This window comes from Periplaneta americana, chromosome 11 (assembly GCF_040183065.1).
Source record: "Periplaneta americana isolate PAMFEO1 chromosome 11, P.americana_PAMFEO1_priV1, whole genome shotgun sequence".
In the NCBI taxonomy this organism is placed as follows: Eukaryota; Metazoa; Arthropoda; class Insecta; order Blattodea; family Blattidae; genus Periplaneta; species Periplaneta americana.
Window position 1 is genome coordinate 120,500,713 of NC_091127.1, and position 127,299 is coordinate 120,628,011.

General features: G+C 35.1%; 1 protein-coding gene and 1 long non-coding RNA gene across 5 annotated transcripts in view; both read left to right on the top strand.

Annotated features, from left to right (window-relative positions):
* Positions 1 to 9,123, top strand: part of LOC138708630 (uncharacterized) — a 17,490-nt gene extending 8,367 nt beyond the window's left edge. The window contains exons 2-3 of the long non-coding RNA XR_011334737.1: positions 3,434 to 3,502; positions 7,443 to 9,123. This is a non-coding gene — a long non-coding RNA (uncharacterized lncRNA). The remainder of the gene's footprint in view (positions 1 to 3,433; positions 3,503 to 7,442) is intronic.
* Positions 9,124 to 31,385: 22,262 nt separating this feature from the next.
* LOC138709294 (facilitated trehalose transporter Tret1-like) lies at positions 31,386 to 75,399 on the top strand. 4 transcript variants are annotated; one of them, XM_069839961.1, is made up of 6 exons: positions 31,386 to 31,542; positions 51,757 to 51,842; positions 60,667 to 60,802; positions 63,385 to 63,593; positions 66,354 to 66,626; positions 72,087 to 75,399. In XM_069839961.1, the coding sequence occupies exons 2-6, from the start codon at positions 51,780 to 51,782 to the stop codon at positions 72,936 to 72,938; spliced, it is 1,533 nt and encodes a 510-aa protein (XP_069696062.1). In that variant the 5' UTR covers positions 31,386 to 31,542; positions 51,757 to 51,779; the 3' UTR covers positions 72,939 to 75,399. The 4 variants fall into 4 exon arrangements, with proteins under 4 accessions (XP_069696062.1, XP_069696061.1, XP_069696064.1 ...); XM_069839960.1 differs by lacking the exon at positions 31,386 to 31,542 and adding an exon at positions 31,919 to 32,062; XM_069839963.1 differs by lacking the exon at positions 31,386 to 31,542 and adding an exon at positions 35,315 to 35,381.
* The last annotated feature ends 51,900 nt before the right edge of the window (positions 75,400 to 127,299 follow it).

Genomic DNA, 127,299 nt, shown 5'->3' on the forward strand with positions numbered 1-127,299 from the left:
TATAGGCTATATTAGCCGAGTTAGTAATATTGTAAATTTGGAGTGTTTGCTTAGGGACACATTATATATAAGGCCTATAATGCCTTGTTTATGAAGATCATAATGGTCACTCAGTCCTGTAAGCATAATCAGACATCAAATGTGTTAATATTCTGAGAAGATGGAGTCATGTGCTATCCTAGTGATATGGATATGACCCATTGACCCCAATTCTCCCATCTCACCAATTGGCGTTAAATCCGTCAATTCATAACCTTGGAGAGTTACAAATTATTTATTTAGTACTTTAAAGAAACAAGAACTAATTCAACATTAAGAATAATGAGATGAAGACAACAGACCTCAAGTTTATGAAGAATAAATTACACGGACCGTAGTTCAATAACCTGATTGAAATTCGTGCATACTCTTATCTTATGTTCTTTTTGTGATTTTTATTACGTAGTTTAGCAGTTACCTCTCACTTTGAGAGAGGAACAAAGGTTAAGGGTGTTCGAGAATAAGGTGCTTAGGAAAATATTTGGTGCTAAGAGGGATGAAATTACACGAGAATGGAGAAAGTTACACAACGCAGAACTGCACGAATTATATTCTTCATCTAACACATTCAGGAATAAATAGAAAAAAGAATGGATCAGAAATATTCATATTTTTTGTGAACATTATCATAAAAACGGCACATCAGTATACAAAATCGGCCACCTTATTCATAATGGTGAAACTTTCAGTAAATCTGAAAATAGTCTATAATTGCAGTAGCAGTGAATACTGAACATCTCAAATCGCAAGGCGAAGGAGTCATTATTTTGCTGAGAAAAATAATATTGAATTTGTCTAATTTTTTTAGTGCTCAAACTTGTATATCGCCCTTAATAAATATACATGTTTAGATTTTAGTATTTTCTAATCCATAATCATTTTCCCCTTTTCTAAGTTTTCACTGTCAGAGTAACGAAATCTACATCGACATAAGACATAGTCCTCCTATCCCTCCTTCAATATTATACTCCCTATGTTTGATGCTGCGGCACGTTCGAATATTATAACAATGTTATTTTTATTTTAGAGAGAGACCTACCGCCTAGTACCGACCTTGTAATAAAATGAAGCTGACACAATATGAAATTTAACTTGTTTGTTAAAAATTAGATGATTGTGAAAAAAAGGCAGTTCAAAGATTTTATGGAGATATTAATGAATATACAGTACCCTAAAATAATAATAATAATAATAATAATAATAATAATAATAATAATAATAATAATAATAATAATAATAATACTTACTGGCTATTAAGGAACCCGGAGGTTCATTGCCGTCCTCACTTAAGCCCGCCATTGGTCCCTATCCCGAGCAAGATTAATCCAGTCTCTACCATCATATCCCACCTCCCGCAAATCCATTTTAATATTATCTTCCCATCTACGTCTCGGCCTCCCCAAAGGTCTTTTTCCCTCTGGCCTCCCAACTAACACTCTATATGCATTTCTCGATTCGCCCATACGTGCTACATGTCCTGCCCATCTCAAACGTCTGGATTTTATGTTCCTAATTATATCAGGTGAAGTATACAATGCGTGCAGCTCTGCGTTGTGTAACTTTCTCCATTCTCCTGTAACTTCATCCCTCTTAGCCCCAAATATACAGGGTGCGTCAGAAAGAACGGATGGATTTCAAACTATCGATACGCAGCGAGGGGAGGGATATAGTGAGGGGGACCACGACTGTTGGGTCAGCGAGAGAATGCAGTTTCAGTTGAGAACATGGTGTTGGTCTGGTGTACAACGTGCTTTCATCGCAGAGACATTTTTGAAAAATGAAGAGTCTGTGATCGCCACTTAGGACTCTTTTCGACATCGGACGTCACGCTAGGATAGGATTCCAACTCGGAATACAATTTTGCGGTGGGTGGCTTCATTTCGTACCACAGGTTCAACATTAAAGAAGAAATCACCTGGACGACCACGGAGCGCGTGTACACCTGCAAATGTGGAAACAGACAGTAGGTTGTCCGGCCACCTCAACGATCAGCCCGTAAACATGCTATTGCACTGAGATTGTCCGAGGTTACGGTAAGATCTCGGGCCCTGCGAGTTCTTTCTTTGGGACCATTTGAAGGCGTAAGTAACCACATACACTGGATGAACTGAAGACGGCGATTCATGAAGAAATCGAGGCAATCCCACGAACTATGACTGTGAAAGTGATGGCGAACTTCAGAAAACGCCTCGTTGCCTGTATCGAAAGCCAAGGACATTATATGGATGATGTTGTATACCATAAGTAAACTGCATATATTGGTGAATCTGTTGATAACAATAAATTTTTGATTTGATGAATCCTTACAATTTTCTTGCCCTGTGAAATCCATCCGTTCTTTCTGACGCACCCTATATTTCTAAGAACCTTATTCTCAAACACCCTTAATCTCTGTTCCTCTCTCAAAGTGAGAGTCCACGTTTCACAACCATACAGAACAACCGGTAATATTACTGTTTTATAAATTCTAACTTTCAGATTTTTTGACAGAAGACTAGATGACAAAAGCTTCTCAACAGAATAATAAGAGGCATTTCCCATATTTATTCTGCGTTTAATTTCCTCCCGAGTGTCATTTATATTTGTTACTATTGCTCCAAGATATTTGAATTTTTCCACCTCATCGAAGGATAAATCTCCAATTTTTATAGTTCCATTTCGTACAATATTCTGGTCACGAGACATAATCATATACTTAGTCTTTTCGGGATTTACTTCCAACCCTATCGCTTTACTTGCTTCAACTAGAATTTCCCTAATCGTTTGTGGATTTTCTCCTAACATATTGACGTCATCCGCATAGACAAGAAGCTGATGTAACCCGTTCAATTCCAATCCTTCTGTGTTACCCTGAACTTTCCTAATAGCATATTCTAGAGCGAAGTTAAAAAGTAAAGGTGATAGTGCATCTCCCTGCAATAATAATAATAATAATAATAATAATAATAATAATAATAATAATAATAATAATAATAATAATAATAATAATAAAATACCGATAATGTAAATTGTAAACAATTTTAATATAAACCCCCCTTTGAAAAAATTGTGTACGCCACTGCTTAGCATGAACATTATCACGTGTCTCAAGCACGAAATGGAAAAACGATCCGAGACTTACGAAAAGCCGCTTTGAAAGTTGACCGTCACAGGGAAAATATTTATGTCCATGTAATATTGGGATTATATCAACACCACAGTAGCGTTCATACCGCTTTGACTTCAAATGCTTTCGCTGTTTAGTTTTCACTCTGTATGTAATGACCTGTAATTAAAAAAATACTCAGAATTGAGTAATCGTATTTTGAAGCCTGTTGGTAAAATTTTTATATTAATTTTGTAATTCAACTGTCACACATAACTGCAAATTTCGTGTAATTCGTTTCATTTTCAGAACATGAAACCGATAGAAGGGAATCAACAAAAGAGTGAGAAGACGCCATCATGAGCACGTCGGGCGCAGGTATGTATGGTTCGTGCCAGGAATCTGTGGCGCAGAAAGACGAAAGAAGACCTCTGTGCAAGTGGTATGTGGGAGGGGTAGGACCAATGACTGCTCTGGGGGGAGACATTGTTTAAACGAAGTGAGCAATGGCTTGCAGGAGGGGATAATTTCTATTTGAACTCTACTCTATCTTCCACCACAAGCATCTTACCTCTTAGCGGACTCGAGCTGATGCTGCCCGCAATAAACTCCGGCCCAGGTAGATCCCGATTCCATATGCGCGGCGAAGTTACTCCACAGATTCCTGGGACGGACCATAGAATATCAAACACTTACAATGGTAAATGTAAAGTTATAGGCCTGACTGTTATAGGCCATGGAAGCCAACAGGGTAACGTGAAGTTGATTCCCACCTTTTCTAGAAGAGCACAAGAAGTCCCTTGTGCAGACGCTTGTATTTCCCTATTTTGATTATGCTAACATTTTACTGACTGACCTTTCCAGCGACAACAAAACGAAACTTCAACGTGATCATAATTTGTGTGTACGTTTTGTAAGCAATGTTCGTAAATATGATCATATTACCCCATCCCTGGAAATAATAGGTTGGCTTAAACTAGATAAGAAAAGAAATTTACATTCACTTCTCCTTCTCTTCGAAATCTTGAACTCGTCTATTCCTTCGTACCTGTCGTCTCGCTTCACTTACCTTTCTTCACACCACAATCTGAACACACGCTCTCGCCATGAAACAATACTAACAATACCATCCCATCGCACCTCCTCATACTCATCCTCTTTCACAATAGCCCTGCCAAGACTCTGGAATTCGTTACCTGCTAGCATCAGGGACTGTCGAAATAAAATTGAATTCAAACGCAAACTTACTAGGCACTTGGTCAATAATTGAGACTCGTTCAGACATGTTTTCTTGTAAATAGTTCTCTTAATCTATCACAAAATATTTCAATATCCGGTAATTTCATCACTATAGACTTATGTTATTGTAGGTTTAATTTGTAATTCAGTATATACAAAAATATTCTTTGTTCTTAACTTCTATGATAAAATGTCTAGCTTTCATTAATCAGGTAATCTTGTCGTACTTTAATTTTTATTGTAATTGTAATTGTAAATTTAATGTTAATTGTAATTTTATTGTTCATATTATAGTTGTAATCCCCTGGTAGAGGGGCAGAGAAGGCCTGACGGCCTTATCTCTACCAGGTTAAATAAATAAATACTAAATACTAACGTGCTGTCTCCTTTTATCACCAAGGAAATACTCTTGATACTTATTTCCTTTAGATGCTGAGTAAGTCCCAATGTAATAGTGCGACCGGAGGGATTAAATTAACGGAGAAAATCCAATGTACGTATCGCAAGCGAAAATACAGAGTGTCCCATTTATTTTCACCACCAAAAATATCTTTGTACGCAAGCCTCAAATGGAAAATTGTTTCATACAAAAGTTGTACAAATGAAAGGGAGGAAACTGGATGAAAACTTACGTGATGATCCTGACACTACCCTGTAAATTATAGCTGAAAGTTCAGATTATGGTGCTGAATGCAATGTAGAGATTGAATAGGAAGCTTGTGACAGTGACAAGGATTCAAAATACATACCGGGATGGAGTTGCAGCTCAAGGAGAAAAAAATTAATGGAAGATACAGTCGGAAAGATTGAGCATAATTGTAGGAAACAACAAAAGAAGGAATAAAATTTTATTCCGAAATATTTTCTTGTAGTTAGATTTATATGGTTTTTTGTTTCCTGTAAATTTATCTTGAAGCAGAAATTAGAAACAAAAAAAAATAAATAAATAAACAACTAAAAATAAAGAAACGAAACAAAAATTATATTCATAAATATTTTTTGTAGTTAGGTCTATACGATTTTATATTTAATGTAAGTTTATTCTCATGAAAATACAAATTTGTAACAAAAGAGAGACTTAAGGAAATAAAACTACAAAAAATATATATTGCGAAACGAATATACAGACGACGACAAATTATTACACTAAAACGTTTTCTTGGAAACATAATATAATTCGTCTATCAACTATCAGTATAATTCACAGAATCTCTATTGTTGTAAATATGAATGTTTACATCTTCTGGTATATTTTTCCAGTGGTTAAGTATTTTTTCTGGCTATGCTGGTACTACTGGTGTTTTAATTATATATTGCAGAATATATTCTCCCATGGCCTGCAAGAAGACCGGACGTGAACGAAATTGAAAATCTGTGATCTATACTGAAGAAGAAAGTGAACAAAAGAGGCTTACAACAAAACATGGACTCATTTAAGCACTGTCTGATATCTGGCTAAATGATGCTGATATTAAAAAGAGTGTCAAATTTTGGTTTCCAGCATACCTGACAAAATCAATGTGTTAATAAGGAATAAGGAAATGTTCACAAAATATCAGTAACCTCAAGACTCAATTTTCTGTTCATTATATCTGTGCAGAATACATTTTTGTTCATTATTTCTATCGATAAATACAGCTTCGTTGCACATATTATAATTAATTTAGTCTAAATTTGTCCACGTCTGTAGAGCCCAAAACACTTTTTCTCGCTATTACGTCATTTTTACGCATCAGTAGCAATACAGTACTACTCAATGACGATAGTATTTTAGGATTAAATTACTTTTTTTTTATAATGGATGGTGAAAGCTTATATCTCCATGAGAATATGGTAATCGATTTTGAACAGTTTCAAAATATATTTTCATACTTTATATAAAAGGAAAGTACAGGGACATCATTTTATTTTTACTTCAATTTTTATTGTATCTGAGGTTTTTAATGTACTTCACTCCCACCCCTTCTACTAATGAAGTTCAACCGTACTGCACACAGATACAAGACTGCATATACAGTCATAGTAGCCTTACGGTCATAGTAAACAGTACTTTCCAAAATAATATGTTCGAGTTTTCCAGTGACGAAAGAGCTTTCAATATTGAATCATTTTCGCACGGGTACTGTCGTCCATTTGCCTACGTCGTATCCCGGTTTCCCCCATCTGCTTTTATTCGCCAGATAGTGACTGGGCTGTCGTCTTAGCTCATTTGTGAGAACATTAATTTCTGTTAGGAATTGGACGTCTACGTAACATTATACAACTGTTTAAAACAACTTACATAAAAGGGCTTCGTTAAGTAATTAACTGTCTCGTGATTTCCTCCCTTTCTATGACCGTACGACATAACCACTTGGACGGACAGTAGATAGTATGTCTGAGTAATTTTATCTCTTCGGATCGGGCAGAAATGAAGATTGAATTTACGGTACGTAAGGTACTCTTTTATAGAGTAGGTACAGAATTATTTCAACATGAATTACTAGTTACGAAGGACGAAACTGGTAATTGGGATTAGGTACATGGTCTATAGTGCGATAATATGCACATTAGAACCGAAGCCTGTATCGAAATGAACGGCCACCATTTTCAAAAATGTGTTTAAATATCCATATTATGATTATTTTTCAATTTAACTTCATTCTCTATATTGTACGCTAATGTGCTGTAGACAGTATAATATACACTGCATAATGAATACGTCCACATGGATAGCTCAATTCGTGAGTAAAACCACTCATTGTTAATACTACACTGTATTTTTATTAAACAAGAACCTAATGAAAATGATCAAACTCAAAAGCGCGATATTTCCTAGTTTACGTAAATGGATGAAGTACTTTTCTTCCCTCCTATACCTAGTAAAGTGATTTGTTTGTATATTACACCAGTATCATCGAACTCCAATCGTGGAAGGGGGTAGCAAACGGCGTTGATCCAAAGGTATAGCCAGGTTAATATTAAAAATGTTAGTAAAATAAAATGATGTCCCTGTATAAATAGAAAGAAATGGGCTAGGATTACTTTCCTTGCAAAATTTATCTTGATACATTCTCCATTTTGATTTCTCTGTGAGCAGGTTTTGACGCTGTGCGCATGTCTGCTGCTGGGCACTTCTACGGGAGTATCCCTGGGTCAATTCTCCGTGCTGCAGTCCAACTCTAGGGACCTCCACATAGCCGAGGGCGCAGGTCCCTGCATAGGTGTGTTGCTGTGAACATAGCAACTTGCGGGTTACTGAATCATAAAGTGAACACTTACCGGTGGTATAGGCTGGTTCACAATAAACCGGGAACGAGAACCAGAATGAAAACGAGAAGCAGAGGACGTCAGCATGAAAATTTTTGATTCACAATAAACCGAGAACGTAGACGACTAGGAATATCGATATGTATGTCAATAACGATATGTAAAGTCGATATTACGCATTCTGATGTTATTTGTGTATAATTGACCAATGGCGTTCTCTCATGAGTACAAGGCAGCCCAACATAAACACCGGTTAACCAACTTCGAAATTTCAACTGAGACATTTCATTAGGTACGGAACTATAAATATGCCCATGCATCTTTATTATCACAACCTATTTTAAGTCTACCATAACGTAAAATAATTAGAGAAGAAACATTTATAATAGAACAAAAATGAACACAACAGTAGTTATTGAATTGAAGCGTGAATATGTAGTGTGTAATACAACCAATACAGTAATAAAATATGATTCGCTTCCGATCGGTGTTCAAAGACTCAGCTATTGAAAGCCACGTATTCTCCTTCATTTTCTCATCTTTATACGAGGCGCGCAAATGTGAGGATTTCCATATTAGAATCTCATCAAATAAAACTTGCTCCATGATGCAGCACAGAACAAAATAATGCATAGGTTATGTCACGGTCTTCTTGCTACAAAATATTCGACGACAAAATAGCTTTTAGATGGCAATAGTGGGCTGTGATCGGAAACGTGTACGCCAAAGTTGAAACTTGGCCAACTCTCCGTTCCCGATCTCGGGCTCCGGCAAGCTTTCCGTTAATTATGAATGCTCACATTTAAATGTATACATTTTAACAATTTTACCGTTTTCGTTTTCGTTCCGATTCTCGTTTCCGGTTTATTGTGAATCAGCCTTATTTGTACCACAAATCAAATTCATTTCCAATTCATAGTTTTCCCTCATTTACAAATGAGTGATCAAATAAGTAGGCACTCATTCCAATAAGTATGCTAAGATGCCCATTTAATTGTTATTCATGCATATTGATATCCAGTGACGGCTCGTGATAAAATATTACGTGTGTTCACAATGTTTTGTGTTCCAAAACCAAAGAGAATTTGAAATCGTACGTTTAGCCTAATATCGGTATGAAATGTCATGATTCTAATGTTTCACTATAGAAAAAACCGTGTATAAATAATTCAAAACATAACAATAATAATAATAATAATAATAATAATAGTAATAATAATAATAATAATAATAATAATAATAATAATAATAATAATAATAATAATAATGAAACCCAGTCTTTTTATTTCCAATTTATCCTGGTAAGTCAGTTTACCCAGTTCTTTACTGTATAACAAGATCTGCTTGGCGAATTTACACACGCGCGGCAGGATTTCTCAATTACAAGAAAAAGGAACTTGATACTCACTTAAAAGCACTTATCCAAGGCAAAACCAAATGTAAACTGGAACTAAAATATCAATCCTTTCCCTACTCTCGTAGTAATTTCCTGATGGCTTGCCGCTTAGAGTAATAAAAAAGACAAACATCTTTTAGCAAGCTCACAAATACGGAACAAAACTATACCCGTTTTTTTAAGATGAGACATGATAGTTAAGGGGATAGTGTTATGTGGTGTTATGTTGCCAATACTGACTACCACGCTGCCAGCTGGTGGAAACTACCAATTGATGTTAAGATGGCTGACGTTAAAACATTCATTGACAATTGACGCGAAGGTAAAAAAAAAAAAACAATACAGAAATCGACAGAGAATCAAATACGAAACGTACCGATGCTAACATTGTGTGCACAATATATCGCCAAGAGAGCTATTAAGCACTCGCCACGTGGGAACGGTAAGTTCGGCAACTCAACTGTTGTTGAGACCTACCACGCTATGTGACATTCAGTTTTGTTTCTCCGATCGCAACGCTGCTGTCATGTCCTATCTTTCAAGAAAACAGGTAGAGTGACTCACAGCTTCTTCCATGTCTTCAAGAATGAAAAGTAAGTAAAACGGTGTGCAAAAAAAATAAAATAAATAAATAAATAAATAAATAAATAAATAAATAAATAAAAATAAAAATAAAATTCAACGGACTCTTTAAGATCTCCTATATGCAGTATGATGTAATTATTCCTATGTTTAACGTATTTTCACGACTTCAGGATCATGGGACATTTTCACACTCATATTCGTTAACAGCACATGGGAATTGACTTAAAATGCGTACTCTCATCCATGTTACAAAAACTTGTAAACAAATGTAATTTATAGAGTTAAATTAAGGTTTAATAGAGGAGCACGGTTTAAAATCATATTAAGTTCAAAAAACAAAATTTTACTGAAACAACGAAAAACTCATTACACCTAATCTGGGTAATTTCTCACAAAGTGAAAAATGTGAAGTTACTATGCTTGAGAAGTACTTTAAGAAACTTGAAAAAATGCAATCACTTTTCACTTCTGTACTTTAAATTGAAGGAAAATGTGTTGGACATAATACATTTTGATCCAAAAATTGTACAGATGTTCGTAATTAAAAACCTTTAATGAGGCAAATATATAAAAACCATTATTGCTATTATTAAAGAAAAAATTATCTGTTAATATAAAATTGCAATTTACAAAATAAACATTTTGATATACAGAGTGTTCGTAACTTCTTTCTGCTGTCAATGACTTTAATGAGATAAATGAATGCATAAAAACCATTATTATAGTTATTATTAAATAAAGCATAATTTCTAATACAAAAAAGAAATATACACATTAAACAAATTCTGATGTAGGCCTACAGGGTGTTCATAACATCTATCCGGCTGGATTCATAGTGTTTGAATCTTTTTCACATTTTTTCGAATCTTCTTTCCTCTTCTAAAAAGCCACAAGTTGCCACACTACCATCATCCTCATTGCCAGTTACCACAGTATAGCATAGAAGTCTAAAGGTTCACACAATAATTGAAATAAACAGCTTTTTTTTAACTATTCCTTTCTGCCATATGTTACTATAAGTCATAGAAAGAAATGAAAGAGTAACTAATATTCAAAAAATTCGAGGATAGTTTTCAGCCCATTTCCCATCTCCGACATCAACCCCCCCCCCCCCAGGTAAATACCCTGATGCGTAAGAAAGAGGTAAAGACCTGAAGATTTGAATGTTGACTTAGTATTGTATTAAATTAAATTATAATTATAGAATTTCTACATTCGTTAAAATATTGTCGGATTATAATATATGTTTGTAGAGGGTCTCACAATCCCTGCAGTCTTTATTAAAATCGATTTTTTACATCCCTTGCATCAGATTTCATTTTATGTGCATGTTTTTCTTGCTTTTGCGTTTCTCGGTGTCCTCCTGAACTGTCACCTACAATAGTTCCTTGTTAAATACTGCAAACAACTTATCTCACACAGCTCACAAGGAAAAAAACTGTGTTGTCCATATTGAATATCTAGCATTGTCGGGAAAAGTGCACCAGATTGTCAGTATACCTAACATAAGAAAGTAATTAATTAATTTCATTTATACCCATTCTATAACATGAATATTGGACGTAACACGATATGAAACAGACACTATAAAGGACTGAATACGATTTCAAAAACCGCTACTTTTAAGCAGTTATTTACACTGTTAGTGAATACGATTTGATACAATCAGATTCCACAGCGTGAAAGACCGCATCCGAAAATATATGAAAATGTATCAAACTCAATTTTGTCCACCAGTGGTAACAATACGATTTGAAACGATGCTCCTCAAAGCCATTAAAAACTAGCGATTTTTACTATTTGAAATGGGAATTCATGGTCACTTTTTTCGATATAAGCAATAAATTTATAGCTTTATGTTATTTTTCTGTAAAATTACTGCTTTCTCTTACTCATATTGCTGAGTAAAACAATTACATTAACGCTGATGTCAGTATTTCATTAAAATAAAACAGAACTCTGTTTTTTTTTTGGGCGACATCTACTGCACCTCTGTAACACAAAAATGTTATGATTTGCGACATTTTTACTATAATTTTCGTGTTCAGAAGAGTCGATTTAGTCAAAGTGACCTGATGTTGTTGATGTTACAGATTAAAAATTGAAATTTGTCGACTATTGCAATCAAGCCATCAATTCTTGCTCCTCTTCTTAAATAATAGTAATGTTTTCAATAAAGTTACTTAACCTTTTCGCTTAATGCAGTAACTGACCAGTCATCACAGCTAATTGCAGATAGGGAGAAATGTAAACATTTGTACTCCATTAAATTTTATTACTAAGCAAGTCCACTTCTCTTTATTGTTTAGTGACGAGCGCCCTCTGCGCCCATCTCGTAATTCTAGAGTCCGAGGATCTTGGATAATGGAAGCTATGGTTTGTCTCGTCAAAAATAACATGATGAACATTAATAATTATTCACCAATAACAAAATATTAATACAGTAATAATAATACAGTTAGACCATTAAAGATGAACCAATATTAACAATTACTTGACTTCCCAACACTTTAGGAGAAAATCGATATTAGTAACCTCATAAATTCTGAATGAAAACCTACATAAATGATACATATGAAATAAGACTCTCTAGTCTTAAATTCTTGGTAATAGCTCCCTAGCTGGTAATACAGGGTATTACTATGAAAAATCTGACATGTCTTAACAGAGAAATTAACAATCATCACTAATTCCTTTTGAATCATGAAAGTCCACAAAATCTCTCGTTATCGTTCATTAGTAATGAATATAGATGAATTTCCCAAGGCACTACACACATAAAAGTCCAATTTGATATCGTCCCCGTTCACACTGACGTCCAGGAAACGTCGTAAAGTTGCCATGCAACAACCACTCGTACGTGGCTGGTTCCCTCGAGGCTCGAATATGGATACGTTAGCAGCCGTCACTCGCTGCAGTAATCCCGTCGCCGAGACAAAATCCCTATTTGTCTCGATGATTATCCACATATTATAAAAACTCCTCGCGTTGTCTCCGAGCGAAGTTCAGCGCTCGAGTCTGTTGCTAGGGCTCGAGTCTGTTGCTGCACTCTGTTAATTGCTCTCAGTAAAACACCATGACTGCCGTTACGTCGGCCAGACTCGAACCGCTGCTCTCTCGATCGTCTCAAGTATAACCACAGTCCAGTATATACAGTCACGAAGCTCAATATGTAGTAAATATGCATCCATAGATAGTTGCTAACCACTAGGGTCGCTAATATCGCCTCATTACAGACAATGCGAAATACTACCGGCACAGTCTATTGTTTCTAGCACCCTCACAACTCAAGCTTCGTGACTGTATATACTGGACTGTGGTAGATGGAGGAAATAATTTAAATACCGATATATCGATATTGCAATATATTGCAAATCTAATTTCGATAAACGATATAGGTATATTGTAAAAAATATATCGGTATATCGAAACGATTAACGATATATCGCTATTCCGTTAGCAAATTAATAGATTCTAATGCAATTACATTTCCAGGTGTGCATTTATTACAATAAACTTACTTAAGTTTTAATAGCCTATTCCTTATTAGCATTGACATTAACATAAGAGTCAAAAGATAAAATGTAAAATTGCAACGATAAACAATACTACCTAATTCAATACCATATTATTATTATTATTATTATTATTATTATTATTATTATTATTATTATTGTTATTATTATGTAGTTCCTAACCTAAATCAAAATTATGGTGGAGGTGAGCTTAAATGATACAATGGGAAAGTGTTACGTGAATTCTATATGGGTCAGTATTTGATACTGAAACATTCATTCACTCATAGTGTTCTGCCCAAGGGCAGGTCTTTCACTGTAAAACCCAGCATTCTCCAGTCTTTCCTACTTTCTGCCTTCCTCTTTGTCTCCGCATATGATCCATATAGGCTATCTTAATGTCTTCTATCATCTGATATCTTCTTCTGCCCCAAACTCTTCTCCCGTTCACCATTGCTTCTAGTGCATCCTCCTACTTCACACTTAGCTTGTTCTGTTAACAATTCTTCACTAAATCCTCCAAGTAGATGTTGAACAGTGTAGGTGATAAAGGGCATCCTTGTCTTACTCTTCTCCCTATTTCACTTGCTTCTAACATTAAATTTCTTCTCCTTTGACTCGTTGTTTCATTTATAGGTTACTGAAAACTCTTCTCTTTCCAATCCACGCCAATTTTCTTTAGGATTCCCATTAGTTTATTCCAATCCACGATTTAATTATTCTATTTTTATATAGGATTCAATCCAGGACACAAATATAATGCTCTTTTCTAGATAACAACGTAATCATTTTTAAATGTAAGTAAACAGTTCTTGTATTCATCTTTAAATGTAAGTAAACAGTACTTAGAATATTACAAGTTTTAACAAACTTCATAATTGATTTAATACAATCCTTCTATAGTAAGTTCTCATTGCAAATTATTGTTACACTCCAACATTCCAAACATCGATGATGATGATGATGATGATGATGATGTTAGGGTAGGGTTGCCAGGTTGAACTATTGCAAAACCCGGAGATTTACGAAGTGTATAAAATTAATTGTTAGGCCTATTATTACTATTATTGGGCGTATTATTATTATTATTATTATTATTATTATTATTATTATTATTATTATTATTATTCCTATCATAATTAATTTATTAGGCCTATATTTTATTTTGTATTACAAGTTAAAAGATCGGTTAAAAATTCAAGAATGTCGGATTTGATTTGACGAATAAATTAATATTTGAAATCCTGAAAAAAAAATGACGTTTTCAACAAGTGCCTTAATTTTAATGCCAGATTTGCAGACTTTAGGAATTTATTTCTCCGTCAAATAAAATTCAATCATGATGAAATTTTTAGGCATGGCACAGAAAAATATGCTCTCTTAAATGCATATTAAGTTAATTAATTTTTTCAGAGCCTCACATAAAAAAGTTGTAAAATTGTTAAAAATTCAGCAATAATCAAATTTTTACTGTATTAAGATAGACGTAGGCCTACCTTAAAATTTGTATTTCTTGGAACTCCTTGCAGATTCCAGACGTCTCTTGTTTTCCAAGGCTATTTTGTACAATTCCTGACAGCTTACACTCAAGTTCATTTTAATACAAATTTCCGTCTCACTAGTTCTGTTGACATTCTGTTCCTGTCATCTGTCCACAAACCATTCATAACGCTGAACACCCTTTCCATATGCGCGTTACTTAATGGAATTTCTAGAAAATGTCGCATATTACGGTCCGTAACTTTTTCGAACAGATAATTGGAAGTATAGAAGTAACAAAATACAGAAAACGTTCTGCTACTGACAATAAATGCTCATTTTCTTCATCTTCTTGGGAACATAAAAATTTCCAATCACTTTTTGCCAAATAAAGGCTTACATTTTCAAAGCGCGCCACATTTTAACAAGGCGTTCAACAGCTAATTGAAGGGACAATCATCGAACTGGAACATGACCAGTGTTGCCAACACTTGTTCAAATAATCCCGCTAGATGGCTTTCGAAAACCCGCGATTTTCTAACAAAAATCTCTAGATTTTAATCCGTATTTATTATCTATTTTATAATAATACCATAATAATAATAATAATAATAATAATAATAATAATAATAATAATAATAATAATAATAATAATAATACGATTAATAATAGTAACAATAATAATCTGGTCAAATAAGGTCAAGGTAGAACATTCACCCGCCAATGTAACCAATATTGCACACTTTTATCATTGCCAATGTGACGCTATAAAGCAATTTTGAACACTTCAGTCACAGTCACAACACATTTCAGTTCTTATTGCACATAAGTTTACCACTATATCAACACATTCGTTATTTTACAAAACACACACTGAACGAACTAAATGTAATGATGAAAGTTTCTCCCCGACATCACGGTCCACTTCCACTAGGTGACACCCGACACGGACTCTAGCAGGGATGGCAATATATGCAAAAGAAATTATACTAAACTTGAGGAATGTTACTACAGGTATGTGGTAGGCCTATTATGTGACAGGTTAGGTTAAGTTGATTAGGTGTGTATTATGTAACTGGTTAGGTTAGGTTTGGTTAGATGTGTAGTATTATGTGAGAGGTTAGGTTAGGTTAGATTAGGTGTGTAGTATTTTTACTATTTGGAGACACTGAAACCCCCTCCATTTTCTCCCTCAAATACGTCACATTCACGAAATATGACCGTGTTCTTCATTCAAGCACATCCATTTTATTATATAAGTAAGGTATGTATTTGGGACGAGTTGGGTGGACATATAGCCCTAGCTCTACCAGTAATCACATCTAATTTCCAGTACTCCATACTATAAATCTAAGGTATTTTAGCAATATCATATAGTGTCACGTATATAAGTAACGTTCACAATAATAATAATAATAATAATAATAATAATAATAATAATAATAATAATAATTAATAATAATAATAATAATAATAATAATAATAATAATAATAATAATAATAAAAATGAAATTAGTGGTATACCGCACAAGTTTAAATTTCGCAGAAACTTCAGAGATTAAAAACCGCTAGTATTCCCGCTAAGCAGGATAATATAATTTTACCCGCGAGACGGTTATCCAAAAAAGCTAGATTTAGAGGGAAAACCGCTGAATTGGCAACACTGAATATGACGAAAAATCTGAAAATAGTCCTGTTGAGCAAATTCACTCTCACAAAATCCAGCACTTCGCATAACAGACTGCATTGCACTAAGCTGTAAGATCCGACTTGTGAAGGAACAAGGAAATGAATATTGAGCTTTAAATTTGAAATTGTTCCATTGTCACGCATTCAGATTTCGTTAAAATACTGCTACAAAACTTCATTAACAACAAAAGTTAATTTAGAAAGGTCTTAATTCTGAAATATATTATCACCATATCAAAATTATCTGTTTTAATTTTATATTTACGTCATCTTTCATTGTTGGTGATTGTTGGCATAGCGTGAGAGACTAGTGTCTGATTGGCGAAGCGCGCTAAAACTTCAACACTACCACAGACGCTCACTTTTAAAGTTATATGCTTGCGTCATTGTAAGCCTGACACTTTATTAATGACAAAAGTTCATTTTAAAGTTATTTTATAGACAGTGAATTTTTACTACAACATTGCTAATTATTAACATCTCAAACGCAATTTCCCTGGGCAAAGGTTCCTTGTCGGCCGGAGATGGATTCATAAAACGGCGCCCGGAGATCTGGCAACTCTATGATAGGGGTAGAATTTTTATGTACTAAAATATATAAGTAAACAATGTCAGTACTGGGTTGTGCATAGAAATCCTAGCCGTAAACAAATCTCAAACAATATTGTATCCTTGTTTCTCTTTCCATTTCAAAACACAGAAATAAAAGTTTTGGTCAATGTTACTTATGTCCCGCCTACTATAGAGACATAGGCCAATTTTACACATATTTAGTATAACTTGTTGCTTCTTTGACAGGTTAGGTTTGGTTAGTTTAGGTTTTTGTTATAACCTACCTTGCATATACGATTACAGCGCAACATTGGCAGTGATAAAAGTGAAATATTCGTTCAGTGGGCGTTGGATACTCTACATTCACCAAAGTTTTTAAGTCATACGGTTCCTTTTCAAAGTGGCAGTTGCTCCTGCCTTGGATAACATTAATACTAAAACCAGATCTCTACCCGCTCTGCTAAAACAGTAGTAGATAAACCCGATAAACCTCCCGTCTGTCTCATGTTCGCATACGTTGCATTTTGAATTTGGTACTGCATATTAAACAGTTTGAATTCGAATTCCAGCCCAGCCAATCAGAGAAAGGCATTGATTGGATTGGATATTTCAAGGTTGCACAATTATGTAACTGCTCACTTTCATTAACGCCATCTCTCAGGGAATTATCGGAGTTAACTAATGTGGATTTATTGTTCATAATAATTCCACGAAAACAAATACAGAAAAAAACCGATATATTATACGATATATTGAATCAAAATTTCGATATCAATATATCGAAACGAAAATATCGGTATTTCGTAAAAACCGATATATCGCTCCCATCTCTAGGTATAACTCTCTCGCTTCCTTCGGCGTGACTGTCCCCATCCCGACTCTCATCGTCAGACTGCTTCTCACGACATCCTCAGACTCCCCTGGTCCGACTGCCACTCCACAACCAGTGTTGCCAACTCAGAATTCCATTTACCGCAGCACAAGCTTAAAAAACCCGCTAAACTGTAGTAGAAAAACTCCAGATTTTTTTTTAACACATCACTTCCAAATTTGGTATACAAACTATACAGTTTTAAGAACTGGATAATTTTATAAAAATGTAGACTAAATTATGGAAAGTGTATATCACTTCTTGGCTCTACGTTCTATGCAAAATCGTACGGACAATTAAATCTGAATATTTTGCATTCAATATCACCTTTCACCGTGTACATCGAGCTTTCCATCTATCACCGGCAACTTCTCCCACCCAATCTTTCAACACATTGTTTTTTTTTTTCCTACAGCTCTCTAAACGTTTGTAAGCATGGAGTTTTACGTGGCATATTTCTTCAAAACTGAATGAAGTAGATCAAGAATAATATACTGGACACTTCGGAAATAATCACATTCACAATCACACCAGTCCGTTCGAAATCTGATTTCACACTGATCTGGAGAAGTGCCTGCCAACAATGAGTCCGGTTTTAAGTCTGTGTTACATGAACTACAATGTGGAATGATAAATTAAATAATATATAATATAAGACGACATTAAGATATTATACCGATCATATGAGGAAACAAAGAGGAAGGCAGAAAATAGGAAAGACTGGAGAATGCTGAATTTGCAGTGAAACACCTGCCCATGGGCAGAACACTATGAATGAATGAATGAATCATAAGATAAGTTGTCATAAATGAAAATAAAATTCCGTTCAATATCTACTCTTTATGATCAAACATATCAATTCATTTACCAAAATAATGCATACATGATTAGCAGACATCGGATTCTAGGCAAATGCCTATTTTGTTTCTTTAGGAGAAAAGTAAAAATAATTATTAATATTTGTGTTTCATGGAAATTGAAAGGTATTCAAAGACTTTTATAGTGCCCTAAAATGCCCTAAAACGGTTATTAGAGCCTAATTTGTTAATATTCGCCTAAAAATGCCTAACTCACTGTAAAGTTTCGCATTTTACTCTTACTTTTTATAATTTATACATGCATTCACTGCGAAATTTAAGCCATTTAAAAAGTGGAAAGTTTGCTTCACACCGGCCATGAAACCATTGATAAAGGAAACAAAATGTTTTGAATCTCACGACACTCGCAATAGATTTCACCGGATTTAACATGTTTGGAGGCATAAATGCCGACAAAGAACCAACCTTAGTTTTGAAGCAGGCAACAATCACAACATGTGCTGCTACCGATTCAGAGATATACTATACTATAAAAATGACTGTTTTCGGTCTGAAACCGATTAGCTGTACTGCCCTTCAGAGTGTCATAAAATCACAATTTTTGAAGAAAGAGTGTTTTTGAAATATTTATGAAAAGTCGTAAAACTGCGAATTAGTAGGGTAAACCGTTACAAAATATTTAAAAGAATGGCCCTCCTAGTGTTAACACTACCAGGAAATGCAACAATAAGTGGAACTTTGTATTTTTGTCCAATTGAATCTCAATAACAACGGTTCATTTGAATGCTCGTTAACAGTTGCTCTTTCCCTCACCTTATTTGTGTTGAGAAGTTTTGAGCGGTAGGACGTTTTCCTATGAAGTTTAACGCGATAATGCCGAAAAATATAAGTGTAAAATCTACATTGATCCGGCAATGGCTAACAGAATATTCAGAATTCACTTATGATGGAAAAATAATATTCTGCAAGATTTGTAGCAAACAGGTATGTAACAATAGTTGAAATATATAAATTCTATTAATTTTAATGAGTAGGCCTATAATATTTATAAATTGACTGAGCTACCCTGAGGTATAATTCTTTTTAAGACCACTACACTTTAACCTTTTAAATTCCGATAGTTAAAGTATTTGCAGGTCATTAAAATTTTGATTGTTCGAACCCGCTAACTTTGTGATAGAAATACGACAATACAACAATTAGGATTTTATTTTAATTCAGTTTACTTTACATTTTTAGATTTCGCAAGAAAAGAAGTGCCACCTAAAGCAGCATGTGCAAGGAGCGGCTCATAAGGCTAAAGCTCAGCAGAAAAATCAACTGCAACAAACTTTACTAACACAGCCTACTTCATCCAATCTCAGCAGCAATTTCTATGCTGATTTAACCGGAGCGTTTGTTGCTGCTAACATTCCCTGGAAAGCAATTGAAAATCCGGTTTTAAGACAGTTTTTACAAAAATACTGCAAACAAAATATCCCATCTGAGTCGACCCTAAGAAAAAATTACTTAGACAGAATGTACAATGAAACTTTAGCTTCCATTCGGGAGGATATAGGTTATTCTTACATATGGGTCTCTGTGGATGAAACCTCAGATCCTATGAATAGGTATATAGCAAATATGGTAGTAGGAAAACTTAGTGCCGATGGACCTTCGATTCCACACCTCGTATGTGTTAAGGAACTTTCGAAAGTGAATAGCCAAGCCATTGCTTATTTTGTAAATAAAGGCCTACAGTCTTTATACTCAGGTAATATAGACGATTCTAAAGTTCTGTTGTTTTGTACTGATGCTGCCTCATACATGGTTGCTGCAGCTCCACTTCTTAAAACATTTTATCTTAACCTCACGCATGTAACCTGTCTAGCACATGGCCTTCACAGGGTTTCTGAAACAATCCGGAATGAATTTCCTCTTGTCAATTCGTTTATTTCTAACACAAAAAAATGTTTTTGTAAAGCCCCATCCAGGATTTCAATATTCAGAGAGAACTTTCCAGATATCCCACTCCCACCTCAGCCGGTTGTTACACGATGGGGAACCTGGATTCAGTCAGTGGTGTATTATTCTAAGTATTTTAAAGAAGTGGTCACAGTTATTGACAAATTACCTGAAACTGATAGTGCAGCGTGTGTGAAAGCAGTGAAAGATTGTCTGAATGACTCACGAGTGAAAAACGATATTGCCTACATACCATCAAACTTTTCTTTCATACCTGCAAGCATTGAACAATTAGAACGTGAAAAACAATCTCTTTGTAGCCAAATAGCAATAGTAAAGGACGCTCAAGTGAACATACATTCTGCTTTGGGCGAAACTGGGAAAAAAGTTAAAAATAAGTGGGACAACGTATTAAATAAGAATGTAGGATTTTCATTGTTGGAAAAAGTATCAAGAGTGATATCGGGGGAAAGTGTAAATGTTCCAGTAAGTATTGATGTTTCTATTGTACCTAATTTAAAATTTGCGCCTCTCACATCAGTTTCGGTTGAAAGAAGTTTTTCTGCTTTCAAAATGATTCTCAGTGACAAAAGGCAAAGGTTAACTGTGGAGAATTTAGAAAAAATTCTGGTGGTGTACTGTGCAGATAATTATAATAAAGTCTGAGCATGGAACTGAATTTCAATAACTTAAAATGAGTAATCTTGATATCAATAATCATTATTTCATTAGTTTCAATATATTAAATTTGTGCAGCTCTGTTTATAAATATAATATAGTATTCTTTTTTTAATGTTTAAACATACTTTTTTGTGCGTATTTTAGTGTATAACTAAACATTTCAGTGAAAGAAATAAGTATGATACCTTGATGTGCCTAAAATGCCTATTTTCATTAAAATAGAGCCTAATTTTACAAATTTTGAGCTTATTTTAGGCGCCTAAAACTGCAATTTTTAGTGCCTAAAAATCCGATGTCTAATGATTAGACTAAGAGTTTAACGAATGTGACATACCTTATTTGTACAACAACAATGGATGAGGCGGGAAATGGACGTGGTTGTACCAAATCGAGTTAACATAAAACGTTGATATTTTATACTCGCACAATGAAAAATTGAGATAATACCGTATTAATCTATGGTTTATGATTAACTAATATTGTTGTCCGCAAGTACATATAAAAACAATTATAACATCTTTACAGAAAAAAAATTTAAAAAATATCGTCTCCCTCTCCCGGAATCATAAAAGAACGCCAAATAAATAGCTAGCCGCTGACGGTAAAATTCTGTAGCTGACCATAGTTCTGAAAACACCAGATTTAGCTACGAAACTGCTGACTTGGCAACGCTGCTTTGGATCTCTGCATTTGATAATGGTAGTGTAAGAAAGAAAATGTCTTTGAAAGGATGATCACCACATGCATCACTGAAAATCGCAACCTGAAATATAGAATGAACCATAATGAGATTTAAAATAAAAAAATTCTAATATTTATGTTTACGCAGCATATTTCTTTCAAATTTAATTAAATAGATCAAGAATATACTGTACACTTCGAAATAATCACATTCACAATCAGAGCAATCTGTTCGAAATCTGATTTCACACTGATCTGGAGACGTGCCTGCCAACAATGAGTCTGGTTTAAGTTTTAAGTATGTCTGTGTTACATAAACTATAGTGCGGAACAGTGGCGGTGCGTCAATAAGAGCACAAGAGCACGTGAACACCTTGTTCCCATTAATGCACAACTAGTTTTATTATTTAATACCGTATTGGTGTAGTGGGGATGTATAATATCAGGATCGAGTATTTTAAACTTCCCGCATCTTGCATAAACTTCTTATGTAAACTTGGCAACATCCATTCACGTACAAGTCGTGCTCTTTTCAAGAAGGTTACAGAAATTTCACGCATGCGCGGGAGAAAATTGTCTTTCGCTGGCTGCTTATGACTCGTCAAGAGCACAAAGCATTAAGTGAACAGTGAATCTATCCTACAGATGTCAGGTGCATCGATGCCTATCGTTTACGTGCTATAATTATCTCGAGGAGAAAATTTAATTAGTCTGTATTTTAGCCTGCAGGTGTCAGCATATCACTGTCGGAATGTTTACTTTATGTGGATCTGTGTACAGTGCTGCTACGAGTGTAATTTGTGAATTACTATACTTCAGTGTCGGCATATAGCATAGTTTGGCTTTCAAAGACGTGCTGGCTGAATGTGATGGTGGTATGAACTTAAATATCTGTATGGTGGTGTATATTATTTAAGAATAATATTTACTGGCATGTATTTATAGTAATCAATCTATGCGAATGGGATTACAGTACTGGTATAAGCTATAGTGTATCAGTGTGTTGTGAATCAAAATATATTACTGAACACACGATTTTGTAAATTGTAAAATGTATTAATTTTTAACAAACGTAAACAATGAACTTTGTTCGTGTAATTTTGAAGAGTAAAGAACTGGGTAAACTGGCTTTCCAGGAAAAATTGGAAATAAAAAGACTACGTTTCATTATTATTATTATTATTATTATTATTATTATTATTATTATTATTATTATTATATGTTGTTTTGAATTTATATACGGGTTGTTCGACAGTGAAACATTGGAATCATGACATTTCATATTAGGCTAAAAGCGTAAGATTTCAAATTCTCTTCTATTTTGGAACACAAAATTGTGAACACATAATATTTTATCACGAGCCGCCACTGGTGCGGAATGATAAATTAAATAATATATCATATATATCATAAATGAATATAATAATTCAGTTCATTACCTATTCTTTATGATTAAATACATGAATTCGTTTACAAAAAAAATAGTGCATATATTAGATAAAGAGTTTAACGAATGCTTCATACCTTATTTCCAGGGGGTGCTCATACGGCTATGCGCAGATACGTAAATTTTAGACAGTTGACGCATGACGTCACCGAGGAAGCTAAACAATTGGCAGTATGAATTAAAAGCAAGCTATAAGTTGTTTTCTAGCAGTGATTCTGGTTACGTGTGCCCTAAATGTGACAAATCTGCACTCATAGTGGAATATTTCCAAATAAAAATGCGTTATAATGAACTGAATTATATTTATAGCAGTTACTGTTGTTAATTCGGGCTTTCACGTGTTTTATAATCGTAGTATATAGGTTATGTATTTAAGTTAGCCCACGTGGTATTAAGTTAATTAGTTTATTGTAAATATTTTGTGCCTAAAAACATATTGCATTATTTACCATGCCCGGTTGCGCAGTGTTTTCGTGTAAAAATTATAATCGTAAGACTAAAGGTTCAGATTTGATTTACCACACCTTTCCCAAGGATGACAGTGTTTGTAAGCAATGGATTCATGCTTGCAGAAGGAAAGACAAAATCAACATTAAAAATGCCACCGTGTGTAGTGTTCATTTTCTACCAGAAGATTATGAGAGGGACCTGAAAGCCGAGCTCTTGAACATTAAACCTAAAAAGATGCTTAACATTTCTGCAGTTCCTTCATTGCATCTGGACATCGATTCAAGACCAAACAAGATGAATATAGAGGCTTCATCTTCACACCAGCCAGAGTCACCACAAATTACGGTAAGTGACAGACAGACAAGGCAGATTAATCGAGATTCAAGAAAGCGAGGACTTGAGAGATTGAAGACACTATCACCCAAGAAGAAGAAGTTTGATGACAATTACAGATAGCACTAGTGACTCAGAAAGACATTTGAAAGCACGGTTACACAAATTAGAGAAAGGTAATAAACAAATGCAGACTGAAATGAATAAGTTAAAACTTAAAAATAAGACACTGACCTTGGCTCTGAGCAGGAAAAGTAAACATATACAGCAACTTGAGAACAGAATTAATGCAAAGGTAAAAGAGAGAGTTTCCATTGTTTTGAGAAAAATTTTTACAGAAAACCAGATCAAGAACTTGTTGGTGACAAAAAAGAAGCCAAAATGGACAAGAGAAGATATAAGCAGAGCCTTGACACTCCGCTCAATATCGAGGAAATGCTACATATATTTAAGGCAAAGTGTAGGAATCCCCTTACCATCACTGTCAACTCTAAGGCGCTGGGTTTCCAATTCCTTTAAGTGCAGGCCTGGCATATTAAGTGATGTTTTATTTATGATGCAAACTCAATGCAAGAATTTAACAAAAAATGAACTTTTATGTATCCTGAGTTTTGATGAAATGAATGTGGATGCAAGAGTGTGCTATGACCAAGATGAGGATAAAGTTTATGGGCCCCACAGCCAGGCACAAGTCGTAATGGTTCGAGCGCTATGCAGTAATTGGAAGCAGCCAATATTTTTTGATTTTGACGTTACAATGACAGGATCACTGCTAAAAGAAATCATTTTAGAAGTGCAAAAGGTGGGTGTTGTTATTGTGGGAGTTGTAAGTGACATGGGTGGGAAAAACAAGAGAGTCTGGAAGGATTTGGAAGTAGATCACAAGAAAAGTTGTTTTGATAACCCCAGTGATGACACCAAGCGCATCTGGGTTTTCCAAGATGTGCCACACATGATAAAATTATTGAGAAACCACTTCATTGACGATGGTTTTACTTTACCCAGTGGGAAGATAATTAACAAAACCATTATCGAGAATATTTTATCTATGGATGGAGGTGAAATAAAAATCTGCCCGAAACTGAAATATAACCATCTAATGGTATCAGGTAGAGACCGACAGCGTGTCCGTCCTGCATGTGAATTATTTTCAAATCACGTTGCAAAAGCCATTAGTTACCTCTTGCCAAATGAACATGAAGCATCAGAATATTTCAAACTTGTTAATGATGTTTTTGATATTTTCAATTCTAGGATTCCGGACAGTGAACAAATTCCCATTGCAAGTGGTTTTGGCATACATTTTAAAGACCAAGAGAATATTCTAAGGACATTTCATACCATGTGTGAAAAAATGAGAGTTGGCAAGAACACTTCACTGCTTCCTTTTCAGAAAGGTTTTATAATGTCCATTAGATCTTTATTAGGTTGTTTTTCTGACCTCAGAAAATTGTATGGGCTAAGCTACATCTTAACTGCTAGACTGAACCAAGACTGCCTTGAAAATCTTTTCTCTCAAATAAGAGCATTGGGACGCACTTACGACCATCCCCTTCCAGTAGAATTTAAAAACCGTTTGAGGCTGCTTATAATGAGTCGCAACATTTCAGACATTTCGTTCAATTCCTCAGCTGTTGAACTAGAAGCAGATACAAATGATTATCTTACTTCTAACCTTTTTGCAGGACTTCTACCAGACATGACAGAGGCATTGGCAATGATAGAAAATGATTCTGAAATTTCAGAAATTACTGTTGAAAACCTTCCTGAAGCAAGAGTCATACAAAATGTTTCTGAATTTTCCAGCGAAGGTCTACGATATTTGGCTGGCTATATTGCTTTTCGCTGTCGTGAAGTAGATAGATCATTAGGGGATCCTACAGGCCAATTAATTAGTGTTACACCAGATGCATTGCCGGTACATCAGGGCTGGATTGAAAAACTGTCTCGAGGAGGTCTGCTCAAACCATCAGATGAATGGCTATGCACAGTGAAACAGTTTGAAGTAGTGTTTGTAGGTGTGCATGGTGATAAATTAAACTGCTGCAACGTCATTAAGGGCATGTGTAACATTCTCGCACAGAAGTTTCCACATGTACATCCATTAATAATTAAAATATATACAAGAACAAGGACATTTATCCGCATTCGTTCACTGAATACGGCAGCGAAGACTGCAAGAGCAGCGGAACTACAAAGAAAGAAGGCACGTAAATGGCAAGCTTCTGATAGGCGCTGACAAGAGAGAAGAATTCATTCCAATCTTCAGGGAGGAGGAAAAAGGTATGTGATATAAATATCTACTTAATGATTATTGTGTTTGAAAATATGCAGCCTATTTTCAAACATAATAAAGTGTTCACAACTTCACATATTCATAGTCAATGAATGGCATGAGGTGGCTAGCTTTATTTTCCAACCGACTTCACCCCGTGGAGTCATGGTAATTTTAAATGAGGCTGAAAGGGATCTAGGGCCAATCTGGGTCCAAAGATGTCAAGCATAATATGTTTGTAACATTTAATATAGTTTATAGCTTTAAGTGAGTTATGTTAATAATCAGCTTAATGTGTATTATAACGAGTATTTGAAAATATAGGACTAATGATATAGTAATATATATGGAAAAATTATGTGCCTATATTAATTAAAATACATAGGCCTACTATCAGAAATAATTAGGCCTACCCATGTCTTTATTATTTCTGCATGTTCTAATAATATTTATTAATGTGTTATGTTTTCTGTCATTGTTATTATGTTAGGAAATTATTAGCATTCACTATGTAATTGTTCTATTTAATAACGAACATTTCTTATGAAGGGTAACTATATTTTCTGATACAAAAATATTATTTCGTACAAACTCTTCTCCAGTTTAGAAGATGAAATTACTTGTAACACATAGGGATAAGACACGCTTAATATAGTTTCCTTTTGTGAGTGGTACATTTTTCCTCACAAATAAAAGTTAAACAAAAAACAAATTGTCGTTTAAAAGAATTTTGTGTGATAACTTGTTACAAATACTTCGGTGCTAGGAGGCCATAATGCATCCCGTGGCTAACGAGCTTCCGAAGTGACGTCACGAGTTCGTCTGCTAGCGGAAATTGCCGAGTGGCTCTACCTTATAGTAAATCCATATACCTTGCCTTATTTCTACAACAACAATAAATGAGGCAGAAAATGGACGTGATTGCACCAAATCAAATTAACATAAAACGTAGATATTTTATACTCGCACAATGAAAAAGTGTGATAATACCATACTAAACTCTGGTTTATAATTGACTAACATTGTTGTCCGCAAGTATATATAAAAACAATTTATATAGTTACAGAAAAAACTTAAAATATCACCTCCCTCTGCCGTAATCATAAAAATAAACCAAATAAATAGCTAGCCGCTGAGGGAAAAATTCTTTAGCCGACCACAGTCCTGAAAACACCAGATTTAGCTACAAAACCGCTGACTTGGCAACACTGTCCACAACTCCCCGGAAGGGGTTACAAAAGAAAACGGAAAACCCAGCCAATCACCATCCAACCCTCAAGGTAAGGTACAACCACAGTCTAGTATATAGTACAGTCGCGAAGCGCAATACGTAGTAAATATGCAAACATTAGATAGTTGCTCACCACTAGGATCGCTAATATCGCCTCATTACAGGCAATGCAAAATAGTACCGTCACAGTCTATTGTTTCTATAGCACCCTCAAAACTCGAGCTTCGTGACTGTATATAGTAGACTGTGGTACAACTTTAAATAAACAGAAAGCAAAGAGAACAGTTAGGCGCAAGCTATGGGAAATATTACAAACTAACCTGGGGTAACACATACCCCACCTATTGTATGCTAGAGGGAACAACGGGGAAAAATGCTGAAACTGGACGAACTAAACATTAACTAGACTATTAATGGCAATATATATATATATATATATATATATATATATATATATATATAATGGAAAGAAAAATAACAAATAAATCAATAAAAATAGGAATATACCGTAACAACAAATTAAAGAAAGGGGAAAAGGAATGAAAAGGGAAACGTGACGTATATGCGTCACAGTTTGCAGATGAATATAATTCTAACAACCGTCTAACAATGTAATACAGTTAGTATCCTACAAATATTTACGCAATTTTCATATCTTTTATAATTAACTGTGGCTGTGAAACACTTCTAGTTGGTTACATAAATAGATTAATTTTTTATCTTCCGCTAGCACAGAATGTTGCACAAAGCAGAGTCGTCTAATAGGACAAGGTTATAAATCTAAACGTATTGCCGTATGTGAAGATTAAAAGTTCTGCGTCATACCCAGTTTATCTATAACAGCAAGGAAGATCATGCTCAAAAATAGTTTAATATGTAATTGCATTGTATCATTTACAAACTACAACTCATCACGCATTGCTTATGTAGGCTGGTATCTCACAAGGCACTTAAATGATTTATGACTTATTCAAACATTCAAGTTTCTGCCATAATTGCAAAACGGCATAATATTCAAAAACATTAAAAATATGCAGAATTGTTCACTTAAATCTGTGATCTTATGCAATTTTTATATATGTCAATATAATTTTGAGAGACGCCCGTGGCCGAGTGGTTAGCCTCTCTGCCTTTCATCGTGGCGACCTGGGTTCGGTCCCAGTCTGGCATTTGTTGTGGACAAAGCGACGAGAGGGACTTTTGTTAAGATTCTCTTCTTTCCCCTTACCATTATCCTCATTTCACTGATAATTCACAATCACCCTCACTCTACGAGGTCTCAATCCAGGCCTCTAGAACAATTGAAAAATGACTGAGAGTTGTAGGCATTCGAGTTTAATAAAGACTGTTAAATTAAGATCGGTTTATTAAAACAAGGCATTTAAAAATTCATCCAAATCGAATCCATTTCAAGCAATGAAGAATTGAGAAAACATTATTTCAGACAAGAACATAATTTTCACCAGGCCGGGTGGCTATGTGGTGTAAGGCGTGCCCCCCTTAGGCGGCGCAGTCCAAAGATGTGTGCATTCAAATCCCACCTCGGACATGAATGAATTCCCTTGTTAAAGTTTTGTCCTGTTCGTTGTCTCAGTGGAAGCCCCTACGCTCTACAAACAATTGGCCCATGTGCCGATGTTTAATGTATGAGATCATAGAATCGTCTCCTCTTCTACAGGTAGACAGTGTGGTTTATGTGCGTATATGAAGTATGTGATGCTTAAGAAATTATTGTTTATATATATGATAACAAGAATAACATAAGTGTTGAACTAGTGTTGTAATGTAATTGCGCTGTTACGGTGTTAATTCTGGCGGCAGTAACCGTAGTCTTTGCCGAGAACTCGCGTGCCGGTGCATCGGTAAACCAAACCTATAACAAACCTATAAATGAAATCGTCTGAGTTATAGCTCAAACGAACATAGCATCGCCCCATATACCAAAATACATTATCTCTATTGCACATGAAAACTAAGTAGAATTGAATAGAATTTCCTTCTGGAAAGTAATAATGCTGCAACAAGACTAACTTTAAATTCGTTATTTTGTTTTTAACCGATATTTAAAGGAGTTGCATCAACTGCAAGGTTATGTAGCAAAGATAGATATGGTGATAGCAATATGAGCCTGACGTATTGCCCTAGAATTACCTCTCATTTAAGAGTGAACAATGGCTGCCCACTGTCCCCTACTCTTTTTAATATATACATTGACGCAGCTATACGCAAATGGAAGAAAAATTTAAATAAGCATTGGATACTGTATTATTCGCTGATGGCCAAGTTGTATTTGCTCTAAAGGAGAATCAACTTCAAATTGCTTCTCAACAGTTGTATAAAATTTCATCTACTTATAATTTGTTCATATCAAGCAATAAAACTAAAGTAATGGCCTTTGAAGGTAACAGCCCGTCAGATCAAACATAATTTTATAAATAATGAACCAATAGAACAAGTTTCTTATTTTAATTATCTTGGGTTTATGTATTATATGACAGGAAGAATGATCTTACAAATAAACACTATAAATGTCAACATATCAGTACTCTGAGAAACAAAACCCGAAAAGACACACAGCTCAAGTTCTGTAAAGTGATGTCTGTCCCAATGCTAATGTATGGTTTAGACAATTAGGCACTAAATAGAACTGACAGAAGAAAAATTGAGACAAATGAAATGAAGTTTTTAAGAAGAGTTGCTGGTCTTACTTTGCTTGGTCAAGTAATCAAAAGGCTAAATATATTTAACCTAAATGAAACAAAATTTTAAATAAAAATAGCTGGTATGGTCACATAATGCGAATGGATCCTAATAGAATAAGTAAAAAGATTCTACATTATAAACCAGAAGGTCATATAGATGTTGGTCGTCCTGAAACCAGATGGACAGATTCTCTCTGTGCCGGAACAGGCCTTCCTACCTACTATGAAGAAGAAGAAGAAGAAGAAGCTGATGAAGATGATTGATGATGATTACCTCTCATTTGGAAGAAAACCCAGCCCAACCTGAATTCGAGCTCACTCCGGAACGCAGCCTTGGATCAGTTAGCAAATTTATTACCAGTAAAGCTACCCCAGTTTTGCGTTATTCTCTTATCTGAATTATCAACTAAATAAGTTTAGGAATATTTCAGTCTCAAAATTGCGATCTATTTATGTTTTTGTAGACCTAATTGTAGGCTACATAATATCTGTAGGTACGGTCTTCAAGATCAAAAGCCCACCCAACCTTCAGCAGGCACTTTCTTCTCAGTCACCCAACCAGTTCCTTTTTCCCTCCTGGTCAGTTTGAGCTTTATTAATTCTTCATCCACTCTTTCTAGCATAACTTCATTTCTTCTTCTGTCCATTCATTCCACACGCTTCATTATTCTCCATATCCACATTTCAAATCCTTCTAATCGTTTTCTTCACCTCGTCTTAATGTCCATGTTTCTGCACACAAAGCAATTCACTAGTCTCTTCCTTAGTCCTTGTTTCCAGAGATCCCTAGAAAAGTTTTGTCATTGCTATCCTTCTTTTGATTTAATGGTAGCAGCTCATTTTACAACCTAAGTCTTTCTTAAATTGAGATTTCCATGTTGTGTACTGTTCCAAGATCTACTATATTTTAAAAGTTACTGAAGGACAAAAGAATGGACAAGGCCGTTGTAAACTGATTATTTCTTATAAAGTTCTGACTTATGTCATAGATTAGGATCATTCAAAGCTACAACTGCAAATTACACCAATTACTGCATACAGAACTTTCTTAACACTTGCTGTGTAATAACGAAGATAGAGTCGGGCTAAAGGCCGCTGTCAGAGAAGATAATAATTATTGAGCTGTCAATGGTTGTAGCAATCTATCTTGTCGCCATCTTCTAATTAATGTGATTATATTTATTTTTATTTTCATTTACGTAGCTGCATGAAAACGAAATATCATTATATAGTATTAGTACGGTTACAGAAGTTGAACATCGCATCAAACTGAGCGTTAAGGTGAGGTTTATAATTAATTATTGGATTAATTCTATCGTATAATTGAAAATATGTACTTCCGAGACGCTCTAAAAGTATAGTATAAGCAATTTATTGGCATTGGTAATATCACAGTCTAGTATATACAGTCACGAAGTTCAATACGTACTAATATGCAACCCTAGATAGTTGCTAACCACTAGGATCGCTACTATCGCCTCATTACAGACAATGCGAAATAGTACCGTCACAGTCTATTGTTCCTAGCACCCTCACAACTCAATCTTCGTGACTGTATATACTAGACTGTGCTAATACTATATTACTATATCTGAGGGACAATAGTAAGTAAAACTGAAACGCTTAGCAGAATACAGATATCACAACCGATGTTAACGAGGAATATGACAAAAATCAAACTTTAATCCAGCCATAGCTCAAAAGGAAATAATAGTGAAGAGAAAGGTGAAACTGGGTTCGAACAGGACTTGATCGTGTGGCGCTGGAATGAAATTTGAGTATGGTACTTTCCAACACACAGGTAAGAATGTTAGAACAATTTGAAGTTTTACAAAATAGTGAAACATAAAAGTACTTCTTCGGACAAGAACGAAGGATTTCATCTCAATCATTATTAATATTAACATTATCTTGTTATGCTAACTTAGTACACTAGGGAACAAAACTAATCTTTTCATATATCCTGAACTAAACAAACGTTCTATAGAAATTAACTAGTTAATTTCTAAAATTACTGTTCAAATGGTGTATCATGTAGACTTCTTGAGATATAGTTAAAACATAAAATTGATAAAATTACATTATTTCCTCCAAAACAATATTCTATAATTCAGAACAGACGCCATTTCACTCAATACTAAAAGCGCATATTAATCATACCGGGAAACTTTATCTAACAAATATTTCGCTGTGAGCGAGTTTCTCCTATATTCCTTTTAATCTCCCAACATGGCTATTCCGGCGTCTTTGCTAACGTATTCCACCATACCCAACTTTTATAGCCCCAGGATTTTTCGGAAAATAATCGAGGTTGTAGTTCGAAAAGGAAATTTTAAGGGACATTCGGCAACTCAATTCTTTGAACCTCCTTAGAACTTCAGATATTAAAAATCTACAATTTTCTTACTTTTTACTCCTTAGAAATGATTTCACCAGAGATTTAAAAGATTGCCATGAAGCTAATTCAACACTATCAGATTTAGATCATAAGCATTGCTAAGATGTAATATCATTTGACCTAGGAAAATAGCGTCAATTTCGTGTCAGCAGTGGCGTGTGGTGATAAATAATCCTGGTGGTGCACAAATATTTATTATGATTATCATATTATTATTATTACACCCTATTATTATTATTATTATCATTATTTGTACTAACTACTCCATAACTATTAACATATGTTATATAGGTATAGATTTACATAATTTTGTTAGTCAAGAAATTGCACTTAATTAGTTTCCTATGTAGATCCATTAATAGCAACGCAAAACGTTCAATTTCTATTGCAACACACCGTAAATAATATTGTTTTAGCTATATTGCTTTTTATAACAAAGTTCACACGTTCACAAACATTCGATACGTCTGTCGTCTCATCAGCCTTAACTGCTAAAAAGTCAACAGCATTCTTTATTTCTTTGAAATCTCATCACGGCATACATGCAAAATGGCTTGAAGGATTTCGTTCTGTAGGGCCTATAGTGTTTAATGTGTCCTTAAACACTGTTGGTCTTTTCAAATGTTCCTTAAGAGTGCGTCTAATTCAGAACTGAAATTGATGAGGCCAAGAAAAATACTAGCGTTTAAAGATGAGTCTCCGTCATCGTGACCTCTTAAAGCCAACTCAAAAGCTCCACAAAACTGCACGCACATATCTGTTCTTGGTAACTTTATCATTGTGAAGTTCAACAATCCAATATTAAATCCAATTGTGTCTGTATGTTTGTTTGACCCAATACTGCTACTTTAACATTATTGTTGATGTGTGCAGCTGAAGAATCGTGTTTTTTAATTCTTTCATTCATGTGATTCAAATCAATCATACCTGCAGAACGATAATCAAAATTATTTAGTTACTACGCACAGTCCTAAATTCAAACAGAAAAATAAATAAAATTCATAAAACGTACTTGTTTTTGTCAATAAATTATCGCCGTCGAACAATTGGCAAGCAAAACAAAATACAGCATCTTTTATATTGTAGCCGCATATTGCTTTTTCGTAAGTCCGAATGTTCAATTCTCTTTTCTCTTCTCTATTATTATGCTTCGCCTCTTGTAATATTAATTCACGTGTAGGTGTACCCATCTTCTTTATTTTGATCTTTTCGTGTAAATGTCTTACAGAAAATTACATGTTTAAAAGATTTTGCACACTATTCATTGTAACATTTGTGATGTTACGATCTAACTACTACTGCAAACAGCTTGAGAACACATCTGAAAGTGCTCCTAACTCCTCTTATGCACATTGTATTGCCTTCCTACCATGCTCCAAAGCATGCCAGTGAAACAGTACTACTGCTCATGCTCCAATGGAACAGTGTGTCGCAAGTGTCGAGCGGTAAACATAAGTCCCAGGCGTCAACAAGACCAGTACACGTGCAGTGTTATTTTTACATAGTATTATAATAAAGAATTATGTCGCTCACATAGTCTACTGTAGCTGATTGACATACATTTAAAAACATGTATTATTTGAAGAGGTGGTGCACTGCTCCTGTGCTCCTTAAGAGAAATCGCCACTGCGTGTCAGTCACTTTAGGAAATATTGATGTAAAATACTTGAACGCACTTTCACTTTTGTTCACCGTCTTACAAAATTCTTAACTGATAGGAGTTTATGTCTTGAGGAGATGAACCTTCATTAGCTTTACTAGAGATACATACTTCATATTGTTATATGCAGGATGTCCATAATATAAGTAACTATTTTCATGAAAACGATATAGTTCATGATATTTGTATTCATAAGACGATTGTACACTACAAATTCACTCATACACACTTATTGGTTCCTTTCGACATGTCATACATTGATGTCCCCGCACAATTCCCATCTGGACACGATTTCACGGAATCATTTCTCAGAAACTGTGGTGTGATTAGTGACACTGCATCACGAATTCTTTGTTTCAGTTCATCAACGTTAGACACTTTTCTTGTGTAGACCTTGGATTTAACAAATCCCCATACAGAAAAGTCTAATAGGGTAAGGTCTGGGGTTTCTCAACCACACATTGGTCTTTGGACTGTCTCTGATATACTCACTGGAATCCGTTGCAGGTTTGTCGGCCCAAATCCGACAGTTATGCCGGTTCACTTGTCCACTTACATGGAATGTTGCCTCCTCACTGAACAACACGTGTGACATTAAATCATCAGTCTCCATCGAATCCAGCAAATCTATGCACATCGTCATCCGTTCCACAAGGTCCTCTTCATGCAACTGGTGTAACACTTGCAAATGATATGCACGCTTCTTCAAGGTGAACTTCAGCACTTTGAACAGTGTTGATTTCGGAATTTCCAATTGACGCGAAAGACAACGTACAGATTTAAGACTCCGCTCAATTGACTCCCGTATAGCGTCAATATCAGCTGGGCTTGTGGAAGGTCGACCTGGTCGAGACTCGTCAGCAACATTGCCTGTTAGTTGAAACTTCTTCAACAGCTTCCATATGGATTTATTCGTTGGTCCATACTTTCGAAATTTCCGTTGAAACCGTCGTCGCAGCCCATCGTACGGAACACCCCTGTAGACGCCATGTCACAACGGCAACACGTTCAGCAATAGTCAACATTGTACTTAGTGGTCAACCTATAACAACAAAAACATTCGTAAGTTATCGTAAACACGAAATATGTACTTATACATATATATATATATATATATATATATATATATCGGGTGGTCCACACCTGTGGAGTAACGGTCAGCGCGTCTGGCTGCGAAACCAGGTGGCCCGGGTTCGAATCCCGGTCGGGGCAAGTTACCTGGTTGAGGTTTTTTCCGGGGTTTTCCCTCAACCCAATACGAGCAAATGCTGGGTAACTTTCGGTGCTGGACCCCGGACTCATTTCACCGGCATTATCACCTTCATATCATTCAGACACTAAATAACCTAGATGTTGATACAGCGTCGTAAAATAACCCAATAAAATAAAAAATATGTCGGGTGGGCGGCTTATCTATGAAACGAGAGATCAGCATGGAGTACATCGGTCGCCTAGCGTATGTTCCCGGCCGACTGTTAACTAGGGACATTGCATTTACTATTTAACGGAATAATATATAAAAAGTTATGTATTCACCTATGTCATGTAGAGAGATGCTGGATATATATATATATATATATATATATATATATATATATATATATACATCTTCATTTTTTACACTTCTCTGACTTCTGTATAGAAAATTACCTATTACCTTTGTTTGCTCTCTTTGAGAAATTCAATTAATCTCTTGACGAAAGTTTTTTTAAATTGTTTACTTTAAGACGCTTTATCAAAAGCCAAGATATAGTTATCTAGCATCCGAATGAGCTGAAGGTAATAATGCCAGCGAAATGAGTCCAGGATCCAGCGCCGAACGTCACTCAGCATTTGCACTTAATGGGTTGAGGGAAAACTCCGGAAAAAAATCTCAACCAGGTAACTTATCTCAAACAGGACTTAAATCCGGGACCGCTGGTTTCGCGGTCAGACATGTTAACAGTTTTTCCACAGCTGTGAACTTTACATTTTAGTTCGTCTAAGGCTTATGGACTTATCCTGTACACTTTATATTATTAGGTTTCCCTAAAATATATATTTTTTCTAATATATGATTTTTATTTTTGATATATAAATTTTCTTTCTTATTTTAACAAATACTTCTGTTCACATTACTGTAACTATTTGATTGTTAGAATTACATCTAACTAAACTTGTTTTCATTTTATTATTATTATTATTATTATTATTATTATTTCTATATTTCTGCCATTTTTATATTTGCTATTCAATAATTTCGAGGGAAAAATTGTTCCGGGGCCGGGCATCGAACCCGAGACCTTTGGTTAAACGTAACCACCGCTCTACCAACTGAGCCACCCGGGAACTCTACCAGACACCGATCCAATTTTTCATTCTCAACCCACAGACCTCAAAGTGGGCTGACAACCGTCAAGCAACCAACATTGAGTGCACACTAACTCTGTGTGACCTAAATTGTGGTTTTCTGTTAACGAACAGTGACGTGTATTATGCAAATCAAGCTTTCAGGTATGACTCCCTGAGAAGTTGATTTGAACAATTTTTCCCTCGAAATTATTCAAATCAACTTTACAGGGAGTTATACCTGAAATCTTGATTTGTATATTTGCTATTGTTCTGATACTGGTTGAGTGGAAGAGAAAGTTTACGGCCTTAACTCTGCTAGTATAAATAAATAAATAAATAGACAAACAAACAAACAAACAAGCAAGTAAACAAACAAACAAATAAATAAATAAATAAATAAATTTAATAAACAAATAAATAAATAAAATAAATAAATTAAATAAATAAATAAGATAAATAAATAAATGTAATAAATAAATAAAATAAATAAATTTAATAAATAAATAAATAAATGAAATAAATAAAATAAATAAATTAATTAAATAAATAAATTAAATAAATTAAATAAATAAATTAAATTAATTAAACAAATAAATTAAATAAATAAATACATAAATAAATAAAATAAATAAATAAATAAGTAAATAAGTAAATAAATAAATAAGTAAATAAGTAACTAAATAAGTGAGTAAGTAACTAAGTAAGTAAATAAATAAATAAATAAATAAATAAATAAATAAATAAGTGAGTAAATAAATTAATAATCGTAGGCGATTAAATTACTCTATCGTCAAATATTTTACGACTTGCCTGGAAGGTAATAGGCCTATTACTTGTAAAATGGCCTTTGTTCTGAATTACAGAATACTATTTAGGAGGAAATAATGCAATTTTATAAATTTTATGTTATAACTAAAGGACGGAAAAATGTGCGTTATGCCTTAAGTTCAGTGTCAACGGACTATAGTGTTATCATTCACTCACGTAAACAGCGGCAAGAGAGTACAGTCTGGTAATGAGAACCTCATCATTCCATTCTATCGATCTATAAATACTGGAATGAAGTTGTAATATAGTTATGATTATTTAAAAACTTACCTCAAATGTTAACTGCCACTTCCTGGATGATTAAAGGATGCATTACACTGATCCACAATATAGATCCGTAAATTATCGAAAGAGAAAGTTCGACGTCTCACACTCAAACAGTTTTTCAGCATCGAAAAGCTTCTTTCTGTGTCACAAGATATTGGAGGTGCAAATGAAAAAAGCGCCGTAGTATCGTCGTTTTTCCCTCCACTCGAAATGTTACACATAACTGTATAACCGGCATTTTTTTTTTTGCAGATTTTATGGAATTTTTCTTTCACCTTTTCAACTCCAAAATGTTGTTTATCAAATTTCTTGAATGGAATATTTGCATAAATCATCATATTACATAAATCCATATTAAATTCAGATCGTGAATGTTGTTTTTCATTATTTGATGTCTAAGACCTTTGTTTGTTTTCGGCATATTTCTTGCTGTTACAATGCCGCTGTATGTAATATTTGCTACGTATTTTAATTTAAAATTTGCGCACGGCACAGAAAATAATTTCTCCTTGCGGAATCAAAATCTCTCTTCCGTATATATTTCTTAGACTGTTTAATTCCAAATCCTTCGACTTAGGTGTTTTAAATCACTTTCACACAACACTACTACCTGCACAGAAGCAATAAACAATATTGTAAGCACCTGACTTCCTTTCCCATACGACTAGGAGTTGACACTAAAGGTTATTTGTTAGTTCCTAATTGTACTGCCGCCTTCTCGAAGGGCATTCATGTTATTGCGCTTGTACCTGTGACGTCATCCATACTTCAGATCAAACAAACTGTATCGCGTGGTAACGCAAATTTTTCCGCCCTCTAGTTATAACTATATCTCAAGAAGTCTACGTGATACACCATTTAAACAGTAATTTTAGAAATTAGCGAGTCAATTTCTATAGAACATCTATTTAGTTCTCTTACAATGCAGATTACAATGTTACGTCATTCATTGCGGTCGGTGACCTTGTCTCACATCAGCAGCATATGGTAACGTCTGATTCACATTGGGGCGAGACGTTTTACCAAAAAAATGCATCTAGCTCCGCCATCGTTCGAAAACGGACCTATGTTCATATGAATAGCCTAAGATATAGTATCCTAAATTTTTTTAACTTTCGTCGTGAATCACCCTGTATATTGTGCATGTCGTGTATCTTGCATATAATCGCATGGTCAAATGTGAAAAAAAAAACACAATATAAATTATATGAAAGAGACCATTGATTGTGTCTTAAAGAAAGGAAAACTGCCGCAAATAGAACTCGTCTTTTCCTTGGCAAGTTCTACGAGGATCAGGAAGAAAGCAAAGAGACCGACATTTTCCAGCCCTCCAAGTGAGTTAAAAGTATCATCTTTAAGAGCCTAATAAAGATCTGTACTTAAAGAAAAGCCGAATGCTAAACATAACGATTTGTTGCCATCTTGCTCAGGAAATTTCGAGGACGACAAGCATGGTGATAGATAGATTAAATGTGTCAGTTATGATCAGTGGTTTCATGAAACATACTGTAATATTGTGATGTACCGAAGTACATATGACATTTCCGTGCAGAAATTCTGAGTTACCATATGATCAAGGATGAATAGAACAGAGAAAAATTCTCTCCAGCACCGACACTCGAACCCGTGTTTTCAGCTCTACGTGCTGACGCTTTATCCGAAACCGGATCGAATCCCCTCAGTTTAAGTTCCACCTCTCAATTTTTCTCTTTGGTGGCCTACCCTCATGTACTGTGTCACAGAATATTATGAGACAGCGGCACAATGTCCAACGCACTATGTACAGAGGTGCACTCATTACGAGTGATTAATTAGCCGGGATCAGACGGGATGATTGCCGTCTTTGAATCACTAAGTGATTACTTACGCATATCATATTATTATGATGTACCGAAGTACATATGATATTTCGTGCAGGAATTCTGCTTAACCATATGGATCCTTCGTTACCATATGGCTGGATAGAACATAAATAAGTACATACAGTGATTAAGACCTTTAAAGAAATGAAACAAGTGGAAGTACTAATTCTTTAGGTTTAAATTATGTCTCTCGGTTATGAAGTGAGGACAGTACTTACAAGCAAACATTCTGATGGAGGCAGATTAAAAAAAAGTAATTTTTTTCTTTTTACCATATTAATAATGTCAAAAGATGTGCTTATACAAATTTTGGCCACTCGACCGCAATTACAAGGCCGTCCAGAAAGTGATATTCCCTGGGATCGTTTACAGAAAAAAAGCACAATTGCATGGAAAGATTTATTGAAACAAATACAGAAATTGTTGCGCTATTTGCCAACATATCCTCCACTGGAACTGAGACATTTCTCATACCATGGGATCAATTTTTGTATTCTTGTTTCGTAGAAGTCAGCCGCCTGGGATCAGAACCAGCGTTTGACAGCCGTCTGCACCTCTCTGTCGATCCCATGATATGACAAATGTCTCAATTCCGATGGGGAATATGTTGAAAAATAGTCAACAATATACGTTTCATTTCTTGTAAAGTGAAATAACAAAAATACGTGAGGCTGAAAAGCTATCGTTTATTTTATTCAAGGATGTTGCTTAGTGTCGTGAAGTAGTAATGGAATACCTAACTTTATCTCTAGCGGAAGTTAAATCATATATGGAATTCACTCCGTTACAAGAAAGCAACAGTTGAGAAGTATCAGTCTGTAACTCTTCAGAGTGCAACGGAGTATCATGACGGAGGTGAACTCTTTGTAACTGATATACTAGTGCTTTTGTAAGTAAACCTCAAGTTATTCGTCTATTCTTATTATCGAAATATGTAACTATTGTTCACACTTTTGGGAAAAAAAAATAACATGGTGAGTCTTTTGTGGTTGCATACTGAGTTTTGTAAAATTTACTTCTATAATTTACTTCTAATTTTCTTCTTTCCAAAGTGTTCCGTAAGTTTTGCAGAGTGTTTGGAGATTGATAAATGTTTTTGTGACACACATGTTGTAATTTTATATAATTATACTCGTAAGTCCTGTCCTTCATACAGACCTCAGCATAATTTTTCAACCATTTTCTACTACATTCAAAATCCACATTGATAGTATTTGCAACGAAAAGAGTCATTAAATAAAAAATATTACTACAAACACCACATAATATACAGAGTGTTTCAGAAATAGTTCGACAAACCTTGGAGGCATGTTCCTCACACCAAAACAAGAAAAAAAGTTCATATAAACTTATGTCCGAAAATCCTTAGTTTTTTTAGTTATTAATGAAAAAACATAATGAAACATCTGTTAGATATTGTCAGCTTGGTAGCAAGTGTTGCAACGTTAATCAATACAGAAACTCATAACAATGAGTTTACGTTCAACGCGTTTAGAGATACAAGCCAACAACTTAAGTTTGTATCATTTTGTTAGATACTCGAATGATGTTATCGATACAAGTCTGCTGATGCACCCATTGTATCCTAGATGGCTGTGTGTTGCCAAGGAGTCCATGATCCGACGAGTGCATGCGTGTGTGAAAGCAAGAAGAGAACATTTTGAACATTTGTTATGAGTTTATGAATTTATTAACGTTGCAACACTTGCTACCAAGCTGACAACATTTAACAGATGTTTCATTATACTCTTTATAAAATACTAAGGCTTTTCTGGCATATGTTTATATGAACTTTTTTTCTTGTTTTGGTGTCAGGAGCATGCCTCTAATGTTTGTCAAAGTATTTCTGAAACACTTTGTATAGTGCACACATTTTATCTTACGACGCTAGGGATTTAGAGTGGAAGCGGTGGTTTACAGCGTAGCTTCACACATGCGAGCGTGGAAAGATAAAAAGTAGGCATTGCACATTTCTGTAAGTCACCGTCAACGGGGGTAACATTGGTCGATTAAGGGTATCTTTGGCGAAACAGACAAGATCTATTTTTGAATTTTTATATCTCCCACAAAATGTGCTTTATCCTAGTGGTTTCAACTGTAGTGTGTAAATGGCAGCTTCAGCCAGTGAAACAGTTTAACCAAGTAGGCTACTTTCAGAACTTAGCTGTAGGCAGCAGCATTATATAAAGTGAATAAACTGTTAAGTAGGGTAAAAAAAATATTCTCGAAGCTTTTATATGGCGAAACGGTATTTCAGCAGTAAAAATTTGGCATGTACCAAGAAACCTCGTATATTTAATACATTATTTGCCTTATTGGTTATATTTTGAAAAAGAAGAAAGGCTGAACACATATAACTTACATGGGCCACGAACTAGGCCATATTGAACTTATTCAGAGATGAAAGTAAACCACTGCTTAGATGACACATGAATGGTGTGAAAACACAGAAGGTAGCAGCTGCATAGTACCATAAAAAATAAACTCAAAGGCAACCTTAAGGGGAGAGGATGGTATTTTTTGGTGAAAAATGAGTAAATTAGAAAAAAAAAGATTCTTTAAAATTCTCTGTGATATGTGTGGAATGCATATCATAATCCTTTGTGTGTATTTGTGTCATTATCAGATGTTGAGACGCCAGTTTGAACTTCCTGCGTTATGGATTTTTAAATCACTCGACCCCTTTTATTGTTGCTTCCGGTAAATTGAATTTTCAAAAAAAAAATTTTCTTCAAAATACTCTTTGATATATATAATGTCTGAACTTTTAAAGATACATGCATGAAATTTAGAACACACATTCTCTGTAACAGAATTTTGTTAATTGATTTCATTTTAACACTACATCCGTTTGTTTGCAAGAAAGGAATTCAGAAAAGTGTTATTAAATTTTAATTGTTTATTTTACAAACGTAGGGACTAATATCAAAATTCTGTTACAGGCAGTTTGTAGAAGATGCTTTTGCAAGTGCATTGCAAAAAACGGGATGAATCTACCTTTAAAAATGGTTTATAAATATCGATTTTAGTAAAATCCTGCATTGGGTACGTTTTTTTTCAAATCTGGGCCCAAAATATTTTTTTTTCAAAATATTTATTTTTGGTTGAGTTTCTACAGGTATGAGCTCTCTACATACAAAAAATTAATATTTTACACCAAATAGGAAAAAAGTTTTTTTTTTCTCGAGGTATATGGCATTCAAATCATTCTAACCTATCTGATGATATTTTTTCTCCCCTTTCTTAACTGTAAATGAGCACAAACGCTACTTAGGTGTAAATTTTTCTGACATTTTGTATATTCGATTCCCTAACCGTTTCAAATGTATATCATTTTACCTTTTAGGTGTGTTTCCAAATTATATGTAATACGCTTTGTCAAATCTGGCAACCTTTTCATAAGGGAAGCTAAATTTATTATATTATAAAATACCGTCCTCTCCCCTTAATGCAAAACCATGCCGGGCAACAATATTCACACATGAAGAAGGGGATGTATTTGCAAATATCTCGAAAATATGCAGAATTCGAATTTCATATGGGCGAACAAGATCTATGAATGACAATAAAGAGCTACTTTGATAAAACAGACTGCATAGTGATTAATTTAAAAACAATATGCCCGGTTAAGAGTAGGCAAAACTTTTCTAAAACGTCATCCTAACTTAAGAGTCAGATTATCGAGCAATATTAAAACAGATCGTGCAACGATTGACAAAGAGATTATCAATGAACATAATAATATAAAAAATACATAATTTGCAGTATACGTTCAATTTCCGTATTTCTCTAATAAAATATGCACTGTTTTTAATTAAATTGCCATGTGAGTATCATTTCAGTGCATTTTATCATATCGGTTGGGTAAACAGCACTGATTTTGGGGTTGCAGTAGCCCAAGAGGATCCTAAATATAGTGTGCTGTGCAAGTTGGAAAGTTGGGGCAAATAATGAAGGCAACATTTACCTAATATTTGAAAAATTATGATCTCAGATAACAGATAACAGGAACATGTTTGCAATACTTTAGGAGCTATTATTACTTCATTCAGAACCCTTTCTAAAATACTTCATTAAAAAAATTAACAAACACATCAATTACAAAAGTTTACATTTAGAATGATAAAAAGTTTTGTCAGTGTTACCCCAGTTGACGGTAACCTAAAGAATAGAATGGACTTGTGTGTTCAATATCACCTTATATATTATAGTTTGTATCCTTGTGAATATTTGATAATTGCTAAGTATATTGTTTTTCAGTGCATATAAGCTTACTATAGTAGTTGTAAGTAGGGTAAAGGTTGGTAAGTTGGGTGAAATAGAAGTACTTATAAGTTAGATTTACTTTTGCTTATCGTAGGCGTTATTATAGAATAGTTTTTATTTATATTCCTAGGTTTATTGCATCTAATATTTATAGATTTAGATTTATTTTATTTTATTTCATTTACGTTTATTTTATTTTAGTTCTGTAATTGTAATTATTGTATATTATATATCACTGCCACCGGGTGTATACCCAATTGTAGTGTTAATAAATACATACATACATACATACATACATACATACATACATACATACATACATACATACATACACACACACACATACATACATACATACATACATACATACATACATACATACATACATACATACATACATACATACATACATACATACATACATACATACATACATACATACATACATACATACATACATACATACATACATACATACATATTGTGATACTACTAATATTATGATAGTTCTTTTTGAACATTTTTTTACAATTTTACTGAGCGAGATGAAGATCAGTTTTTTGCGTCAACGTACTAAGGGAATGTTCGTGGACAAGTTTCTGCACAAAACCGGTCCTTCTCTAGCTCGGTAAAATTGTAAAAAATTCCTAAATCGAACTATCATAATATTATTAGTGCCACAATAATACCAACCTTTACCCTATAGTCATATTTATTAATATTTATGTGTCTTCTTCATTTTGGAAATAGTTCTACATCATCGATATAATGTACAAATAGTCCTGATTCTTTGTCTCGTTTTCTAATCTCGTATTTTAATCCCCAAGATTATTATAGTGTAATTAAGGGAGACTCCACTGAAAATCATGAAAATAAAAAAAAATATTTTCTGTTTCATTTCTTTTTAATGTACTACATTTTCACATCCCAAATGGATTTAGTTCAATTCTGATTACAAATATGTTCAGAAAGTTCTTTCCCCCTCCCCCTCCCAAATTAAGGCCGTAAAGGAACTTAGCATTAAAAGAGCTGCCAAAAAATATTTTCGTCAAAGAATTCTTTTTTACAAATTTGTGGTTACAAATCTAATAACTTTTTGTTCTAAACTTTTGACTCCCTGAAATTACTAGATGAATGGAGCGGAGGAGAATTTTAGTATGTATATGTTACATAAATATTAATTTTACTTCCAAATTCATTTGTCCGTAAGTTTATTTTTCTTGATTGAACACTAACTTTCTTACGACAGATATTCATCAATCTGGATTGTGTAATAAATGCTTCTAGTTTATTTTATTAATATTTTTATGAATTATAAAAAATAATATTTTCGAAATTAAAAAAAAATAAAATGAATTAATGAGATATTTCATAAAATAAATGCATAGAAATGTTTCTTCAAGTCTTGCGAATGTAATCAAACAAAAAGCAAACTTAAAAATTGAGATCTTGCACTAAATTCTTGGGTTTGAAAATATTTCTAAAAAGAATAGGAAAAAAAATAAAAAATAAAAATCCAATAATATTTGGGAGTTCAAAATTTGGATTTTGTTAGTTCTTCACATAGTAAAGATTCTCTCAAATTTGGTTGAAAAAAAATGATTAGGAAAAAAGTTATAATTCGAAGTGCAATGTCCCCTTAAAAGTGACACTGAATAACGCAGGAGTCAAGTCTTTTTGCTATTGATTAAAAGATAAACGGAAAGAATTCTTCCTCACTACAGAATTTTACAGACACAGTAGTTTCTATGAAATTTCAGATCCTTTCGACAGTTAGGTTGTGCAATTTTTTATATTTGAAATAGGGTATTAGTTAGATCACGGGTTTCTAGTCCCAATATCCTAAATTTCAGTTGGATGAAATCAAGAGTTCGAGATTTCTAAGCATTCTTATTCACTTAGGCAAACTAGTTATTATTGGTTAAATTAATAATAGGAGGAAATTATTGCCTGTTTCCTTCTTTCTACTACCATTCAACAATCTTCATTAAATCACGGTTTCTTTTTCTTAGTTTCATAATAACCTATGCTCTGCTCAGCTGCAATTTTGATACTATCTCTGATATTTTCCCACACGCTATTAACATCTAACTCTTTCCCAACTTCGCCGGAACTTCCTAAACTGGCAAACCTATTCGAAATTTCGACCTGATAATTTTGCTTAGTTTCCTCGTCCTTTAATTTCAGAATATTGAATTTATTAATATTAACTTGTTGCTCTACTCGCTTGGCTACTGATAGTCTTTCTCTTAATTCTCCAGTTACCAAATAATGGTCAGAATTACAGTCTACCCCACTCACAGTGGGACGGATTGCGATTCTAGCCGGAACAAAATCAATTTTCACATGTTCTCATTTTTATGCGTTTCCTATCTCAAGTTGTTGCTAATGAATCACAGAATGCTTATCTATGAGAGAGAAGCTTTGACACTAAACATACGGACGTCACACAATGATTTTGACGGGGATTCCCCTACATAACCAGTTTTATTGCTCAGTCACGCTGAAACGGTGTAAGAAGCAAGCTTGTGTTCTGTGATCTGGGAGTGAAACATTTTGTGACTCTGAAATGAAAAATGAAGAACAAGATTGGTAGATAACACTAGTCTGCGATGAAATTCCTGCCTCCAAAGTTTAAATGTTTTTGGGGTATTTTTAGCATGCTGAAATCAAATTCAAGGCCAAAAAGTTCCTATCACGTACCATTTTTTTTGTTATTTTTATTTTCTTATAATATATTACGACAATTTACAGCATAATTATTTAAACTGTAATATTTTAACATATGTAAGTTTAGTATGTTAGGATATGAAAACCAAATGTATTCAACATATTTTTAAGGTGTTTATATTGAAAACCAAGGACACTGGATTTTCTTAGCAGATAGGGGGTGCAAGCACATAAGGAAGTTAGGGCGAAATAACGTGCAGCCTTGTCATTATTTTTATTTGTGGAAGATAGAAATGTCAGCCACTTCTTGGTGAGAGACTGAACTCAACTCGTCTAGTTTCTCTCACATTTCATTAGTCTGCGTTTCATCTGGAAACGAAACGAAATCAGTTTGCGGCTTTATTGTGGAGTAGAATGTTGAAAGTTTTTAGTTCAGTAACAAAGTATTTACCATGTTGCATCGAGAATGTCTAAATAATCCAGGCCACTTTTGTTATATAACTTATGTAGAAGATACACATTGCCTAAGCAGAGGTGTATTATTACAGATTTTGTGAAAAAGTCATACCATGCCTATTTTGGAATCAAACTTGGAGACCAAAGTAAAGTTTGGGCACCACACAAAGTATGTAGAGTATGCACTGAATAATTTCGTCATTTGATCTTTTGGAGTACCTATGGTTTGGAGAGAGCAGTCGAACCATAGTAATGACTGCTACTTCTGTTCGTGTGATTTGAAGGGGTACGAGTCTAAACATAAAAATCAAATCGGGTATTCAGTTGTTCGGTCAGGCATTTTACCTGTGCATAATGTACGAATCCCTGTGCGACCAGAAAATCTTAAACAAACATCATTCTATTGGTACTGACAACGTGAAATAGGTTTTAAATACTTTTTCTCCGAAGATGATAATCTTGTATATTGCAGTAATGTGAAAGAATTTATGCTAAAACTTGGACTTCAAAACTATGACCTAAATAAATGGAGACTGTTCATTGATGCTTCCAAGCGAAGTTTAAAGGATTTCCTCCTTCATAACGGAAACATTTTTGGTTCAGTGCCCGATGCCTATTCAGTGATCCTAAAGAAATCATACACAAATTTGCAACTAAGAACTTACTGTTGTTGCGACTAGACTATAAGAACACTAGTGGCAAGTTTGTGATGATTACAAAGTTCTTACTATATTCCTGGGTCAACAATCTGGTTTTACCAAATTTCCATCCATTCTTTGCCTATAGGATAGTAGGGTACGAGTTGATCACTGGACTATGAAAGACTGGCCACCTCGAAAAAATTTGGAAGTCGGTTGTAAGAATGTTGTGCGCCAAAGCCTTGTGAGTTCTTCTAAAGTTGTGCTGCCATCTCTCCACATCAAGCGTGGCTTAATGAAACAGCTTGTAAAAGCTTTAAATAAGTAAGGAGGCTGTTATAAGTACATATCTGGTGCAGCATTTAAAAACAGTATGAATGAAAAGGAGAAATCAGCATGGATTTTTTTTGTGAAGTTGTTTTAAAATTTCTTGGCAACAAGGATCCTAATTACGGAAACATTGTGGCTAACACGCTTGAAGCATACAAGGAATTTGATTGTAACGTGAGTATCAAATTTTCTGTTTTCTCAGCTAGATTATTTCGCCGAAAATCTAGGATTTTTCAGCTAAGAGTAAGATGAACGATTTCACAAGGCTCTGCAGGAGTTCGAAAGAAGGTACCAGGGACGCCGGAGCATCAGTATGCTTGCTGATTATTGTTGGATGTTAAAGCGTGAAATATCTGAAGAGAAACATAAAAGAAAGAGGAACAGGAGGACTTTCTCAACTAAGAAGCAAGTGGTGTAATTTTTTGTGTGATACATTGTGCTAACTTATACATCTAATAGTGAAGTAAACAAGACAAAACAAAGCAAAAACACTCTAGTGACATGTATGAACAACCATACACATAATTTCAGCAAGTTGTGTCTTTTAAATATTGCTTTTGAATTTGAAATAAGAAAGTGAAAGGAAAAAGTTGGTGATGAAATTCACGTAATTATAAAATACATTTAAAGTGATTTTGCAAACAAACCTGACGTGATAGAAGCAAACGGATTGAAAATTCGGATTCAGCACATCGACATTATATAAAATCACATTACTTAGCTTAGGCAACAAACACAAAGTTGAAATTCGCAGGCTAGTGTAATTATTATATGAATTTTAAGTTCACAATAACTTTGAATTTTTAGAAACGGCATGTTAACTTAAGGGCGGAAAATGCGATTTTTTAAAACCATTTATCAACAGTAATCTCACTAGACGTTTTGATTTATCTAGAGAAAATCAAAACTCGAGTGGGATTTAATTGACTATTACACGATTAGAAGAAAGTATATAAAGATTAGAAGTAACGAAGTACTCCAATACAATAAAATATTAATTGACTTACGAAAATACAACTGTCTTCAAATGTATTATTGTACCATCTCAACATTACAAAAATTACGCAGATGCATGCTAGATGGCAGTAGTGTCTTTATACAGACACTGTAATGATTACTATTCAATAAATCTTAATATTAAACAATCTCTGATACGTGACTATCCATAATATCATATAGCAGAAGTTCTTTTCATCCTCTCAGAGCAGAAGCTATAACATAACCTGACTAATATACACAAGTGTTAGAAAAGTTTTAATTAACGACGATGACATAAAAAATAAACATGAATAATTTTAAAAGGAATAATTATTGAATGTACAATTTTCAAATTTGAATGTGGTTGGTGGTTCAATTGATGTTATATTGGACGTGTGCATAATAGAATTGGAACTCGATGATTTAGGCCTACATGGTGTATTCAACTTATTCAGGATTTCCGAATGGTGCTCTTCATTTATTTGTAAATCGGATTTCAGAAGATGCATAGGTATGATCAGTGATTTTTATTAATTCTCGTTCTTAAATGCCAATGCGAGTCATATTTGAAACTGCTGTGCATCGACTGGAGTGGTTTGTAATTTTATATATATTTTTGACGTCCAGACCAGCGCAGTTTCAAACGTTGGCAAACAAAGAAACAAATGCTAGGGACGCGATAAAATTAAACAAATGCTAGGGACGCGATAAAATTGTGCGATAAGCAGCCATGATTGGTTGAAATACGTCCTTTCGTACCGTTTTATTGGTCAAAAGTAGTATGACGTAGTAAGAGTGTAATAGTCAAATTAAACGTTGACTTATAACAGCAGAGTCACACAGAGTCACATTTATTTTTATGTCAGAATGTAGGCTTAAGTATGCACTTTAAGACTAACCTAGTTTCATTTGCTCCTACTGACCGCTCTGCATGTGGTTAATTTTTTTCAGACTCGGTACCGCTACTAGTGATTTCACGCCGTGATCTATTTCCAATACTTTCCAATAAAAGTGGCGACTTATATGAACTATATAGATATGTTTTGAACAAATTATGTATTGAAACATATGATTCTAATAGTTAGAAGTGTATTCGTAATATTTTTAAAAATATTCTAAGTAATTTTAAGAGACGTTGGATGCAGTGCCACCGCAAAAATGATTATTTTCTTAAAAAAAAAATTGTTCTTGGCAGGTCAGAGGCAACAACAAAGATATTTTTGCAGCTAGAAAAGAGGAGATTATTTATAGATTTCGCTTTAATTAGGGCTTCTTATTGACAAGCCGAAATCTGGTGGCCCTGGGACACCAAATGATGGCAGATCGGTTTTTCGAAAACCCACAAATTACCGTCAGTATTACGGGCATTAGTAAGACCTCATTCACAGATTTTCTGTAATTTTATGCACCATTTCATATCGATATTCAATACATATTGAGGCTTTTGAAAAGTACACCATTGATACAGCCCATTTATATGTACAATTATATCCATGGTACTACATGCCATCCAGCGTGCATAAAACACTGATACATGGAGGAAAAATTGCAGAAACTGCTATACTTCCTATTGGGATGTTATCTGAAGATGCTCAAGAGACAAGACACAATGATTTACGAAAGGACAGGTTAGATCACACTAGGAACTGTTCTCGTGAGAGAAACTTAGATATCCTACACATGTCGTTAGTATCTTCTGATCCCATCATATAGCAGATCAATCGACATCCAAGTCCAAGAAAATCAAAACTGTATGTTGAGGTAATTAAACTGCTACAATTATCAGCTGCGAATGCTCAACTGCAACCCCAAGATAACGACGACACTTCTGGAGATACAACAGACGTTTCAGATTTATAAATATTAGTCATAAAATTTACTACATATATTACTTTTCTCTACATAGTAGTGTGTGAAATAATTTCTGTTTACTTCAATTTTTTATTCGCATTAGTTGTGTGAAATTTCTATTATTGTATGATTTTTTTTTTTACAAATAGGCGTTCTATAATAAAATAATAATTCTCATAGAAATATTTCATCAAATGTCATAATAATTTACCTTCATCTTGTTTTTATTTTGTTTTATTGGGTTATTTTACGACGCTGTATCAACATCTAGGTTATTTAGCGTCTGAATGATATGAAGGTGATAATGCCAGTGAAATGAGTCCGGGGTCCAGCACTGAAAGTTACCCAGAATTTGCTCGTATTGGGTTGAGGGAAAACCCCGGAAAAAACCTCAACCAGGTAACTTGCCCCGACCGGGATTCGAACCCGGGCCACCTGGTTTCGCGGCCAGACGCGCTATCCGTTACTCCACAGGGTGGACCCTTCATCTTGTTATTTTCAACGATTCGGAAGGAATATATCAATATTAGATTTTGTTCCGGCTAGAATCGCAATCCGTCCCACTGTGCCACTGAAAGTTCGAATGTCTACTATACTAGTATGTCTCCGTTTATCTATCAAGATGTGATCTATTTGGTTGTGTGTCAATCCATCTGAGGAAGTCCACGTATATTTATTGAAAATTAAATTTTCTCATGTTGCAAAGTTGATTAACCTAACTCCATTGTCATTACTAGTTACGTGTAGACTCTCTCTTCCAATAGTTGGTTTAAAAATATCCTCTCGTCATACTTTAGCCTTGAAATCCCTCAATAAAATGTTCATGTGATATCTCGATAACTGATCAAAAAGCCATTTGTAAGTAAGTAAGTAAGTAAGTAAGTAAGTAAGCAAGTAAGTAAGGAAATTGCTGAGAAATAATCATGCATTAGAGTTCATTAGAATTTTCGTTTCTTGCAGTGAAGTCTCGGAACTGTGCTGGAATGGCGGATGCTACGGAGATGGAAGACTCTGAAGTCAAACCTTCCAAGGCGATTGTTCCCCAGGTGAATTTCTTTAACTTCTCTTTATTTTTAAGCAATTGCTAAACTGTAATTTTATCAGTTTTAACCATCCTCATAACAAGCGAATCTGACATCTGACCCGAATTTTCTATAAAATTTTATTTTTGCTAAGTATCAAATCCCAGGATCTGTACCTATTTACATTATATTTTATTTAAATATATTATATATAGGCTAACTTAGGCCTGTGCAGATAAATTATGTAATAGCATTCCAATAACCTATTGTGAACGAAATATAAACAGGTATTTAATTTTAGTTAGCGACAGAAAGAGAAGATTTAATCCAAGACTACACCATAACCACATCGAGTGAAAGGAAAAAAATATTGGTATGTAACTTATTGTATCTAAAGTACAATGACGTATAACTTTCCCAAATCAGTGTTTTCATTCAGACAATAACATCTGCAATGGATAGTAGTATTTTGTAGTATTTATTTATTTAACCTGGTAGAGATAAGGCCATCAGGCCTTCTCTGCCCATCTACCAGGGGATTACAACTATAATATGAACAATAAAATTACAATTAATATTAAATTCACAATTACAATTACAATAAAAATTAAAGTACGACAAGATTACCTGATTAATGAAAGCTAGACATTTTATCATAGAAGTTAAGAACAAAGAATATTTTTGTATTTACTGAATTACAAATTAAACCTACAATAACAAAAATCTATAGTGATGAAATTACCGGATATTGAAATATTTTGTGATAGATTAAGAGAACTATTTACAAGAAAACATGTCTGAACGAGTCTCAATTACTGACCAAGTGCCTAGTAAGTTTACGTTTGAATTCAATTTTATTTCGACAGTCCCTGATGCTAGCAGGTAACGAATTCCAGAGTCTTGGCAGGGCTATTGTGAAAGAGGATGAGTATGAGGAGGTGCGATGGGATGGTATTGTTAGTATTGTTTCATGACGAGAGCGTGTGTTCAGATTGTGGTGGGAAGAAAGGTAAGTGAAGCGAGACGACAGGTACGAAGGAATAGACTAGTTCAAGATTTCGAAGAGAAAGAGAAGTGAATGTAAATTTCTTTTCTTATCTAGTTTAAGCCAACCTATTGTTTCCAGGGATGGGGTAATATGATCATATTTACGAACATTGCTTACAAAACGTACACACAAGTTATGAGCACGTTGAAGTTTCGTTTTGTTGTCGCTGGAAAAGTCAGTCAGTAAAATGTCAGCGTAGTCAAAATAGGGAAATACAAGCGTCTGCACAAGGGACTTTTTTTAAGCAGACCTATGTTTCCGTATTGTTCATACCGTTAAACTATTTAGCTCAAAATGGTGCGTTATTTCCTCGAATTTTAACTATAATCTATTCGATCTTAGTTTGTGTCCTAAATGTGAACTTTAAACACGTGTCAGTGACCGCAAAACATTCTACTCACAGAGAAGTAGGCCTAGCGCACAGTATAAATCCACGAATAAATAGAAAAGGAACTTATTGGTCTGGTAAGTATAGATCTAGCTTTCGGCGGAAGGAAACAATTTGTTCTGTTTACAGTGGAACCCATTCTAAGATGAGCGGAGTATAGGTGTCTCGTCTGTTCCTTTGTTTTTAGTTTCCTACAAGAATTTAATTAGCTAGTTTGCTTCCTTAACGAATAAAATTCAGTTACACAGCTTCATTATGAGTTTGAGGAGATTCTATTGTGGGTCAAAAACAGAATTAGCTATGTCAGTCCAGTAATAGATTACGAAATCTAAGAGTCCATGTTGAATCATACCCAAAGGCTATAATTCCCAGAAAGGGCTCATAAACTACCCAGTGCCCTGCGAAATTGTGCTTGTTCTTCCCCGGTCATAAAGTGTAAGCTAAGAATACTACCGAAATCAACTCATCTTACTGCCGAGATCAAGGAAGCATGGAAGTTATATTCCAGTGTTTCTTAACCGCCGGGGCGCGGCATCAATTTTACTGGGCCGCGAGATATTCTTCTGGAATATATCATTTTAATTTCCTATGAATTTTTCACGAATAAATATTTTATAGTGGAAATATTCCTAGAAGAATAATTTTCGTGATTGTGTCGAAAAGCGCAGATCCAGTTCTTCTCTAAAATCTAAATTTTTAAAATTTAACTAAATGACATCAAGTTATGGATTTTAAATGTCTTGGGATACACATTTCTAGTTCTCGTAGATTGATTGATGAAGTAAGAACTCAGGTTTTTAAAGCATCGAGAATATCGGGATACTTTCGAGATGTCATATGGAAAAACAAATAGGGTAAACATTGGTAATTTCGTGGCAGTGGTTATTTCGTGATATTTTTTCTTTGCTCTTTTGTGAACTAACCAATGGTGTTACGAGATCCAAATTTCCGCCAAGGGATTGCATATGTTGTCCAGTTTACAGAAACATACAGCTAAGCTTTTTGTGACTATTGTAGTTGCTTCAGTGAGCTTTTATGTTTGGAGAGAGCAAGTTTGCGTCGACTTCTCAGGCATACAAATTTTGTGGATGTTTGTAATTACATTACAGGCTTATTACTAAGGGTAATCATATGATATTTGGTACAAAAATTTATTGTATCTTCATAAAATTTTAGGAAATGTTTTTGGAATTTTAGATACATCTGTAGTCGCCATATAGGCTTAGCTTTACTCATAGAAATCTTAGCTGTTTGAGGCGAAATTTTGTTGAGCATTAAGTGTTACAATTTATAAAATAGTATAAAATGTACTACAATAGGAATTTTAGAAATCTGAAGACAAGATGTGATAACAAAAAAGAAAACGGAGACGCAATGGGTTCAGTGTAGCTTATGTTTGATTTGTTATCAAGCTAAGTGTCAATGATAAGTGCTAGATGACCTACTTGCAAGAATTGTGACAGAAGATGGAACATGGCTCAACCATTTTGGACCGGAGACAGAGGCAGACAATGGAGTGGCATCATGCAAATTCACCAAAGAAATAAAAATTCAAAAGTACACCTTCGGCAGGAAACGTTATGGCTACTATGTTTTTCGATTCAGAAGGACTCTTGCTTGTGGACATCATGCCACACGGAACCACCATTAATTGTGACGAGTATGTTGCAACTCTCAAGAAACTTCAAATTCGACTGAGTCGTGTTCGACGACATCGGGAGAAGCAGGATGTTCTGCTATTGCACGACAACGCACAGCCATACGTCAGTCACAAGACCACAGACCAGATCAGAAAATTCGGATAGACAACATTGAAACATCCGTCTTACAGTCCTGAACTGAACGGCACCGTGCGATTACCATCTCTTTGGCAAACTGAAGGATCCCTTCGCGGAACGAGGTTAGAAGATGACTCCCTTGTGCACGCTGCTAAAGAGTGGCTCAGACGTGTTGGTCCAGACTTTTACCATGCTGGTTTACAGGCCCTCGTTCCTAGGTTACGTAAGGCAGTTGAAAGGGACAGGGATTATGTGGAAAAGTGACATTTTGATCCTTAAGGATGCATCTACATTCTGTGAAAATAGCAAAGCCATAGGATAAAAATATAATTTTTAAACAAACGTTATGCATTACTTTTGGAGTTACCCTAGTAATATAGGCTATAGTAAAGTCCGTAATAAAAGTGTTCACCCTTTCAGGGCAAAGAAGATCCCTTTTCAATTTCAATTTTTACTTTGATTTCATTCGTATTATGTGTTGATATGTATTTCTTTGTTTTCTTGCTATGTTTGAAGTCTTGTAACAATAAATGAGAATTTCATTTGATTTTAATGAATTTTTCCACAATTCTTCTACCTCTCACGAAATTATCAATGCAATATCACGAAATTACCAAGGTTATCACGAAATAACCAACCTTTCAGCTTAAGTTGTAAAAGTGGTTTTTAGCACATATTCAAGAACGCATTCAATCTTTTATGTCTCCAGATTTGTACAGCAAGTTATCGTCTTTTAGATGAACAACGCTGAATAAGTATATATTTACACATTTGCATTTGAAATTAGTTTTCATGAAATTATCACGAAATTACCAATGTTTACCCTATTTAAACGCAGAAAGTAAAGTAAAAGCTATAAAACATGTGTGCGACCAATAATGGCATATGGCGCGGAAACAAGAGCAAATACTAGCCAAACGAAACAGCTCATGAGAATCTCAGAAATGAATACTTTAAGAGCCATAGTAAGTAAAACAAGATTTGACAGAATTAGGAACCAAGATGTGAGGGAGGAATGCAATATTACAGATGTTGAAACATTTATTACAACGAGAAAAAGGGAATGGAGCTCCCATGTGGATAGAGCTGACGACGTGAGACTTATCAAGGCAGCAAAGAACCTGTCTTAGAGGAAAAAGAAAAGTGGGCAGACCTCTCAAGAGATGGAATGAGAAGTAATCATCATTGACATAGTGTGTGTAAATAAACAGGCTTATGCCTATAGAAAAGAGGAAGAAGAAGAAGAAGAAGAAGAAGAAGAAGAAGGATTAAATAACATCTGTGCAGCAAATCATTGTTCTTCCTGCAACAAAAAAAAAAAATCAAATTTTTCAGTAGGAAGGAAAACCACATTTACTCATTCTATGGCAGCCGTACATAGGGGATTGTGAATTCTTACATTTTCGAAACAAAGAAACGTAATTAGTTATAGGAGATTTTATTATCTGCTGTATCACTATTTAAGTTATTTAATAGAGCAAAAAACTAAAAAACGATAAATATGTCACATAGAAGTTATTGCGGGAACAACGACGAAATATCAGTGACCAAGCCACTTATATTTTAATGATTGGAAATCTTTTTAGACTTACAAACCTTACAACATATTTTTCAACCATATATATTTGTCGAACTGCATTTTCTTCCATGACCGTGCTGAAAAAGAAGTAGAGGAACTACATATCTACTGAAACTTTATGACTGTCTCCGTTTGGCTATCATTTCAATTCATCCTAGCATTTTAGAAGCTAACAGGGAGAAGACAGCGACAAGTGTCGCTAGCCTAGCTAAGACCTTAAAAGTTCTCAAGTGTAATAAAAATAAAATAGCCTATATTAAGCACTAAGGTTAACTTTTTAAATAAATTATAAGTAATACCACAGTTTAATATATACAGTCACGAAGCTTGAGTTGATGAGGGTACTAGGAACAATAGGCTGTCCGGTACTATTTCGCATTGTCTGTAATGAGGCGATAGTAGTGATCCTAGTGGTTAGCAACTATCTATGGATGCATATTCCCTATGTATTTAGCATCGTGACTGTATATACTAGACTGTGGTAATACTGTGTTAATGTGTAAGTTTTTAATTCATAATAGTAATTAGTGTTGAAAATAGTGCTAAAATTAGGAGATTCATACATTTTTATACATAAAACTAGCCGTACCCGGGCGCTCCGCTGCACCTGTTACAAATAAATATAAAATAATTACATAATTAAAATAGGACGTTTGATCCAGGGAACATTCGTGTTTGATAGAAGGATAAATCGTTTAATATGTTACTTATTTGAAATTGTATTTAAATAATTAAATTGCGATCATTTTGGTCCAGGAGCACTCATTTGGTGCAATGACAATTCCTTTAAAATGTTTCTTATTTGTTATTACACGCAACTAAAGTTTAATGAAGATTGACATATCATTTAGTTTTAATGTGTAAACTTTATATTACTTGCTATATGTTTCCATTGAATTATGGTAATAACTTAATTTTAACCCTTGTTTCCTACGTCTTCAGTAAATGGCGCTTGGCCCACTATGGTTCTGAAACCTTCAAATAACTTAAATAGTGATACAGCACAAACAGTGATATGTAATTATATTTCTTTCTTTCGAAAATGTAAGAATTCACAATCTTATAATGTACCATTGCCATGGAATGAATAAATGTGTTTTTTCTTCCTACTCAAAAAATTTATATTTTGCACATGGGAATTACTGCAGGAACAATAACGCTACAATCTGAGGCGGCGGTGAAAAGGTACTGTATTGTTATTTTAAAAGTCTATCAGACCTACCAAATTTTGCATAGAATAAAACTTATCGGAAATCATTTTTAAAGAAACTTTTGATATGTAACATTTTTCACAAAAAGCAATAATAAGCGAGATATTTCGATTTAATTCAGGCCCCGTTAAATGAAGTATTTTGAATGCCATATAGCCTAAAATCTAAATTACAACGAACTTAATTTATATTTCAATTTTCATCGAAATTCGTTCAGTCATTATCGCGTGAAAAGGTAACAAACATCCAGACAGACAGACATACAAACAAAAATGTCAAAAAAGCGATTTTCGGTCTCAGGATGAATAATTATACATGTTAACACCAATTATTTTTGGAAAAGGGAAAATTACCTGAAAATTTTCGGCTACATATTTATTATTAGTATATATTATATTATATTATATTACAGTATATTATATTATATTATATTATATTATATTATATTATATTATATTATATTATATTACATTATATAAAAAGTGCGTTGATAACGGATGTATTCCGATAAGAAAGTTTTTAATTTGTTGTGAGGACTCTTGAATCTCAGAAGCAACAACTTTTACAACAGCGCAACATAATCTGCTTGGCTCATTACCCAATTTTTTTTGCATTGCATTTATTGCATATATAGTCTATTTTATGTATTTTAACACGATTCGATTGAGCATAGTTAAAATTTGAATTGTAAAATAATGGATTGCTAAGCTAACGTACTATTACTGCATACTAAATCAATACACTCTCGTTGTTCGCTAATTCTCTGAGATTAAAATGAGTGTGTACATAAATATTATTTTAAGAAATACAGAAAACGAATGTACAAAAGCCTATCAAATTTTCTGTGCATAGGAAGTTATTTTAATCTTACCTGTCCTCGATTTACTAAGAAGTTACTGTAATAACATTATAGCAGTATGTCCATCTAGAGAAACTACACTTTCCAATGTTGAAATAATAATTAATTATACAAATCGGTTAATTTAGCTTCCGATATTACTTCATACAAACACAGAAACATTGTCTGTAGGCTAAGTTTCATAGCTTTCGATTGTTGCTGTCCAAGGCCCCTTTTTCGATTGTTGTTGTCCAGGCCTCTTATAGACGAAGTCATTTGTTATTTCATTGCACCTTCTCAGATGGCGTCATTTTAATTTTAAAACTCATTTATCTCATTAAATATCAGTCCTATCAAAATTTTGTAAAGAATAAAACTTATCGGAAATGATTTTTAAAGAAACGTTTGTTATGTAATATTTTTCATAAAAATCAATAATAAGCGAGATATTTCGATTTATTTAATTCACGCCCACTTATAACCCCCCTTTTAAATAAAGTATTTTGAATGTCATATAGCCTAAAATCTAAGTTACAACGAACTTAATTTATATTCCAATTTTCATATAAATCGGTTCAGCCATTATCGCGTGAAAAGGTAACAAACATACAGACAGACATGCAAACAAAAATTTCAAAAATGCGATTTTAGGTTTCAGGGTGGTTAATTATATATGTTGGGACCAATTATTTTTGGAAAGTCGAAAATTACCAGAAAAATTTCGGCTACAGATTTATTATTAGTATAGATTACAGACCAACATTGCATTTAAAAAACATTTGACGTTTGTGTATATGTGTGTGTGTGTGTGTGTGTGTGTGTGTGTGTGTGTGTGTGTGTGATAAGTGTTTCGCCGCCATGTTGACATTCTTCTGTTGCTTGCTCAGCTGATTTTTGTGGTGAATTGCAGTGCTTAATCATTCTTCCCAACAACATTTATTTTTAAAACCAATATAATTAATAATACAATGAACACTGTTATAAATTTTATAAGTTTTTGGTGGTCAGAAAGGGATGTGTCAATTAAAATTATCATAGATTAATTACTAATATTGGATTGAGGAAACTACAATAGGCCTATGCTAAAAAATTCACTAACCACGTAATTAATAATCAATTTAATTATTTGTCAACACATCACACCATTTTTATAGTGCACCAATAGGCTTTAAGATTCAAGATTACGCAATTCTTAACTCTTAAATTGGACAAACCTCATTTCTCACACTAGTTTATTAAACCGTGTCGGACTGTAAAGAAAACAACTATCACAATGTCCATATGTTATGTGTTGTACAATATTATAGTATTGTGAAATTTTAATTTCTCTACTAATTTTTTTGTATTGTTCTATTAAAATTATAGCATATAAACTAATAACCTGTTGTATCCTATAGGATACTTTCCGAATTTAAGAGTTAATTATTCATACTTATGTTAGTTAATGTACGAACTTTAAAAACAATTAGAAAGGTTTCACGAGTAAATATGTTGGGACAGGGCCTTCATGTTATGGAAAAAGAATTTCCCGGGCCGCGGTCCCTCAAAGATTGAGAACCTATTCTTCTGCTACTTATGCGTTTCAGTGCAATAGAAATAGAGCATTCAGTAAGTTATACTTTGTATAGTACACAAACTTTCCTGTCCTCGGAAAACATTCCTGGAAGTGAACATGTAAGTACAGTGCGATCGAAATGTCCCTCCGGAGCTTCGTAAATTCTAGTAACTCTGTAGAAAGTTGGCACTCCCCATTCATTCCGGTTGGACTACCTCACACCCCCAGTCCATCATACGCATAGCGGCCAGTGCTGCCACTTGAATTCTCTGGACTTCTTCCCGCCACGGGCCATATAAGCACTGCGGAGAGACTTCTCGATCGCACTGTACATTCATAACGTATGAGAGTTAAAATTACAATATAGCTGTGGAATTTAGATCTGCATATAACAAACTAAACCGCAAAATGTGAAGTCACACAAGATATAAGATTTGATTCGCATTTGCAGGTGCTCCTCTCGGTTTCGTGCTGCCTCGTTGGGATGTCGTACGGCATGTCGGCCGGCCACTCTGCAGTGCTACTGCCTCATCTGCAGTCCGCCAACAGCTCCCTCGTCATCGATGAAAATACCGGATCATGGATTGGTATACTTATACTAATTCTAAAATACATATTTCGACTTATGCCATTGAGTACTTTAGTAACATTTCTTACTATGCAATGATTACCACCGTCATTCAAATCTATTTTTTTTGTAACGTACCGTATTCGTTTAAAATGTGTTAGTCTATTGAAATGAATTGAAAGAGGAGAATTTGGAGGACAAATTTAAAAGATACGCAAACGCGCCCTTGCAAGGGGTTCGGGGCTGTAAGAAACTAAATATGTGATCTCCAAGCCTGTTGGCCACTAGTCTCACTCCTGTTTACGCTGCTCCACTCAAGGAGTTCTAGAAAATTTTGAAGGGGAAAGCCGAAAATGGACGTAACCTCTTAGGTACCACACACGCGTCTATGTTAGTCTATGAAAAAGACGGCCCTTTTATTTATTTATTTTTAATCTTCCTCAACTTGGTGAGGTTGCCAAAGACAAAGAATGTTAAATAGTAACATTTAAGATGTGACATTAAAAATGTTTTACAAGAAATTTGTTTATAATTAACTGAAATTTACAATAGTTAATATTTTACAATAATGAAAATTTGCAGTAAAATAAAAAACAGATAAAAAATAGAATGAGAAAATTCAACTGTAATTTGAATTGAAGTACAAGTGTCGCCGTAAAATCTGCAGAGAACCCTTCAAAGCTATCATAGAAATATCCTTAATTGTTGTTGTTGGCACTCCAAATTTATGACAGAATGAGACGAATCGTTTTGTTATGGTCCCTCTAGCGCCCACCATTAATCCGACGACTTCTGTATCCCTGAGTTTATATGATGTTTTGTAATAAGGGATAGTTGGTTCATAAATTGTCCTTTTCTCTAGATTAACCTCCTCGGGTTGATTCTGATGTGTCTCAAATCTGACAGTCGGATCCAGAATATAACCTTATGTCTCTCCAGGTTTAAATGTTATAATATCAATACGCCGAAGACTTCCAATATCCGCTATTCCATGGACTTCTTCATAGGTAGTGTACCGTAGAAGTGGGTAAAGTCAATCAGTGGGTGTAAAATCGATCATTTGCGATTTTTATTGAAAATTATATATTTTCTCAGTTACTTGTTAAAATTTTGTTATGCTGACTAAGCGAGAGGGACAACAAAAAGTCTGCGAATGCCAACAATGGGAACACTGTGTAATTACCGTTGAAGTGAAAATTGTTATTCTCAACTTTTTCTCTTAAATGAAAACAAAGTCTTACAAACTCTAAATTATAGTCAGCAGTGAAAGGAGACAGGAAGTATACGTAAGTATTTTTCGTTGATATTGTATCCTGAAATAATAGTTTTGCAGTTCGTAAATGTTAGTATTGAAACTTATTATTTTAAGAAAACTTGTACCTTTGTAGGGTTAAGTCGATCATGCCATCGATCTACTCGGAACAGATAGGACCAGCAGGAAGAATAAATTGTTCACCGAAATACCTCCAACTAACACTTATAAACAGAAAAGTGTCATAGTATAGCTTATATTGATGGGTTAGTGGGGAAAGAGGAAGACGAAATTATGGTGAATATCTTGCGTAAGAAAAGCACTGCCAAAGGAACATATTTTGTATACCCCTCTGTACCTGACTATGGGAACAATGTAATTTCTAAAGTGACATGAGGAGGGAAAGATTTCAAATAACATCTGATATAAACCTAAGCAATGTTGAATTGCATTTTAGATTATAATTGAAGGGTAGTATTTCAATGTAAATTTTGAATTCTTAAATCTTTTTTGTTGGTATGTGAAGTATTAAAATGTGTTTTCATGTTTTATAAGTTGGCAATCATAGTCACGATTGTACAGTGGAGACCTATAGGCCTAATTGTATCGAATAGTATGATCACAGTAACAAAAGATACACTATATGATGCTATAGGCATATATTGAAGATTATTATTGTTTTTACACCCCTTATAACAAATAAAATATATGTAATACACTTAATTTGTTTTTTAAAAACATAAACAGTGATCGGCTTTACTCCGCAATATTTTAAAATCGATCTTAAACTAAAAATTCAATGGTGATCGACTTTACCCTATTTAAGCAGGTAACTTCGATCACAAGTCAAATAAAAAAACAGTTTTTTATAGATTGTAATTCAATTTTTGTAACGTGTCTTCATAAGTGAAGGATATGACGACAAAATGCCATTTTCTGAGGAACTTCGCTCCATTGCATAACCTCAATATCATAAAAAATTGCAAAATTTTGATCGACTTTACCCTCTTCTACGGTAGCCATTGGACTTAAGGTATGTTGCGTTTACAGATCTGATCTTGTGATACCTGCTGTTACGAAGAATTTCGCCAAATGGGCATGAACCCAAGACATGAGCCAAAGTTTCAACCTCACTGTGGCATCGTTACTCTGTTCTATTGTCAACCACTCGACTATTCTCTGCAATCGGATTAATGAATGAGGAAGGTGGAGGCATTTCAGAGGCTCAGAGCCGATGAAGCAAAGGTGGAACAAGAAACAAAGGGAAATCGACTTACTCGGAATATGCGTGTTGCATAACAGCTTCCTGCAGGATGGGCCTAATCAAACAAATCCGTCTTCTTTTGCAGCAAGCGTCTATGCCATCGCGAGTCCAGTGGGCTGCCTGCTGGGAGGCGTGTCCATGGATATCTGGGGGCGCAAGAAGATCAACATGGTTGGCAACTTGGGGATGATCGTGGGCTGGCTGCTCATTACGTTTGCAGAGAACGCGGCCATGATCATCACGGGACGCGTCATCGAGGGCTTTTCCCGCAGTTGCATCGCCACCTGCGTTACGGTGAGACAAAATGCGGACATCTTTGAAATTGACACGCACTATAAGGGAATTAAGTTCCTTTGCATTAAAGGGTGATGGGTGACGGCATTTGGAACGAGAAACAAGTTAGTCATTCTCACAATGATGACGATAGAGAAACCCAAAAGCCCAATAGATGTAGGCGTCACTACTGATATACTGTAACTGCACAATTTAAAATATGTTTATGATTAGGGCTAGGATTTTGATGACCTATAAATCATGAAAAAATGTTCTAAAAACAATGCGCTTATGAACTAAAAATCTTTCAAAAATACCCTTAAAATGCCCTAAAAACTGATCTTACATAATTGGCTTAGTAGGAACATTAATAGGCCTATTTAGACTAGTAATTAAATTAAATTCTAGTACCAACATTCAAGTTTATTTAATTTTACATACTTTTTCTAAGCAGTACACTTTAATTAATTATTTTACCTGATGTAGCTCCATGTAGTCCACTACAAGGCCACTCTTTTCCGGAATTAGCAGGTATAGAGGAGTCTATATTAAAGGAGTGGTTGGACTGATGCATTACATGAATGTGTAGTATGTTAGAATGCAATATTTGTGTAGAAAAGCGATTAAAATAATATACAAAATAATGGGTATTAGTTGAAAAAATATGTAGAGAAAATATCAAAGGAAATAAATAATATTTTACATTAATAATGGGGATTTATGGCCAAAATTAAACGAAAATACCCCAAAAATGACCGAATAAAACAAAAAATGCTCTTATGAGTTGTAGGAGGTAAAAAATGCAAAAGAATGCCCTAACAAATATGTTTTAAAACACTCAGTTTATCACATAACATACAAATACTAAAGCAGCAATGTTTCTGGCTTACTAGAAAAAAGACACAATTTCATCAAAATTGTAGCCCTATTTATGATTATTTATTTTTAATATTCTATAAACAACAGATGAAAACAAATTTAAATATAACTATGCATTACAAATAAGAAGGACTTATGGATTAGGAGAAAGTATTTAACAAAAATAAGAGATAAAAAATGCAGAAGTTAGGAATGTAGAGCCAAATTCCGTCCGCATACGAATAGCTTCATGAGCCCCAGAGGCTCTTCTTATATCAAACTCAGAAACCCATACTATTCCCAAGACTTAACATCAACCCATTTTTACAATTTCGGATAGTAGATGGAGAGTATTGGTGAAATAATAGAGGGAAACGGAAGTAGCCCGAGTAAAACCCTCTGAAAAGTCTGCTTTGTTCACAACAAATTCCATCACATTCTTCAGTACTCTAACCCGAGCTATTTGGATTCTAGTCTTCAAAATTTGTACTCATACTACGCTATAAATACTCGTTCACAACACCATATCTCACTCTCTATTCCTAAACATAGAACATCCTTCTACTCTTTATCTTTCACCGTTTCTGCAGTTCATCTTTGGCACTCTCTAACACAGCATATCCGAAACTGTCGGAAATTATCAAGTTTATAAATGTTAACACTGCATTTCTTCAATGCGGATTCCCTTCAGTTATAAGCCCTTTTCCATGTCACAGTTTTATAAATTTCACCATTACTCTACCCTCTTGATCACCAGATTATTTTATTATGATAGTTTTTTTTTTATTTTGGCTTTTATATTAGTTTATTACATTGCATTTGCTGCGTTCTTAGTTTTCCATCTTAACTATATGTAAGTACTAATTGAGTTACTCTAATCGAAAGATTCTAATTTAACTTTTTGTACTGTATTAACTTTGTTATCATTTTGTAATATGTTAGTATTTTTATTCTCTTCACCTTTCATTTAATTTCATTAATTGTGTATTTCATAACTTGGTAGAGTATAAGAAAAGGCGCTTTGGCCTTAAGGTACAGCCTACGTACAGCAGTAAAATTTTTGGAAATATTCAACTTTTTTTTCCTCCATTACTGTACTGTATACCATGTACAATAATGAAAATTGGTATGTATAAAACACTGTCCTTCTGCTATATGAGAAAACTATTTTTACGATTTAAAAATAATAAATATATTCTTCCCTCATAACTCAAAAACTTGTTGACTTTTTCAAGTTCTCTCTCTTATTTTATTGCTGAAACATATATTTACAATATCATGCTCTTTCAACTACATTCCTTAATAAATAATATATAGTTTTTATTTTGTTTAATAGAGAAAAACTGATATTTTACCATTTTAGAAAATGAATTTATTATTTTTATCAGACAATCTATCAAAGATAGAGATGTGATCTTGCATCATATTGTAGATATGATACGCATAAATACACACTAAAACGTTCATTACCGAATGTTGGATAGTTTTTGAGTTATGTGGAAAACGCATCATCACTGCACAGTGAACTAAATTTCGAAAAAAAAAAAACAAAAAAACAAAAATGTAAATAATTTTTTTAAATCGTAAAAATATTTTCTTTTTTATATAACAGAAGGACAGTGTTTTACACATACTTAATTTCATTATTGTACAAGATAAAGTAATAGAGGAAAAAATGTTGAATATTTCCAAAAAATTATTGTTGTGAGCTGTACCTAACCCCTTAATCCACCAGTAGGCCTACAAATAAATAAATCAATAAATTATTATTATTATTATTATTATTATTATTATTATTATTATTATTATTATTATTATTATTATTATTATTATTATTATTATTATTATTTAACCATACATTGTTATAGAACGGCAACAAACTATACTTCTTATCCAACGTGACCGCAAGCTTTGTGTTTACAGGTGTTTGTGGACGAGCTGGCGAATCCCACATTCCGAGGTTTCATCGTGTGCAGCATGTTCACGTGCGTTTCCATAGGCATCATGGTTATCTCCAGTCTGGGTGCGCTGGTACACTGGCGCGTCGCTTCCGCCATGGCGGTTCTGCAATCGGTCCTCATCGTCATCTCCTTCTGCTTTGTGGTCGAGTCACCCACCTGGTTCGTGCGCAAGAACCGTCTGGAGGAGGCGGAGAAATCTTTGCAGTGGCTTTGGGGTCCGGAGAAGGACATGCAGGTAAGTGATTCAGGCCGCTCATCTGGCTCCTGCGAGAGCTGGTTCATGTAGAATTCGGGAATTAATGAAAGAGTTAATTAATTAATGAGAGGGAGATGGGAAGAGGAATTGTAAAAGGTAGGGTAAAGTTGCCTATTTCCGTGATACCCCTAATCCCGTGATATTTTTTTAAAATTGAATGCCAGTCAAAGCTTTGCCGTTCGACCATAGCGCCAGACATCTTTCTCGAAAGAGTGCATCTTTCGCTTACTTTTGAGAATCGCTGAACTCCCTAGCTAGATACCGAATCCCGTGACATTCGGTGAAAAAAACGTATCACGGAATTAGGCAACTTTACCCTACGAGAAAACGCGTTTTTGGAACGAAGTGACATGAGTGACACTAAATTTCACATGTAAGATTTGAAATGCACTACGTTACAGAGTTTTCATATCAGTCATATTCTAATGCTGTCTTTTGTAAAATTATTACAAAGAAGTGAAAGCAGGTATAGATGCTAGGACACTTAAAAATATAGGAAAAAAAAAAACAATAGTAGTATTATAAACTAAACATCTATCAAATACAAGTAATAATTGCCGATGTATGTTAGCTTCACAGTAACAAAGATAAAAAATAAAATCCATTACAATACATTATCATAAAGGTGTAAGGCGACACCAAATAAAAGAACAATATAAAATGCAAAAACCGCGTATATACAGGTGATTCACGAGGATCTACCGTCTTTTACGGAGCTTATTTCCGAAGACATTCTGAGCAAAAAAGTCACTTAAACATGGGTCCTATTCTCAATATTTACAGAGTTACGTTTTGTTATTGAAACGCATTGCTGTGAACGCGTGATCTTGGTCAGCGTGCAGTCAGCAAGCAGCCAGCGCGAGCGATACGGAAATTAAAGATAGGCGTATGCAGTTATGTAGAGCTAAGAGTGCCGTTCACAAGCGTGCGGCCAAGTGTATTGAAGCGGACGGCGACGTTTTTTAAAATGTGTTGTAAACTTTCCAAGACTGTAAATTAGGATGCAAAATTGAACTGCAAATAATTAAGTCGATGGAAGTGATGTGGTTTGTAATAATTGTTGTGATATGTGCGTAAGAAGAATGTAATTTTCTAGTTAAAAATAGAAAAAGATGTCTGTACGAAGCAGACAGCACATTTTTAGCTTCATAATGCTTGCCAACTAAAGAAATGATACTTCTGAATGGTTCATTCTCTATTTGTATTATTCTTGGCCTTCAAACTAAAGAAAAAACTTATTTTACAAACAATTTTAAATTAGTGTGACTCTGAAAATAATGAGAATGGGAACTATACTTATATGACATTTTTTAACAAAATATAACCTCCGTAAAGGACGGTAAATCCTCGTGAATCACTCTGTACATTGTAGATCTCCGCTATAAATCAAGCCATCGCGTTCGTAGCTACAAAGCCATAGAACCCGGATTCGACACCAGAAAGGAAAACTGAAATTTATTCTCCTTCAACACAGAATGAGTGTACGGCATTTCTTATCTTTAGTTCTTCCGGTGTTGTCTTAAAAGGTGAAACTGCGTCATACTGTCTATTGACCAGGTATTTCCGTTGCTTGTGAAATTTTAATGTTGGTTGAAAAGCCACAGTGTTTCACTTCTGCAGACAGATGCTTTACCATCTTCATCGTCGTCATCATCATCATCATCATCATCATCATCATCATCATCATCATCCACTCCATCATCATCGTTATCATCATAGGAGAGTTATTAAAATACATAAAATTGTAATCGTTATAATCATGGGCTCCGGAAAAATGTACTAACAAGTAAGACCGAAAATATATCATAATAATCACCAGGACCACTACAACCACCATCGTTATCAAGACTCTTAATCAAGTATAATTCAAGATAAAAAAATGAATAGGCCTAATTAATTCATAGTGTTCTGCCCAAGGCCAAGTATTTCACTGCAAACCCAGCATTCTCCAGTCTTTCCTAGTTTCTGTCTCCCTCTTAGTCTCCGCATATGACCCATATAACTTAATGCCGTCTATTATTCCAAATCTTCTTCTGCCCCGAACTCTTCTGTCTTTCACCATTCCTTCCAGCTTCAGTAGCCATTTCCTTTTTCTCTTCCTCATCAGTTTTAACATTATTCTTCCTTCACCCACTGTTCCAACACAGCTTCGTTTCTTATTCTGTCTGTCCATTTCACACGCTCCATTCTTCTACATATCCACATTTCAAATGCTTCTAGTCGTTTCTCTTCACTTCATCGTAATGTTCATGTTTCTGCCCTATACAATACTACACTCCACACACAGCACTTCACTAGTCTCTTCCTTAGTTCTTTTTCAAGATGTCCGCAGAAGATGCTCCTTTTTCTATTAAAAGCTTCCTTTGCCATTGCTAACCTACTTTTGACTTCCTGGCAGCAGCTCATGTTACTGCTTATAGTACACCCCAAGTATTTGAAGCTGTCCACTTGTTCTACTGCCTCATTTAGAATCCGCAAGATTACCTTCTTTACTTTTTTTCCTACGACCATGGTCTTCGTCTTGTTTGCATTATTATCTTCATCCCATACTACTCACAGCTGTCACAGTAACATATCCCTTAATATTGTCTCCTCTTCTGCTAACAATACCATAACATCAGCAAATTGTATGCACTTTATTCTTCTTCCTCCTACTATCACTACTCCCATGTTCTGAAAACAGTTCTTCACTAAATACTCCAAGTAGATGCGAACAGGATAGGTGAAAAATGGCATCCTTGTCGTACTCCTCGCCCTATTTCACTTCCTTCTGACATTTCTTCTCCTATCCTGACTTTGACTCGTTACGTATAAGCCTAAAGATTACCGAACAGTCTCCTCTCTTGCCAATCCATACCAATTTTCTTTAGGATCCCCATCAGTTTATTCCAATCTGTCAAATGAAATGAGTGAAAACTCGATAGAATATGAAAGAATGAAAGAAAAAAAGAAAAAGTCCAAATTACTTTACATTTCATTGAAATAATACACATTTATATTCATTTCTGTGATTTTTCTCTTTCTTACATCTACTGAATATTTTTCAAAGAGTGTGTTCACCATGACTTATAAGTAGAAAAAAACCATATATATATATATATATATATATATATATATATATTATATGAAGAGCCTAGTATCAAATATGGACAAGAGCCATTTTCATTATTTGCCAGTAGAGCCATACCGTTGTTTCATTATGTTAACAAGTAGTATATGGTACGAACATTTTTGTATGTCATATTGGTACTTTATTAACAACATTATTCACGTCGTCACTTAAAATTAGTTTCAAGCACTTTAAAACGTACATAAAAAGGACACTGTCCACTTTTGAAACTAAGATGACTTTTGTCCGCTTTTTAATTAAAGGAAAATGCAAGTGTCCATTTTGAAACATACAACCCAGGATAATGATAAGAAATTCCTATCGGAGTTATAATTTTATTCTTACATTAATATTTAACTGTAGGCCCCTAGAACGTAGAAAAATTAAATTTAGATTGCTATTCATAGTTCTATTCAATTCTCATAATAATATCACTTTCACTTTTCACTCTCGTCCGGAATACTAGACACCATGCAATACGAGAACTTAATGCTAGAAATCTTCCTTCTATGAGGTACACCAAGACGTCCACTGTCTTGCAAAAGATGGAAGTTCTCGCCGAGTTGACATCATTGCCATTGATAGAGGAAATGACAGAGCAATTATCATCGATCCCACCGGGCGCTTTGGAACTGCAGTTGAACAACCCATAGCAGTACATGAAGAAAAGAAAACCATCTATGATCCTACAATTCAATACAAGGACAGATTGAAGTATTTGGCCTATTGTTCGGAGCAAGGGGAACAATTCCAAAATTCTCAATTGAATGTTTTAAGTCTTTTGGAATTCCTTTAAAAATTTTGAAAATTATTGCTATAGATGTAATGAAATATTCTGTTCAGAATTTACGTAATCACCTGTACACCTAAATTTCTTTATATTCTATCTGATTACTAATAATTATTGAATAAATGTACTTTCGCAAGGGTAGCTTCCATTTGAAAATAATAATCACAAATACTGATAACACAAATGTTTATTTTCATTTCTATTTGTTTAGTATGTTGTGTCTTTTGGCAACCCTTACTGAAGGGAAGCTACCCTTGTGGTTTTTATTATACTAAAATCTTGCACAGATAATTTGTGGTTCATTTAAAGGGTTTTTAAAACAATCTCATTCATTATGAATATCTACATTTTTATCAGAACTCTGGATTGCACCACTGTACCACTGAAGACAGGGTTATTCCTTGCACTCAATTCTGAAATGTTTACTTAGTAACTTCTAAATACCCGCAGGTTTCTCTGGATTTACTTTGATCCCTATTTCAATTGGTGAAGGATTCATTTCCAATCGTTTTTCTTTAGTACGTTTCCATTGTTAAGGATTAAATTTACATTTTCTGGTCAGTTCTGGTATACTCTTCAACTTATTGCGCCCCAAAATCCTTATATTTAAATGAAATTTCGAAATAAAAGAGGACGTAATCGCTAAAAAAATATATCTAAACTCATCAGAAATGTCAGAATGTGAACATTAACTGATCGCCATGACAGTTTTAAGCCAATTCCAGTAATCTGATTGGCTGAAACGGTCATGTCCGCATTTGAAAGATATTATGTATGGAGGTGTCCGATTATGAAAGTAACAAAAAACTTTAATGTTCACAAAAGCATTTAATGACAGCTTCTAAAATAAACAGACCACAGATTTAGAAAGAGCGCGAAAAATTCTATAAGAATCGATTCTTATCTACATTTCGATGAAAATGGCGTATGTGCGTCTTTGATATCATACTTCTCACATACAAATATATCATAGTTTCAGGTATAGCTTTTTAATATGTTCCAAATATTTCACTATGAAATTTAGACAGTTTTCTCCTGAAGAAAATGTATATAACATATATACATTACATACATATATACACCATTTTACCCGAACTTTGTAGTTCCAATTCTAACTTTTTAATATGTTCCAGACATTTGACTAGGATAATTAGACACTTTTCTTCTGCAGAAAAATACATACACGCTACACCATTTTAACCGAAGTTTTTAATTCTAGTTCTAGCTTTTTAGTATGTTCCAGATATTTGACTCTTTTCTCCTGAAGAATATAATTCTTAAAAAAATTCAATTTTTTGGTCTTTCCAGGCAATCACTTTCCTGAACTAGGCCTATATATTCCGTATTATTTATATTGCCATAATAACCTACAACATACGATCTTCCTGAAAGATCCTCAGAGTTAGTATGTATTTCCTGAATGTGTGATGTGCCTTAAAAGGCTTCAATTGTGTTTATACTCAGTTCCATTGTACCAAGATTTCTGCCAGAATATTGCTTCCGCATGGGCAAATTTGACAGTATTTGTTTCATTTTTCAGGTGAAAGAAGAACTGAACGATCTTATAACGCGCCTGAGGCCCAAGGAGCAATACCAGAAGACGTCAATCTTCAAGATCCAGATCATGCAGACTCTGCGAGGTGTGTTTGTGGCCCGGATCATGAAGCCCTTCCTCATTATTCACTCATACAATATCTTGCAAGCCTTTTGCGGGTTGGGCATCCTCACTTATTATACAGTTGATGTCATCTCCAAGACGCGGGAGTCTGGTTACGAGATTTTGGACGACTACTCTGTCACAGTGTTGGTATCAGTTGTCCGTGTGGTCACAATTTTCATTTCCTCTTTCCTCATGCTCACGGTAGGGCGTCGAACTCTGTCCCTTATTTCTGGTACCCTGTCGTCAGCGGCTGCTCTGTGCCTTGGAATAGTGCTGTTCCTCCGCCACCTTGACGCAGGATCACCACTTCTCCCGATAACCGAATCCAAATTGACTTTCAGTCTCATATTAATGTACTCCGGAGCTATGTCTTTTGGGTTCTTTGCTCTTCCTTCAATTATGATCGGAGAAACTCAGCCATCGCATGTCAGAGGCTTCGCCTGCGGTTACATCTACACGATAAACGATCTCCTTTTGGGAGCAGTGGTCAAACTTTACCCCACAATGTTGGCCACCATGCAGATCCACGGTCTCTTTCTGTTCTTTGGAGTATCGTGTGTTGTTTGCACAGTGTTCGTGTATGTGTTCCTGCCAGAGACACAGGGTTTGACCCTTCAGCAGATAGAGGACTACTTCAGACAGCCAAATGTGATGTGGTTAACAAGAAACAAGTACAAGAAAGACGAAGGAAAAATAGAGGAAATCGATGTAGATACTGTACGAAGAGCATAGATTAGTTTTAAATGGGGAAAAACAATTACGGGTTTGGGTTGAACCCTCTACGTATTTTGACGTTTAGGATATTGACTGTATCTTCAAATTTAGGTGAGAAAAAGAGTGGAAGGTATAGCAAGGTAATACAAATGGTTAAAACCACTTGATAACACAAAATACGAAGGATTATATTTTACTAACGAACGATGAATTACAAGATAAGTACCAAGATAGCAATTTTATGAAAAAAGAGCTATGAAGATAAACAAAACTGAATATTTACGTGACAGTTGGGTAAGAGAAAGAACAGAGGTAAAACAGGTATTATACTGTAGTTTAAAAATATAGAATAATTAACAGTGGCTTGAAAACTTATAATTGACGGAGTGGCAGAGAACTTCAACAAGAAGAAACAAGAGATATGGTCGGATTTCTTCTTCACAGGCGCGATGGTCTACAGGAAATGGACACAAGCCAGATACGACTTATGACACGCAGTGACTAGATTCGCAGTACATAGATTCCACCATCGGAGACAGAGAAGTACCACGACCCGGAAGACAGGTGCAAGTGCAAACTATGTGGATTGAACTGTGACCGATATCATCTATTTTGGTGCTAAAAAAGGAACAGCTCACTAACAAACTTCTGCAAAAACTGAAAAAAAGAAACATGCCCATTGTGCGATATTCCTTCTATTATTAAAAATCAATAGGGAAATTACAACCCAAATCTTTCTTCAAGAGCGTTCCTGTGATGAGATATTTAGAATGTTCCTAAAATTTCTCCACATCAGAGATGGAATAGAGGCCAATTCATGTCCCGGTTCGGTGCGAGACATCATGCATGTCCAGTGTCTTCTTTTAAAATAGATTCCATGCCGACGTCCGTGCATTCGTCTACACATATCGCTTTATATCCAACAGGTTTGTCGACTGTAAGTGTAAGAAAGTTTTATTATGACACAATCCACATATGAGGCTCTTAGTTACAAAATCAGTTACATCACTAAAACATAATTTTTCAGTATGAAGGAAAAACGTTTGCAAGGAACCAAGGATTTGCAACCGATACTGTTTTTCAGCCTAGAAATCCATGTGATGTGTCTGGCTTTGGAGCATAACAGTGTTATAGCAGTTGTAGAATCATATGAAGATATGAAATATAACATTAACTCATTTTCGAAAGAAAAAAAAATGGTAGAGAACCAAAGTAATAGGAGATAACACTGATTTTCGGGCGTTTCTTCCACTTAAACTCTCATAGAATCAACCATGAAATTGTGATCAGGTTCAATTTAGACTAGAACCCTATTAATTACATTAAACATTAATGTACTTCACTATGCTACATATGATTACTCTCCTACAATGCTGTAAATCAGCGCTCCTATAGTTAATTAACCACTGAAATCTTGTACTACGTAATAAAGCAGCGATTGTTCCATAAATTTTCAATATTGAAAGTCTCGAAGTAACCATATTTCGTAAATACAGTGGTTCTTTCTGATTTGTAGCAAACAATAAAGCCCTAAAGGTAGGAACGAAAGTGCACAATAAAAATCCAAGTTGCAAGAGAAAAACATGCAACTCAGTGTTTTAGGGCATTACAAGAAGCCTGTGGGAGAGAAGTCCTACCATACTGAACTCTCGCACGTTGAGTGGAAGCGAGGCATTCTCTTTCAATCAAGAGTTGACATCCGAAGAACTTTCAATTGATCAGTGAGAGAGATATTCGGAAATGCTACTGCAGATGGAGTCCGCCGTCTTCCAAGTATTTTGCAACGTATTGTTGACATGGCAGAGACTATATTTCAATTATGTAATGTCAAAAGTCACCTAAATAAATTTAGTGTGAAACAGTAACTACGTTGCCATTACTTTTCGAATAATTTACAAAAATTAATACAAATCAACCCGTTGCGCTGCAACCCATAGAGCGTAAAGGCGAATTACTCAACTGTATGTCTGAGGTCGACGAGACCATTGTCCACTACGAATTAGCACGATTGTCTTCCCACACGTTAGAGCTGACTTTCGAAACCGGATGTCGCTACTTACTGTAGGAGAAAATTCCTTTCCTCATATGGACTTTATCCAATATTCATTCCGTATCGCTAGTGTAAGGCATAACTCTACCTCGCGGAACACTACAACTTATACAAAAATAATATTTCATGAAGATAAGTGAACAAATTCCTACTTCTGAAATACATAAAAATAAATCATTGGTATACATTTTTCTTCACTCAAATTGAAATATTTTTGTAAAATATTTGTTCAATCTTCCATAGTAATTCAAGTTGTACAAAATATTTAAAGTTATTTTTTTCCCTCTTTTTTAATTGGTTTCTTGGATTTAGTGTTGTATTACTTAATTGATAGTTGAAGTTAACTTATTTATGCATGATTGATAAGCTGCTGTAATCAATGAATTCTTAATAATTGCAATACATTTGATTAAATAACATATTATTTTATTTTGGTGATTACCTCCTCCTATAATTTATATATATCAACACTTAATGACAGAGTGTGAAAAATAATAGGCCTACAGTCAGGGTGCGAATTAACGGTGGGGATGGGGAGGATCCCCCCCCCCATTATTGGAAAGTTATCTCCCTCTCATAAAGTCATATTATCACCCCTGTCAGGGATAACTTCTATCCCCCCTCACAAAATGTAATTGTTTTAATACGAGTATATGTACTTTATAAAGTACAAAGTAAGCAAAAAAAAAATATATATATTTCTGTATTATCGTCACCGACAAGCTGACAACAATCAATAACTTAAGAAAGTTCACGGACATAATTATTATGACGATCAAGATGCAAGACAAGCAACTTAGTGCGACCAAGCGTTGAGCCGTATCGAATGAGGATAATAATAATTTTATGTATGGTATTCGCTATCTAGAATTCTATCCCCCCCCCCTCATCAGAAATCTTAATTCGCACCCTGCCTATAGTGTGTTAGTGTATGTAAAATAATAGTAATATACGTTACAAGAGCGGTATGTTGACGTTTTCATGGTCGAGGAAAAGATTGAAAAAGCGAAACGTAGTTGAGCTTTTTTAATTTCCGAGAACATGAAAACAAACATACCGCTCGTGTAGCCTATCGTACATTATTTTGTGCGAAGATCGTTTATTACATACCTGAAAGACGAATTTCTAATTAGTTGCAATGAAATCTCCATGTTGGTTTCTGTTTAATGACGGCAACTTCGGAAAACCAAAATATCTTTCTTCAACATTGTTGCTATAAAATGTTTTCTGTGTTTACTATACTCCAGCAGGCCGTGATATACGTCTGTTTTTTTTTTCCCCCAGTCTATAAATGCGAACTTAAAACAAACCGTAAGATTATGTAATGATTTATTTTTCATTTTAATATTTTAACAATATTATTTATATAACATATTGCAGTAATAACATCGGCATCTGGAATCTTGTTGATTTTTTCACGGCTTCCTTAATGTTACTTGGATCACGAATGCAATAAGTTTTGTGGAGTAGTAGACTTTACTTAATTTTTGCAAATATTTAAAAACAATAATTAACATTGCAATTTAGGTGAAATTGCAGTGGTAAGTTTCCAATTTATAATTATTACTATGTTAAACGTCTCTAAAAATAATATGTTAAAAGCCTAAAGCAGTAAAATGAATGTCGCGCTTAAGCGGTAAGAAGAGGGAAATTGTTATGTGTGTTACGTTGGGAATACTGAATGTGGTATTTCACACTTACCGCGTATTGGTTCTGTGCGGAAAACAAGCAAATACGCACGATCTCGCACAAAACATTTTCTTATGTTTAGGCCAAATGTACGGTTAGAATAACACGTATTTGTCAAGTTTTCGAGTCATTTTTACTTAAGTCGATGAATGGATTAAGAATGAAAGACTTTAACTAATGGGATATTTATAATAAACAGTAACAAAAAGTTTGAAATAATTATAAATATAATAATATGTCTAATATTCCAACAGGGAAATACTCATATGTAGTACATTTTCATTCAACTATAACATTTTGGTAATGTTATCAATTAACAGCTCATATTTTGAGTTCATCTCAAGTGAATAAAAAAAATCCTTAAATTTATAGACAAATTGAGTTCATGATTGAAGAGTGTGAACAACAAAGGTATTAAGTGCACAAAAGAAAATAATTCAGCAGGGACAAAAAGTATTTTTCTCCATTCAAATCTAAACCAAAATGCAAGGTAACATCATTATAAGACACACATGCTTTGTGAATCCATCAAGTTAATGTGTATTAACAGACAATGTCTGTGTATTAATTAACTCTCCTGCTACCAAGGATTTTCACAACTTACTGCTACAAAGGCTGTTACACAATTATCCCCATCAAAATCATGTACCGATCTTTGTCAAGCATTTGGAATAGGCATAAACAATTTATGTATTACTGACTATAAATTTACAAAAAAAGTAAACATAAAAAATAATTACCCTATTTTTTTTAAATAAGTCCCACACTGTGTTTCAAAAGTCCTGTTCCATTTTGTTGAAAACGTATACCAAAATTAATGAACCTTAGACATGTTACTAGTGACATTATGAGGCAACATATACAGTAAATTTAAATTTGCTTCCCTTTCATTTCAAGACAAATTCCTCAACGGTATATACTTCTGATATGGTGAAAACACATTTATAAACATTTAAGTCACAGTTCTATAACATAAATGGGGAATCATTTCAGTTCATCCTTGAAATTTAAACTTTCGAATACTATATACATTATACAAGCATGAGCGTATAAAAATATTTATTTATAATAAAATAAAAAACGTTTCAAAGTTCTAAACGTAATAAATAAAAATACAGTCAACTCTGGATATAGTGAACTCGGTTGTAGTGAACATTCGGCTATAGTGAACCTAAATCGTTTGTCCCAACCCGCATACATTAAAAAGAGCATTATTATTTCCGTTTATAGAACCCCCATTTCGGTTATAGTGAACCTAAAACCTAGAATTTCCAAGAAAATTTTTCAATTTTAAATTGACCAAAATGTTAATTTACGAAAACCCTTCTTTCTTGTATAAACTTTCAGGAATATGTGTTTAAGACAAAATTTCAAACCTTCTATTCCTTAAGTACAATGAAAGACAGGATTTGATCAGCTCCCTGGACAGCTTGAAACATGTTAAAGAGAATAGTGTACCCAGCGAAGGTTAAAGGAAGGATTAATTCTCGTCCCCGGTTTTAATATATTTCCAATTTCAATTCTTAAGCATCGACTACTCGTATATAAGATTGAGTGAAAAGCTCACGGGGTAAACCAATTCTCATGCACCGACTATTCGCAACCCTGCGATGTGTGGTTGTTAGTGTTACGGCAATTCTGCGTTTCTGTATTGCCTGTATCAGTACCTACTCGTCAACCACACAGTACACACCGATATCTGCGTTTCTGTATTGCCTGTATCAGTACCTACTCGTCAACCACACAGTACACACCGATATCTGCGTTTCTGTATTGCCTGTATCGGTACCTACTCGTCAACCACACAGTACACACCGATATCTGCGTTTCTGTATTGCCTGTATCAGTACCTACTCGTCAACCACACAGTACACACCGATATCTGCGTTTCTGTATTGCCTGTATCAGTACCTACTCGTCAACCACACAGTACACACCAATATCTGCGTTTCTTTATTGCCTGTATCAGTACCTACTCGTCAACCACACAGTACACACCAATATCTGCGTTTCTGTATTGCCTGTATCAGTACCTACTCGTCAACCACACAGTACACACCAATATCTGCGTTTCTGTATTGCCTGTATCAGTACCTACTCGTCAACCACACAGTACACACCAATATCTGCGTTTCTGTATTGCCTGTATCAGTACCTACTCGTCAACCACACAGTACACACCAATATCTGCGTTTCTGTATTGCCTGTATCAGTACCTACTCGTCAACCACACAGTACACACCAATATCTGCGTTTCTGTATTGCCTGTATCAGTACCTACTCGTCAACCACACAGTACACACCAATATCTGCGTTTCTGTATTGCCTGTATCAGTACCTACTCGTCAACCACACAGTACACACCAATATCTGCGTTTCTGTATTGCCTGTATCAGTACCTACTCGTCAACCACACAGTACACACCAATATCTGCGTTTCTGTATTGCCTGTATCAGTACCTACTCGTCAACCACACAGTACACACCGATATCTGCGTTTCTGTATTGCCTGTAACAGTACCTACTCGTCAACCACACAGTACACACCAATATCTGCGTTTCTGCATTGCCTGTATCAGTACCTACTCGTCAACCACACAGTACACATCGATATTTGCGTTTCTGTATTTCCTGTATCGGTATCTACTCGTCAACCACACAGTACACACCGATATCTGCGTTTCTGTATTGCCTGTATCAGTACCTACTCGTCAACCACACAGTACACACCGATATCTGCGTTTCTGTATTGCCTGTATCAGTACCTACTCGTCAACCACACAGTACACACCAATATCTGCGTTTCTTTATTGCCTGTATCAGTACCTACTCGTCAACCACACAGTACACACCAATATCTGCGTTTCTGTATTGCCTGTATCAGTACCTACTCGTCAACCACACAGTACACACCAATATCTGCGTTTCTGTATTGCCTGTATCAGTACCTACTCGTCAACCACACAGTACACACCAATATCTGCGTTTCTGTATTGCCTGTATCAGTACCTACTCGTCAACCACACAGTACACACCAATATCTGCGTTTCTGTATTGCCTGTATCAGTACCTACTCGTCAACCACACAGTACACACCAATATCTGCGTTTCTGTATTGCCTGTATCAGTACCTACTCGTCAACCACACAGTACACACCAATATCTGCGTTTCTGTATTGCCTGTATCAGTACCTACTCGTCAACCACACAGTACACACCGATATCTGCGTTTCTGTATTGCCTGTATCAGTACCTACTCGTCAACCACACAGTACACACCAATATCTGCGTTTCTGCATTGCCTGTATCAGTACCTACTCGTCAACCACACAGTACACATCGATATTTGCGTTTCTGTATTTCCTGTATCGGTATCTACTCGTCCACCACACAGTACACACCGATATCTGCGTTTCTGTATTTCCTGTATCGGTACCTACTCAACATATGTCGCAACAGAGTGAAATCTTGAGTCAGCGGAGTAAAAAATATTCTCTTGGTAAATAATTATAATTTAATATGCACAGACTATTAGCTTCAGGGGAGATAAATATCTATGTTAAGTGTACAGCCGTTCCACATTCTCAAAAAAAAAAAAAATATATATATATATATATATATATATATATATATATATATCAGAAAAGTACAAGTATAAGAATTGGTAATACTTACACCTTCAATTTGTGCGGATAATGTCACACAGTTACAGACAAAATGAGACCTTGTTTATTTTAAACATGTCAGTTTTATATATTTTTAGGTAATTTCATTATTTTATGGCGTTCTTTTTATAAAATGGACAATATTTTACTCATGAAAGACAATATTTTTAACCACACCAATCTGCAAAATGGTTCCGCAGTCACAAGTCTGCGGAAAGTGGAAGCGAATATTTTGTCTTTACCTGGTTTCATCTCTTCTTACACACCCGAGACGAGTTGGGCTATAGGATTAACGCGCCGAGAATTAGGTGGGGACGAGTTGGACTATTGCATTAACGCACCGAAAATTACATCGGGACGAGTCGATCGATTCTGGGACGAGACGGGCTGCGCCCATTGGCACAGTATTGTCGAAAAGGTTCTCGAGACCTTTCATTTGAGCAAAACTGGCTTAGACGTCATTCTTCCTCTCGAGAGTAAGAACCTTCCGTTATGCATCACACAACTTCATGGTATCAAACGAGACTCCATCTACAAATTGTAGCAGAAGATTACCATTGCAGTTCTTGTATTCCAATATATCTTTCATGACTAATAAATATTACTCAGAAGCAAGTTCAACTTGAAATGCAGGGTTGTTTCCGATCTCTGATAGCGAATTTGAATGACGTCATGTCCGTCAGGAGTCACACGACAGCTGAACTGTGGCGCGAGGTGACAGACCAGTCAGAGTGCACGGCATCTCACAGCAGAAATGCCCAAGAAAATCGATCCTTATTGGGAGGAGTACATTACGACCCTTTCCAATGCCAAGTACAGTTAAGGGGTTAGGTACAGTTTACAGCAGTAAAAGTTTGGAAATATTCAATATTTTTTTCCTTCATTACTGTATCTTGTACAATAATAAAATTAGTATGTGTAAAACACTGTCCTTCTGCTATATAAAAAAATATATTTTTACGATTTAAAAAAATTATTTACATTTCTTTTCCAAAATTGAGTTCACTGTGCAGTGATGAAACGTTTCCCACATAACTAAAAACTATCGAACATTCTCTGATTAAATTTCTTGTATGTATTAATGCATGTCATATCTACAATATGATGCAAGATCACTTCTCTATCTTTGATAGATTGTCTGATAAAAAATAAATTCATGTTACAAAACGGTTACATATAAATATTTTCTTCTAACACAAAATAAAAAAATATATATTATTTATTGAGGAATGTAGTTGAAAGAGCACGATATTGTAAACATGAGTTTCAGCAATAAAATAAAAGAGAGAGAACATGAAAAAATTAACAAGCTTATGAGTTATGAGGGAAACGCTTCATCACTGCATAGTGAACTGCACATTTTGAATTTTGAAAAAAAAAAAAAAATATATATATATATACATATTTTTTTTCAAATAGCAAAAATATTTTTTTTTTCATATAACAGAAGGACAGTGTTTTACACATAAATTTTCATTATTGTACAAAATGCAGTAATGGAGGAAAAAAATGTTGAATATTTTCAAAACTTTTTCTGCTGAAAAGTATACCTAACCTCCCATCCGAGCTTTGTCAGTCTTATTAGGTACACACAAGATGCCTTTCTTGGAAATAATGAAACCACGTTTTTTTGCAGGCTCCTATGATTTTCATGTAACTGTACTTGACATCGGAAAGGGTTGTTATGTACCTCTACCAAAAAGGCTCGATTTTCTTGGGCATTGCTACTGTGATACACCGTGCACTCTGATTATGAAATCACTCACTACTGGTCTGTCACCTCTCGCCGTAATTCAGCTGTGGGTGTTATACCTGACGCACATGATATCATTCAAATTCGTTATCATAGATCGGAAACAACCCTCTGTAGTAATGATGTCTGAATTTGAACTTATGAATAACCTCTGTAATTTTTCCAAGTAGGAATGTAATTACGATATAAGGCCTACCACGTAATTTATATTTTATATTTTCTCTTGTTAACTTAAATGTTAAGCACATAATTATATACTATGTTATATTATATCATTGCTGTGTTCAATGTAAGTTATTTTCTAGTAGATGGACTTGAAGATGTCGGAACAGGCAAAGGCGTTATTCCCATAAAATGTATAAAATTGTAATAAATGAATGATTTGAATATGTTGTATTGTTCATAAACACAAGAGAATAAAATACGGAACTGTTCAATAAATATACTTGTATTTTCCTGAATTTAGTTCCTTAAATAAAGATAAATGAATTGATATTAGTAATACGGTAATACATATGCCTTCATGGATTTCCTGTCTGAGAAATGAATCACAATTTATAAAAAGAATTATATTTTGAATGAAATTAAAAACTCCTTCAGACAAAAATGTTAGCAATTACAGACATTTATGGGAACCTTCATATTCTTCTTGAGGAGAATAATCATTTTACTATTTCCTCGGAAAAAAAAAAACTAAGCTTTCTTATATGTCACACCTCCATGTCTGTGTAGTCAGCAAATACAGTGAATATTCCCCGTTTCTTGGAACGAAGATACATTTTCTTCAAATCATAACTTGGCTTTCAAAAATTAACGTTTTCCTTGGCGTTACGGAAATGAAGAAACGAGACCATTAAAAATACTTCTGTCTGAAAACTAATTAATAAAATTGATAACTTTATCAATTACATTATGAAATTAAAGTAACCATAGTCGTTACTATATCACGTACCTCAAATAATAAAGGGTCACTTATAATAGATGATTGGGAGTTTCAAAAAGTTACTGAATTTAAATACTTAGGAAGTATAATTAATGAAAGAGGCTTATTTCGGAAAGAAATTGAACATAGACTCGTTACAGCAAATAAGTGTTACTACTCCCTTCATAAATTGCTTAGTTCCAAACTCCTTTCTAGATTATCAAAATTAAGATGCTATAAAACAATAATCCTACCAACTCTCCTATATTGCTGTGAAACTTGGATATTAAAAAAAAAAAACAAAACAAAAAAATCCCTTTTTACTTTTGAGAACAAAATCTTGAGGAAGATTTTTGGTCCCATTCAAGAAAATAACACTTGGAGAATTTTGAACAACAGGGAACTAAGGGATATTTATAAAGATCCGGACATATTAACCTTAATAAAAAGTCGAAGACTACGTTGGCTTGGACACGTTCTACGGCGTGATGAAGACTCTCTTCTACGAAAAGATTTCGACTATTCTTCAAGATGTGCGAGACCTCTTGGTAGACCTCGTCTCCGTTGGCAGGACCAAGTATATGATAGTCTTTCTACAGTGGGAGGACGACAAGAAGATGCAGAGAACAGAGACGAATGGCGATATATCGTGAATGAGGCCAAAAACCTCTTAGGTTTTGAAATGTCCTAAATTGATTGATTGATTTGATTGATTATAGTCGTTACACAAATAGAACAGAGTAGAAAGATTTTATTTCCCGAATATACTGTAAGCCTAAATTCAAATAGTAAAAAAACTAATTGTTTTTTCTCCCTTTTCACTTTTAGTGTTGAGCAGTTAACACGATTTTAGTACATTCTACATATATGTAAGTTTATTCCAAGTACGGATATTGTTTAGATTTACATCAGCGGAAAATTGGAGTGAACGGAATGTGACTCATCGAATGCCATACAATTACTAACAGACGTGGAATGTGTCTACTGTAATTTTATCATGTTTTTAACCAAATAAGTAGCAAACTCGTAACATTAAAAAACGAATGACTTCATAGTTGTCATCCTTCAAGCTGAAGTGTTTCCTTTATTCTCGGAGGCCAAACAAAATTCCTATTGCACAACAACCCCCAGGTCTATTTTACTTAGAAACCCCTTAGAAAGGAGTAGTGAAGTGAGTGAAATATGTAAGGGTGAGATTTCAGCCCGGAAGATATTACAGAGATAGACTAGGCAGTTTCCTGTCGATAGATTGAAAGACCAACATCGACTAAGGAATCGTATCTCGTACTGGACGTTCATAATGTCCTCCAATCAGCGTTTGTTTTTGGAAGTAAACCCAGAAAAGACGAAGTATATGATTATGTCTCGTGACCAGAATATTATACGAAATAGAAATATAAAAATTGGAGATTTATCCTTCGAAGAGGTGGAAAAATTCAAATATCTTGGAGCAACAGTAACAAATACAAATTACACACGGGAGGAAATTAAACGCTGAACAAATATTGGACTCTCACTTCGAGAGAGGAACATAGATTAAGGGTGTTTGAGAATAAGGTTCTTAGGAAAACATTTGGGGCTAAAAGGGATGAAGATACAGGAGAATGGAGAAAATTACACAACGCAGAACTGCATGCATTGTACTCTTCACCTGACATAATTAGGAACATTAAATCCAGACATTTGAGATGGGCGGGGCATGTAGCACATATGGGCGAATCCAGAAATGCATATAGAGTGTTAGGTGGGAGACCGGAGGAAAAAAGACCTTTGGGGATGCCGAGACGTAGATGGGAGGAAAATATTAAAATGGATTTGAGGGAGGTGGGATATGATGATAGAGACTGAATTAATCTTGCTCAGGATAGGGATCGATAGAGGGCTTATGTGAAGGCGGCAATGAACCAGCGGTTTCCTTAAAAGCTATAACTAAGTAAGCAAGTAATCAGTGTTTGTTAACAATATGGAAATAAAGTTGTACCCGGATAACCCTTTCTGTCAGGAATGATCGATGCTTGTACACTGGGCTGCAAAAGAATGCCGATACGAAATTATATTGTTTTCCGAGGACTTTAGCAAACATGGCGAGGTGGAAAGCTACTTTCCTGAGATTAATTTTTTAAGAACATTTAAATACGACTTTTATAACATAGGGGAAATCCGGGCAAAGCGGATAAGCTAACAATAAACAATGCCACAGGCTATATAAAAACTTCATGACTTTGGTTGTGACATATGTTGTCCACATATCTACAAAACAGCAATTCGTTTCTCGTACCTATGGAGAGTGATATGATTTGAGAAAGAAAATATAGTTAATTAACCCGGGCAAAGTGAATATCCCTATAACATTTTCGCATTTCTATTTAATTTTTATTCACTGATAATAAAATTTATTCAACACATAAAAACGATGTTAATGAGGCATATGTGACTATAAGAAATGTTATTACAGCCCTTTACAGCACGTGAGATTAGTACAAAATACAAATTTGAACAAGTCGACGTTTCACTAGCACTGAAGACTTGGATTTCTTCTGCTTTTCCTCCTGCCCATAAGTTGCTTCTCTTTCAGCGTTTTTAATCTGTATAGATGTAAGAGCTTCAAAGCGCTGACATTTTCTTCGTTGAACTCGTATCTTTCGAGCATCCACTTTTGGCACTGGTCTAAATCAAAATAACTGGCTTGGGTTCTCCTGCTGACGATGTTGAGGGTTTTGGCGTAACCGAAACTGAACATCTGAGAGTAATTGATGTATTGAATATTTCGTCAATCTCTGAAGATGCCAACATCACAGATGTGGTTGATTCTGAGTGAGCATTAACTGTTTCTTCAGCCGGTGAATAAGCTGTCACCGCAGAATTTGTTAAATCTGAGCCAGCTGTCGTTTCGCTGATTTCTGTCTCAAGTGGGCAATCTGTAAGTTCATCTGGAGCAAAATCTTCAGCAAAAACACATTATGATTGTATGGCCAGATAGCAGAATCACTGATTGGAAGATTTTATTTCTTCAAGTGCTTTCTTCATGGCTTCTTCCGACCATTTGGTTTGCTCCGTCTTCTTCTTGATAAATTAAACCATCTGAAAACACATTACGACCTTTTTAAGTAAAAATTAAAATCAGTGTTGCTGATTTATAATTTAATTAGTGTGACTTAATGCCTCCACTATGTAAAATGATCTAACACTTTGCCCGCAGACGCCACTTCGCTTTTCATTTAAGGTTATACAAACATAAACGTCAATAATCTTCTTCGTAAGTACGGCACTTTAGAACTAATTCTAAAGCCTATATATTACTGTAACATAACAAAGAGTTTCTGCAGTACTCTATGTTGCACATATGTTCCTCTTACCTTGAAATATTTTAAGAAAACAGTCAATTTTCTTCAAACACGCTGACTTCTTTTCTTACTAGCTAGAATGACGACAAGTCAGTTCCAGCAGCAAAATCTGGTAGGGATTCTTCCCCAACATAGCAGAAAGCGTTACCTGTTGACGTTTCTAAGAAATAGGCATTATTCTCTTTGCCCGGGTTATTCGTTTTGCCGAGGTCTCTCCTATTCACGTTATTCTTTAATATGAATTAATTTTAAATTATTCATATACTTTCATTTTAAAATATTAATAATAATGGTACAAGAAAATAGTGATCCTCTGATTGTGGTCCTGGCTGATATGTATATGATACTATCAGGCAGTACATCTCACTTGACGATATGTATCTGAGGAAGAGCAATTGTTTGTATACATCTGTCTGAAGTGTGACTAGTGTAATATGTAGCCTGGTACCGTAGAAGAGGGTAAAGTCGATCAAAGTTTTGCAATTTTTTTATAATATTGAGATTATGCAATGGAGCGAAGTTTCTCAGAAAATAGCATTTTGTCGTCATATTCTTCACTTATGAAGGCACGTTACAAGAATTGAAATACAATCTATCAAAAACTGATATTTTTTTATTTGACTTGTGATCGAAGTTACCTGCTTAAATAGGGTAAAGTCGATCACCATTGAATTTTTAGTTTAAGATTGATTTCAAAATATTGTGGAGTAAAGTCGATCACTGTTTATGTTTTTAAAAAACAAATTAAGTGTATTACACATATTTTACTTGTTATAAGGGGTGTGAAAACAATAATAATCTAGAATATATGCCTATAGCATTATATAGTGTATCTTTTGTTACTGTGATCATGCTATTCGATACAATTAAGCCTATAGGTCTCCACTGTACAAACGTGACGATGATTACCAACTTATAAAACATAAAAACACATTTTAATACTTCACATACCAACAAACAAAGATTTAAAAATTCAAAATTTATATTGAAATACCACACTTCAATTATAATCTAACATGCAATTCAACATTGCTTAGGTTTATATCAGATGTTATTTGAGATCTTTCCCTCCTCAAGTCACTTTAGAAATTACATTGTTCCCATAGTCGGGTACAGAGGGGTGTACAAAATATGTTCCTCTGGTAGTGCTTTTCTTACGCAAGAAATTCACTATAATTTCGTCTTCCTCTTTCCCCACTAGCTCATCAATATAAGCTATACTGTGACACTTTTCTGTTTATAAGTGTTAGTTGGAGGTAATCCGATGAACAATTTATTCTTCCTGCTGGTCCTATCTGCTTCGAGTAGTTCGATGGCATGATCGACTTAACCCTACAAAGGTAGAAGTTTTCTTAAAATAATAAGTTTCAATACTAACATTTACGAACTGCAAAACTATTATTTCAGGATACAATCTCAACGAAAAGTACTTACGTATACTTCCTGTCTCCTTTCACTGCTGACGATAATTTAGAGTTTGTAAAACTTTGTTTTCATTTAAGAGAACAAATTGAAAATAACAACTTTCACTTCAACGGTAATTACACAGTGTTCCCATTGTTGGCATGCGGAGACTTTTTGTTGTCCCTCTCGCTTACATTTGCAATGTCAGGAAATGAGGTCAGCATAACAAAATTTTAACAAGTAACTGAGAAAATGTATAATTTTCAATAAAAATCGCAAATAATCGATTTTACACCCACTGATTGACTTTACCCACTTCTACGGTATCACTTGTGAGGTTCAGACCTGTCTTCGGACAGTTGACTAAACAACAAGAAAATAAATTTCAAAAATGTAATTTGTTACAATGAGTCTTCGTGTACTTCTCAAAACAGGTTGGAATTAATATGAATTGTTACAGATATTTGCGTCGTACTTGTATGTTAAGTCACATGCTATAAAAATGAAATGAGAAATGCTAATATATATTCTCACATGATGTCATTTTTTATGAATGTAGTCCGTTTATGTCGTTTCCGTGTAAGATATAAAGTTTTTAATGATCCTAAGTCGGACGTGAAGGGCTACCGCATGTTTTGCGTTCGAAGGCAAAAGCAACCAAGCGCCAAAATATATGATATGATATGTATATGATATATATGTATTTGATGTCAACATTTACAGCCATGTAATGTGGACCTCACAATTTTGTATCCGGTGCTATAATTAGATTCATTACAGTTATACGTTTTGTAGACGCTCTTATAATTTAACTTTTGACCTCCTTTAAATTGATCAGTATTCCCACCTTTAAACTTAACTTAATTTAGATCATTCAAAACTGACACTTTTACGACTCTGTTCTTGATTTTCAGTTCATTTATATCGACACACACTGTTTCTAATAATACTTGTTACTAAAACATACTACACCATTGTCCAATATGTTCGTTATTATGTCTGTTTCTTGTGTACATTCCCTTTTCAGATCTCACTAATTTTCTAACTAATTTTCTACATATTATACTTCGCTATCCTAACTAGCCTCCCCCGCCATACTACTCACTTATTTCCCTTATCTCTATCGTTTTACTTAACTTCCTATTACACTCCTTTAACAGATTCAAAATTGACACTTTATCACTCCGTTCTTGATTTTCAGTCCGCTTAGTTTATATCGAACACACACTGTTTCTAATAATACTTGTTACTAAAACATATTACACCATTGTCCAATATGTTCGTTATTATGTCTGTTTCTTGTGTACATTCCATTTTCCGATCTCACTAATTTTGTACATTATTATACTTCGCTATCCTAGCTAGCCTCATCCACGATACTCCTTACCTTTTTTCAATACCTCTATCATCTTATCTATTGTCTTATTTAACTTCCTATTACACTCCTCTATTTCATATTTCAATTTACTTAATAAGTCCTTAGTCGTCTCTTCCTTAGCCGTCTCTGGACCAGAAATATTCACTTCACCATTTTTTTGTTATAAACTCGTCATTATTTTTCTTCACTTCACTTCTCACCATTTCAGCTCTTGCACTCACAGAAACAATTTCATTTCTCCTCTCAGCACTGACCTTCCTTCCCACTAATCTTGTTAAATCACTTCCCGAATCACTTGATTTTTGACTCGTGTCACTAAACTTCGTTGCATTTGTGGTACTTGAGCCGCTCTTATCTGATTTCTTCACATATGTTTTCTTCTTCTGTATTCTTGATCTCAGCATTTCTTGGTTCTGTCTCGCTTCCTCCCGCGCGATTTGTAATTCAGCTAATTCTTTGTCGTCTACACGTACCTGGTCAACGATCTTGTTATGATAGTTACTTTCCACCACAATTGCTGATTGAGCAGACTGTCCATCACCTGTCACATATATTTTGTCCCAGTTTGAATTCCGATCTTCACTTAACATCTTTTTAGTTGAGCTGGTCGGTATTAATCCATGCCAATGATTTTCTTCAATTTCCCTATTTTCCAGTTTGTGCGATAACTGCGGTTGCTTCATTTTATTTTTCTCTTCACCATTCTTCTTCCTCACCATTGTAATTCCATCAGTTTGCCCATTCGTACCTTGCGACCTCGTGTCTTCAGATCTCCTTTGCTCGTTTTCATATTGATGTTCTCGCCTCTTCGTACTTAATCAAAATATTGGATGATCTTCATTTGCCTTACAGGATTCTACGTCACAGAATTTCTCATTGATAATTTTGCAGTGTTCATTCGCTCTTGCCGCCTTCATGAAAGGGAGTATTAGCTTCCTTTTACATCTCATTTCGTAGCTGAGGTCTTTTTTAACTTTCATTCCAGTTCCTCGCACTCTGTGTAAGTTCCTTAATATTTTTTCTTTGGTTACTATATTTGAGAATCTTATCACAATAGGCCTTTTACATCCTAATCTGATTCTATAAGTCTCCTCGATGTCTTCTGCTCTTACCTCCAGTTTGAAGATCTCGTAGCATACTTTGCGTACTGCCTCCCCGGTTTCTATTGGGAATTCACGTCCCTTTTCCTCTACTCCGAAGAATAACAATGTCCTTCCCTTTTCCTCTACTCCGAAGAATAACAATGTCCGTCCCTTTTCCTCTACTCCGAAGAATAACAATGTCCGTCCCTTTTCCTCTACTCCGAAGAATAACAATGTCCTTTATCTTTGACTTATTTCGTACTGCTTAATTTTCCTCTTCATTTGTTCTATTTCTTGTCTCAACACTTCAATCTTCTCACTGTGTCCCTCTATGTTTATCTTAACCCTTTCAATCTCCTGTCTGTAGTCACTTGATTCATTGTTATTTGCTTTTTCTTCATTATTTAGATCTGCCATATTCCGATCTACTAAGTCTTTCGCCTCTGCTAATATTTCCTGTTGTACACTCCTATGCATTTTCACTTTCTTGGATTGAATCTCCTTCCGTAACATTTCCTGAGTGTAATGCCTCTCTACTTGCAACGTCAGAGCCGCGCTCAACTTGCGTCCGTTCACTTCCAGTGCTTATTGACAACTGGCCAAAATATGGATTTTTTGGTTATGGTAGATTCATATATAGATTTTAATGCGTGTTTTGTTGTAGGTACTCCGGAATTGCAGGGATGGATAGTTGTGTAATTTTCGATTTTCGAAGGAAGTAAAATAAATGGCAAAGTTGTGTGAAACTTTTTCTGTTGATTGCTGACAAAAGCAAGTAAGGCACTTGTATTTGAAATCAGTTGCTGCCATATAAATAAAATATTAATGCAAAATTTCATATTTCTTTGTTATATTGTTTAGAAAGTGGGACATTTAGAAAGTGTGAAACATTCATCTAATCATATCTCAAAATTGAGATTTTGGACTAACTTCCTCCTGGCTTCTGAGGTCAGGGCTATAGAAATAGCCCTGTTCTGGGGTAGGATTTATGTAAGACACTGGAAAGAACAAGACTTCGATACTTACATAGTTATGAAAGGACATCAATTCTTTAAAAGTTTGTGATTGTAAAAAGACCTGTACTGATAAAGTATTATGGCATTTTATTACCAGTTCAGAAGTTTAAGGCTTTCGTTGCTTGGAAAGATAATAATAATAATAATAATAATAATAATAATAATAATAATAATAATAATAATAATAACTATTAGTTTCCATATTACAGTGTTTTACCTTTCTATCCAGTGGAGATAGCTTTTCCGAGTAAGTTACTCCATCTGATAGGTTGTAGACCTATCGCGGGGAGATGACAGGATGATAGACAAGAAGTGATGATGAAGCGGTAATGAGGATTTAAAAGGAGTCGGATTGTGGCCCTTGAAGTCGGTACTGTCCCAGTATTCGCCTGGAGGGACCACGGAAACCACGAAAAACCGTAGTCAGGATAAGCGGCAGCTAGGATCGAACCCCTGATCTCTCGAATAAAAGATGGTAATTACACCATTATACCAACGTTCTATATTATTATTATCATTGTAATTATAATCATTAGTATTATTATTTTATTACATTATTATTATTATTATTATTATTTACTCAATTTAAAATTCTGAGGTTACATTATGAGCCTATATAGTAGGCTCATAATGTTATTTTACGACGCTTTATCAACATCTCAGGTTATTTAGCGTCTGAATGAGATGAAGGTGATAATGACAGTGAAATGAGTCCGGGGTCCAGCACCTAAAGTTACCTAGTATTTGCCCATATTGGGTTGAGGGAAAACCTCGGAAAAAACTCAACCAGGTAACTTGCCCCGACCGGGAATCGAACCTGGTTTCGCGGCCAGACGCGCTAGCCGTTACTCCACAGGTGTGGATGAGCCTATATATTTTTAATAACCTTAAATCACACATTTTTACATTTTATTGTTTGTTATATTTTTCCTATTTATATACATGTATTAAGGATTATATGTTACATTAACCAGTTTTGAAAGTGTTCATCTTGTGTTTTTCACCATTACAAGACCTAAAGATGCCATGAAATACATTAAAGGTGATATGTTACAGTTGTATGAACACTAATTATTAGTGTTCATACAACTGTAACATATCACCTTTAGTGTATTTCATAAAATCAATGAACACTGTATTATTGACCTAACATGTGTGTTTTATCATTGAATATAAAGATGCCATTTTTATGGCGAAAACGTTCGTCTCTTATTTCAATAATTTATTTCATTTTATGCCGTAATTTAATGGCTTGAATGATTTATAATAAATAGATAAGAAATTGTGACTGTAATCAATAAAGTGATTCAGACCACTAGTAACAGTAATTTATTTCGGAAACTAGTGCATTAAAATTTTCGGGACAAAAATATTTATTACTAAAGCACATGTGAACTTTCACTTGAGCTTAATTTCATCAATCAATCTTAACAGGAAGTGGCGTATCACTTTAAAATTTCAAGTGGGAGTCCGGTCAAATTTGGTACTATTTGATAGAGCTCTTCAAAACAAACAACTTTCATAGGAAACGTTTTTATTAATTCCTACTCTTTCAATGAGAAAACGTACGAAAAGACAATGCCATCAATATTGAGAAATGTTACAATACGACTTCCTGAAGAACATCTTAAACCAGCTTTTGGAAGACATGCCACTGGCGACACGAGCAGTAATGTGGCTACAGCAGGATGGTTGCCCAGCCCATTTCTCTTTGGTGGCACGTGACGTAGCAAATCAGCTCTTTCCTGGACGATGGATTGGGAGATGCGGTCCTGTGGCATGGCCAACACGATCTCCTGACTTGTATCCTTTGGATTTCTATCTTTGGGGACGGTTAAAAAACATCGTCTATCAAGATAGTTCCATAACAAGAGATGACATGAAACAGCGAATCCGAGAGATCTGCCAGTCACTTGACCACGCCGAAGTATTAGGAGTCACTGACAGTGTTAGAACAAGAGTACGGGTGTGTGCTGTTCAGAACAGAAGACAGTTTGAACATTTGTCAAAATTAATGACATTGTCCAGTTTTCAGTAACATCTGTCAACATTAATTGTCTTGTTTACATTTTCGTATTGTAACATTTCTCAATATCGATGGCATTGTCTTTTCGTACGTTTTCTCACTGAAAGAGTAGGAATTAATAAAAACGTTTCCTATGAAAGTTGTTTGTTTTGAAGAGCTCTATCAAATAGTACCAAATTTGACCGGACTCTTATTTGAAATTTTAAAGTGATACGCCACTGACCCTACTTCCTGTTAAGATTGATTGATGAAATCAAGCTCAAGTGAAAGTTCACATGTGCTTTAGTTAAAAATAGTTTTGTCTCGAAAATTTTAATGCACTAGTTTCCGAAATAAATGACTTAACGCTGGCCCGAATCACCCATTGTTTTTTGTACGTTTTTTCATTGAAAGAGCAGGAATTAATCAAAAGGTTTCCTTTGAAAGTTGTTTGTTTTGAAGAGCTCTATCAAATGGTACCATATTTGACCACTACTCCCATTTGAAATTTTAAAGTGATATGCCACTGACCCTACTTCCTCTTAAGATTGATTGATGAAATCAAGCTCAAGTGAAAGTTCACATGTGCTTTAGTTAAAAATATTTTTGTCTCGAAAATTTTAATGCACTAGTTTCCGAAATAAATTACTGTTACGGGTGGTCTGAATCACTGTATGCTGTATATACATTTTGTAATATACTTATCGTTAGATATATGTCTTTGAAATCAATAAATAGAGGTGAATGCCAACATTACATAAGAAGGAACAGCTGTTAGTTCGTATCCCACATACGGAATTAACAATTTTCCTTGTTAATGTGACGTCCTGTTTTTTTACTCTAAAGTTATTATCACGCGCCTAACGTCAGGCCAAAAAAGTGCATATAGTGACTACCCTACTAGGGAATAAAAACAAAGAAATATGAGTTACGTATTGCAAACTGACTGCGATGAACTGGTTACGGAAGAGATAGTTGCAATAAGTCTTGGCTGTTACGTGTCTGAATCGAGTGATGAAACAGGAATTCCCAAACAGTAGGCATTACTTCCTGATTCAGTTTGCAGTAACATAGTTTACAAGTTGATTTTATGAACATTTTAATTGTCACTACTCTTCTGACACGGGTAAGATGCTCTGTTGTATTCATTATGTAAATACAGGTACAATGTGGTCCAAAAGTGGCACTACAGACTATATTTCAAAAGTTGAAAGAAAAATGAAATATTTGAATAAACCACGTTAGTTGGGTTATTACAGAAACATGGCGCCATCTTGAAGTCTACCATTTTGAATTGAAATCAATGTTTTAAATAGGAATGGGGTCTTGTGAAATATCAGACACTACCAGAATTTTTCCACGAATTTATTCCTGTAATCAGGTTTCACCTAACTGTTACGGTTTAGGCGTTATTGGCATCGAACGTTTACACTGGACCGCTAAATGATGTGTTCAATATCGTGACCTTCTTCTTGAATGCAGTCAGAAGACACTCGTAGAAGCACTTCTGGTGAGATTTCGCTGCAGCACTGCGTAATGCTTTGATCAGATAGTAAACATCACGAACTTTCTCTGCGTACACGAGTTGCTTCAAATGCCCCCACAAATAAAGACCAGATGTGTGAGACCGGGGATCTTGGTGGCCATTCCACTGGGCCACGTCGACCAATCCATTTCCCTGGCAACTGGACATCGAGCCACTGACGAACAATTATTCCATAGTGTGGAGGAGCACTATCTTGTTGGAAAAACGAAGAAAACATACCATCTTCATTTAAAAGGGAAGGAAAGACACTGTCTTTCAGCATTTCCAAGTAACCCTCGGAATTAAGGGTTCCAACGATGAAGATTGGTCCAACCACACGGGGTGCCTCATATCCCATCCTACAAATGATTTTCACATCTCCAACGATATTGGATGTGTCAATCTAGTGGGGATTATCATCACTCCAATGTAGGTGAATCTGTCCATCTGTCCCGACACTGAGATAAAATATTGTCTCGTCACTGAACAGGATACTCTGTGGGAAAGAAGGATTTGCTGATGTTGACGTAATACCCACGGACAGCTCGACACTTCTGTCTGGATCATCGTCAGAAAGTTTTTGTAGTATTTGGATCTTAATTGGGTGCCATTTATTGTTATGGAGAATACACGCAATGGAGGAACGACTAACACCAATTTCACATACTAGAGATCGAGTGCTGCGTTATGGGTTCTTTGCAAAGACAGTCAGGACCATCTTCGAGTTTGTGTCGTCAGGTTCGATTTTCATTTACTAACGAGAAAACTAAGAAATATTAGGCAGAGTAAATGACGAATCTAATCGAAGAGTGAGACAAGCATGTTGGTTAATAATATTCATTTTGGAGTTAGAATATACGAGTATTCCTTAGGTGAGTTAAAGATAACTTGTTAGCTAATTCTAGATATGATGCAACTTAATATTTTATTATTATGTAACGACATGTTGGCACTGCACACAAGACAGACATATTACTAAGATCAGTACATATCCTAGATAATATATGTGAAAAATGTCATATTATCGCCGCTTAAGGTTATATAAGAGACGTCAGAGCGAGAAAATTTTCCAGTGGTTTATGTTCAGTAAAATTCTTGTAGAACATTTCTCATTTCATGTTCGTTTGTGATGTGTCGCTCGAACAAAACAGTGCTGTAAATTAAATGCATTCAGTATACCAACATACGAATAGTGAAGTAAGATGACCGATACTAAATTATCATATTTTCATGTGAGATGACAAAATTTTCGTCTTAAAGGATCATATAAATACCACTTCGAACTTTAAAACGATTTAAATGTTATAATGTTTGAGGTAGTGAAAAAAATCTTCACTTTGGCGGCCAAAAATAAGCGTTTCTTTTTTTTTTATCAAAACATTGCCCAGTGGTCAGAAACGCGAATGTAGCGAGAAGAAATTAACTTTGGTCGCCCTCGTGAAAGTGTATTTTATTGAAGACATAGTATTACAAACGTGTTGAACTTTCATAATCTGTAATCGAAGTACAATGAACAGCAGTATACAGGGTTGTTTACGATCTCTGATAACGAATTTAAATATCATGTGCGTCAGGCGTCACACGACAGCTGAAATGTGGCTCGAGGTGATAGACCAGTAGTGAGTGATCTCATAGTCAGATTGCATGGCGACTCACGGCTGAAAATCCCAAGAAAATAGAGACTTTTTCGGAGGGGTACATAACAACCCTTTTCGATGTCAAGTACAGTTAAGTGAAAATAAAAGAAGCCTGCAATAAACGAGGTTTCGTTATTTCCAAGAAAGGCATCTTCTGTGTACTTAATAAGATTGGTAAAGCTCGAATGGAATTAATTTGTATCATCTCGTGGGGTGTGGCGACTTGTGACTGGGGTGGATTTGCTTGCTTTTTCCACTCTGGAGTTAATCCCATCCGAGCTTTGCCAGTCTTATTAGGTACACACAATAATTCAACAATTTCTTGGAAATAAGGAAACCACGTTTTTTGCAGGCTCCTATGATTTTTATGTAACTGTACTTGGCATCGGAAAGAGTTGTTATGTACTCCTCCCAAAAAGGCTCGATTTTCTTGGGCATTGCTATTGTGATGCACCGTGCACTTTGATTATGAAATTACTCAGTACCGGTCTGTCACCTCTCGCCGCAATTCAGCTGTAGGTGTGATTCCTGACGCACATGACGTCATTCAAATTCGTTATCAGACATCGGAAACAACCCTGTATCAGCACAATGTTATTGCGAATTTGGACCTGCAGACAGCTGATATTGAATGGAGTGCGAGACTGTTATTGAGTGTGAAAGAAAGAAGAGGATGTATTTGACAATGTGAAATACTAAATGTTATATTTATATTGCAATTTTTAGTTTAGGGTATGTAGTATATTTTAGCATTATATTGGATGGAATATAGAAACTCGTGTGTGAATGCTGATGACTGACAGTCATTGAAAAGGACATGAAAAAGTTGTGTTTATTATGAATACTGAAATAAACTTTTGAAAAGAAAGGATCGACGAAACCTTTTTTTATACGTACCTTATAATAACTATTTAACTTCATAACAATTTAGGTCCTAGGTTCGGTAACCTGCAGGTTTGTGAAGGTGCGTACAGACTTGCAACAGAACATCGAAGCACAACAGCGCTGCGATCCTATCTGGACAGCGAACGATACTTCGTAACATCGGCGCGTAGCGTGAGCCCGCAACCTGAGCGTTACGGACCGAGGGGCGCTGAGTTGCACCACTTGTCGTTTATTCCAAGGAAAAATCAAGGAAGTTGCAGTAAGTGTGGACGTGCATGGAAGCTGGACGTGTAACACTCATTCATGCCGCATGTGTGGCTACAGTGCTAGTGCACTGGCCTTCCATGAAGACGATCCGGGTTCGGTCTGCGTGGAATGTATGATGGTAAAATAGACGTTGCATAAGGGTTTTCTCGAAGTACTCTGTTTCCCTCTTTCATTCCAACACTTCACTTCTCCTTCATTTCATCTCTCGGAACAACTGGATAAGGCGGATCGCACATCAGCGCCGACTATGCTCGCCACTAGTCACCTGGCCGCACCGAAATAAGACAATCGAAATTTCGCTAGTAAATTCGCGACTATATTCTTTAAGCATTATTTAAAATGCAAGGTTTACGTAGTATAACGGCGGTCTTTTGAATGCACTAGAAGAAAATACAGATTTAGTTATTCAGGTTATTACAGCTAAATGAAGGAGAAATATGATGTGCTTTAGGAAATATCACTGAAATCACGAAATCAAATTTCGTGGCAATCGTCGTCAAGCGCTCGCTAGGCTACGTAATTATTACCGCATTGGCGTTGTATTTTTGGTTCAGAGAAATTAGCTCGTCTTTACGAAAGAAACTTTCAGCTCCCATAAAATTAATTATTGCTTTCATAACATTGCTTATCAATTATACGAAAAAAAATTATCATCAGAACCATGGGCGGCTAGAAACATCACTAGTGTCCACCGCTGTGGAGTAACGGTTACTTGCCTGACCGTGAAACGAGCGGGCACGGGTTCAAATCCTGCTTAAGGTTTTTTTCGGGAGTTTACGTCAACCCATTAAGAATTGCTTGGTAACTTTCGGCACTGGACCCTGGACTCATTTCGCTGTCATTATCACCTTCATAGCATTCAGACGCTAAATAACCATAGATGTTGATCGTCTGGCCGCGAAACCAGGTGGCCCGGGTTCGAATCCCGGTTGGAACAAGTTACCTCTTTGAATAATTTCGAGGGAAAAATTGTTCCGGAGCCGGGTATCGAACCCGGGATCTTTGGTTTAACGTACCAACGCTCTACCACTGAGCTACCCGGGAACTCTACCCGACACCGATCCAATTTTTCCCTCTATATCCACAGACCTCAAAGTGGGCTGACAACTGTCAAGCAACCAACATTAAGTGCACACTAACCCTGTGTGACTTAAATTGTGGTTTTCTGTTACGTACAGTGACGTGTATAATGCAAATAAAGCTTCCAGGTATAACTCCCTGTAAAGTCGGGTAACTCAGTTGGGAGAGCGTTGGTACGTTCGATACCCGGCTACGGAACAATTTTTCCCTCGAAATTATTCAGATCAACTTTACAGGGAGTTATACCTGAAATCTTGATTTGCAAGTTATCTCTTTGCTATGGTATATTTTATTTTGAGACAACTTTACCAATTAAACGTGAACACCTGCAACAATGCTCAGTATAATTTTTGTGCCTGGCGATAATTCGAATGTAATCGAACAACTGCAACAATGCTTTGTAATTTGTTTACTCTTCCAACTTATAGTTGCGACGCTGTTATTCCCGGCGTGACTCCTCCTCTTTGCTTACGTCTTAGGTAGTGAAGGCTCTATAAAGTCTAGGTAAGTAGTATCGTTCGCCATTTTTGTTCTTTCGTTGCCAAGCTACTAGACGAGGAATCTATTTGCCACATCGTTAAACATTATCATGTCGCAGCTCCTATGATAATAAATCAAACGCACTGTAATTCAGCAAATAATTGAGCGGCAAATAACGTCCTCGTGTGCTTTCTGCGAACGCCAACGAAAGAGCCAAAATGGCGGGCGATTGTATTAAGTATTTATCGAGCCTTAGGAAATGCATAACGTCATCATCAGCGAATCACAAGACGCACACGTTTAAATGTAGCCGACCTACAACGTGATTGGCTGCCAGAAATAAGAGTGACGGGACTATAACTCTTTGCTATGGTACATTTTATTTTGAGACAACTTTACCAATGAAATGAGAACACCTGCAACAATGCTCAGTTTAATTTTTCTACCTGACGATAATTCGAGTGTAATCGAACACCTGCAACAATGCTTTGTAATTTGTTTACTCTTCCAACTTAGTAAAAATCAGAGTTTAGAATCGTCAGAATATATTGATCAGTTTCATTATATATACGTATGGTAGGTGTAAGCGGGTATAGTGGGATTATTTTGTAAAGAATGCCTTATTTAGATTTTATCATGGACAAATTTTTAATTCGAAAAATACAATCTGAATCAAAGTGTGGGTTACATGACAGCAGTGCTAATTCAAATAATATGAGCGAAAATTCCCTTCAGGGCAGTGTTGCCATATTTAGCGATATGTCGCTAAATCTAGGGAATTTTGAACAAGTCTCCGCGACAAATTTTGTAAAATATGATTAGCGATTTTTGTACCGATTCTTGCGAGCAGCAGCTGATGTAACCTGGTAATTTCTCTCAACGAGGAGATTTTTCACTCCGAACTGACCGGTGGCAGTTGTGTTTTGAAATTCTGTGCCGATGGTTCGTTGTAGTGATGCAAATTTTTAGCAATGAGACTGTAGTTTTGTAGTTTTTTCTGGTTTAAATATGTATTTAAAAAGTGTTAGTGCAAGTGTATTAAACATTTCATCATGGGAAAGTCTAAATGCTAACAACATTTCTGTAAAGAGTAGGAGCAAGAATATAGATGCTTAAGTCCTGTAGATTCAGATAACACAAAATTTTGCAATGAAAGTTCTTCCACATTCAAACGCAGATGTGGAAAGACTCCTTAGCCAGCTTAACATTTTAAAATCTAAATTAAGTAAGAAGATGAACATGGAAACAATGACATCTGTTTTACACATTAGAAATTCCCTGAAAGACTTATGTGAAAATTGCCAAACTTACAGTTTGCCAAATTCTGTAATGTCAATGATTGCATCAAGTGCAGTGTATTCACAATAAGCTGTTCCCACACTTTCCACCTCAATATCACAGCCGCCAACAACACAACCAGACACCACAGAAGAAGATGACGACGAAAAAATAATATTTTTGTCTGCATAGATATGTTTTTCTTATTTTTATTTACTGATATTTGTTATTAATTTTTAGAGACATTTCTGGGGATTTTTAAATAAAATTTTGGAGAGATTTAGATACTTTTTGCTGAAAGGTTAGCGAGATTGTAGGGAGATATGCTTCAGGGTTCACTGAAACGCACTGCGTTTCGTAAATACAGTGATGAATACTTGCAATATGGTTTTACTTGGCGTGGCGATGAATATAAACAAAATCCCGAATGACTTATATGTTTAAATGTTTTGTCAAATCAGTCCATGGTGCCGAATAGACTAAAGATTTATTTTGAACTGCCGTTTTGAAATTAATACTTGTGTGAAACAGCATTTTTACTATGAAAATACCAGAAAAAAAAAAACATACACACAGACTGTTGCATCTTCAAGATGATTTACGTGTTGGCCTGTCAACCATAAGGCCACGTATAGAGAAATTCTGTGCAACTCACTAAGCGCAGACTTCACATTCATTTAAATACTGTAGATGATCACCTTTAATTCGAGAAAAATTCGTTCCGGCACCGGGAATCGAACCCGAATTTTTCTCGAATTAAAGGTGATAATACACATTGACTACTTCACAGTAGTCGTGTTAATATTCAATGAGGGTTGCGAGACCTCATATAGTGAATATGTGATGTACTGTAGTTGAGTTTTCAAAAACGATAATAATAATAATAATAATAATAATAATAATAATAATAATATTATTATTATTATTATTATTATTATTAATCTTTTATTGGACATCCAGTATAGATAGGTTGGGATATTTGACACACAGGTATCTTTATTTTTATTTCTAATGTCACACAAGTTGCTGCTTTTTTTTTTTTTTTTTTTTTTTTTCGTGTTGACATCGACCTATCTACAACACTGGGTGTCCGACACTTAGACCTTGAAAGTTTTAGTTGGACGAAAAGATGGTAAAAAGAACAAAATTCCCGTTCAGTGAAGAGTAATCATCTCCCCGTTCGCTATAAAATATTCTACACGGAGTACCACCACCTTTTCCTCCAGAAGAACGCAATGGTTATTATTATTATTATTATTATTATTATTATTATTACTATTATTACTATTATTATTATTATTATTATTATTATTATTATTATTATTATTATTATTATAGGAAAGTCCAGGATAACAGAGAGGGTTTGGAATTGAACGGGTTACATCAGCTGCTTGTCCATGCGGATGACGTGAATATGTTAGGAGAAAATCTACAAACGATTAGGGAAAATATGGGAATTTTACTTGAAGCAAGTAAAGAAAGAGGTTTGGAAGTAAATCCCGAAAAGACAAAGGATATGATTATGTCTCGTCACCAGAATATTTTGTATGAAATGGAAATATAAAAATTGGAAATTTATCATTTGAAGAGGTGGAAAAATTAAAATACCTGGGACCAACAGTAACAAATATAAATCATACTCGGGAGGAAATTAAACACAGAATAAATGTGGGAAATGCCTGTTATTATTCGGTTCAGAACCTTTTATCATCCAGTCTGTTGTCAAAAAATCTTAAAGTTAGAATTATATTATGTTATATTACCGGTTGTTCTGTATGGTTGTGAAACGTGGACTCTCACTTTGAGAGAGGAACATAGGTTAAGGGTGTTTGAGAATAAGGTTCTTAGGAAAATATTTGGGGCTAAGAGGGATGAAGTTGCAGGAGAATGGAGAAAGTTACACAACACAGAACTGCACGCATTGTATTCTTCACCTGATGTAATTAGGAACATTAAATCCAGACGTTTGAGATGGGCAGGGCATGTAGCACGTATGGGCGAATCCAGAAATGCATATAGAGTGTTAGTCGGGAGGCCGGAGGGAAAAAGACCTTTGGGAAGGCCGAGACGTAGATATGAAGACAATATTAAAATGGATTTGAGGGAGGTGGTATATGATGATAGAGACTGGATTAATCTTGCTCAGGATAGGGACCAATGGCGGGCTTATGTGAGGGCGACAATGAACCTTCGGGTTCCTTAAAAGCCAGTAAGTAAGTAGTAATTATTATTATTATTGTTCAAATCTAGTCTTTCAGGTAAAGCTTCCTGTAAAGCAGATTTGAATAATTTGAAGGGAAAAATAGTTCCAGGGCCGGGTATCGATCCGGGGACCTCTGGTTGAACGTACCAGCGCTCTGCCAACTGAGCTACCCGGGAACTCCATCCGACACCGTCTCAACTTTTCCCTTAACGTCACTGTGTACGTTAACAGAAAACCACAATTCCAAGTCACACAGAGATTGTGTGCACTCGATGTGGGTCTCTGGCGTTTCGTCAGCCCACGCGAGTTGTGTGGATATAAAGGGAAAAGTTGAGACGGTGTCGGGTGGAGTTCCCGGGTAGCTCAGTTGGCAGAGCGCTGGTACGTTCAACCAGAGGTCCCGGGATCGATACCCGGCCCTGGAACAATTTTTCCCTTGAAAAAAAAAAATATATTATTGTTGTTTATAAAAACAAATACGTGTGTCGCGATATCATGGGCGTTCAGTAAAGTGTGTCGTCAGTCAAAAAAGGTTGAGAACCACTGACCTAAGCTCTTGTGTTTGATAAATGTATTATTTTATGTCTGAATTTTGGATTTGTTAGAATAATGTTGTTGTCTTTTGAGTAATGTTTTATTGTATTAGATTATTCCTTGCAGAACTTTATTATTTCTGTCTTTAGTGAAATTTCATACAGATTAGAGCAGTGGTTCTCAACGGGTGTGCCGCGATATGAGCCAGGTGTGCCGCGAAACGTCTGAGGCTTTATTGTTGGTAAAAGTAATTAAAATCATTTGATTCAATATTTATTTGTACTTTTTACAGAAAAGTTCAAATTGTGGTGGAACTGAAGACATACAAGACAAACATGAAGACAAACACATCTTGTTAAACTGAGAAAAGTCTCTCGCACTTCTTGTTTTTTTATGTTTGTTAGTGTCTTAAGCCCAGCCCATTTTGTTCCAAGATGCTGGTTATCGAATTATATACATCTGCTCCGGATGACATTGAGGATAATTCAGAATTTTTCAATATTCGAATAAATCTGATGTAACTCAGTAATTCACATTTCATACTTATATCAGTTGTTACGTGTCCATAAATGAATTAAATTACTCACCATGATTAGTTGCCTACTACCTTTGAGAGTTTGCGAGATGACTTGACGGATTTACGAGCTTGTAAAAATCTTCGGATTTACTTTGTCCTGAAGAAGAATCGGCACTTTAAATAGTGGTAGACTAATTTCGGAATAATATCGATGATATGTTCGCTGCAACAACCTGCACCCGAAGACTGGTTCGAAAGAGCGTCTAGATAGATCTCATCCCACATTGCACTTGCTGAGCTAATCTTTTCTTTAATTTTCAATTCTGTTTGAATAAGTACGTCATACACAGCTTGGGAGGGATGAGTTAAAAAACTGACGTTCCTACCTGTTCGGTAGTCTTTGATTTGGGTGAGAGCTGCACAATGTTTAGACCTATTACATTCCTGTCGAAGGGCACAGAGGGTACACGCAATAAACTTAGAGGAATGATTTACTACATAACAGGTCACATAATACACTAAACATGTCAATCAACGCAGCAGGAGTGGCATTCACCAACTCGGGCACAGCACTTTCCCAGTATTGACCATGTATTTTTTCATGAATAACATTTTTTTCCTTTTATACAGGTTTCTACAGACTTCCTAACTGTCTTGTTGAGTAATTCCACATTTCGCGCTAATGTTCGCATTTGGTTCACAAACGATGTGAGTAGTTCATCACTTTTCGTTTCAGAGTTTCCAGCAATGTTAAGAAGGATCTGTTTCGTAGTAAATGCATATGGAGGAAATCTGTCGTCGAAGGATGGTCATCTGAACTGAGTGAAGACAAAATTCCGAAGTGATGTTCCAAGGGGTCTTGGGCGAGTTTCCCTGTTAGGATATATTTGTATCCTTTGCTCCGGAGCCATTCGCTCATTTCTAAGGTACTCTGCAAGGTTACTACTAAACATTGTTTTAGCAGACGCAAATGTGTTGGTTGTAGTTGTGAGACACTGAAGAAAATCAGTAAGGAATTAGTGATCAGAGGAGTCTTTATAAAGAGCCTTAGCAGAAACATGTGAATTTAATGCGGCGGCAATACAGTTTAAATGCCTTGTAAATTCTTCAGTGCCCTCACTGCCTTCGAAACCCGATGACCCTAATTATCGATATTATCGATAAAATTTGAGGCCTTTGGCGACACTGTTGCTGAAGGGTTGGAACGCGAGTCTGGTGGCATCCATTCTCTTAAAGGACGAGAGATATAAATGAGCTGTTGTCAAACTTGGGACAAACCCTACACATTCGCACATCCAGATAAGTCTTCCTTAAAAAGTCTCCTATAAAAACTAAAATTGATATTTTTCTCCTTAAAAGAGGGTTCGATTTTATCATGGAAATATTTTTTTTAATTGATGTAAACTTTATTGCACATAAATAAATACATTACAGTTGGGAATAACAAACAGAGAAAAGAAAACAAAAGAAAAAATAAAATAACTTGACACTTGTTTATGGATATTGCCCACTGGCAATCCCAAAAGTACTCTATAGCCTCATGTCACTATGCCGTTTTCTTAACCATGGAAATAATTTGTTATGCATTTCAGTATGTGCACAAAATCTGAGATTGCCTGTATCGGATTAGGAATATAGTATTATGCTGGAAAATTTTCCATTGATTTCTAAGACTTCCAGGCCTTTCTATTTGTTTGACTGCCATCACAAGTGAAACCGACTACTCTCGTCCCAACTGCTTCTAATTGTAGTATAACTTGTATAAGAATTTTAACGAGAATGTCACCTGGAGTAGCTTTTCTGCTAGCATAAATAGCAATCGGTTGAATCCAATCTTGCATAAATGCTAATGCATGATTTGCTGTTTCTTTTGGACATTAGTCGTGAGATCTCCGAAATCAACAAATACGTCCACCTTAAGGGAATAATTATTAAATTGAATTTCTTCTCTGAATTTGACCTCATCGAATATTACCACTCCGCAACGTTTATTTTCATATATTTCATCATTTCGGTAAATTAGGGGAAATATGAGGTACAACTCTTGGTTGTAATTTTCAACTCACTCGCGGTATTGCTGTCTTATGACGTTATATATTAAAACAGTCTGAAAGGTTATTTACCGAAAGCTGCCTGTCTTTCCTCGGAATCGCTCTGGCCCACTTTCCAAACTCATCTTTTTCTTTGAGAGATGAAAAGAAATGTCTTGTTACACTATTTCTGCTGTATTCCGACCTACAACCCGGAATAAAACAGTATGGAATTTTTGTAATTATTTTGTAAACCATCACACAATATTCTTTTGTCACTGGTTAATTCAAAGCACAACAAATTGAAGACATCTACATAACTCAACGACAAAGCATATTAACAATCCCTAGCAACTTTCATCATTAAACGCGCGATAAATGTATTTTCGAGATATCTGACTTAGACAACAGATGGACCCTAGCGATCGAAGCGCCACTAGTTGTCAGGTCCGCCACCGACAATGGGAAAACATTGCGTACACATTTCTTCTATTCGTCCTGCTTATATCAGTTGATTCATCGAGCTTTAGTAAAAATAATCGATCGTCGGTCGCTTTCCTTTTCACATACATGACACTAGATATCTGAAGACAAGTCACCAATCCTCTGGGAAATAGTACCGTTTGGCAATGGAACCAAGGCTATTTCCTCGGTGCCGTTACCTAACATTGATTTCACTATTTTCTTGCAGGGAGGTGAAATCAGTGTGGGCCTGCATTTTTTGCGCTACTATTTCAAAAACTTTATAACTGCCCACTTGCGCTTCTTCAGAAATAGTTTCTCTGCTTTCCATACTTATACTTGCTTTTCTTCCTGTAACAACAGCCGGCTAAAATACTTCGTGTTTTTCCTGGATATGTTACTATGTTTGGCATTCAAAAGTCTTCTCAATTTACTAGAAGCCATGGATCCGTTGCTTAGTTTTTCTCCACACACAACACATTCTGGTGCAGACGGCTTTCAGGTCCACTGAACGTAAATCCAAGGTTTAAATACCGGCAAATATCTTGGTAGTTACAGCTCAAGCATTTTGTCAAAACACTCGCGATGTGCAGTACGGAAACAACGTTTCTGTGAAAGGGGTAGGAGTAGAAGAGAAGGTCAGGCATGTGTATATTGAGTTCAAGGCAAAGGCGAAACCATTCCCCTATAATTCATATGCAGACTCATCCGATCTCGTGCGCAGCTCTGTAGGAAGAGTGGGGGAGCGTCTGGACGTAATGCATGAGCTGTAAAGACTGTTCCAGTAGGTTCTACGTCACCCCTATGCTGCTTTCATGACATTGGAATTGGTTCTTCTCACTTTTGTTGCTGTTAAATTATTTTCACTTACTCATCTTCGACTTTTCTCCTTTTAATAAAATACTTATCCATACCGAAGTTAGATTAACACAATAACGCAAATATCACGCGTGAAACTAAAAATCACCCTTAAAATATGTTACAATATGAACAAAATGTCTTTACGACTGCAAACCTACAAACAACTCACTGGTGAAGGAAAGCTGTGAGCGCGCTGTACCCGTGGAGTTCCTCCTCCTCGGCTGTACCATGGATAAATATAATTATAATAGGATGCGAAACTGCGGTCGGCACCACCTGACGACAGGGGGCTCAAATAAGATGATCAGCGTCCGACGTCGTAGGTGGTGAACATTACAACTACGTCTTGGATACGTTAACCTGAGTTCTATTTATCCGTTCGTTCGAGACGTTGCTCGAGAAGACAAGATCGCAGCCAGAAACTTGCTAATGAGTGGACATAAAAGAGATACTACATGTGTGTATAAGCAGTGTATGTTAAACAGTGATGTTTATGGACGTTGTAAAAATAGTGTTGTTGAATGTTAGTATTGTAAAGTAATAGTAATATAATAAATTGAACTATCTAAGAAGTTTTTGCCGATTTTTTTTATTGCGCTGTACACTAAATACCCAAATAATACAATCCCAATTATCTAACCTGTCTGATTATATTTTAATTGGGTAGTGTAAAATAGATCGTCTCTTTTATCTTCCTGTTGGCTCCAGTAAGAATTTTCAGTGGAAGATTCTGTGAGGAATAAAAATGACAGGGCCGTATTCATAGACATCCTTAGCGCGGGCTTTCGGTGGATGATCAGCGAACTAACGTTTTTCGTACTCATAAACCAGTGTCAGCGATATGATATGATATGAATCCTGTTTAGCACGCTCGTAGCCCGGGCTAGAGAAATGTCTATGAATAGCACTCTAAATGTTTTATTTTAAATTGGGTTAGTTGAGAATAGGGAGGAATGGAGGGAGGAAGGGAGGGAATACTTTCTGCATAGTTTCACATTTTCGTCACCAGGCGCACTGCTAAATGCAACAAATTGACTCCTCGTATCATGAGCAACGTGAACTATCATGAAATAGTCCACGGAAAGACTAAATACTGTATATAGTGACACTAATGTATGCAGCTTGTCAGAAGTACTCGATCGATGTCAAGGGTTTCAGACAGAACTTTATAAAGAACGTAGTGTCATGGAAGTGTCATATTATATCTCATTTTACTTTTTACGTTCAGTTCTTTAACATGTTTCCGATGACACTCCCATTTGTAGTGTGTCTTGAATTACATTTCAGAATACATAAACAACATACATTTTTTCATGCTCAGCATAATGAAATACCTCTTTCGCTTTTCGTATTGTACATAAGACAATTTTTTATAATTCTGTATAATACATTATCTAACATTTAGGTATCGCCTTGATATCACAGGTAAAAGAACACTGGCTTACAATGATTGCGGTCACGGGTTCGAATCTAGTATTTCATGGATGTGTGAGAAACAGCCCGCGAGCGAATGAGCATAAGGGGAGAGGAAGGTATTTTTGGTGAAAAATGAGTAAATGAAAAAAAAAAAAATGTTTTTCTTTAAAATACGTGAGGTGTAACCTTAATAGTGGCAACACTGCTGTAAAAGCGAAACGAGAAGGAGTTAATTCTTGTCACTTCTACCACATGTTAGTCTATATCTGCCTTTCTCTCCCCTAAAAGGACTCTTCCATCCGGACTGACAACGCATGCGCTGTGGAGAGTTGAAATTAGACTCCTGTTATTTACAGCTCTAAGCGGTTGTGTTTCGCCATGTTAACAAAGCAGGACCAGCGATTTTGGCTGAAAATTCAATCTGCCCGTGGTCGTACAAGTACGACAATGTCATGATGGTCTTGTTGAGGCATGTGGAGTGACGGCGTTACCATACAGGACTATGGCGAGGTGGGTTCGAGCCTTTAACGTGGGGCGCGACCGCGTCGAAAACATGGCTCTGCCGGGTCGTCCGAGTCTTTGTGAAGAGAAAGTGCAAGCTGTTTCCGCGTTATTAGACAACGATCGACGACAGACTGTATGTGAGTTAGCCCAAGAGATTGGAATATCGCATATGACTATGTTTCGTATTCTAAAGAATCGCTTAAATATGAGAAAAATTACATCTCGTTGGGTTCCCTGGGATTTGACGGAGGCATAGCGATGGATACGATACGAGCGTTATGATCGTGAAGGAGACGCCTTCTTACTTCGTATTGTTGCGCTTGATGAGACATGGGCCAGGTCATATGAACCTCTACTTACGCGCCAATCAAATAAGTGGCGTCATTATGGGTCACCACGCAAAATAGTGGTGTGTCGTACCCCTACGAATGTGAAAGTTACGCTGATTGTTGTGTACTGTGACGGCGTCATCCTAACACATACCGTCCCGCAAAGACGGAATCTTAATGCACAGTATTTCCGTCATTTTTTAAGCATAATCTGAGACCAGCATTGCGAAGAAAGCGCCCACACGTTTTGCAGACCCCTCCCATCATTTTGCAGGATAACCCAAGGTCGCACACGGCACACTCTGTAGCTGATTTGCACCGGACTTAAGCTCCTGTGATTATGGCTTAATCCCAAAGATGAAGGAACAACTTCTTGACGTTCGATTCCGGACTGTTCCCGATATTCTGCAGGCAGGAGAGCGATCCATCAGAAACATCAACAGAACAGGAGCTGCTAAAGGGATACTACGACTTCCACAGCGCTGGAAACGAGTTGTAGACAATTCTGGTTACTACATTGAAGTACTGTAGAAGTTTTACAGATGTATCACTTGTATATTCGTAACAAATAAATAGTTAAGTTAATGTTAATAGAAAAAATCATTTCCGTTTTTTTTAATAAATCAAGGCTATTAGAGAGTGGATAAAAACTTTAACTTATTAACTAAACAAACTACATAAATGTCGGTGCTCATATTAATGAGATGAATAAGCCTGCCGATTCTAGCACAGTTGTTCTATATTTGGGTGTATGCTGGTAAGCTTAAGTCGGAGATCGAGTCGTTTGGGTACTTTGTTTTTATTATAGTTAGTGATGAAAACCCTTTCTCACATAGATACGTAAAAGCAAACTGAATTATATAGTCTGTAAAGCATCATTGTACAATTCACCACATTCTCTTTTCACTTGTGATGAGGTCCAGAAATTAACCATACCTTCCGCTTGGAATTTCACTTTAAGTGCGGTCTCATTCGAGAGTTCAATTAACTGTTCTCTTTCACTCAATGAAAGTTTGTTATTTTCAATATCGCAATGAAATGGATCACGAACGCATGAAAATTCGTCATATTTACTTGGAAAATAAGTTTAAAATTGTGACCTCAGAGTTTCGAGATGCGAACATGTCATTGCATAATTATTTTCCAATAATGATCATTTTCGACCAAAAAAGACTCCAGGGTTAGAAATAGTGAAAAAAATCGTCTGTTTCACGAAACTGACCCAAAAACCAAGTTTATTTTCTCATGCGCATTGAGAACAGTCAAAGAATTACCTTGTAGAGAGAGATTTAGTTCGTTTAGTTTCGAGAATACATCTGAAATATATGCCAATGTACTTAGCCACATGTTATCAGCTGATGTGCAGGGAAAAGATGGCTAGAAACATTACGTTCACAGTGCTTTAAATCCCTCTTTTGTTGCTGAGGGTAGAGTGGGAAGTCGGTACAGGTAGGGTAATAAATTTCATTAAATGTCAGTATTGGGACAAAAAGTGAAAGGTGATTGCCATGTATCATTTCCAAACTCTGAGATTTTCAGCTAGTTTGATACGCAATTCGTTTGAATTTTATTTTTTCTTCTCTCTTTTTTTGAAGGACCACAAGGGCAGACCTCGAGGACCACAGGTGGTCCGCGGACCATAGTTTGAGAAACGCTGCTCTAGACTATTAGGAAACTTTTCTCTGTAACAAAACTTTGCTAATTGATTTCATTTTTTATAATATCTGTCTGTTTGCAAAGCAGGAAATCAGCAATTGCGATTTAGCAAGTTTATATGTTATGATATTAAAATCATTTCCTTGTCTTGTGTCTTCCTTAAAGTTGGAGGATTACCTCTAACACACAAAATTAAGTATAAAATATATAAATTTATTACACTTATGATTTTGTTTTTCACAAATATTGGTTTACAATGTTCATTAAAATCTCCATTTGATATAATTCTTATGTAGATGGGAAGATAATATTAAAATGGATTTGAGGGAGGTGAGATATGATCATAGAGACTGGATTAATCTTGCTCAGGATAGGGACCAGTGGCGGGCTTATGTGAGGGCGGCAATGAACCCCCGGGTTCCTTAAAAGCCAGTAAGTAAGTAAGTAAGTAAGTAAGTAAGTAAGTAAGTAAGTAAGTAAGTAGGCCTAAGTAAGTAAGTAAGTAAGCCCTTATGGTATAAGTGGGATAGAGAATACGGGAAAAGATTTCTTTATGTCATAAATGGTAAATGTTATGGTAGGTATAGGGAAATTAGTTTTGGATAGGTTTTAGAACGATATATAGTGTCATATGAATAAGTGTGAAATAGAAGAAGTGACAAGTAAAAGAATGAATACGGAAGGACGCGATATTAAATGAAGGAAGATATGGTCTGTCCAAAACAACTTCCGACCTGACAAATGGCGCCTTTAGCATGTTACCATGGCAACCGTTCAAATTAACCAATCACGAGAGACACGTAACCATGGTAACGGGACCGTGTTGCCGTGTCCATGTTTACAAGTTGCACGTGAATACCACGGCCTATAATGGGGGCTCAATGCTTTGAGTTGGCTGGTTAGCGCGTGCTTTGTATGAATTAAAAATATTATTTAGTTGTATTATTGTTTTAGTGTATGGATAATTATTGTGTTTAAATTAAATTACATGTATTACCTTCGTTGTCAATGATGGAGTTTGTGGCTAGTGTGTGTTTTCTAGTTTCTGCGAGAGTTTCTAAACAGGTGACTTGTGCAATATCGGAAGGAAGGAAAGGCAGGCGGAGGACAAAGAATATTGTACGAGTACAAGGTGCCCCGTTATGAGTCAAGCGAGAGAGAGGGTGTATGGTATGTAAGAGAGTATTTTGAGAGGGAAAAAGATAATGGCGGGCCTCTTTTACCTTTGGGCGTAAGTCGTAATGAGAACTGCTGTTTATGTTAAAATTAATAAGATCACTGTTATCGATATTGGAAAAGAAAAAGGCCGTGTAGATTTTTAATCATAAAATATATTTTTGTAGTTTACAATTTTTTTCAACCCCTTTCTAACAATATTACATTGAAGAATACAGACACCCATAAAAGTAAAGGCTTCGTATTAAATTTAAACCTGTTTTTACAGTTTACAGTCCTTTCGACGCTTTTCTAACGATATTACATTGAAGAATACCGGTACTACTACTACTACTACTACTACTACTACTACTACTACTACTACTACTACTACTACTACTACTACTACTACTATTATTATTATTATTATAGACTAATAAAAATAATAATGTACACAAGTTTTAATGCCTAGTGTTCAACAAATTGGTTAGAAATGTAAGTGTTCACGTCAGCCGTTTATTACTGCACTCGATCGGCAGCGCGCTCGCTTACACGAAAGATGGGCAACATGACAACACTGCTCCCCTTTCTCTGTAAACTGTCAAGTCGAAAGTAGTTTTGGGCAAGGTATAAGTGCATCAGTCGTCCACTAAGTTTAAAATTGATGTAAGTAGCGCAAGAATGGGAATGCTGGCCCAAATACAGGAATATGATTGGTCAACAGGACCAAACGGTTGAATATATCATATATTTTTAGTGGTTTATTTTACGACGCTTTATCAACTGCTATGGTTATCTAGCGTCTGAATGATGCGAAGGTAAATAAGTCCAAGGCCCAGCGCCGAAAGTTACACAGAATAATGCTCTTAATGAATATAGAAGGTAAATCCCGGGAAAAACCTCAATCAGGTAACTTGTTCCAACCAGAATTTTAACCCGGGTCGCCTTGTTTTACGGTCAGGCAAGTTAACCGTTACTCCACAATGGTGGACTGATATGTATGTTCTTGTTGTTTTTAAATTAATAAATACTTACAATAAAAAGTAGTCCAGTCAGGTTATTGGACACTCTTAGAACACTCATTTTTGAAGAAAACTTCTCAAAATGCACTTATAACACAACTTTGGATAGTTACTGAAGACAAATATTATCCGAAATACCTCACAGCAGAATTACAATATGTCTGTGAGAATGTACGGTGAATAATGAAATTCAACCTAGAAATCTGTTTTACATTCACGAACTGATTTTGTGGGTAGGTGGTTCTGTATTGTAGGTGTAGACAACTTTCCCTGTAGCGTCGGAATTAACTAAAATTTCGCAAGTTTCAAGCTCCTTCTTTTCTCCGGTCCACGTGATGTTTCATCAAGACAGCCTCTAGTGGTGAAATCTACAAATATGTCATGTCGCCTATTACGTAGGATCTTGGAGAGATACTCTATCTATTGATGTTATCATTTTTCTATGTCTGCTTTGGATGTTGCACTGCTCGGTTTGGATATTCCAGAGAGACGTATGAATCGCCCTCTATCTTCTTTACGTCACTGATATTAACTTTTATGTTTAACGCTTGTTACTTTTGGCTTTCTGCAGGCGTCAGTCATGAAAGTATGACGTCGTTTTATTTGTATCACGTAACTTGGTATTTCAAACACGCCACTTTTCTCACGGTGAAATATAAATTACTGTAGTACTGAACTTGTTATTAGAGCTATTAATGTCTCACGAGAGTAATATAAATTCATTGCTCTATAAAGTTAAATACTCTAGTCACAGTTTGTAGAAAAGCTGACTCAGACAGATACTCTTTAAAACACGAACAGAGATTTTTATTCAGAACGATCGTCAATGGCAGAGAATGCTTTGCACAGTGGATAAATAGTACGTGTCTAGAGATAGGCTTTCCTCTTTATATACGTCAGATTGGGACTTTCTAGGAAAATTACTTTTTTTTTAGTTTCTCATCTTCTCTCTCTCACCAAATGTAGCAAATACTCTCAACATATAAGCCTAACAGAACGACATAATAAAACATAGCCTACACTAGAGTAAAGAAATATAATAAAAAAGGGTATCCATAATATAATTAACATTTTATATCAATATGAAGACATCTAGGAAAGTTTAAAAATAATAAATAGTAATTTAAGGTATAGATAGGCCTACTTCATTTAATTATATTAATTAAAGAACGCAACATAGAAATTTATCAAAAAGCAAAATAATTCTCTTGACGACATGTAGAAAGTCTCAATCTGACGTATGAAGTATATAAAGGGGAAAGCCTGTCTCTAGACACGTATTATTTATCCACTGAACAAAGCATCCTCTGCCATTGACGTTCATTCTGAATACAATCTCTGTTCAAACTTAGTTAATTGCACACAATAATATGTATTTTACTTTAAATATATAACGTGATTTCACTCATTATTATGGCGAAGATAGTAGTAACATGCAACATACTATTCCATTTTAAGGGAATAGATAAAAAGTATAGGGGAGAGTTGGGTAGTATCGGACATCGGGTAATATCGGACAGTGATGTTTCTTTCATCTACTACAAGATAATAATAATAATAATAATAATAATAATAATAATAATAATAATTATTATTATTATTATTATTATTATTATTATTATTATTATTATTACCATCAGACTGCATCCAATGAAATTATAAGTCACAAAATATAGAAAAATTAGTTGAGTCAGACGTAAGTCGCTGAATTTATATCAGTTTTGTAAGTTTTACTTTTATTAGGGTTAATAAAGTTGTCGAATAACACAAAGGCGCAGTTTGATTAAATAAATTCAATGATAGGATTAATTTTAAATAGTAATTTTCTGTACAAATGAATTGATTGAATTGACATGGCCCTAAATAGCATTATGTCCATGCTGTCAGAGCACATTCTTACAAAAATAGCTGTTATTATATGCCTGCGTTTCGTTTAAGGAAAATGATGAATTAATAAATGATGAATTTTAGAATTGACTACTTTAAGCAATGAAATTTTCAGATCCAGAATTAAAAAATTTATATGACAGACTTCCCTGTATATATATTATGTATCATGTATTGTAAAACAAGTTTATTTCTATCCTAAGCGTATTTTTCTATTTTATCTTGGTTACTATATCAACATGACCTGCACTAATTATACTACTAATAATAATTTAATATTAATCCATCAATCTAAACATCGTCTCTTTTTTCACTCAGTTATTATTAGTAATATTATTTACTAATTTTATTATAATCTTTATGTGAGCTTTTTTCTTAAGTATTTTGTCTACAAAGTATGTGTATCTATGTAACGGAACTGTCCCCGAACACGAGGTTTGCTCTTTCGGGGTATTTTAATGTAACGTTTTTATGTATATGTTATTATTAAATAAAAATCTAAATTTAAATCTAAATCTAAATAAAACGTACTTTTGTGCTGCAAATTTCTACTCCAGTGGCAGAGCTATGGTGAGCCACCATCGTCGTCGTCAGCCCCCTCACCATCAGTTTTACTGTCATCTGTGTCACTGTCTTCTTGTAAATTAATGACCACTGGTTCTAAAATGTTTTCCCGACCTAACTCTTTAGCGAAATCTTCCTCTTGTAATTTCACCGCGTGTTTCACGCATTTTACCCAGTCCTCAATTGTCACATTATCAAGTTCCTTATTTACAAGTTCTTCCACATCCGACATTTTAAAGTTTTGTTGTTTCTAGCGACCTCCCTTTTCACCCGGATCCAAATTACTTCTATTGCATTATATTGGCAATGATAAGGTGGGAGTCTTATCACTTCATGCCCCATTTCATACATTTTTTCACTGCTTTTGAAAGGCAACACTTTTTCTAAAATTTCTGACTTAGTTTCTGATGGAGAAAAACTAACACCTTTATTTTTCAGCCATACACTGATTTCATCTTTTCTAGAGGAGGTATTTTGTGTTCTATTAATGCTAACGGAATGGTATGGAGCATTTTCCATTATAATTATACTCCCTTCTTCTAGATGATTTAGAAATATGTTTAAGAATCAATCGCGAAATGATTGTGCCGTCATTTCTTCGTGATGATTACTGGTTTTCTTTGATCTAAATACCCATTTACTACCTGGAACGAAACCTGTTTCAGCTGATCCTACATGGCAAACAATAAGTCTACCTCCCTTTCCTAAAGGCACTTTAAGACCTCCATTTCTATTTGAGTCTTGCCAAACATATTTCAGAGAATGATTTTTGTTGACCCACGTTTCATCAAGGTAAAATGTGGGTCGAGTGTCATCTGATGATCTGATCATGTGCATTTTGCGTAGAAACTTCAGTCTTGCGGCAACAATATAATTCCGTTCCATTAGATATTTTCGCCCATCAGTGGTTTTCCTGTAGCGGAATCCCAACCGATTCAATGATCTTTTAGTGGAAGAAACTGAACCTGAGTAATTATTTTTTTTTCTAAGCAGTACGGTTAGTTTGTCAGCTGTCGGAAATTTTCCATTATTGTAAGAGTAAAAAATTGTAGGTCGTACAACACCTTTTTGGAATTCGTCTAGATTTGTAAGTCTTTTAGGAACATTTATATGCTTTCTAGGAGAATGAAACAATTTATCGGAACCTTGTGTTTGCGCTCTTTTAACTTCTCTGCATACACGGGACACTGTAGAGACACTTAAAGAACACGCCTCGGCAGTCAGTGCTTGACATTTTGAAAAGTTAAGATTTTTACGCATTTCTTCAGAAGAGTATTTCCTAAAGAAATTATAAACACTAAACACCATTTTCCGAATTTTACTGCCATATCCACTCGATCCACTATTCCCACTTGCACTGGGCTCACTAAGGGACATATTAATTGTTTTGAGAATGCCAAATTGCCAACACACGAAAAAGATATTACATTACACTTTCATATGCCGTACTTTAAACAGAGCCAACTGCACACAACAACATCAGAAATCGAACTGACATTTTCAATTTAGTAGTCTCTCTTCTCTCCTCTCTCAAAGAGATAACTCTGTTTATATTCTGAGGAGACCCTTTGTTTGAAGCTATAAGTTCATGGTTCTCAAAATTCTTACATATAAACATTCCTTATCGCATCGCAGCTGTATAAACATCGTCCACTACTTCACTGCTGGAAGTCAGCACAAAAGCAATGAGACAGAGACAACTATGACGGAAAAAATGGAAATCTTATGAAATTACAATGAAAACAGTAATCTTAATCAGAAACAACTCTCTGATTCATTAGAAATCCCATTATCCATATTAAGGACAATAATAAAAAAAAGCAACTTAATCTCTGCAGCTGCGACGTCGGAAGGATGTAAGCGCAGGAAAGTGAAGGTGATAAAAACATGAGGACTTGGATACACGCACGCGACAAATTACTATAAATTACTTTTTTGACGTACAGTATAGTAATTATATAATGGAGTAATGCTGTATTACCTTTCATGAATCATGTATTTCAATAAAGAAAAATGCTAATAGATACTGTATATAAGTCAAAATTAGTATGTTCGCCTAATACGCGGCCCCGATTAATACGAGGTTTACACGCGGTCCCTTCAACAGCGTCTTGTCGGGGTTTTACCGTATTAACCCATAAAATTGGAACCACTGGGGGTAGAAATGTGATTTTTGTTTCCATGTGTTCAGAAAACATTAAACATTCATCATATATACATGCAAGGTCCCAACAACATACCAATTTTCCCAGCGCACTTATTTGATTTTGAGATTTCTAAGCGGCGACTATGCGGCGGGTCTGCGTAGCCCATATGTTGCAACGCAGCACTGCAGCTATTGGCTATCGCCGATAAGCAGACACACCTGCAAACGTCAGGAGGTTTGAGCGCGACTGTAGTATTATCGTACTACTTTTGAGGAAGACAAAAACTTACGTGTGTTTGATATTCGATTTGTTTCATCTAGACTATAAACATAAACCAAGCACTTTACACAGACGGCACAGTGTGTTATGTGAGGATTTATTAGCCGTAAAATCATGCAGAGTTTATTTAAAGTGAGACATGACGCTGTGTAGAAGCAGTAATTTTCTGACACCTGCTCCACATAGTTCGAGTGTAAAGATCGCTCATACATAGTTTTATCCTATGGAAACTTTTGTCAAGGTTTTTCCATACTCAAAAATTGTCTTTTAGTAATTATGGCTAAAGAAGAGGAGATTATCCTTATGTCTAACGAAGACGCCACCTCAAGGTAGGCCAACTGTAGTATGAAAGTCTGTATTAATGATTTCCTCAGCGCAAATGTGGAATTCTTTTACATGAATCAAGAATTAATATGAAATTCTGGCAGATTTATCGTCACGTTATTTTAGCGTTTATTTATATTCCTGCAGTAATTTGAGCACAAAACCATATTTTGATATATTTCCGCTTAATAATAGAAAGATCCATCTTGGCATGCTTTTTGTGCATTAAGCTTTGTATTACAGTGAAATGTATTCATAATAGGCAAGTACAGGTATGTCCAGGTGCATATAGCGTGTATGGTACTCAAATTGAACACTTATAGCCAGAGATACGAGCCAAAGTTATACAACTTCATTTTGTTAACAAATCTTGACAGGTTATTTTGATTTCAGTAAATTTAAGAAAAATTTAAGCAATTATTTAGTATCAATGTCCCTTGATCCTTTTCCTTAATTTCAATATAGGCTACTATTTATTCTTCCCAACTTATGTTCTGTTCTTGACTTGATTCTTTATTTTACCTTCGATTGTTATCCCTTTTTTGTAATAATTGTATTGGTTTTGTAATTTTATTGCACAATTCTTATGTTTCATTTATTACAAAATAATTATTTATAGAAATCGCCCCGAACACGAGCTTGCTCAAACGGGTATGCGCTACGTCAACAATATGCAGTATATTTATTTTGTATTCTATGTAGCAATAAGTACTAAACAATTCTCTCTTACACCAAAGCACAAGATAAATATTCTTATATGTGTTGTCAATTGTGATAGAGGTGGTGATGATGGCGGTGGTAATGGAAGAAGCAGTAGCGACAGTTTCCAATAGTAGCCTATTAATAACAGTAGTAAGTAATCCAAGAATATTAAAAGTTATAGTACAAGAAACTACCATTACCGGTAGTAGTAGTAGTAGTATAGTAGTAGTATTGTAGTAGTAGTATTGTAGTAGTAATAATATTATAGTAGTAGTACTATAGTAGTAATAGTAGTATTGTAGTAGTAATAGTAGTATTGTAGTAGTGTAGTAGTAGCATTGTACTAGTATTATAGTAGTAATAGTAGTATTGTAGTAGTATTGTAGTAGTAATAGTAGCATTGTAGCTGAATTATAGTAGTAATAGCAGTATTGTAGTAGTACTAGTAGTATTGTAGTAGTAATAGTAATACTATAGTAGTATTGTAGTAGTAATAGTAGTATTGTAGTAGTAGTATTGTAGTAGTATTATAGTAGTAGTAGTATTGTAGTAGTAATAGTAGTATTGTAGTAGTAGTATTGTAGTAGTATTATAGTAGTAGTAGTATTGTAGTAGTGTTATAGTAGTAGTAATATTGTAGTAGTAATAGTATTATTGTAGTAGTAGTATTGTAGTAGTAGTATTGTAGTAGTATTATAGTAGTAGTAATATTGTAGTAGTAATAGTAGTATTGTAGTAGTATTGTAGTATTATTATAGTAGTAGTAATATTGTAGTAGTAATAGTAGTATTGTAGTAGTAGTATTGTAGTATTGTAGCAATAATAGTAGTATTGTAGTACTATTATAGTAGTAGTATTGTAGTAGTAATAGTAGTATTGTAGTTGTATTGTAGTAGTGGTATTGTAGTAGTAGTATTGTAGTACTAGTACTGTAGTAGTGGAATTGTGGTACTAGTACTGTAGTAGTAGTATTGTAGTACTAGTACTGTAGTAGTAGTATTGTAGTACTAGTACTGTAGTAGTATTGTAGTACTAGTACTGTAGTAGTAGTATTGTAGTACTAGTACTGTAGTAGTAGTATTGTAGTACTAGTACTGTAGTATTATTGTAGTACTAGTACTGTAGTATTATTGTAGTACTAGTACTGTAGTAGTATTGTAGTACTAGTACTGTAGTAGTATTTTAGTACTAGTACTATAGTAGTATTGTAGTACTAGTACTGTAGTAGTATTCTAGTACTAGTACTGTAGTAGTATTGTAGTACTAGTACTGTAGTAGTATTGTAGTACTAGTACTGTAGTAGTAGTATTGTAGTACTAGTACTGTAGTAGTATTGTAGTACTAGTACTGTAGTAGTATTGTAGTACTAGTACTGTAGTAGTAGTATTGTAGTACTAGTGCTGTAGTAGTAGTATTGTAGTACTAGTACTGTAGTAGTATTGTAGTACTAGTACTGTAGTAGTATTGTAGTACTAGTACTATAATAGTATTGCAGTAGTAGTACTGTAGTAGTATTGTAGTACTAGTACTGTAGTAGTATTGTATTACTAGTACTGTAGTAGTATTGTAGTACTAGTACTGTAGTAGTATTGTAGTACTAGTACTGTAGTAGTAGTATTGTAGTACTAGTACTGTAGTAGTAGTATTGTAGTACTAGTACTGTAGTAGTATTGTAGTACTAGTACTGTAGTAGTAGTATTGTAGTACTAGTACTGTAGTAGTATTGTAGTACTAGTACTGTAGTAGAATTGTAGTACTAGTACTGTAGTAGTATTGTAGTACTAGTACTGTAGTAGTAGTATTGTAGTATTAGTACTGTAGTAGTATTGTAGTACTAGTACTCTAGTAGTATTGTAGTAATAGTACTATAGTAGTATTGTGGTACTAGTACTGTAGTAGTATTGTAGTAGCAGTACAGTAGCAGCAGCAGTAGCAGTAGGCTAGTAGTAGTAACAGCAATTTTGTACTGGTAGAAAAATTAAATTATTACGAATAATTCTGCATGTTAAGACAATATTGGAACTAAATTCACAATGTTTTGAAGTAAAGCCAGGAAAACAAACAACAAACAAGCGATGAAATAATTCGTTGTGCAGCGGTTCATTTTCTAATTTTCTAATAACGATAATGAGTGGAGAAAGTACAACATATTGTAATTTCGGAATGAAATAAACATAAAATTCCAGTCTTCCCTAATTGTGATTACGGCATACATGATGATAAATTGCGTTATGGGGAGTGGGTAGTGATGCGCGAATAAAGAATTTCAGTAAAAACGTATGAAAATTCAATATTTCTAGACTTTCATTGTTCAGGGTGGAATAAACATTTCCATGGTTATACAACCAATTATTCTGAATTCAGTGGTATAAAAGTCAGCGCATTAGTTTCGTATCCAATTGAAAAAGACAGGCCCTAATTGATAACCTGTTTTCCCACTTTCTTAATGTATAGTACCTCAAAGTTAGGTGCACATTACTTGCTACAATCTTCATTCATATACCCTTTATTTTTTAACTTGTCAAGTAATGCGTAGGCCTATTGTAAATTCCAAAGCGAAATTTAGTTAAATATTTCACCCTTAGTGGGACAGAAAAAAATATTGAAGTTTGATTATTTTGTCATTTCTTTTCAATGCATATACAGAGTGTAAGGGGTATAAGTGCCGTCCTTTTCACAGTCGTCGGGGACGGTCTACAGGATCAAAAAATGTCAATGCAACATAGAGTCAAAACTCGGTAGTTTTCCCAGAAAAAGTATTTCTTTCCTTATTTTATTTGCGTCATACTGCTTATATGGTTACTAAACTTACGAAAACAAATACATCAGTAGATATATCTACCAAAGAGTTAATATTCATTTAAATAAATATTTGTGTGTTCTATTACGTTTTCGTGAAATTAAATAAAAATGCATGCTGAACTTTATTAATATTCTGGCGTGAGAAATTTGGCAACGTGTTGAGCAAGCAGTACTCTGCACAGACATAAGTATAGGTCAGCTGAGTTCAAGCTCCCTCTCCATAGCTCTACTACCAAGCGGATGGTAGTACAGTACAATTTATTCGACAATGTCATTCACAGTTTAGGAATATCAGGTTATTCATTTATGGAGAAAGTCGTCGTAATCCAAGCGAGGCAATAAGGATGTACTGTCAACGTTTTCCTCAAAGAAGATTACCTAATCGGCGAACTTTTGTAGCAGTTTCTCAACGATTATTAGAAACTAGAAGTCTCTTACCTCGTTTCGAAAATCACACAACCAGAAATTTGTTTAAAATGATACTGCTTTACGGAAGCAGAAGAGATTAAAATGTTGCATTAGAAAAAAAAAGTTAGTGTGATTTTGTGTAGAAAACCATTACTGTTAATTTTTAGACGTACAATTAAAAAATGAAGCAATATTGTTACATGAAATGTAAATTTACCATAATGTTCTAATACTGAGATTGAAGATTTGTATTTGGTGCTCGTTTTGTGTAAACAACAGTATTGTCATGGTCTGCTCCTGTTTTGTACCGGTATGTCTGTACCCGCTTGTACTATGTACTTCTAAACCCTCTCCTCTCTATCCAGTAACATTGCTAACACCTAATATTGTAAACTTTAATAATAATTAGTTAAATATTGCAATAAGAAAAAAGTGTATTTTCTTCCTTATGGCATGAGTAAGTTAAAATAATATCACTTATACCCGTTATAGCCTTTATATTTTTTCTTCGTGTTGTGTGTGTCATATTCTTAAACCTGTACGTCTACTTTGTAGAACACAGCTACAGGAAACACTGTAAACTTTTCATGTAAATTTATTCAGTAGTTTGAGTAAAATGCACATAAGTTTGAAAAATATCAACTTAAAACTAATATTAAAAAAGAAGGATGTATGAATTACAAGATCCACCAAGTTGAAAGAGGCCATTTAAAGGGCTTATCTGCAGAGATACCCCCACAAAATTTATATACATATATATGTTTTTTTTTTGAAAGAGCAAATTTTGTACTATTTTTAAACACAAAATAAGATAATTATCGAATTTTTTACCCCTAATCACCACAGGTCGGCTAACGCAAGGAGATACACTATCACCTTTACTTTTTAACGTTGCTCTACAACAGGGATGTCGAACAGCGCTCTCAAGCTGTGAAACGATTAGGTACTGCTTACTATAGTAGCCTCGTTTAATTATTAGGCAGCGCCATTCCTTTTAAGATTTGTAGGTCTTTATTGCATGCACCGATAATAAAATGAAAATGCGACGTTGTCACGTCTTGTTTGTTGCTGCTATATATTAATATAACATGGATATGGGCTAGGCTTAATTGCTCAAAGCAAGAGTTAATTTGAAGATTATTTATATTATTTAGATTATTTATTTTAAATTAATTATTTAAAGAAATAATTAAATAGCATAAATGAATAATAAAATAAAGTAATATAAGTAAACATTTTGTACTTTTATTTTAAACGTAAATAATTAATTAAAATAGGCGTACTTACTTTTTAATATCTATTCATCATCCGTGTCACTTTCTCTTAAATCCACAATGAAACGTTCCCCATCTCCTGTTGTGTCTTGTATCCAGTACCGTTCTCCGACCTTGATTGTGTGGTCAACACAGGACGACCAGAGGTTAGAATTTATGTTTTCAACTCCTTCTCTTAAATGCTCACACACACTAGCACTGAGGGTTGGGGTTGTATTGTTTTTCCTCACATGGGACTTAAAGGCGATCTCATACTAGCTCTATCGGGTTAAGAACACAATGATAAGGGGGGAGACGAACAACTTCATGTCCATAAGAGATAGCTAATTCGTCCACTATGTATGTTTTATTAATATTGGCTTTCCTAATTGTTTGCATCATGGCTGCTTTAATAGGAATGGGATGAGGCACTGGAATTTTGTGATATTGCATAAAATTTATGATGTCTTTTACAGATGATCTAAGAGTGGGAAATTTGATAGCTTGCCTGGAGTGATAACTCGCATTATCCATAACAATAACACATTTTTTGTCTCTTGGTAAATTTTGGAGTAATCTAGTTTTGAACCAATTTTCGAAAACTTCACCTGTCATTTCATCTGACTATCCGCTTTAGAATCTTGTATGTTTCTTGCAGATAAATAAAGACAATTGGGAACCCATCCCTCTCTTCTCCCAGCATGAAGCACCATGATACGCTTCCCTCTTGAAGATGGAGATTTCAAAATACAATTGCATGTGCCATCATCCCATCCTTTCCGAACAACATCGTGCGTATCGTACCATGTTTCATCAAGAAATATAATTTGGGATCCTTCAGACCGCAGTTTATTTAGACGTTGCAAATAATTATAACGCCATGCCACAATTCGTGCGGATTCCGTAATAGCTTGTTTCCTTTTCAGGATACGAAAACGAAACCCAAGTTTTTTAACCAATTCTCTTAAGGTTGTTTCTCCATAAGGAAAACCGGAAAGTTTGACTTTTTGTAATAATTCTTTCATTGTTAATGATTGGCCCATATTGTAAGAACTATATATTTCACGGCGAATGTAATCACACGTAAAACCATCTACTTTATTAAATTTTGTGACTTTGTGTGCACGCTTTTTAGGTGTCTTAGGTCCCTTTTTTTTTTACAATTTTACTTACAGTATTTCTATTTAATTTAAGAATTTTAGATGTCTCTGAAATTTTTCCTTGACCTAAACTGTTTTTCAGAACATACGTGTGAGCATTGCACACAAACATTTGACACTGCTTACATAATTTTGGTATAGCTTTTGAATTTGAATTGTTATTTAACTCTGATATAGTATTATTATTATTATTATTATTATTATTATTATTATTATTATTATTATTATTATTACCATCGTCGTTATTGACGTTCATGGGTATCGGTTCCGACACTTCACTCGCTTCCCACGGCCTCCACATTTTTATTATACACTGAACTGTAATATAATTAATTTTCACTGTGAACTAGAACAAGACACACTGCTAAAATTTGCAACTTTGGTTTATACACTCCACGTGGAGTATTGGAGCGGCCTTCAAAAGACTTTACGACAATGGACAGCGCGACATAATTAAAATTATTGAAACTACAAAGCTTCCGTCTTCTTTGACACTGCTAGCCTACTAATTGAACGTGGCCATTATACCTGAGCTGGAGCGGTGAGGTCAGTCTACCCTTATTATAGCAGTGTTCTGTACGCAGTGTGTTTATCAACTCTGGCGGCTGGCATGGATATGGAACGATGTTTCAATAGTCATTGATAAACATTTCTTTATCTTAAAGGGTGGAAAGGCGCATTGCTTAATATGTAGAAAGAAACTTTGATACATAAGTCATAATAATATTAGAATGCATTTTAATTTCAAAGCATGCTGAAGCTTATGGAGCAGAAAAATTATCCGGTTCCTCTCGTGAAAAGGCAAAAGAGATATGTCTGGGATGTTTTTAAATCTCTAAGTTTGTCCCGTAATATTATTGCTGAGCGCATGACAGAAATGGAAGATAACATGGACGGACAACTGATAGCAAGAATGAAAACTTTTACTTGTTATGCACTAGCTCTTGATGAAAGTACCGACCGCAAAGACACGGCGCAGGTATGTCGATTCAGATTTCAATGTTCATTAAGATCTTGTCTAAATGTCATTTTACTAAAGGATCGAACTCGAGGAGAAGATATTTTTGAATCTGTAACAAAAACTATGAACAAATTTCAAGTCATGGGAAGATTAATTAATTTTATACATCAAAATAGTTCACGTTTTTGAACTTGCACTGCTACAACACATACACATAAAGTTGATATTTTAAACATGAATTAGCAACATTATTATGATGATTTATTTCTGCCACTAACGAACAACATTCATGAATGATCCAATAGATAAAACGATATTATCATCATCATCATCATCATCATCATCATCATCATCATCATCATCATCATGCATCCATCCATCCATCCTCATGTAGACTTACATCCTTCGTTCTTCAAAGTTTTCAAGTGTAAATCTAAAATTAGCTTCTAAAAATTAGTAAGATGTATAAAAATTATCTAAGTACCAGCCGCCGCATTAGTAGTTTCGCTTTTGTTTACGATCATTCGCTCGGTCTGCTTGTTACCTGTGTTGAACCGTCGCACGGTAAGGGAGGAGTGAAGGCTCTTCAGTTCACAGCTCGAGAGCGCTGTTCGACATCCCTGCTCTACAATATGCCATTAGGAAAGCCCAGGATAATATAGAGAGTTTGGAATTGGGCAGGTTACATCAACTGCTTGTCTATGTGGATTACGTGAATATATTAGGAGAAAATCCACAAAATATTATGGAAAACACGGGAATTTTACTGGAAGCAAATAATGACAGTTTTGGAAGTAAATCCCGAAAAGGCAAAAAATATGATGTCTCGTGACCAGAACGTAGTACAAAATGGAAATATGAAAATTTGAAATTTATCCTTTGAAGAGGTGGAAAAATTAAAATATCTTGGAGTAACAGCAAGAAATATAAATTACACTCGGGAGCAAATTAAGTGCAGAATAAATATGGGAAATGCCTGTTATGATTCGGTTGAGAAGCTTTTGCCGTCCAGTCTGCGAGGAAAACTTAAAGTTAGAATTTATAAAAAGGTTATACTATCGGTTGTCCTGTATGGTTGTCAAATTTGGACCCTCACTTTGAGAGAGGAACAGAGGATAAGTGTAATTGAGAATAAGTTGCTTAGAGCTAACAAGTAAACATTCTGATGGAGGCAGATAAAGTTTTTTTTTTCTTTCCCCATATTAATAATGTCAAAGGGAGTCCTTATACAAATTTTGGCTACTCCACCACAGTTACGAAGGTCGTAAAAAATAAGTTTGCCAGGGGCCGTTAACAGAAAGAAAACACAATTTCATTGGAAAAAATTATTGAAATAAACAGCAAATTTTAGATAATTTTCAACTTATTTCCAACCGAAATTGAGACATTTGTCATATCATGGGATCGAGAGAGAGGTGCAGACGTCTTTCAAACGTTAATTCAGATCTTAGGCGACTGACTTCTACGACACAATGATACAAAAATTGATCCCATGGTATGACAATAATGTCTCAGTACCAGTGGGGGATATGTTGACAAATAGCGCAACAATTGCTGTATCTGTTTCAATAAATCTTTCCATCCAATTCTGCTTTTTCTCTGTAAATGGCCCCAGGAAAAGTCACTTTCTGGACGACCTCGTAATTGCGTTCGAGTGGCCAAAATTAGTATAAGCACTTCTTTTGATATTATTAACATGGTGGAAGAAAAAAAAATTAACTTTTTTATCTGCCCCCATCAGAA

What these genes read in the sequence shown, in the direction of transcription:
- LOC138709294 (XM_069839960.1), top strand. Translation starts at nt 32,029, where the DNA reads ATGAAATTTGAGTATGGTACTTTCCAACACACAG. An exon ending in CCAAGGCGATTGTTCCCCAG is followed by an intron (nt 51,843 to 60,666) that starts GTGAATTTCTTT and finishes TCGCATTTGCAG; the next exon opens with GTGCTCCTCTCGGTTTCGTG. An exon ending in GTCCGGAGAAGGACATGCAG is followed by an intron (nt 66,627 to 72,086) that starts GTAAGTGATTCA and finishes TTCATTTTTCAG; the next exon opens with GTGAAAGAAGAACTGAACGA.